Source organism: Miniopterus schreibersii (genome assembly GCF_964146895.1).
Source record: "Miniopterus schreibersii genome assembly, chromosome: 6".
Lineage (NCBI taxonomy): Eukaryota > Metazoa > Chordata > Mammalia > Chiroptera > Miniopteridae > Miniopterus > Miniopterus schreibersii.
Window position 1 is genome coordinate 19,271,847 of NC_138107.1, and position 144,179 is coordinate 19,416,025.

General features: G+C 43.1%; 2 protein-coding genes across 10 annotated transcripts; both read left to right on the forward strand.

The window, feature by feature from the left end:
• Nucleotides 1-22,178: 22,178 nt before the first annotated feature.
• Nucleotides 22,179-76,126, forward strand: TFAP2D (transcription factor AP-2 delta; the record flags this gene model as incomplete). 2 transcript variants are annotated; one of them, XM_081140556.1, is made up of 8 exons in its annotated part: nucleotides 22,179-22,441; nucleotides 23,433-23,930; nucleotides 27,491-27,551; nucleotides 37,881-38,046; nucleotides 38,225-38,343; nucleotides 52,629-52,770; nucleotides 58,340-58,453; nucleotides 75,789-76,126. In XM_081140556.1, 8 exons carry the CDS (start codon nucleotides 22,403-22,405, stop codon nucleotides 76,006-76,008), a joined length of 1,359 nt encoding a protein of 452 aa, XP_080996682.1. In that variant the 3' UTR covers nucleotides 76,009-76,126. The 2 variants fall into 2 exon arrangements, with proteins under 2 accessions (XP_080996682.1, XP_080996681.1); XM_081140555.1 differs by lacking the exon at nucleotides 22,179-22,441 and having other exon boundaries at nucleotides 23,382-23,930.
• Nucleotides 76,127-114,027: 37,901 nt separating this feature from the next.
• TFAP2B (transcription factor AP-2 beta) lies at nucleotides 114,028-143,350 on the forward strand. Of its 8 annotated transcripts, none has more exons than XM_081140550.1 (11): nucleotides 114,028-114,115; nucleotides 114,457-114,593; nucleotides 117,777-117,803; nucleotides 119,034-119,492; nucleotides 124,222-124,282; nucleotides 131,719-131,938; nucleotides 133,478-133,596; nucleotides 135,765-135,906; nucleotides 138,852-139,111; nucleotides 140,151-140,213; nucleotides 141,397-143,350. In XM_081140550.1, exons 2-10 carry the CDS (start codon nucleotides 114,513-114,515, stop codon nucleotides 140,210-140,212), a joined length of 1,431 nt encoding a protein of 476 aa, XP_080996676.1. In that variant the 5' UTR covers nucleotides 114,028-114,115; nucleotides 114,457-114,512; the 3' UTR covers nucleotide 140,213; nucleotides 141,397-143,350. The 8 variants fall into 8 exon arrangements, 6 of the variants coding, with proteins under 6 accessions (XP_080996676.1, XP_080996677.1, XP_080996675.1 ...); XM_081140551.1 differs by lacking the exon at nucleotides 114,028-114,115 and adding an exon at nucleotides 114,128-114,218; XR_013999039.1 differs by lacking the exon at nucleotides 114,028-114,115 and having other exon boundaries at nucleotides 114,255-114,593; nucleotides 140,151-140,974.
• Nucleotides 143,351-144,179: the final 829 nt, after the last annotated feature.

The following is a 144,179-nucleotide window of genomic DNA, read 5'->3' on the forward strand; positions in this document are numbered from 1 at the left end:
ATCAGGGCCAATGTAGATGCATAATACAGACACTACATGTTCCAATGGTTCAGTGGAAGGCAAAACGCTTGGCTGGACTGGATGTTGTTGCTACAGCAGACACTCCTCAGAAGAAAATAAGAATGATTCTGCAATTAAATCCTTTGAAGAGTAGTTTCACTGTTTCCATATAGACAGCTTTTTAATGCAACATGTAGGACAGCAACTGAAGTGCCAAAAGCCTTTTTAAAAAAACCACATTTTTATTACCTTAAGATCAAATAATAAATAACAGCAATAAATGCAGCTTGAGAAGGAAAACCCACACTTCCATTTATTCCTTTTAGTGTATTACCTTAAAAGAAGCTTTGATATTTTTATACATCAGTCAGCATCCCGCTCATTCCCGTGCTGGTATGTTAACCTTCTCCCTCCGGACACGTGGGATATTAATATTATCCTCTGTAACAATCAGCAAAAGAAATAAAGCATTTATGCAAACACTGCAAATTAGATTCAACCGCAGTTCTGATGGAACCCTGTGACATACAGTTTCCTGCGAATTAAAGCCAAACGTACAAGCATTTAATGACTAATCCTTTTAGGTATTTTAATGCCCACATGAAGATTTATTGAGGAGAAAGGGAAAGCATATGTGGTTTTCCGTTAGAGCCTGCCTGCGGGCGGAGGATTGAGCAGATTGGCTTTTTTTTTTTTTTTAATTAATATTTCAGGTCTTTGTGTTTGGGCGGGCAGGTTGCGCTGGCCCTGGTCCTGAACGGACAGCTCCTTCCTCCTGCGCTGGGCGCGGGGGGCTCGCAGGCGACGCGCAGAGCCCGGGGAGAGGGGAAAGGGGGGACCCGCCAGTGAGAGCAAGTGCTGAGCGCCCCCGTATTCTTATGCCCCACACAGTCATAGGCTTGCCTCCTGCGGAGGTCAACCTACTGATCTGTATTAGTCATTTTAGTCATACTAGGAGCTCTCTCAGTTCAGCCACCGAAAGGGGGGAGAAAGCTTGTCAGACCCTCCTCCCTCCCCTGGGCTTACTACAAACAACTTTTCTGATGCTAGGAGACCTTTGAAGATAAAGGGGAGTTCGCTTGCATTTTAGGAATCCCTCCCGCAAGATGGGAAGGTCCTAACTAATGAAATCTCCAAGATCACATTTGCTCTTAATGTTGCAAAAGCTTGTTGAATGAAGTAATGTGTGTGTGTGTGTGTGTGTGTGTGTGTGTACGTAGAGATAGAAATAGGTGCGCCTGGTCAACCAGCTTAAAAATATCAGTGATCTTGAAAAGTTTTTTTTCTTCTATATAATCCAAATATGTTCGGCTTTGAAACAAAGTTTGAGCTTTATCTGAAAGTTCATTTGGGTGTAAGAAATGGATTTTAAAAATGGTGAGCTATTGGTAATCGCACATTGCATTCATTTGAAAATGTCATAGAAATATAAATGGGAAAATGTAAGGATCTTTTTGACTGTATGTTCAACATCAGTGCTGATGTCCTCTGACTCTACGTCTCCTAAATAAACTACATTAGGCATATATCAAATGTCATAAACTAAGACCTACAACAGGCATTTGTATTTACGTTTCCTTCTTATGATAAATATTATTATTAATTTTCAGCTCTCCTCTTCTTCGGGGCATATGGGAAGATTACACTCTCTCCCTGCCCCATAGTTAAACAGAGACTTATAACTAGACCTGGCTAATGTGTTTCTGGAACAAAGGACTTAATTACTTGTCCAAGACCTTCCAGTCCCCGAAATCTTCTGCTAAAGCAGAGATAAAGATCTCACTAAGTCCCTGAGCTTCCAGGAGATAGGGGTTCTGGGGAGGTGCCCAAACCCACATGGATTGTGTGCTTGATGGAAATAAACTTTTGTTGTGTTAAGCTACAGAGATTTTTAAGTTGATTGTTATCACAGAGCAGCATCACCTAATCTGACTAATAAACTCCTTTATAAGAAAAAAATAGAATAGTGAGCTGCTCATCATCAGAATGGTCATGGGACATTATATGCTGTTCAACAGAAATAAAACTAAAGCCACATAAGTAACTTTAAATTTTCTTGTATCAACATTCTACAAAGAAACCGATAATTTTACATTTAATAATATATTGATTAATATATCTAAAATATGACCTGGCTGGTGTGGTTCAGCAGTTAGAGTGTCAGCCCTCCCATGTACTGAAGGGTCAAGGATTTGATTCCCTGTCAAGGGCAAGTACCTGGGTTGCAGGTTCAATCCCCCACCCTGTAGGGGCACCTGGGGGAGGCAACAAATCAATGCGTCTTTCTCACGTCAATGTTTCTCTCTCTCTCTCTTTCCTCTCTCTCTCTGACCCCCTCCCTTCCTTCTTTCCACTCTATCTAAAAATCAATGGAAAAATACAGTGGGGTAAGAATTAACTATATGTTATATATATTATATTATAACTATATATAGTATATATTAACTATATATAAATAACTATATATAATATGTAATGTTATAAATATAATCAATTAAAATTATAAGATATTTTGCATTACTTTTGTTTGTTTTATTGTGTTTTTTTATTGTCCCAAATATGTCCCCTTTTTTCACCATTGGCCCCTTCCACCCTGCACCCCCAGCCCTCCCCAGGCCTTCACCACACTATTGTCTGTGTCCATGGGTTGTGCATATATGCATATAAATTCTTTGGTTAATTTCTCCCTACCTGTACTCACCCCACCTTCCTTCTGAGATTAGTCAGAATGACCCATGCTTCCATGTCACTGAATCTATTTTGTTCATCAGTTTATTACATTTTTTACATTCCACATATAAGTGAGATCATGTGATATTTGTCTTTCTTTGCCTGGCTTATTTCACTTAGCATAATATTCTCCAGCTCCATCCATACTGTCCCAAAGGGTAAGAGATCCCTCTCTCACAGCTGCATAGTATTCCATGGTGTAAATGTCCCCAGCTCTTTTATCCACTCATCTACTGATGGGCACTTGGGCTGTTTCCAGATCTTAGCTATTGTAAATTGCACTGCTATGAACATATTGGTGCATATACTCTTTCTGATTAGTGTGTCAGGATTCTTAGGATACATTCCTAGAAGTGAGATCACTGGGTCAAAAGGCAGTCCCATTTTTAATTTTTTGAGAAACCTCCATACTGTTTTCCAGAGTGGCTGCACCAGTCTGCACTCCCACCAGCAGTGCACTAGGGCTCCCCTTTCTCCCATCCTCTCCAGAATGTGTTTGTTGACTTGTTGATCGTAGCCATTCTGACAGGTGTGAAGTGATACTTCATTGTGGTTTTAATTTGCATCTCTCTGATGATTAGTGACCTTGAGCATTTTTTCATACATCTCTTGGCCATCTGCATGTCCTCTTTGGAGAAGTATCTCTTCAGGTCCTTTTTCCATTTTTAAATTGGATTGTTTGTCTTCCTCTTGCTGAGTAATATGAGTTCTTTGTACACTTTAGAAATTAGCCCCTTATCAGGTTCATCCTTGGTAAATATGTTCTCCCATACCATGGGGTTCCTTAGTATTTTGAGGCTGATTTCTTTTGCTGTGCAGAAGCTCTTTAGTTTGATGTAGTCGCATTTGTTTATTTTTTCTTTTGTTTCTCTTGTCCTAGGAGATGTACAGGTGAAAATTACACTACGTGAGATGTCTGTGACTTTACTGCCTATGTTTTCTTCCAGGATTTTTACGGTTTTGTGACTTACATTTAAGTCTTTTATCCATTTTGAATTTATTCTTGTGTGTGGATTAAGTTAGTGATCTAGTTTCATTTTTTTTGTATGCATGTACCTATCCAGTTTTCCCAATACCACTTATTGAAGAGACGCCTTTACTCCATGGTACGTTCTTGCCTCTTTTGTCAAATGTTAACTGGCCATAATGGCAGGGGCCTATGTTCTGTTCCACTGATCTGTATCATTGGTCTGTTGTACCAACACATGGCTGTTTTGATTACAGTGGCTTTGCAGTGTAGTTTGATATCTGGTAAAGTGATCCCTCCAACTTTATTCTTCTTTCTCAAGATTGCTGCAGCTATTTGGATCTTTTTTGGTTCCATATAAATTTTTGGAATATTTGTTCTAGCTCTGTGAAATATGCTCTTGCTATTTTAATAGGAATTTTATTGAATCTATAGAATGCTTTGCGTAGTATGGACATTTTAATGATATTAATTCTTCCAATCCATAAACATGGTTTATTCTTCCACTTGTTTGTATCTTCCTCTATTTTTTTTTCAGTGTCCTGTAGTTTTCAGAGTACAAGCCTTTTACATCCTCAGTTAAATTTATTCCAAGATATCTTATTTTTTTGTTGCAATGGTAAATGGTATTGTTTTTTTAGTTTCTCTTTCTGAAAGTTCATTGTTGGTGAGTAAAAATGCGATCGATTTTTGGATGTTAATTTGTATCCAGCTACCTTGCCAAATTCGTTTATCAAAGCTAGTAGTGCTTTGATGGAGTCTTTAAGGTTTTCTATGTACAATATCATATCATCTGCAAATAATGACAGTTTTACTTTCTCCTTTCTAAGTTGGATACTTTTTATGTTTTCTTCCTGTCTGATGGCTGTGGAAGGACTTCCACTACGATGTGAATAAGAGTGGTGAAAGCAAACAACCTTGTCATGTCCTGTTTTTAACGGAAATGGTTTTAGTTTTTGCCCATTGAGTATGATGGTGGCTGTAGGTCTGTTGTATGTGGCCTTTATTACGTTGAGGTATGATCCCTCTATTTCCATTTTGCTGAGAGTTTTTATCAGAAATGGGTGCTGGATTTTGTCGAATGCTTTTTCTGCATCTATTGATATGATCATATAATTTTTGTCCTTCATTTTGTTTATGTGATGTGTCACATTTATTGATTTGCCGATGTTGTACCAGGCTTGCATCCCTGGAACAAATCCCACTTGGTCATGGTGTATGATCTTTTTAATGTATTGCTGGATCCAGTTTGCTAGTATTTTAGTGAGGATTTTAGCATCTATGTTCATCAGGGGTATTGGCCGGTAATTCTCTTTCTTTGTAGTGTCTTTATCTGGTTTGGGGATTAGGATGATGCTGGCCTCATAAAAAGAGCTTGGGAGTTTTCTCTCCTCTTGAATTTTCTGGGATAGTTTGAGGAGAAAAGGTGTTAATTCTTCTTTGAATGTTTGGTAAAACTTGCCTGTAAATCCATCTTGTCCAGGACTTTTGTTTGCTGGGAGTTTTTTGATTACTGCTTCACTTTCATTAGTTGTTATCGGCCTATTCAGGTTTTCTGATTTTTCCTGATTCAGCTTTGGAAGATTGTATGTTTCTAGGAATTTGTTCATTTCACCCAGGTTGTCCAGCTTGTTGGCATATAGTTACTCACAGTATTTTATTACAATCCTTTGTATTTCTGTTGGGTCAGTTGTTATATCGTCTCTTTCATTTCTGATTTTGTTTATTTGGGTCCTCTCTCTTTGTTTCTTGGTGAGTCTGGCTAAAGTTCCATCAATCTTATTTATCTTTTCAGTGAATCAGCTCTTGGTTTCATTGATCTTTTGTATTGTTTTTTTAGTCTATATCATTAGTGTCTGCTCTGATCTTTATTATTTCCTTCCTTCTACTTCCTCGGGGCTCTTCTTGCTGTTTTCTTTCTAATTCTTTTAGTTGTTGTGTTAGATGGTTTAGTAGAACTGTTTCTTGAGGTATGCCTGTAATGCTATGAACTTTTCTCTCAGGACTGTTTCACTGTGTCTCATAGATTTTAGGTTGCCGTCTGTTCATTTTCATGTGTTTTTTTTTTCAAGAAGTGTTTGATTTCTTCCTTGATCTCATTGGTAACCCATTCATTGTTTAATAATATGCTATTGAGCCTCCATGTGTTTGAATATTTTTGAGTTTTTTTTTATAGTGGTTGATTTCTAGTTTCATGACATTGTGATTTGAGAAGATGCTTGATATGATTTCAGTCTTCTTGAACTTGTAGAGACTTGCTCTGTGGCCTAACATGTTGTCTATTTTTGAGGATGTTCCATGTGCGCTAGAGAAGAATGTGTATTATGTTGCTTTGGGATGAAATGTTCTGTAAATGTCAATTAAATCCATTAGATCTAGTGTGTCATTTAAGGTCTCTGTTTCCCTGTTGATTTTTTGTCTTGATGATCCACCCAATGATGACAGTGGGGCATTAAAGTCCCCCACTATAATTGTGTTGCTGTCAATCTCCCCCCTAAAGACCGAAAAGAAATGTTTTATATATTTAAGTGCTCCTATATTGGGTGCATGTATATTTATAAGGGTTATTTCCTCCTGTTGGATCGATCCCTTTAGTATTATATACTAAATATATAATACTATTTACAGTATTATAAATACTATAATTATTATATTTATAATACTATAATTATGGTATTTATAATTCATTGTCTCTTGTTATGAAGTCTTGTTATGTCTCTTTATTTTGAAGTCAATTTTGTCAGAAATAAGTACTGCTACTCCAGCTTTTTTTTTCCCTTCATTTCCATTTGCATGGAATTTTTTCTCCCATCCCTTCACTTTCAGCCTATGTGAATCTTTTGCTCTCAGGTGTGTCTCTTGTAGACAGCATATATATGAGTCTTGTTTTCTTATCCATTCAACTACCCTATGTCTTTTAACTGGAACATTTATTCCATTTACATTTAAGGTTATTATTGATATATGCTTATTTAATGCCATTTTTTTCCCTTCATGCTGATGTACCTTTCTCTCAATATTTCTTCTTCTTAAAGCAGACCTTTTAGCATTTCTTGCAATGCTTACTTAGTGGTACTGAACTCTTTTAGCTTTCTTTTGTCTAGGAAGCTCTTTATTTCACCTTCAATTTTGAACGATAGCCTTGCTGGATAAAGCAGTTTTGGTTGCAGTCTCTTGCTTTTCATAACTTTGAGAACTTTATGCCAATCACTTCTGGCCTGAAGTGTTTCTGTTGAGAAATCTGTGGTCAGCCTTATGGGGGTTCCCTTGTAGGTCACTGCTTGTCTCTCTCTTTTGCAGCCCTTAATATTCTCTCTTTGTTCTTGACACTTGTTCATTTTAATTATGATGAGTGGGTCTCTGGGTTTCTCTTATTTGGAACCCTCTGTGCTTCCTGAACTTGTGTGGCTTTCTCCTTCACCATCTTAGAGAAGTTTTCTGCCATTATTTCCTCCACAAGGTTCTCTATCCCTTGCTCACTTTCCTTCCCCTCTGGTTACCCCTATGATGCAAATGTTGTTTTGATTCATGTTGTCTCGAAGTTTCCTTAAACTGTCCTCATGCTTTTTAAGTGTGTTTTTTTTTCTTTTTGCTGCTCTGATTTTTTTTACCTTATCTTCTAACTCATTTATTCTATCCTCTGCTTCATTGAGCCTGCTTTTAATTCCTTCCAGTGTATTTTTGATATCAAATACAGTATTTTTCATTTCTGCCTGGTTCTTATTTATCACATCTAGCTCTTTTTTCCAGCTTTCACTAAGTTATTTCACTAAGACCTTCCCATTAAGTGTCTTGTGGTTCTCATTAATTTCTTTGAGCATCTTTATAACCATTACTCTGAACTCTCTTTCTGATAGCTTGCTTAACTCCATCTCATCAAGATCTTTTCCTTGCAATTTTTTTTTCTTTAGTTTGAGGGTTGTTTCTTTGTCTCCCCATTTTAATGACTCTTAATGTTTGTATCTGTATGTTAGATATATTTGTTGTCTCCCAGTCTTATGGGGTGGGATTTTGTAGTGTATGACCAGTGGGGTGCAGAGGTGTGTTTTCCTTATACTTCTGAGCTATTTGCTCTAAGCATGTCACTTTTGTGGGTGTCCCCTTTGTGGGTTCTTTGGGCTCTCCTGTTGTGATTGCGTCTAGATTGTTGTTGACCCGTTCTTGAGAGTACTCTCCTCTCAGGTTGGCTAGCTGTGAGGCTCATCCACAACCATGTTGTGTGAATTATTGTACAGGGGCTGACAGGGCAAAACAAAACACAACCAAACTGCCAGGAAACAAAGAGTAACTTACAAAATATCCTGAAAATCACAGTGGAAACAACCCAAGATAAAGTAAAATTGGGAGTGTAAAGCAAGAACAGAAGTGCTAAAGCAAAGAGAGAGAGAGAGAGAGAGAGAGAGAGAGAGAGAGGAAGAAGGATATTATTGCTAATAATAATAATAATAATATAAAAAGTAAAACATAGAGAAGCTACTGGAAGATAAAAGGGTCAGAGACAAGATTCTGAGAAGAAAGAAGGGCAAACAAAAATTAAGGATAGAGAGTAGAAATAGGAAAATGGTTGAAAAATAAAAATAAAGAGACACAAACAAACAAAAAGACAAGAAGACAGAGAATAGAGGGGGAGAGGAAAAAAAGAAAAGAAAAGAAAAGAAAAGAAAGGAAAGGAAAGGAAAGGAAAGGAAAGGAAAGGAAAGGAAAGGAAAGGAAAGGAAAGGAAAGGAAAGGAAAGGAAAGAAATGAAAAGAAAAGAAAAGAAAAGAAAAGAAAAGAAAAGAAAAGAAAAGAAAAGAAAAGAAAAGAAAAGAAAAGAAAAGAAAAGAAAGAGAAGAAAAGAAAGAGAAGAGAGGAGAGGAGAGGAGAGGAGAGGAGAGGAGAGGAGAGGAGAGGAGAGGAGAGGAGAGGAGAGGAGAGGAGAGGAGAGGAGAGGAGAGGAGAGGAGAGGAGAGGAGAGGAGAGGAGAGGAGAGGAGAGGAGAGGAGAGGAGAGGAGAGGAGAGGAGAGGAGAAGAGAAGAGAAGAGAAGAGAAGAGAAGAGAAGAGAAGAGAAGAGAAGAGAAGAGAAGAGAAGAGAAGAGAAGAGAAGAGAAGAGAAGAGAAGAGAAGAGAAGAGAGAAAGAAAAGAAAAGAAAAGAAAAGAAAAGAAAAGAAAAGAAAAGAAAAGAAAAGAAAAGAAAAGAAAAAAGAAAAGAAAAGAAAAGAAAAGAAAAGGAAAGAAAAGAAAAGGAAAGGAAAGAAAAGAGAAAGTCATGCCAGTGGAACAAGAAGAGACAGGTAAAGCAAGGGCAGGGAAGGAGGCCAATAAGAGATACAGAGAAAACAATAGAGAAAAGCAATAAACTTACTGGTTATAATGATAATATCCCAGCAATAAAGCAGAGAATATCCAGAAAATCTTGATAATAAAACAAAAAACAAAACAAAACAAAGAAAAAAAAAAGCAAAGCAAGAAAAAACAAAATTTTAAAAAGATTAATTAAAAAATTTAAAACAATTTAAAAATTTTAAAAGAAAATTTTTTACTTTTCCCTAAAAAAAAAAAAAAAAAAGTCAATCAGGTGAGTTTTGCCTGGGCAGCTTATATAGCCTGTGGCTCACTGTTTTGTGTGCTGATTTGTGTCTCCTGGGAGGTACTTGTGTTTCAGCCAATGTGAGGAGCCGTCTAGGTTTGGCTCTGGTGTCCTTAGGTAGTTGGCTGGTTTGAGGCTCTCTGCAGACCACCTCCTCTTGTCAGCTATTTTGCCTCCCCCTTGTGGTTGCCTGGTCTTGCTCCAGAGTCTTCTGTAGAGTCTTTAGGGTGCAGGGTGGCTAGTGTAGCCCAGGGTGTCACTCCCCTTAGAGGTGTCGCTGTCAGGCGCTCACTCTGCGGGAGTTAGTCTCTGCTCGACCGCCAGCTCCTCAGTCCCTACCCTGTCCTCTGATTCTAGTCCCCCAGGCTCTGTCCTGCTGCAGCTTCAGATTGATTTCAGCCTGTTGCCTTTTCTGTCTGGGCCGTTTCAGCAGCCTGGGCTCAGTGGGTTCGATTAAAAACATTCCAGTGAGCCCTTTACCTGCCCTGCCCCCAGCAGGGGTTTTTAGCGTTTCCTCCAGCTCCCAAACAACAGTCCCTGAGGGTCTTATTCTTGTACAGTCCTCCTGTGAGCTGCTCTCCTTTCCCCCTCAGGACTGTGCCCTGGGGGGGTGTCTGGGGCCTCAGTGAGCAGGACCCGCCCCTTTCCTATTGGGGGCAGTGCTCCCAGGCTGCAAGAGAGGCAAGCATGCTCTACCTCCCCTTTCTCAGATCTGGTTGGCTGATCTCACAGGATGCTCAGTTCAAATTCTCCATGATGCAGACAAAAATCCCAGCTTTTGCTCACCTCTCTCCCCAGTGTAAGCCAGGAAGGCGGATGCCCGTTCAGCAATAAAAAATGCACAAAGCAACAAACAGGTAGAGAACCTGCCCTGTGAGGTTCTGGCATACCAGAGCCTCGGAACCACGCAGGAGGGGTCACAAAGTCAGCCCCACACAGGTGATCTCAGTGAAGCTGGGACAGCCCCTTGAGCACTATCTGGCTCCCCTCAGAGCAGGTCAAAAGTCTCCAATCCCTCTTTGGTGGCAGGATGGCTCTCTTCCCTTCCCCAAGCCGCACAGTTCAAATGCTTTCTGGGGTTCTACACACTCCTTTAGAGGAAAGCAGAAGGTCTCTTTAAGTAGCTGCTGAGTGCAGCCTTCTGGCCCCTTTCTATTAGGAAGCCACCCTCTGTGGGGCAGCCTCTCCTCTGATCAGCACCCAGGGTGAAAGTCTCCTGCCTGGCTACCACCATTAGGCACTTTGTTTCATTGGGAAGGGGCAGTCCCCTCCTCATAGGCAGGCACATTGTTCCCCTGGCTCCCTCTGCCCTCCATGCGGGGCCCTCCTTCCCTTCTCCTCTGCTCTGGGTGTGAGATCCCCACTTTTGGATACCAGTCCACAGTCCCAAGGGGAGGGAGCTTTGCAGCCTCTACCCCTCTGGCCCTGCAGCCTAGCACTGGCTTCAGGGGTCTCCCCCTTTCTGTACCTCTTCTCTCTTACCAGACTCTATGATGTTTCTTCAGTGCTCCTCACTCGCAATATGTCCACTCAGGTATATTTCTCTTGTTTTTCCAAGCTGGTTACAGTATTTTAGCTATAAATCCAGTCTGTGGCTGGAAGCGAGGGAGCTCTGCTTTTTTGTCAGAGTGCTCCCATCTTTCCTCCCTTGCATTATTTTTTCACACTAAGTATTTGAAAGTCAAAGGTGTATTTTATAATTACAACACATCTCAATTTGAAGTAGTTTCATTTCAAACTGCCAATGCCTTCTAGCCAAAGACCACCAAGTGCACAGCTATGGCTGAATGGATTGGATTCATAACTTGCAGTGATGAAGGACTCCCATCATGGGAAGCAATGGAACATTTCAGTAAACAGGTGTTGCAAAGTGCTTGTAGGATTTGCACTTCAGTTGGACCATTACAATGGTGGTCCAAGAAACAGAGGCCCATGCTGGATTGAGTACTCTCAAAGAGAGAGGAGAACTTTATGATCAGGTATCTCAACAATATTTCTAGAGAGAGAAGACTAAAGGTAAAGCTGTAATTACTAAAGAAGCAGCAGTCAATCCTATTAGCTGGGAGAGGAGTAAGTTTTGGTATTTTGGGGCTTGGACAATGTTCATGTTTTGTCTATGTTCAGACCTGATTACAATGTAGCCTTATTTTCATCTTGGTCCATCACGGTCACAGAGTGGATCTATTGATGTTTCGTGAGGTGGTTGGTATTCAACAGAACACCAGATCTGACCATGAGTGTCACGTCAGGCCAGCCTGTAACAACACCATGGCTGGGGTCATAATCCAAGTCTAAATCCTGGCTGTCATGGGCCGTTTTGTGGTTTTTTTTGGTGTTTGTTTGTTTTTTCCTCAAAGTGCTTATATTAGTCTACTAGAGCTGCAATAACAAAATATCACAGACTGGATGGCTTAAACAGTAGAAAGTTATTTTCTTACAGTTGTTGAAGTGTCAGCAGGTTTGGTTTCTCCAGAGGCCTCTATTCTTGGCTTGCAGATGGCCACCTTCTTTTTATGTCCTCATGTGTCTTCTCCTCTGTGGATACACATTGCTGGTGCCTCTTCTTCTTATAAAGATTTGCATTGTATTGGATTAGGGCCCCACCCTCATGACCTCATCTAACCTTAATTACCTCCTTAAAAGCCCCATCTCCAAATATAGTTACATTGAGGGTCAGGGCTTCAATATACCAGTTTTGAGGAGACACAATTCAGTTCACAGCAGTGCTCAGTGCCCACATGTTGCTAGGCATTTCTGCATAAGACAGCACAGTTATAGATAATCTGAAATGGATTGTGTCTATTTGCTAGAAACTCACATTGAGTGGAGACATTTCTCGATGGAATCAGTAAGATTTTGTGAGTTTCACTGCTGGTAAAGGAGCTCTGGGTTTCCCTTGATCTCTCTTTTCCTTGTAATTTACTGCACTGATTTCATGGTAAAGGGCTCTTTAATTAGGTGTTAAGATGGCCCAGTTTTCTGCATTGAGGTGGAGTTGCATAAGCAGTTAAATAAAGTAAGTGATACACCTCCCTGCCCTTTACCATTTCTTAATGTCCAGTCAATGAGTCACTTCCTAAGAATACATTTTGTGGTGTCATAAGAACCCTAACTCTGTCATTACAAGCCACTTAACTGGCACTCTTCCCAGCCTGGTGAGAGTCACAACATAGCCTCTGTCTCCTGTTAGATATACTCACTTGGGGAGGAATAAGGTGAAGTTTTCATATTTATTTCCTGACAGGCCCGTGGCCTTACTTAACTGTGGAAGTATGAGTAGGCTTCATGTTCTCTGGAAAACATGGGTTTTAGAGTGATCTTTGGTTTGCTGATTTTGAAAATAGAGGAAAAAATATTAGAGGAAATAATTTGAAATCCCAGACCTCTTTAAAGCTTGGGTTATTTTGGCTACCACAATCTCTATGATGGTAAACAAACACATTGTCAAGGTATGCAATTTCTATGTCTCAAGGATTTTGAATTTTGCTGTTAACTATATCTGAGACACATTTGACTTTGTCAATGAAAAGTACATCTAAGTGATGCCTCTAACATTCTGCATTACTATTCCGCCCCAGCCCCCAGGGGCCAGATAATTAATGGAAGTGCCTCCTCCTCTAAGTCAAAATTGAGTGTACCAGGGCAGAACACTTACATGTGCTCAGTTTTGTCACCATCTAAATTTCAGCATTCAGAATAGAACACACTCCTAAAAGACTAATGTTGTTTCAACGTATTTAAACTAGCAAAAGAAATCTGTTCTCTTTACCTGCCAGCACATAAATCTATGAGAAGTAGATAGTGTTCAGTTGTACAAAGAACCTGACACTGTATTATTTAGCAGAATGTCTGCATTCATTACGTATATTTCTAATACATGGTACATATTTAATACACCACAGTCTATACGTGTTTCCAGTGTCCTGTACTAGAAAGAAGCCTCAATGCTAGAATTTGTCCCCAATTCCTCCAAAAAGGAGGGCTTGAGAAGTGTCATTTTGACATCTGACAGATAGCAAAGCACAAACCCATCCTGCCCCACTTCACCCAACTTCTTAAAATGGATATAGCACAAAATAACTTACACCCTGCCAAATTGACAGGATTCCCTTAAGGGAGGAGACTCCAAGAGTCATTTCCTCAGTAAAGACTCTGTGTGAAGACAGAGAAAGGGAGTGGTTGAGAGGGGGAGAGGAAAGGCATGGACAGAGGATTACCCAAGGGCAGAAGTGGTGAAAGGCTGCTTTGGGGACTGAAACCTTTGCCATTTTTGGAGATCCTCGAGAGACAGAGGGGAGCCAGGGGGTGCTGAAGCTTCCCGCAAGGATTTCATGTCAACAGAATGAAGACAAAGCTAGAGCAAAAGGTGTCCCCTTCTGAATCTAGACTCTTAGAACACAGTCCTCTGACCTGGGAATCAGTAGAAATGTCTACCTCAAAGACAGATAAACCAGAATTCAGTGTTGGAAAGGACAGGTCATGGGAGAGAAGCAATACTCTTTATCACTATTAGAGTTACAGACTCAGTGAGGAGGTTTGGCCTACTGGCAGGAAGGTAATTTAGAAAAATAAATCATATCCTAGCCAATCTAAAACACGTTATCAATGGCAAGTGGTTTCATATATATTTACCCTCATTTAATCCAATCTGGCTGTGAGAGAGAACAGAGTGATTAAGTGACTTGTCTGAAGTCACAAAGCCAATCAGTGGCAGCATATGTGCATTCTTCACCTTCAAAGATAAATCAAAAGAGAGAGATTCATCCTAACAATTGTCTGATGCCTATATGATGCCTATAACCAGAACTGACTTGGGAAGAAAGGCTGCTGAAAATGGCAGGGGGGAAATAATTTTTTTTAATGGAATGTCTTGTTGGGTAAGATGTGTAATAAAGCAGAACTGGTACAAATTTCTGGACAATATCCCTGGGCAGCCCAGACAGCAGAGAGACTGAAGGAAACAAAGGACTGCAGTAAATAGGGGTAGAACAGTAGTTCCCCAGCGCAGCTGTTCAAGGGTAAGTCAAAGACAGATGTGAGGTCTAAACAGCATGCACAGAGCGAGGAGATTCAGCAGGATTGCATAATGAAGTCAAGAAAGTGTAAAGGCAAACACTAGCACAGCCACGTTGAAGAATAAAATGGCCATTGCACCAGAGATTAAGATAAATAAAATTATAAGGCATTGTTCCAGTACATAAGGAAGCAAAAGGTCAATGGAAAAAGAAACAGAACCTCTGAGAGGCTGCTGAGTAGCTGACATGAGAGGCAGACAATGCTCTTTTAGGTTAAAAAAAAAAAAAAAAGGAACTGGAGGACTTGGTTGCCTCAAAGCTCCACAAGGCTCTGGGCGGGAGAAGAGGCAGGGGCTTGAGACTGGCAACAAGACAGATTCACGGGGGTTGGTTAGAAGGTAAGGGTGGAGATATGTACCAGGGTGTCCAGAACTTGAAGTATTGTGGGTAGAGAGGCACCTCTCCCACCCCGGCCACCCCCGTGTCACTGAGAAGATGCCCAGGATATTGAGGCAGAAGTGAGAGGAATCTTTGGAGAGCGAAAGGGAGGGAACTCAAACAGAACAAGAATCTCAGGAAGCGGCGTGTGGAGGGCGGGAGGGGCGAGAAGGGGGTAGAGGGACAGAAGGAGGGGCGGAGGGAGGGGCAGAGAGAGAGAAAATAGGAAATTAAAAATTTTTGAAAACCAAAATGTTCAGTAAGCCAGGAGGAAACTCTGATGAGCCAAGGAGGAAATGGAATTTGAGCGCAGAGAGGAAGACTGAGCTGTCCATTCCCCGGGGTCCTGAATGAGGGGCTTTGGACTGAAAGGGCGCAGCGTCTGCATTCTAGCTCCAGCCCTGGCCTTGTCTCTTGCTCAGTCCTGTGACTTTATAGCTTATCTTTCAGTAAAGGGTAGGCTCTTATGGCCTCTGAAGTCTCTCCCAGCCCTATTTGCTTTGGTGCCATCTGTCCAAAGGCCGGGAAAATGGGCCCTGGGGAAGCAAGGATGCCCTAATAACGCCTCTCTTCAGTCGCCTCCTTAACAGCCCCCTCCTTCCAAATTAAATCACTCAACATGTATTAAGCACCTCCCTCGAGTCCAGGGTGATGTATGTATACACGCATACAGTCTCTTAAGCCTCACAACAGCCGCTGGAGCCCTCAGTGCTATTTTTTCCCATTTTACAAGTGAAGAAATTAAGTAACTGTCTCCAGGAGAATCTGGATTGAAGCGCAGGACCTATGGTTCCAGATCCAGCGCTCCTACTGCAGAAAAATTAACCACCTCGGCTTCTGCGGGCTCCCGGGAAGCCAGCGCTGGATCCACAAAGCGACAGTCGCAGCCGGGCGGGGCTGAGAGACTGGCGGGCACCGCGGACTCCCTGAGGCCTGGCTCCGGTGCGCGCCCAAGTCTCCCAAGGATCCGGGCGCGGCCAGCTGGAGCCACTGACTCCCATAGAGGCCAACCGACCAGCAGGGGAAGGGACACGCTCTGTAGCCCCCCCCAGGACCCCCCCCCCCCACACACACAGTCAGGCACCAACCAGATCAGGGAGGGCTAAGATCAGGGAGGCCTCATTTGCAGCTGCGCGAGTCCTGGACAACTTCCCCTCAAGGCAAGTCCCCTAACTGCAAAAGAAGCCGGCCTGGGCCTCCAAGTGCATATTTTCTGTTAGGCTTCTGGAAAGGAATGGGGGACTTGGGATAAAAGGAAGTCAAGTTATATGTAGCAGCAGAGCCCAGGAGATGTAGTAGGAAAAAGTCTTTTTGAATTTGAAGCCCAAATGACTGGTTTCAAAGCCCCCGCGTGACCTTGGCAATCGTTCCTGCTTCTTTCCTTGCGCCTCACTTTCACAAGTGCCTCGGTGTCCTCGTTTGCCCGAATACCTACCTCACGCTGAGGCTAACGCCTTCTACACCTACCCCTAGTGCATTTCCCGTAGGGCTGTCGCAAGAATAACGTGCTCCAAAGAGCCGGGAACAAGGCCTGACGCCCCTAGGAGTTCCACAAGCGCTGGCTGTTGCTGTCACTTTGTTGTTATTTTGGCCCCATGAAAGGAATGGTAATTACACCTGTCCTCACTACTGGAGTCGTGGGGAGAAGTGTTGCCTGGAGTAAATGAGCCAATACCTGTAAAAGTGCTTAGTGACCCAAGGCCTCACTTTTCAAAAACCTCTCATTGCTCACAAGGTCAAAGGACTGAAGGACCCGAGAGAGCGCAGAGACACGGCCCTTTCGGAGCGCACGCGTTTCTAGTTAAATGACGCAAGTTTTCTGCGGGAGAGCAAGTCCTTAGCCAAAGGGACAGACTGCTTCTTGCCACAGAGAGCGCAGCCGGGGGAGAGGCCGCCGGCGCGCGCCCTCCTGGTCCCGGGAGGGAGCGCCCTTGGCCGCCGAGGGCTGGCGAGGCGCGCTCCCTGCGCCCGGGTCGGCGGGAGAGGGCGGCGAGCGCGCGCCCTGCCTGCGCCCAGCTCCGCAGCTGCTGCAGAGGGCGAGGCGTCTGGCCTCACAGGCGAGGGGCTCACTTCTAAATTTTGCTGTTATCAAAGAGAAGTCTTTAGACAAGAGAGTTCTTCCATTTAATTTTCGACTAATACTTTCTCCAGGCTTCTTAATTGCTTGCAAATGCATTTTCTCTGTACGATTCTGGAACCCGTGTTGCCTGTTGGCAGCAAGGCTGAGGGAGGAATACAGAGCCCTGTTAAGCTCTCCACAACAGCCCAGAGGGCGGGATACGGTGGTGCAGCAAGAGGTTAAAAAGGGGGAGGGGGGAGGAAAGAAAGAAAAGGGAGTTTAAAAAAAAATCAGGGTCAACCCTTAAACTGAAAGGACTGGAGAATCTGTCACGTTAATTTCCCCTGAATATCCCAAAGCTCTTTTTCAAAATGGTCTTCCATTTTTCTTTTGCAACTAGGTAACGTTTTAGGCCAAGGGGCCCTTCTGTTGCTGAAGGTGGAATGGAGGTGGGGGTGGGTTAGGAGAAGAGGGCATATAGAAGAATTACCCAAATCATAACTAGAAAAGAGAGGGGAGGGACCTTTAGAAAGAAAAGTGGTGTCAGCATCAGCTCCGGCTAACAGGAGTAAGAAAGAAAATAAATTCATTTGGGGCAGGGAGGGAATCTGATCCCAAGTGCCTGAGCATTAGTCCCTCGGCGGACTTGCCTTTTCTCTTCAAATATTACTGTCCTTTTAACTGGGTCAGGTTTTAGATTCCTGGCTCCTGCCCAGAATTCTCTTGGTATTTGAAGAGCTCTTCTCCCTCCACCTTGCCTAGTGAGTAACCATGCATGAACCAGGGATTGGGATACTGTGTAGTGGACCCAACATATTTGCCTTTCCACTGCCTGAAGGACGGCACCCACCCACAGAAGCAGTAAGTGGAAGAGGTTAGGAAAAGCACATCAGAGTAGGTCCTCAGATTAGAAGACCTTTCAGGTCAAAATCCTGAGTGAGTGTGAGACTCTGGCCCCTTGGGAGATGACGCTGAGATGATCCTGTGTGGTTGGCTCTTGGAGACTCCAGGCTGAGCTTGTCTTAGAAGCCTACCCAGAGTGGAGGCCTCGGAGGCCAGGAGATTCAAGAAGTGGTGGAAGGGTGTCTGCGGGCAGATAGAACCAGAAGACCACTAAGAGAGGAAACAGCAGCCACTGGATTTCTTTGAATTGCTCTACAGGCACCTCTGCTCTCTCTGTGCATCCGAAAGAAGCAGTGGAAGGACAGAGGCCTGGGAGCTTTAAGATAGGTACTGATATTCAGATCTACACCTCTTGTGCTTTGTGGAAAGAACATCCAAAGACTACAGTGGATCATCAGTGCTCCATTGTTCTCCAACGCCAGAGTCTTTGGCATCATGAAAGCTGTCTCCTATTGTGCAAACTCATGTCTGGGTTAGGGCACTGCATGCCCCACTGGAGCAGAGCACACTACAGCTCACTCTTAGGCAATGTGCACATTCGCTCTCTTAAAGCATAAGCTTAAAGGAGCCAATCTCATTTCTATCTTCCTGTAAAGAGGAAGGAGGAGAGGAAGGAAGGAAGGAAGGAAGGAAGGAAGGAAGGAAGGAAGGAAGGAAGGAAGGGAGGGAGGGAGGGAGGGAGGGAGGGAGGGAGGGAGGGAGGGAGGGAGGGAGGGAGGGAGGAAGGAAGGAAGGAAGGAAGGAAGGAAGGAAGGAAGGAAGGGAGGGAGGGAGGGAGGGAGGGAGGGAGGGAGGGAGGAAGGAAGGAAGGAAGGAAGGAAGACACTCTGGTTGATTAGTGTATATGAATATGTCTTAAGGAAATATTTTTGGTTGAAAATGCCCAAATAAATACAATTCTTAACTACTCCACTTTACTTAGCATTATTTGACAATTTTGTGGAAAACAACTCTTCAGGATACATAAAAACAAATGAGGCCATTTGGAGAAGAAAACGAAGTTACAAGTCGAAATAAGGAGGAGGAGAGGAAATCTATGTTTAATAAAACTAGTGATCGGTACTTGTTTGCTGGTAATTGCCCACCAACCCGAAACCCTCAACGGGTAACAGAACCTTTCAATGGAGACGTTTAATTTAAGATTGGGTAAGAACTGGGGTTTGTATGGTATCAGCCTAGAAGCTCAAGAAGGGACCTGAGCTTCCCACAGCTGTGTCTGAACTGTAGGAAACAATTCAGAAACTGTCTTCTCTAGCTCTGGATTGTAATCAAAACAATAATGATAGCAACAAAGATCCCTCTGCAGATTCCTGAACCAACTGCAGTAGAACAATCCCTCCTGGAGTGTGGAGCATAGAATCAGAAGGCAAAATAGAAGCTCTCAGCGCTAAGGGAGACCTTCTCCAGCTTTTAGGGCGCAGGGCTGGCCGGGTTGCTCCCTTACTTTTATGAGCTATCTCGAGTGGGCGGGAGCCGGCCTTGGCCTGGGGCTTAGGCTGGGATGCTCACTACAGGTTTCCCCAGGGAGGGAGCCCCAGGCGATTGTCACCAGTCTCCAACTCGCCAAGGCCAGTTAATTCAATTACTCCACCCGCTGGAGAATGTCTGGCCAATCGCTCTCCGAAAGGGGCAAAGCAGAGAAAGAGGAATTAGCCTTTGGGTCAATCAGGATGGCACTTATTAATTGCTCTGGACTATTAATTGGACGGGAAGGGGAGACGGTGGGGGGGACTGTCTGTCAGAAATAAATCCCGTGTGCGTGCACAACACACACACACAGACACCAAGCACACCGCACACCTGCCTCGATGAGTTTCTTTAGAGAAGGGGCGCGCTAAGCAACCCTAGAGCAGATGGAAGGGAGCGCTGACCAGTATGTGCATATGGCACGGATGCTTTCCCCAACTTTCCTTTCAGGGACAAACAGCTTTTTTTTTTTTTTTTGCTTGGGATGAGGCGACAGGGAGCAGTTGGCCAAACGGAGTTTCCTTACGGTTCAGCCTCTGGTGTGGGAAGCCGGGACACCAGAGTAGGGGGCAGAAGAGTTTTCCAAAAGGAGATGTGGTACCCTGGCAAAGTAGGTACCTAAATTAAAAAACAAAAAAACCACAAAAAACAATGCACTTTACCCTCCCTGCTTCATCTCCTCTAAACAGGACTTTTCCTCATTCTGCATTTTGTTTCCTCTGATTCCCCAAGGGTTTAAGAAGCACAGGAAATGAACCCCCTTTTATCTTGGTACTTAGAAGTCTCTGCGGGAAATGGGGTGGGGCAAGGGAGTGGAATGGAGAGGTGCGATGGCCAGTTCTTTGGCCATGAGGCAACCAGAGGTCACTCTGTGGCTGTACTCAGCTCTGGGCCAGAACTCATCACGGAGAGTATCAGAAGCTCCGGGACGGCACGTGCATCTTCTCCTGGACACGGACAAACACATGGGCCAAACGCGCTGGGACAGCAGGCAGAGCAGGCGGCCACGACGTCCTGAGCCTCCTGGCTGTTCCCAGGGGAGAGGATTTTGCGTCTGCCTCCTGGCCCTAAGCCAAGGAAAGAAGGTCCCTTTGCCTTCGATGAAGATGTATCTGACAGTAGGGGAGTGGGGGGAGGGGGTTGCTGCTAGTCTGAGAAGGGGCCATCCTTTAACCTTTGAGTTGGACTAACTGGGAAACCAACATCATCCAAAAAGAAAAGCGCGTCTGACAATTCCCAAGATAACCTGCGGGCCCTACGCATCCTTCTGTGGGGAGGCTTGTTTCTTCTCAGGGGCAGGGGTTTCTGGCGTAAAGTCATGGGGGGGATCCCCAGATCCCATGGGGGATTATTTATTTTATCAGTGGATAGAATATAGAGGCCTCACCCAGACCTGGCAAACAAAAGATTTCACTGCAAGCATTTTGGGATTCAGCCCCTCAGTGCCCACCGCACTCATCTTCCCCTCCCACTTAAAGATCAAGTTGGGCATTCTTCCTTTTCATCTTCCCTGGGCTCTCAGTCTCCTGACTATATTAGACCAAAACATGAAATTTCAAGAAGTTGGGGGCGGGGGCACCTGCGCACCTTGAAAAGGGGAGCAAGCGTTGGCTGACCCTTGTGCAGGGCTGAAGCATCACGGATCTCCATTCCAGACAGTGCATTTCAATTCTTGTCGTGTGCCTTTGTCCATTTATATAAAGCAAAGAGTGCTGAGTGACAGCTCCAGTTAGCCTGCACGAGCAGATCCTAATAAACCCTCCCAAACCCCGACCTAAAAAAAAAAAAAAAAAAAAGCCACATGCCTGTTTGCCTGCGGCTTATTATTAAGACACCTTCTCAGCTTAAATACTTAAAAGCTAACCAAATGAAATGGCAATTAAGACTAAATTACCCCTTCTATCTTTGAGATGACTCTGCAGGGCCAGCCAGTTCTTATGAGGCAGACAGGTTTGGAGAGAGGATCTTCCACGGCCTCAGTATTGCAGGCATGTAGCCACCGACACCCCCGCTCCAGGAGCTAGACCCCTTGGAGCTGGAAGCCAAATTCTGAACGCAGTAAAACTCAGATACTCCTTGAAAGTTGAGAAACCCACAGAAGAGCTAGAGGTAGTTGTGCGCTCCCTCCTTCCCGCCCTCTCTTTGTAAAATATAACTTTCAAACATTTAAGGGTTATCTGGGGGTAATGGAGTTCAAATACCTGGTGCCACTGCTAAAAGGTCCACCCCCACTCCCCACCCGGCCCTGTTTCCGAAAGGGAAGGGAAACACAAAAGAGGGGGAAAACGGGTTGAACTGGGGATCGAAAGACACCGTTTCCCCTAACTGTGGAATTTCATCACACACGTCTTTATTCTCTTGTATTTTTCTTAAACATAGTGCCAGTTGCACCGTTTTCTTAGGAAGGAAACCTGGGACTGTCCGTCACGGTTATTTATCTTAAAAGCTGCCGAAAGTGTAAGCCGCCTCCGGGCGTTGCCTTCCGAAAGAGGGGAAAGAACCCAAATTCGATGTAAATGTGGAAAGAGCAGTATTGTTTCTACTTGGGTAAAGGCAGGCACCCCAATCAGGCTGAAATTGATTTGGGTGCTTGTTGCAAAAAGCAGCTTCCAGCATCCAGGGAGTGGGGCCAATAGGAATGACCACTTACTCGTGTAAAAGAAAGGTTTAATTAATATATATTTCTATCTCTAATGTCCCCGCGTGGGGGGCTAGATCTTTATCTTCACAATAAAACGTGTGCGAGTCCTCTCGGCAGAGAGGAGTCCCCACCTCAGCCGGTATAGAAAAGCACCATAAAGGTTAGAAAAAATGGGTAAAAATGTTGAAAGAACCTCCAGTTCCTTATTAGGCGAAGATACAATATTTATTCCCTGTCTCCTGGGATAAATCTCTTCTGCCTATTGTCCTCCCAGTTCTCAGTGCTGATGCTTAATTTTCAAAACTTCTATATTACCAAGGGACCTACGACATCAGCCAAAGAAATACTCAGCAAGTACAAAATCTGTTCCAGGGAGCTGCTTTTGTGCAGAGGGAAAATTTTGTTCCTACAGGTTTTTAAGTGGGTAAGAGGCAAGGAGCTATCTGATCCGGGCAAAGCCATTACAATTTAGATCTCTATCTATAGAACATTTTTTTTTTCCTTAAAAAAAAAAAAAATTGGAAAATACAAGAAGTTTGGATTTTTTTTTTTTTCCCGATTCTTTTTTTGGAGGGGGAAATTGCATCGTAAGCTTTCGGAGAAACCCAACATGTCAACTACCTTTCCGGGACTAGTCCACGACGCCGAGGTATTATTACTTTTTTTTTTTTTTTCCCTGAGCGCGCGTGTGTGTGGCGGCGGCGGCGGTGGCGCGGTGGCAGCTCCCCCGTCTCTAATCTATATTGGACCGCTACGTTTAATTATAATCTGGCTTTCGGGAGAAGTTAAGGAAGGAGAGGGGAGAAAGTTCGCGATGACATCTGTCGCCGGGAAGGGCAACTGTGCCACGTTAAGAAACATTTGCCGTCATGAGGGGGAAAACATAATCCTAATACTAAAGAAAGGGAGGAGGTGCCGAGGAGAAAGAGAGAGGTACGGAGGGAAGGTGCTCGGAAGGCGCAGGAGAGAGGCGGCTGGGGGGAGCCGGTCGGTGGACGGGCGGGGGCGGGGTGGGGGCCGCGCGCCCCTTTCCGACGGGCTTACTCTCGGAAAGGAAGGCGGAAAGGGGGCTCGGGCTACGGCCCCAAACGGTGAAGGGAATGAGCGAGCCGAACGGTCGGCACGGACTGGATGTTTGTGAATAGATGGGCCATGATTTTGCACAGCTCTGGTGAAACGCTCCGGCCGGGACGGCGGCGGGGTCTCGGGGCCGCGGCCGGCGCTCGGTGCGCGCGGACCCGGGGCCGGCGGGCGAAGCTGGGGGCTCCGAGCGCCCGGCTCCCCGCGCCGGCCGGGCAGGGGCTGCGCGCGTGTGTGCGTGTGTGTGTGTGCGTGCGCGCGCGCGCGCGTGTGTGCGGGGTGTGGGGTGCGTGTGTGCTGTCACCGCACCTATATAGGGTGGGGGATTTTTTTCCCCCCCGCTCTCCACTGTGAGGACGGGGCCGGCGCCCCCAGCCCGCCCGCTCCACGGGCTCCCTGGCACAGGCGCCGAACCCGGGCTGCGGCGCGGCCGGAGCCCCGCGCGCTCGCTCTCCTTGGAGAGCCCGGGAGCGCTCCTGGCTCCGCCAGAGCCGCGCCTCGGTTGCAAAATGACAAACCTCAAGTTTTTCTGCTCTCCCTTTTCCCCCTCTTCCTTCCAGATACGTCACGACGGATCAAACAGCTACCGTTTGATGCAGCTGGGCTGTCTGGAGTCCGTAGCCAATTCCACCGTCGCCTATTCTTCCTCCTCTCCTTTAACTTACTCCACCACCGGCACCGAGTTCGCGTCCCCCTACTTCTCCACTAACCACCAGTACACCCCGCTCCACCACCAGTCCTTCCACTACGAGTTTCAGCACAGCCACCCGGCCGTCACCCCCGACGCCTACTCTCTGAACTCGCTGCACCACTCGCAGCAGTACTACCAGCAGATCCACCACGGGGAGCCCACCGACTTTATTAACCTGCACAATGCGCGGGCGCTCAAGTCGTCCTGCCTGGACGAGCAGAGGCGGGAGCTGGGCTGCCTCGATGCCTACCGCCGCCACGACCTGTCCCTCATGAGTCATGGCTCCCAGTACGGAGTGCACCCAGATCAAAGACTCCTGCCAGGGCCCAGCCTGGGGCTGGCCGCCGCGGGAGCCGACGACTTGCAGGTAAATAAGCGCGCGGAGAATTCCTCCGGCCCTCCCCTCCGCGCCCTCCCCCGCCCGCGCGGCGCGGCGCTGCGCTGCCTGCGAGCCGGCGCCCCAGCTCTCTCCCTCTCTCTCCCTCTCCCTCTCTCCCTCTCTCTCTCCCTCTCCCTCTCTCTCCCTCTCTCTCTCTCTCTCTCTCTCTCACACACACACACACACACGCACACACACCCCACTTATGGAAAGTTATCAAAACAATTAGAGGAGGCGCGTGCCATTCGGTCCCTCTCATTGGATCAAGGCATTTCCCCTGGACGCTCGGGAGTCGGGCTAGCTGGGGGCCCCCACTTTCCGTGGATCTGCACGGAAGCCTTTTGTGAATCCACGTTTCTGTCCCCCGAGGAGATGGGGAGGGGGAGCTCTAGGAGGCTGGAGTTGAGGCCACTGGACTTAGAGTTAAGACTGGAGAAGTGGGTGACCAATCGCACCCTCAGACCCGGCGCTCTGCTGGGTCTACCCTCGTGTCTCAGGCGTTTGTCCCAGACTAAGCTGGGGGGGGGGGGGGGCTTACAATTGGGGGGAGCTGCCTTGTTCTGGGGACATTGTTGAGACCCTGAGCTCCAGCAGAAGTTTCATCAAAGATACTAGATGGATGTGGAGAGCAAAGAATCCCAAGTGAAAACCTCAGAAATGTACCCAATGAAAGAATCTGCAGAAGGCACGGGGTGGGAGGACCGCCCAGTCCCGCCACCCAGTTGACTCACAACTTTATTTTTCCTCTAATCCGTTAACTTTTATGTAAGATTCAACTCCTTAAGAAAAAGGAGATGCAGAAAGAAAGAGGGAGAGAGAGAGGAAAAACAAAAAGGAGAGAGAAAGAAAGGGGAGGGAAGGAAGGACAGAAGGAAGGAAGGAAGGAAGGAAGGAAGGAAGGAAGGAAGGAAGGAAGGAAGGAAGGAAGGAAGGAAGGAAGGAAGGAAGGAAGGGGGGGAGGGAGGGAGGGAGGAAGGAAGGAATTTAGATACTGTGGAGGCCACCGCTCAATTAGACATCTCTCTCCTACTTTATTTCTTAATGCATTTTTGCATATTCTTTGCAACAATAGAATTTATAATTATGCAAGCATATTGTCACAGCCTCATTTCAAACAAATAAGCCCACAAATGTTCAAAAAAGAACCCAGAAGACATGAGTTTGCAGGGTATTTTGCCTGAAAGTGCAGCTAGTTCCACCTGTGAGTCCCTGCTTTTCCAGTCAGCGTGGAGCTGGCCACCTTCTCCACAGTCGCCACAATGAAAGGCGAGATACTTGAAGAGCACAAGTTGGAGACGCCAGAGAACCCTTGTTGCGCACAGAAAATCTTTCCCCCTCATTTACCTCCAAGAGAGGGATCATTTTAAAATTAAAGTGAAAGCCCTTACAGTCCCAACAAAGGGCCGTAGCAGCAAGATCGGCACACGAGAAAAAAGGTTTGGCCCCATAAACCTTGACTTTCTACATTTATATTCACGAAATAATTTTATACACTCAGGGCATTTTTACATTTTTCACAAGGACCCCCTTATGTCTCAAGAGGGGAAAAATCTGCCATTCAATGCTTTGCTCAACTAAAACCTATTTACTCTTTTTAATAGCCACGTCTGCTGCTGATTTTTTTGTATCTGTACAAATTTTTTTCCTGTGCTAGGCACAAAGCCGGGCATTTTTCAAAAGAGGGGATTAGAACATTTGCAAGCACCAGACAAAGAGCGAATCCCGGTGCAAAAGAACACCGTAGTTTATCCAATTTTCGACTTAGTGCCATTCAACTGGTCATTTATGCAATGTCATCCGACCAAACAACGTTTTACTTATGAGGGGAAAAAGTTTGTTAAGTGAAGCGTCCAAGATTCGTTTCTTCTAAGAAAATAAACATCTTAACGGTGCGTCAGAGAACAGAGGGAAAGGGTTCACTCTCTCGGGGAGCTTCACTGCCTTTTACCTTCTTCATTTCAGATATTTTGAACCCGTGTTTTTTGCAGCCTATGTGGGTTGTTTTTTTAAATTTTAACCTTATTTTTCCCATTAATTACTGATACTGAGGGAATATTCACACTGAGAAAAACACTCCAAGGTCCTAGAAGAAATTGAAGAGTATGGCATATGATCTATTTATGTGTCTGTGTCTATAGACATACATATATATCATTTTATTTCTGTGTACGTAAGGAACAAGTTGTAAATCTGACAAATTATTTTCTCCCACTCCTCCTGGGCTTAGCAGAATGAAAAAGAAAGAAAAAAGTCATGGCTACTTTTAAAACGAGAAATGGGGAGGGGATGTGTGGGAGAAACCCGTCTCTCTCTTTTTATTTCTTTCTTTTTAAAACATTCATCAGCATATGCCTCATTTTAAATGCAACAAATGTAAATATACTTTTCCCTGCACAGAATTTTAAGTGAAAGTCCAATGGTTTGGAGGGCAGTCTAAGTCTGCCTGACAGATGCAAACAGTCTTGTGGCTTCAGTTCCATCTTTGAGTCCCCTAAAAAGATTTGCTATGGCCAACAAAGGAAACTGTCACACCTTTTCCCATCACCGCTTTAATTTATGCTCAGTTTCCAAGTTGTTTTTTTTTCATATTGATTTGATAATCACTTTAAGGCAGAACGGTTCAAGTAAGAAAGAGCTCGTGAGCGGGTTGAAAAGGGGTCTCTTACAGGCCAGCCTCAATATGGTGAAAATGGGGAAGCGAGAGGGAGCCAGGGCTGTAAAGGTTGTTTTGTAAAATGGGTTTTTATTATGCACCGACTCTCTCCGCATTTACTTAACTCTTCACGGGCTGTTGGGTAGGTTAACACCCTTCAAGGCCTCTTTCATGTCCAATACCTCGTTTGTTTGTAAAGGAAAATGAGCCTTTAACACATTTGGACTCAGAGGGGGAGAAAAGACACAGAGAGAGAAATTTTTATTTTTTCTTAATCAAAAATCAGCAAACCCTTACCTCCTTCCCAGTCCAAATGATCCCTCAATCCATTAGGCTCCTGAGGATCTACAGTGAGTGAACCTGAAGGTGTTTCCTCTATAAGGCCCATTGTGGGTAGCATTATAGGATGCTCCTCCAACTGGGCTAAAGCAGAATCTTCATGAGATAACTTGAATCTTCCACCTGAAATGGCTCCTCTGAGCTCCCAAGAAACCCACAGTGCCAAAGTTGGCACCTTTGGTGTAATTTGCTTTGTGCAGAATTTGCCATGGAGACTGTATATATGCTATGTTCCTTGATGGGGACTCAAAGAGTTTCTCATTCTCTTATGTCAAGATGAAAAGCACTTGGGCTCTTTGAAGTGTGTATTTCATGGTACTGTAAAGTGCACCTTAAGATTTATACAACTTTTAGATTGTGGTTTTCTGGCAATGTTTTCCCCCTTAAAATTGAGCATGCTACCAAACTTGCTCTAGCTCAATGGTTGCGTTAAATGTCTACTATGGGGTTATGTGCATACGAGGTTCAGGGATGGGATAGATTGAAAGACTTAACCCATGTGGTCATGCCTATTCTTATCTATTTGAGTGATTTCCTTTATTTTCCTTTTATTAAGGGCTCCGTGGAAGCCCAGTGTGGGCTTGTGCTCAATGGCCAAGGTGGAGTGATAAGACGAGGTAAGCAATGACATGTTAAAACTAAACATTCTTTTTTCATCTATGACTTTGTTTTGAAGATCTGGTGGTGCTTTTAAACATCAGATCCCTTGTCTGATGATTGAGAAAACAATTACTATTGGTCAATTACTCTTGTCCCACACAGGATTACCCACATTAAAAAGGCTCCTTTCCCCCACCAAGGCCTGAACTTAGCCTGTGCCCGAAAGACCTGTGATTGAAGAGATTGGCTGTTTCTCACAGAACAGTGACAGAATCAAAGTTCAAGACAAAAAAAAAAAAAGAAAGAAATCCTCACACCTCCTTCCCACATCACCACATCCTGGAGCAGAATTTCTGGTCTTTTTTAGTCTTAAATGTGCCAGCCACAGCCTGGGTATTTGAGCTGATGGTGTTAGCTTGAGGCTTTGAAGGATTCTGTGAAAGGCTAGATTTGTGGAGGCTGCAGGGAAGGCTAATGAAGCACCAATATTGTAGCTGCCCTTATTTTTCTAAGTGTCCCGAACATTTCTTTCTTTAAGGGAGGGTGGGAGGAGGAGGTGGTGTTAACTGCACAGGATAAAGCTTTCTTGTTCCCATCTGTTGAAGAAAACATCTGAATCCAGAGTTACCCATGGAATTGGAAGGTGGGGGGTGGGGGCAAGAGTAGAAAGCTGTTGATTTGGGCTCAGACACTGAATGGGGCTGCACCTCAGATGTTCCATTTTGACAAAAAGTTTTGAACTATGACATTTTAAGGGCCTCAAGGCAGTGCAGATTTTGCTGGCTTCCCACTTAACTGTATCCAGAGCCTCTGAAGCTTATTTTCCTAGCAAGCTGAGTAACCCGAGGAGCACACAAGGCAAGGGGGGACCAGCTGTTATCCCAACTTCATATGAATTAATAAGATGTGGCCTATTCACCAGGACTAATTCCAGCTCCAGGGCTGCAGTTGTCTTTAGTAACTGAACCACTAAAGACTGAGTCACTTTTGATGGCACCAAATAAATGTCCTTCAGTCCCTCTCCATCTCTTTTAAAATAAAGCTCATTTAGAGATTCCAAAAAAAAAGAAACGCATTAATAGACAGCAGTGGGTTCTTTCATGTTTAAATGGCAGGTTTTGCAACCCCATGTCCAGTGTAAAATTCCATTTAAATTGAGGGTGAAATAAAACAAAGAGTCTTTCCTTTTGGAACTTGACTATTGTCATAGTGGATACTTGAAACTTCCGTTAAATGCAAAATAGCTATTTAATTATATTGTTTCACCCCATGGGTATTTGAGAACTATTTTTTTTTTTAAATTACTAGTGTTGCTCCACAAATATTTTTATTTTTTAATGAGCAATATTAAGCTTGTCAGCCAGGCCAATACTCAATCATATTGACATGACAGGAAATAGGCTAGGCCTAAGACTAGTGAAAATGGAAATAAAATATACATTCTGTTGGGGGAGGGATTAAAAAAACGGAGTGAAAGAGGGGCCCGATGAGAGGTGTTGGTTGGGCTCTGTAGGGGCGGTCACACTAAAGGTGAGGCCGAGCACTCGGGACGCACCGAGACCTCGGTGGTGCTGAAGGACAGCGCCACTAATTGCGCCGGAGCCGGCTCCGCCCAGAGCACAGCTTGCGCTTCTGCGGGTTTTGAGTTCACCTCCGCACTCGATCACCCTCTCAGTTGCTTGGAAATTGCGTCAGATCGTACAATACCTGACAGAGGGTGAGAGTTATTCGAGGGCGAAGGTGGGAGCTGGATGAGAGATGGCTGTGCAATCAGTTGAATTTTCGGAGAGAGCCTTAGGGGACCCCCCCCCAGACCATCCACCCCAAAAAGGCGAGCGCTCTTGGGTCAGACGGAGCCGCAGTCCTGTCCTATCAGAGCCGCAGAAATAGTCTTCCTTAGGTGATGTTTTATTGTTCTAGGATTCGGTGCCAACTCGCTTTATCTAAAATATCAGCACCGAATCTGCTATTTTAAACCAAATGTTTATGTTTTTAGAACAGCGTGGCTCCAAAGAGAAAGGGAAGGTAACTTGGGGTTTTTGTCTGTATGGTTTGAGTAAATCCCCGACTTCCCCCACCCTGCGAAGGAATTCAGAATTTAACTGCCGAGTTTATTCCTGTTCTTTGTGTCTTAGAGATAGGCCATTCACTTGGTAGAGCCCAGGAGGCCAGGGTGCGCTGTTTACCCTGAACCGATCAATGTTCAAGACAATTTACAAATGGGTAGCAAGGAAATCAAGGAAGTCTTGCATTGAAAAGTGGTGTACATCCTGCCAGAGCATGCCCAGCCCCTCATCTCAGGACTGCAGATTTTTGAAAAAAAGCTAAGGAAGCCTCTTGTCTCTATTGTCATGATAGTGCACAGGATTCCTAATATCAATAGCTCCAGTCATCTTTGTTCTTCAAAAATCGGGAGGACATGAACTCAGGCTCTCTGCCATATTGTGCCATAGCCTAAATGGGAATGTCTGTTTCTCTTCTGACTCATGCTTTACAGGTCACCCTCCACATGAAACATAATTTCTTGAAAAGCACAACTTTTCACTCTTTTCCTTCTCCTGCTAAGCCCTCGGATAAACTTACATTTCTAATAATTTCTAGAATTTATTGTGGGAGCCCCCCCCAAATGGATTTCACTTCCAAAGACCCCTAAAAAAAGAAAGATCCCTAAATGCCCAACATGAGTTCCCCAGGGAGAGGCTGTCCTGGTTTGCAGTGGTGTGTGCGTGTGTATGTGTGTGTGTGTGTGTGCGCGCGCGCGCGCGGGGCATGGAGAGGGCGGGGGGAGTTCCAGTTTTTAAAATTTGGCCACTTCTCTATGTAAAGATCAAAATACCATTTCCCTGACTCGCTTTGGTAAGCGGCAGTTACGTTGTCTTCGCCTATAATGAGGGCCCCATGGCCAAAGGAAGCGGCGAAGAGGGGGCAGCAGCGAAGTAATTACCACCCAGATAAAATATTTGCCACCGCCTCTGAGGTGCAGCTCCCCGCGCTCACTCCCGGTTAATGGTGTGCGCGATTTTGCCCGCAGCTCCGCCACTCGAACCATCAGAACCAATAATCTTTACTCTACCCAGTGCTCGGGTATCGATAGCTTCTCTCGCCTCCGGCGTCGGCTTTGATATGTTAATATTTCTGAGTAGCAAATTCTGCAGAGATCATATTAATGTTGTACGTACAGAGTGGAGCTTTGCCTTCGTTGAATATTCAGATACTGGATTTCAAAAGGCATCTCTTGAAGAGAGGAGGCTTCTATTTACAGGAGTCGTCTGTGTTTTTAATCATTAAAAAAAAAGAAGAAGAAGGAAAACCCACTCTCCTTTTTCCCTAGGACTCTTCTGAGACTCCCGCATGGCCCCCTCCCCTTTGTCAGGCGCTGGCCCCTTTCATTTCTCGCTCTGAGAATTTAATAGCAGGAGAACAGTGAGTGGCGGCGACGATGAGGATGATGGAGCTAGTAATGAGGAGGTCCAGGTTGGAATCGCAGGGGTAGGGGCCCCGTTGGGCAGGGAGCTGCGGCCTCCAGAAGAGGATGGAGGTGAAATGAGAAAACCTAGTTTTTCCATATTTGGGTGGAAAGTGACATTTTGGCCCTGGTCTTTTTTTTTTTTTTTTTGGTGAAATCCGGGTGGCAAACTCAAAAAAGAAAAAAAAGAAAAGGAAGAAAGAAAGAAAAAAAATGAAAAAAGTGCAGAGGGGCAGCGCCCTTGTTTCGCTTTGTGATCACTCCGCCTTGCAGCCCCAGGCTAATTTCAGAAGCTTAAATACCGCCGTAGCCCCTGGGCCGCGCGGAGAGGGAGCGGGAGCGGAGCGCGCCCGGCCTGCGCGGGCTGGAGCGCTTTCCGGATTGCCCGTGGCTACACAAAATACAAACTACTTTGAATCAAAACATTTTTGGGGGAATTAATATGATCTGAACCCTGCACGTTTTAAGAGAGCTGGAGTTTGTCAGATCGCTTAGAGGTGACTGGCACGCCGGGCGGAGCCATCTACGCTGCGGTATGAGCATTGTCAGATCCGATTTAATTTAAAAAAAAAAAAAAAAAAGCTTGGGCAAAACGGAGCTTAGCATCCACCGTCCAGTCTGCCAATACCGGGGTGGATGGATCTGACCGCGATTCCCCTCTGCAGCGCTCACCGCCGCCCACGGGCTTCTTGCGCAGGAGGAGGCGCTTTCCTCCGCGTCTTCGGGTTTCTCCAGGCCCCTGAGCTTTGGAGAGAGTTAGTCAGAGCCTTTGGGTCGTTCAGCAGTTCCTGGAGGGAGTAAGATTGGAAGACAGTAGGGAGACTTGTGCCTCTAGAATCTCTCTTTACTTGAATACCCCAAACTCATCTCTGTGGCTTATTTATTGTGAAAATAAAGCCAGAAATACACCTGGAGCCTCGCCTACCTTGTTAGGCCCCAAATACAGGTTCAGGCTTTAATCACTTTTATCTGAAGTCTAATGTTCATATACCAACTGACCTAGAAGCATGGTTTGTTCGAAATCTATTTTGCGGGGTTGGGGGGGGGGGGGGCTGCCTTCTCTCCAATTTCCTTATTGCTTTGAAAATCACCCGAAGCCAAAAGCACTCTTTGCATTGGGAAACGGGTTAATCCCCCCCTTCCACACACACACACACACACACACACGCTATCACACATGCACCGCCACATGTAACTAGTAGGTGTCCACTCGCAGACCTCCCTTTCTTTTGTTCTGCCCGGAATGTGCACCTGGAGGAGTGCTTTCAGACCTGGAAATCCAGTTACACCTGCCATAACCGCCCCCAACAGCGCTATTCGCTGCTAAATATCATCTGCGGCCTATTTGGTTACAATTGAGCCCCTACCCCTTTGTTACTTGGTGACAATTAGTATCTGCGGCCTTGGCGCAGGGGAGGAGATTACCGGGGGGAATTGGGCCTGAGAAGGGCAAGAGGCTACAGGGCAAGCGGTGCGGAAGGATCCTGCCCCACCCAGTTTAAACGCGTACCTCGAAGAAACGCACCCGCGGAACAAACCGGGGCAGGAAACTCTCGTAATCGCTTACACATTTTTAATGTGTCAGGGGGGAAAAAAAAAAGAGCGATCACTGGAGATGAAGAAGGGGAGGAAAAAAATCCCTGCCGTTTGTATTTCTTTCATTTGAATTGTAAACATCTGTTTGGCTGTAAGGCGAACAGAACATTTATTTTGCTCTCAAGATTTGGTCTAATTATGTCAACACCGAGGCGGCGGCGAGCGGGCGGCGCGGCGGCTTTGGAGAGGCTGCGCGCACCGCCCGCGCCCGGAAGCCCGCCGGGAGCATTGATCGCACCTGGAGAGCGCGCCGGGCCCTCCGGGGATCACCCGCCCCGATCTTCGACCGGGGAGGCACCCAGAGGGGACGCGAGGCTTGCAGGCAGCTTTGGGGGCGCCAGGGGAGCGGCGGTTCCTTGGAGACGGCCGTGGCTGTTTCCTCCGCCCTAATTGCCTGGGAAGAGAAGAGTAAAAGCGCGTCCAGGCGTCAGCGCTTGGCTTTCCACCCTGTAGCAGCGCAAAAAGTGGGTGGGGATCTTGTCACTCTCCACAGCTCGCACCGGTGACGTGGGAGTTGTTCAACACAGTGGTGGGGCTGGGTGGCTTTTCTCGGGGTGCTGAGCGCGCGTGCATCCATTTCCCGTGGCGCCTCCTCACAAGCTGGGAAGATAAGTAGAGCAGCGGTGAGCATCCCCATTTTTCAGATGGCCCGACTGAGTTCCAGAGCTACTCGCCTAAAATCCAACGGATGGACAGCTAGCTGGCCGGCTTTTTCCTTGCAGCCCAGGCCTCTTTCCCCTCCCCCACACCGGGCCTGCAGACACAGGGCCAGACGTTTCCAGCCCGGCCATGTAGGGCGCAGCCTCAGCCCCCTGCTTCTTCTGGAGGCCTGGGATCTAACAGGGTCTGGCACCTGGAGGATCTGCATCTATAGATTTTGTGCATGGTTTTGCCATACTCACACAGTAAGCCCTTGGCTGACATTTTCCTATAACGATGGAGAAGTTAATCCCTTTTATGATAACCATGTCCTAGACAAGCGACCTTGAGCAGATAGTCCCTGATTTCTTAGGCTATTACTATAGCTACACATCTAAGTTCACAGCAGCACTGGAAATAGGAAGCCCTATCTCCAGGTTTCAATTTTAAAAATAACGATCTTCATCACATAGTGCTTCTGGGCACTATGAATGGAAAAGAGATGTACTCTAGAGAAGTTCTGTGTGTGGACCCTGGCTGTGGCACCAGAGACACCCCTAACAGGCGTGCTGGATCTAGAATGAATATTACATAATTTTAGTAAGAGCTGACATGTAACCCAGGCACCGTGAGGAATTTCAACTAGCAACATTGGAGATGGACGCTGTAAATGGCTTGGCATGGCCCACTCTTTCATGACTTTCCTTCTTTGAAGTCTCACCATGGCCGTCAGGTGTCTGGATCCCCTTAAAGAATTCCCACCTCCCTGGAACCTGCATTCCAAATGAAAAACTCTGGTTACGCTGACCTATTACTTTTTAATTCTTCTCTAAAAAAAAACAAAACTAAACTAAAGAAACAAAAAAACACTGGGAAGAAAAATATCCGGTTCCCCATGCTGCTGAAAACTTTACAAGTTGCCAAATCTTTAGCCAGGACAAGAGAGTTCCCCAAGGCTGCAGCAATGCCAAGTATCAAAGCAACAGAAATTCCCTTTAAAGATGCTATGACATAAAAAATAAAAGACTCTAGAGTTGATGGCTAATCTGAATACAAAATAAATCCCCCAGGCACTTTGTGTGCGCATCAAGCATACTTTTAATATGCAGCTGGTGTAACGTACCTAATAAATGCTTATTTGAGCATAAGCCAGAAGCCCAACCTGGATGCAGGAGAGAAAGACCCAGGGCCCAGAGAGTTAGCACTCAGCTAGGTAGCTGACCAGTGACTTCCCTGGGAACAGCTGGTTTTCAGGACACGGGGTTGTTCCTTTCCTAAAGGGCGCTGCTTCCAAAGGGAGAAAGCCTGATTTAACTCCTTTTACAAAAATTATAATATTTGCATCTCTCTAAATTAGGTTTTAACCCACTGTAGATTAGTAAAGATAGGAAAGGTCTCATCTTGTGTCATTTCTTTTAGCAATCAGGTAAACAATGCATGCACAGACCCTCTTCTTTCATGTATAATTGAACTGGAGACCCACTGGGTGAGCGTCCTTGTGTACTGGCTAGTGTGCAAGAGAAGGAGCTTTATGTAAGAATATACTTTTGCTTATGATTCATAGTGACCATGGGTGGAGGCCCATTTTCAGTAGAGGGCTGTGTGAATTTTGATTACAGACAATATTATTTCTTTTGCTAATATTTTTGCTTCCGATGACCTCACAGTGACCTAAATTCTAAAGTTCTCAGGTTCGCGATTCTCACAATATGACATAAAACCCAGCTTCACTGATATCTAGCTTGCTTTCCTGTTCATCTCAACTTTTGAGAAGTCACTTTTGAGTTTATTTTTTTAAATGCATTTTGCATTTGCAGGGACCAAGTGAGAGCATAAACAAAAGTATAGTGTTTTTGAGCTCAGAAATCTGGGAAAACGTCATTTTCATCATCACCATCTTCTTCATGATTATTATAGTCCCTTCTTATCCTTGATTTTACTTTCCATGGTTTCAGTTACCAGAGGTCTACTGCAGTCTGAAAACATTAAATGAAAAATTTCATAAATAAACAGTTCATAAATTTTAATTGCACACCATTCTGAGTAGTGTGATGAAATCCTGGGCCGTCCCACTCAGTCCTGCCCTGGACATGAATCACCCCTTCACCCAGTGTATCTGCACAACATAGGCTATCTGCCCATTAGTCACTTAGTAGCCGTCTAGGTTATCAGATCAACTGTCACAGTACCCAGTGCTTGTGTTCAAGTAAGCCTTCTTGTCCCGAATAATGGCTCCAAAGTGCAAGAGTGGTTAGTGATGCTGGCAATTTGGATATGTCAAAAAGCAGCAGCAAATTGTGTGTATGCATAGGGAAAAACAGTAAATACTGAGTTCAGTGCTATCTGTGGTTTCAGACTTCCACCGAGGGTCTCAGAACATATCCACTGTGCATAAGGGGGTACTATTGTATTATTATTTATTTTTAAATTGTCTCTTAGAATGCCATGTGGGGAAGCACAGGTAATTTGTGTTTCCAGCTCTGGAGGAAGACAGTTGCATGGCTTTCCATGGTGTTGGCCACAAGTTTAATATGAAAAAAAAAAGAAAAGATTTCAGTTTGACAATTGAGATTATGCTCCCTCAGATTTTATCTGAGGGCAGGTTTCAAGGCACTTGCACTGGCAATTTAACCTACCGTACAGGATCCGTCTCCCAGCTTGGAGGGGCTGGTTTGACTGATGTTCTCAATATATTCTTTTGTGTCTCTGGGGGACATACAGAGTGATCACCAGCTGCAGAATGCCCAGGGAGAAAGACATTGGCACCTTTCGGGGGAAACTGTAAGCCGGCCAGGAGGAATTCCAGAAAGTACCGGGATAGAAACACTTTAAGAATAGGGCAAGGTTAGCCTGTTCTCTCCACCCAGATCCAGGACCCTTTGGCCTTTTTAAACATCCTTTCAGGTACCTTTGCCACTGTGCCCAGAATCTGAATACCAGAGACTCTACCTATATAACATTCCATCTGAGCTGCTTAGCAAAGGAGGGCAGGAGCTATGTGGGAGGCCAGTGGTGAGTCCTAGGCCAGTGCTTCTCAAATTTAATGCACACATGAACCACCTGAGGGTCCTTTAAAATGAAAATTCAGGCTCAGAAGGTCAGGGATTGGGCCTGAGATTCTGCATTTCTGACAAGCTCCTGAAGGTGCCAGTTGAGGACCACCTTTTGAGTAAAAAGATTTCAGACAGCACTCTCCTGACCATTTTTCTTCCTCCACCTACTCTTTTTTCCCTTGTAGAACTTTATCTAAGATAGCCCATAACTGAAGAAATCAAGTGTATGCTCAGAAAAGCAAACTTTGAATTTGACCTCGCCACCTAGTCTCCAAAGCTTTCCTCAGTTTACTCAATGGATTGGGGAGGGGAGTGCGTGGGGCAGCTTTGGATCCCTGGCCCACGTAGCCACCATGTAGCAGTGTGCTCATTGGCTCAGGAATTTTGCAGTACGGTTGGGCTGAGCAGCAGGAGACTGTCCCCAACAATGATTATCTTGGTCCTCAGGTCTACTTCAGCTGCCTGAGGTTAGGGCATGTACTCTGTTGTTCCTGGAGGAGAGCAGAGCTCCAAGGGCTTTCTGGACCTTGGAGATGGAAGGTTTTTGCACTAGGAGCAAAATTGCTTTGGTGATTTTGCTATTAGCAGCTATCTTTTTCTTGTTCCCTAATAGTAATAATGATAACAACTGCAACAATAATATTATTGGCCACTGACATTTAATGTGTTACTATATTCTAAGTGATGTGCTGTGTTTACTGTGTGTGCTGATCCTGAGGGCGGACAGAAGGTAGAGGGATTGGACCTATCATCCACCCACATTGGTTGAAAGTTTCTGGAAGTGGGCAAATGATTTGTTTATTTTTTTAATCCTGGCCTGAGGATATTTTTTCCATTGCTTTTCAGAGAGAGTGGAAGGGAGAGAGAGACAGAGAGAAACATTGATGTGACAGAGACACATCGATTGGTTGCTTCCTGCACGCCCCCGGACTAGGGCCAGGGATCGAGCCTGCAACCGAGGTACTTGCTCATGGCTGGAATCTAACCCAGGACCCTTCAGTCCATGGGCTGATGGCCTAACCACTGAGCAAAATCGGCTAAGGCTGGGCAAATGATTTTTGGTGGTGACTGGGGACCGAGTGACTATAGATGTACGCAGGAAATGAGTGGTGGCTCTCAAATGTTTTGGAGAAGAGTTTTCAAAATTTTTGCCTGTACATTAAGTCATGAAATTAAAAAATCCATCTATGTGTGTGAGTGCCTTCACATGCACACACACACACACAGCCATGGATAAATAATGCCTACCCTTTGCATGGTTAACTGGTGGAGTTTGGAGGTTTTAACTAATTGAAGAGTTTCTTGGTGTGGGTGATGTCAAAATTAACACTGATGGCTCAGCCAACATGCCACAGGATGCGAATTTTCACTGAAGTTAAGATAGTCTATCATAAACATTTCCTGTAGATATCTGAGACAAAACCTTGAGTGTCATCTTCAGAGCAGCTTTCTGAGCTGATTCGGCTGCTGTGTGCATGAGGAAGGTGTCCCATGTACCCCCAAATTCTGAGGAGTGCCTCGGTGTGAACTGTCCTGCACGCAGTTATCTTCTCTCACTGCCACTAATACACAATATGCTTTTTCCTCCAAAGGTGGCACCTGTGTGGTCAACCCCACAGACTTGTTTTGCTCTGTCCCTGGCCGTTTGTCCCTTCTCAGCTCTACTTCCAAATACAAGGTGACCATTGCAGAGGTGAAGAGGCGTCTCTCGCCACCCGAATGCCTCAATGCTTCACTCCTGGGAGGCATTTTGAGAAGGTAAGCTGAAGCTGTTTTCCGACACGGTGCTTCTCCTAACTGTACCGACACCAGCCTTCTCAACCCTGAGCCCTTACATCTCCTGTCCGATGTTGAATTCCCCAAGTGGTCAAGACTTCTCATCTTTTTCCTCAGAATGTGAACTGTCAAAACCTAGTTTTCATTTGTTGTTGGACAGAGCAAAATCCAAGAATGGGGGCCGCTGCCTGAGAGAGAAGCTGGACAGGCTTGGCCTGAACTTGCCCGCAGGAAGACGGAAAGCAGCCAATGTCACCCTCCTCACCTCCTTAGTTGAAGGTATGGCTTCTCAGCTCTGCAAGGTAACGATGAAAGCTTAGCAACTCTTTGAAACTCAGGATTGTTAGAGGCTGCTGCTTCATTTTTGTCTATACCAGTGATTCTCAACCTCTTTTCTCTCATGGCACACAGAAACTAATTATTAAAATTCTGTGGAACACCAAAAAAATATATTTTTGCCTATCTGACAAAAAAAAAATAGGTGTAATTTTTATTCATTCACATTGGACCGCAATTGTGTTGGCTGTTGGCATTTTTTTATTTGACAGTCTAAGGGAAAAGAGGTCAGTGCCCTTGACTAAATACTCAGGTATTGCATGTTTTAAAAATTCTTGAGGCACACTGGTTGAAAACTGCTGATCTATACTATTAAGTAAAGTAGTTAACAGTTACAGGTGAAGTTTCCAATTAATCTTAATAATTACTAAAGTATACATAAAGATCAGATAATTCATGACATTATATAATTTACTGATCTCAGCGATAACAGGGAAGAATGCAGCAATGGAAGATTGAGGTACTTTAACAAGCATACCCTAAAAACCAGCATCGAACATCAGATGTACTATTGTCATTTTTATTATTGTTTATTTTAGAGTTCAGATCAATTTGACTTAAATCATTGTGATTCAGTGCAACATGATTTACAGGATAAATAATAATTCTTTATAAAGAGGTCGTGGGCGTCTCAGCATGATTCCGAGCCTGAGAACACATTGCTTTAATCCTGGCAGACATCTCCTAAAGCACCGCGCAGTCCCATGGCTTATGGGCAGAGAAGCCGAGCCACGGAAAGGTTAAGGTTAACCAGTGGAGTAGAGACAGAGGTGGCGCTATTTCTCAGAAGTTATTTTTCCCCCATTTACTTTCTCTCTTTTGTTTCTTCTATGAGGACTAAAGTTGGCACATTCTCATTCGATCTTCTTTTAAGAAGAGGCATTGTTGCAGATTTATTTTTAACTTTGTTGGGGAGCTTTTGAATGTCAAAGGAGAGTTCTTCCATAACCCAGAATGCTGTTGTTCTAAATATGAACAAAGAAGCTTATTGCCAAGACCCACTTAACCACTCCCATGACACCTTTCTTGCATTGGTTGCTCACTTGTCTGTAAGGTGTTGTAGGGGGTGAAAAGGGACACACAGGAACAAACATCTGGCATTTTTCCAGATTATCAATACACACCACTCACCACTTGGTGAAGTAGTGTGTTCTTGACATTTGTCTTGTCAAAATTGCTTTGGTGATTTCGCTGTTAACAATGATCTTTGCTTTGTTCTCTAATTGTAAATAATAACAACCACAACAATAATATTATTGGCCACTAACATTTCATAAGTATTACTGTCACTGTCTTCTGTGGCTGTGCTGTGTTTGCTTGTGTGTGCTGACACTGAAAGCTGACTTAGAGGGAGGTGACCAGTCATCCATCCACATGGGGAGGGTCTAGGGGGGGAAAGGCAAAGTAGAAAAAATGATTAATGGGTTGATTTTAAAAGGAGACAGATTGACGCTCAATTTAAGTAAGAACATCATTAAAATTATAGCTATTTAACAATAGAACACAACAGTATAGAACACAACACTTGTTCAGGATATAACAAGAATTGTATGGGTGATTCAAGAATCACGTGGATGGTGGGACTTGATTGGTTCTTGCACCCAAGTCCACAGTAGAAACAACTGAGAGGTTTATTTAAAATGCCTGACCCCATCCCGTAATCAACTGAAACCATTCTCTGAAGGTATGGCCCAGCCATTTGTATTTTTTTAAAACAACCCCAGTGATTCTGATATATAATGAGGTTTAATGATCACTGATCTAAATGTTCCCTGAGATCCCTTCTACTAAGTAGGATGGATGGATTATGAATTCTCATGAAATTTGTACTGATGTGCAAAGTAAAGGCCCTAAGAAGGACTTTTTTCCTCGGTGTCTGTGAATGCACTGGCCAGTACAAGCTGATGAGCCATGAAAGGGCATATTCACAATTCTTATGGATTGTTATGGTAGTTAAAAGCACTGGACTATCCTGTGTGGGACTCATCGATCGATGCTAACAGAGAGGATGCAGTTTAAATGGGTGAAACCCTAGGACGACCTCGTGATCTTGCCATTTACGCTTTCAGCTGCCTCTCCTATCTCAAGAGTGCCTAACTTCTGTTCTATTTATTTGGCCTCTGCTTACACAGGAGTCACATCAGCCTTCACTTATGAAACTTAAGATTTTATTCTTGCCAGATGAGACTTAATTTAATTAGATGCTGTTGAAGTCCCCCAAATATTCATGATGTAGAGAAGATACATCCTTTATTGTTGAATTCCAGACACTTTGGTTGAACTGAAGAAAGGAGATTTAGGAGCAAAGGGACCTTTTCCATCCCTCAACTGCCCACATATTCCATTATGATCCTCAAACCCATGCTGTCTTAAACACACACACACGTTTTAAGTTTCATCACTATGTGCCACGTTTTCTTATCTTTTTATTCTATTCCATATTTTTGCATTTAAAAAAAATCCTGATTGTAAACCCCAGGATGCCAAGAAGAGCAGTTGCATTGTTTAGGACTCTTCTATTTATTTATATTCCCACATTGCAGTTGGGCTAGTAGTGACAACTGATGGTTCTTTTCCAGCCAGCAAGGTGCCATGTACTCTGTTAGGCTCTGAGTCCTTGGAATCCTGTAGGTGATGACAGGTGTATACAGAACAATGGTGACCCAACTCTGATTTACCAGCCTCCTGGGATATTGAAACAGTTGGTGCTTCTCTTCGGTATTTCTGTGACCCTGATCCTCTCTGTGCTAACATGGGTCTGATTCCATTGTCTCAGGTTTGTTTTGCTTGTGCAGTTTTAGGTGGTGAATTAAAACTTCAGCATGTTGACCAGTTGGTGTGATTATAAGACTTTGAATTAACCATGCCTTTTCCTTTTCAATCAAACATTTTTGCAAAAGCTAGCAACATTTTAGATTAATTTTTGTCAGAAATTCTAAACTAGATTTCTAGTCTTCAAAAATGGTCCACCACCTTTCTTATAAATCTATGGTTTTGTGGAAAAGAACACTTATTTTTTCTACCATTTAAAAAATTGATATTTCTCCCTTTCCCCCCGGATTTTCCTACATTAACTCATCTGTGCATTTTAATCACCAATACCTATATTAGCTTCTCTTAAATGTCTCTTAAAACTGTTGATTGAAACTCATAAAAAGTAGTCTAGCCATAACTAGACTGGTTCTTTCTCAAACATCGTGATGGCCCAGTACCTTGCTGGGATTCAAAAACACTTCCTTCCTCATTTTGGTACACTATTGAGCATAAGAATAGATAATATCTGATTTTCTTTTCCCTCATAGACCAGACTTAGAAATAAATCTCATGAAGGTCAACCTTCTATGACTTTATAGTACTTGTCTCTGCCCCTTTCTGGAGAAGATTTAAATACTTTTTTGTCATTTTTGCAATTTTTATAGGAATCCCATAGAAAGAGTAGTGCATGGGGATTATGCCTGCTCTCCATGCACAGAGAATTTAACCTTTGTAAAGATCCAGTCATTGAACAGTCATATCTTATGATGGTAATAAAGCTAGCAAATGAACATATATTTTTCAAAAACTACCCTTGTCACTAACATAACAATAGTTTCATCATAATATCCCTAGATTTCCATGCCTGCCTCAGGTTTTAATCATTTTTATTTTTATTACTTTATAATCTTTCCCCCTGTGTTTCTTTTAAATTGAGTCACTCGACTAATAGCTCCCCCCTAGCATTGTCCTCAAATCAACATATTAGAGTCATTATTTTAGGGATTTATAAGAGAGGGCAACTTAGTGTCAATTTATAATATATCTAAATAATTTCCAACATTTGTTACAAATACCATTGCACCTAGTAACCAATGGTATGAAGAACTCAAGATTGGCTGCTTTTTTTCAACCTGACAAATTAAGGCCCATATTTAGAGTGGGGAATATTTTTGTTCACATAACATAGGTATATTTGACCTAGAATTAGATATGAATATTTGAACTTAGAGTCTCCTGAATGTAATATCAGATCATATCCCTTTTGTACACACATGTCTTCATTTAATGGGTTTAAATATATGACTAATGATTAGTACTATTTTTTGTACCCCACCTTATCATAAGCTTGCAGTTCTTTTCATTTCCCCTTGTTGTTCACATGGCTATGAGTTTTTCTTTGCCCATCCTTGTATTTATAACATCCGAGAGATGTCCCTCTCTGGAAATTCAGTGGATTAGAGTTGTTCAACCCAAAGCATTGATCTTCCTGAGATCTTGGGATAACCCCGGACTCCTCTAAAGTGGAAAAATATATCTCTTTAGAAAACGTTGAAAGAATTTGACCAATATTATTGTTCTAGTTCTAATACTCTTGCTATATATTTGTTATTTATGAATTGGCAATTTCTATAGCTTCCACCCTGTATTTGACTCCAGAAAAATCTTTGCAAAGTGGAAGGAATCAATTCTGTAGTCATTCCTGCCCACCTCACTTGAAAAGAGTGTTGCTGGAGGGAAGTTTTGTTCATTTGAGAGTGGGGTACTTTCCTGGACAGTTCTGGTGAATTAGCAAAAGTTCATAGAGCATTCTCAGGCAACACCAGGAGTTTTGAAAGCACAGTTTAAGTCTTTAAACACATGGCTTGCAGTTTGTCATGACAAGTGGTCAAATTCTGTTCATATATTTTTTTAAAAAAACAGTGTGGGGCAGTGAGGGGTGAAATATATATCAGCAAAAAAAAAAAAAAAGAGGAGGGGGAGACCAATTACAAATATTATGTATCATCTCCATTCACTCTCTTCAAGTTTAAATGCTTTGTCACTGTTCCTTCCTTCCTTAGTTTCAAAAAGCTCCCAGGTCCTGCCTTGCACTTCTTACCTCTTGTGAGCTAGTTGTACCACTTGCAGAATTTATTATCCCTTGTTTTAGTAACACTCCCCACCCCCAATAATATCACTTTTGAAATTTTGTCTGACTTTGAGCTAGTTACTTATCCCGAGCGAGCTTCAGTTCCTTAATTTCTAAATAAGGACTACAATATCTGTTATGGTTAGGATAATGCAAGCTGTTATAATAGTTGATTCTCATATTTTTAGTCACTTAACACAATAGACCCTTATTTCTCGCTCATCACAGTCTGACTGGATGTCCCTTGTCGGGGGCCTTCCTTCTCCTGGGTCTCTTTCAGGAACCCAGAGTCCTTCCAGCTCACGTGAGGAAAAGCATGGTGGTGAAGGTACACACCTTCTTCTCCACCTGGCCAGGAAGTGACCCATGTTACTCCTGTTCACATTCCTTAAGAACTAGTCACATGGCCCTGCCTAATTCCAGAGGTGGGTGTGGGGCATATTGGAAAATGCGGCTTCTAGCTGGGCAGTCTTCTCAGCAACAACTCTCTGAATAGTATGTAAGGAATGGACAGTTACCTTTGACCTGGCTGGTGTGGCTCAGTTAGTTGGGAATCGTCCCGTGCACGGAAAGGTTGCTGGTTTGATTCCCAGTCAGGGCACATGCCCAGGCTGTGGGCCCGATCCTGGGTAGGGGACGTGCAGGAGGCAGCCAATCGATGTTTCACTCCCACTTTGATGTTTCTCTCTCTCCCTCTCCCTTCCTGTCTCTCTAAAAATCAATAACAAATCTTGAAAATTAAAAGGACAAATCTTGGACAGTCCAGCACCCATCTCTGCCTTTAACATCTGCATTATGTGTCTTTTGTAGGAATAAACACATTCACGTAGATTAAACACTCGGTACCATGAGGCACAGAAGCACTTAATAAAGATTAATACCTGTCTTCTACCTTCTTCCTTTCTGAACAACATTATTTAATAACCAGATTTACACAAAATCATAAAACTTTAGTTCTGGAGGAAAATAGCAGATTGAGTAGCATAAAGTCACCAGGTCGTAGCCACTAAGAATGTGCTTCTTGAGTCAAATAATCTTGTTTCAACTCAATTCCACCATGGTTAGCTACATGCTATAGGGAAACATACATAACGTCTCAGATCAGTACCCGTTTCATAAGGTAGATGTGAGTGTTAAAACAGAACGTTTGTAAAGCACTTAACATGGTGCCCAGCACAAATTTGGTGCTTGGTAAATTTAATTATCATTATTTTCGGATGAGAAGACCAAGGTCCAGTGAGATTAACTGCTCTGCACAGGCTCACAAAATTGGGAGCAGCAAGGATGAGAACCCAGATCTTCTGGTTTTGCAACCCCACCGTATGTGTTCCCCTTGAGTTTGCGTTTGTGGCGTGGATCAGGGACAGTCGCACTGCTGAACTACTCTGAATTTAACTAAAGTATAACTGAGGCTTAGAAAGAAGGTATACATTTGTGACCTTGTTTGTCACTGTGGATTGGCCCTCCAGGCTGCTAGGAGTCCTGGACAGGCTTCTTGAGCTTACTTGCATCCTCTAGTATATGTTTTTATTTACAGTCCTGATTAACCCTCTGCCACTACTTAACTGTTCAAAGTTAGAATGACATTCCATCTTGGCTCGTCCCTCTTTTCTGGAATAATTATCGACTGTGTCTCTTGTAATTTCGATAAGGTGTCCATTTAGTCATTCATTCAGTTATAAGATTATTCTATAAACTCTTTTCTTTCCAGTCCAGACAAACCAACCAAAGGTATGAGAACAAAATGCTATCACTTGGTGCTATTTCCCCTTTTTCAATACTGAGCCTATGCAATTGCATTTCCAGGGAACAGCAGGAAAGAGCAACAGGCTTGGTAATGAATTCTTTCTGACAGAAGACGTAATAGCAGGTGGAGGTATATCGAGTTTGCCTAGTATGTGATTAGTCCATGGCTTGTTACTTTAGGAAGAGCTACTGTTCACTGCTCGAGGCTTGTTAGGATTCAAACGTCAGCGCCCTTTTGAGAAGTCTTCGTGACAATACACGCACAGGACATGCTCATCCTTAGTTGCTCTTCCCATGGGATCGAGGACAAAGCTAATAAATAGTCTCATTGCCTTTACATGGGCCCCGCAATGAGCGTTTGTGGATTGTGGAGTTTAAGGCTAGCTTCCAGGGACTCATGGCGATTGTAGGTCTGGAAGGACTATCATCCCGAAATAATTCCTCCATTAGCCATTCCAGGCATCACATTCCCAAGTTATCCTTCCTTTGGAATAAAGGATTTCAGCTTTCTTCTAAAACTGTATGTGATATCAAAAAATAATAAATTGACTTTTTGTCATAATAACTCTAATTGGTGCTTATTTAGTCTGGCAATCACCGGGAGCAGCCTGATCATTAGGGGACCCTGGTGTCCCTTTTTGCACACAAATGCTCTAGCACTGAGTTGTGCATATAAGAGCTGCCCAGTAAAGTAAATGCTAGTAGAGCCTTTGTTAGCCATTCATTTCAAGGTCTTGGGAAATGGCTTTTTTTTTTTTTTTTTTTCCAGACCAATAAGTATTGTCTCATCTGTAAATTTCTTATTCTAAATCATGGAACAGTTTCTATCTGAGAGACTCTGCTTTAATAATTGGTAATTAGACAACAATTGGATATTTTTATCTAACATGTAAGAACTAGTTAGTATTTATCAGAATTTTCAATAATTGGTCTCAGTGAAACAGAGATTGTATCATACAATATTATGGACAAATAAATACCTTAGAAAATGACATCTTAAATCATTTGCTTACTTTCAAATATTACCTGCAGCTATGATTTCATTCATTTTTAGGGGGAAAGGCTGAGGCAGAGGAAATAGGCTCCTACACATATGACTTTGTGTTTGACTATGTTCTTGGAGTGTCTTTAAATCCCTGCTTCTACTCATGATGACTGTGGCAAAAAAAAGGTGAATGTGTTCAAGCCCATTTGGCTGAGCCCTGCCCTAGCCCCCTTTGGCCCAGCTCATTACACATTGTTGTAAAGCATAGTGTTCGCTTAAAGGCAGGTCTCTGCATTATTTTCCTTGGGATTTCATTTTCTTTTCTCTGTTACTCTCTTTCAGACTTTATGCCCCATTAATATGCTTTTCAAACACTCAGTTCTGCTTTTTCCCCAATATTTACATGTATCAACATTCAAGGATATTCTAATAAATTGTAGACTGTAATTGATCCACTGTCTGAATGGCAGTGAATGTTTTAGAATTGCTCATGTTTTAATGTATAGCAATTATTCAGATATTTGAGTTTAGAATTAAATCTAAGAACAGGGTCAGAGAGTAAGTCTGCGTTTGAGTTCATTTAATTTTAAATTTACAAATGGTAAAAAATTCAAAAGTTACAAAAGAATACATAGTGAAATACTTCTTTTTCTCTTTGTTCCTCAATTATTCGGTTCCCATCCTGGAAGAAAACAAATGTCATTAGTTTCTCTGTTCCCTTCCAATGATATATGTATGTATGCATGGGTGTTTTTACTGTCCACACCTTCAGCTCGTTGAATTTTTTCCTCATATTTTATTAGCGTGTTTTGTTTTTTTTCAGTGATTACAAGTTGTCCATTCTTTAAGACACTCATAGTATTCCAATGTTTGAGTGCATTAAAATTTATTTAACCAGTCCCCTACTGAATATCATATAGGTGTTTTCAATCTTCAGCTATTACAAATAGTGCTGTACAATGGGTAACCTCACACCTTTTACTGATAATACACCTCTTCCCTACTAGTATGAAAAGCAAACTTCAACTTACATGAAATTTCCCTATACAAATATATTTTTTCAAGAGACGGGTAGCTTTGTTTCCCTAATATTGCTGCCTCCACTTCTAGCACCACATTTCCTATTTTGTTTCTAGAGTTTATACTGTATCAGTCAGATAAGGCAGAGCTTCTCCTGCAAGAGCCCAGACACAGGCCTGGACAGTTTCACAGGAACTCTATAATGACTGTCTTCCCTTGGTATAAGCCACAGATTCCTTGTGCGTGGGGAAGATATATAGTTCATCCCTACATAATGCTTTGGCCCACCTTAGGGCAGTGGTTCTCAACACTGCCTTGCAGTGACTGCAGGAGCTTTCAAAAAAAGCGCAGGTGCCCTGACTGCAGAGATGAACTGATACGAGGCTGAAACCAGACATTTGTTCTTTAAAAACAAACTCTCATGTTATGAAAATAGCAAGAGCTGAAAAACACTGCCTTCAACTATAGCCTAGGAAGTGGCTCCAGTGATAACAGTACATTGTATTGTTCTGGGTTTGCTATATATTTTGCTCTAGCTTTTCACCATAGGCTTTGGGAAGGCTGCCTCACACGGCTGTTATAATTAACCAAGAAAATATTGGGCAGCTTTTTCACTGGACAAATGTCCACTGAGTGCCTAGTGGGAATCAAGTGCTGTGCTAAGCTCAGAGAATGGCAGGCGGGACAAACTATCACTGTGACACGTAGCACTGCAGAGTACGTCTCCTTCAGAATACTCTGGGGGACCTATGACAGGTAGATTAACTTTGTCCGGCAGCTCCAGGGTTCACTGTAGCTGGATAGCATAAGATAATTTATTTAATGTAATGTGCAGTTTTGAACATATTTTCAAATTTGCTTTCTAATAGGTACTTTCTTGAATAATCCCAAAGATAAACTTAATTGTGCTCTTGCCCAATACACGTAAATAAAACTGAAATCATAGATATGTGACTGGAATTAACACATACGGATTGCTCCTTTTATTTAATAACATTGAGTAGTGCAGTACTAAGTTAAACCTGAATTATTTTTAAGGCAATATTTATAGTGACTGTTGGTAAGAATTATCTAGTTAATAACAATGCAGAAATGTCCTTTAGTACAAATCGGTTTTAGATATTGATACTTAGTTATCTAAAGTACATGTTCCCCTAAAACACAATGATTTTAAAAGAAGGAAAAAGCCTTAATGACCGCATAAAATGTTGGAAATCGGTGTATTTGTTTTCATTTAAAAATGCATCGAGATCTGCTTCTGGTAAAATAACGTGGGAACCCAGAATCGCAGCAAAATGAGCAGTCAGCGTCCTCAGGAAACAGCTTGCCATTAGCTTTCTATGTCTGGGGTGCATCTATCATTGCTGTTCAAATTTTTCCTAATATTTTCCTTTTGTTTTTCACTTTTTGCTTCTAAGTGTGAAATTTGAAGGCCCTGAAACCGGGGAGCAAGTTCTCTTAAGTTCTTCCATCACTTGTGCTGATTTTTGAGAGTTACTCTATTTCTATCATCAAGTGCTGCAGCTACTGCTGAAACTTTGAATAGCCCTCAGTGGTTTCCACTTTTTTAGAAGTAGAGGGTAGCTCTTCTTGGACACAGAGCCTAAAGCCCTTCCCTTAGAATATTCCCGTCAGACTGACCCAGCCCCCGAACATCCACTTGCCCTCCTTCTAAAATATCCTTGAAATGACATGAACTACAGGGGGTGCACTCTCCTTAGTGCGTGTTCAGTTGTGTAAAAAGAAGAGGGGCTGGGGGACTGGTTTGCCAAGTGGCACAATGCATGGAAATAAAGGAATACTTTAAATCTGTTTTGGGGGAAAAAATAGGAAGAAAAAACCAGGGCAACCCACCTGGTCTTTCACAGAAATGAGGTGCTGGCCGCATGGGGCAGGAGGGAAATGACTTGGGCCCTCCCCGGGCCGCACCGCTCACCCCGGGCTGCTGCACCCGCTTGCTGTCCCCGTGGGCACTTTGGCCCAGCCCAGAGACCGAGGCGCTCCTAATCTCTCTTTCACAGATCAGTGAGACCCCCTGGCATTTTATTCCCAGGCCTTCCTGATCCGACGGTTCTACTTTTTTTAAACCTGTTGACTCTAAGATACCGGCTCACAGGATTCAGCTCTAGATTTGCCCGGTTGCTGAATGCCTGTGCATTTTAATGCACGGATCCATTGCCCTGTTCCTTCTTGGGCCCTCGCACAAAGCTTTGGTGGCACCATGCACACATTTTAACTGCCTAGCAGAGTGTCATTTCCTGTCGCCTCTTTTGATGTAGCATCTCTGTACATGCAGGAACAATGTTTGTGGCGAGCGGGAGGAAGCAGTAAACAGGACTGAGGAGGGAGGCAGGCGCTGGCTGTCAGGGTAAATGCAAGAAGCAGCTGCTCCATCCAGGCTGCTTGTAAAACAACCGTGTGCGGGGAGAGCTTTGCCTTAAACGGGCCACAGCCGCAAGAATCAGGTTTTAGCACCAAATTCGAGAGGCATGCTGCTATCCTCCTGTTCTCACTGATCCACTTTCCCACTATGCACAGAAGTGGAGGAAAAACATATATAATAGTCTGTGTTACAGTGTTATTTAAATTTGCAGGTGTATCAGTGTACAGAACTTGCCTCGCTGCGCTAAGACGACACTGTGAATGGTGTTATTGCGTTAGTCCCAAGGTACTTGTGAGTCCCAAGGTCACCAGAGTTTCTCCTCTGGTCAGGTGCTATGGCCACTATTTCATAGATACATTTTACCTCAAATTTGAAGTTTTTAAAAGTATCTCCCTTTTGTCATTTTTCTAGCAAAAGTGACCATCCTATATGGCATTGCAATGTCCTTTTAAAAAAATATCGTTGTGCCTTTGTGTGTGTGTGTGTGTGTGTGTGTGTGTGTGCCAAATATGCACACATTTCCCCCCCTAATTGGGTAGGGTGATAAAGTGCTGGTATGAAGCACTTTAAAAATATCACTTGTATATTGCAACTTTATTCAAAGCTGTGACCCTTCAATAACTAGCACTACCCAGGCTAATAAACATAGAGACCCTTTCCAAGTAGTTATGTCATCTTTCTACTTAAAATGGAGGAAACACAATGATGTTTTCTAGCGCATGAATCTAAAAATCTTAATTAAAGACCTGCATGCAGCTGCATTGAAACAGAGTACAAGGAGTAGGGAGATCATCATGGAATAGTTCACCAAACATTGTCTGATCTGATATGTTTACCTCATTGTAATATTTATATATTAAACTAGACCCTTCCAAGGCCTAGAACAGGACTTCTCACATTGTAGGAATAATAATAATAATAATAAAGTTGTTAAAGACTCAGTGAATGGGTAAAAAGAAAAACGACATTAGTTTCTACTGGTAACACAAATAAAAATTAAACACACTTGCATAAATACAAGAGTAATTTTAATGCTTGTTTAATATTGGTGCACATTGACACTTCAAATCAGGATATTGATTAATATCTGCATATAAATGTATGTTTCTGTCAAATAAACAAGAGCAAGGACCCCATCAGTTCCTCTTTACTCAGTAGGTATGAACCATACAAATAAACCATCGTCAAAGAGATTTCAGTCTTGTTCCGTCTTAATATACATCAGGGAAAACTTTGGAGATAAAAGCCTTCAGCGGGAAAAACCTATAAACACATATTGAACCTATTTAATTACATAATGAAGTATTTGGGGAGACATATACTGAGGTTTATCATTTACTCAAATGCATAAAATAATATAGATTGATGAATGAGTGGAGGTAAAGAAAGATGAATGGATGTGTGATAAGGCAAATTTAGCGTAACATCAAGGGTGGACATATGGGAATTCACTGTCAAAGTCTTTCACCTTTGTTATATGTTTAAAGTCTTTTATAATTAAAATGTTTGAAAAGAAATCCTCACGAATTTATTTACCTTTTTTTTTTCTCCTTAGGATTTTTAGTTGTAAGAAAAACAAGGTATCCAAGAAAAATTTAAGATAAAATTACTCTTAGGATTATATTTTCTCAGCTCTATATTATCCTAAAATGTTTTCCTGTTTTCTATTATTCGTAATTTTCTTTGTCCTTCATTATAAACATGTTTCCCAACCTGAAAAATTAATATTTCTTGTTTCTAGAGAAAAAGAATATATTTACTGAGGAAAATATATGAAAGTTTCATTAATAGTAACTAGCCTATTTTGTACATTTATTCTGTATAACTATAAACTTTTCCTCCTCTATAGTACTATTAACAATTTTTACTTCTTCCTGGTATTAAATTATCCACTACTTTGTTATTGTATGAATATAAAGCAAGATCAAATCTGTTACATCTTAGACTGTTACTTTGGCTAATCACCAAACAAACATCATATGATTTAGCCATGAGGCCCGACTTTTTTCATGGCAAAATTTGATTGACCTTGTGGCTGTTGGATCGCCTCTCCTTGACTACCTTCTCCCCCTTTGAACTTACGTGAAACATTTTATCTCTAACACTCATTTGAAGCTTGTAATACTATAGCTTGGATTATGTATAATGACAACATATGTCAATTAACATGCACAGATTATAGATCATGCTTCTATAGGTACAATATAAATTATAAAGTGCTACTGCGGTGTTTTTGTGTTTGTTGTTATTGCTGCTACTAGTACTGGTATGATTGTCACCTTCCTAGAAACAGGGATGATCTTTGGTGTCCTTTTATATCTCCCATTACCCCTACTGAGCATTGCACCTTGAACAAAGCAGGTGCTCTATATAAATGTGGTGAAAGCTTGCTTTTTAAATTTGTTAAGGGTCCAGTAAGAGTGGGCTTGATTGAGCTTTAAACATACCGTGGTTTTCCAGACCAAAGTCCATCACCAAATCTTTACCAATAAACCATTTTTAGCTCATTTCTTAAAAATTTCCTTGGATTTAAGAGTTTATGAAAAAACAAACAAAGTTATTTATGATTTTGTTATACTTAAGAAGCAGCATATGTTTCATAATGTACTTAAGAAGCATTGTACACAGTGCTGTCGGTACTGAAGCTTACCATCGAGCCTGGCAATGCTGCTGCTATAATCATGCAATATCCTCTCTTTAGCAACGTAATGATGCGGAATTGATAGAATTCACTGATCTCGCTTTCCGAAGGGTTCCAGCTTCTTTGAAAAATTATTTGGACCCTTTGCCAATATTTTGATAGGTCTCCTGGAAAAAGATAGCTGAATATTTTGGAATATGCTGAGAACAGGCTGTTGGTTGAGCAGCAAAAAAATGCCACTCCCATGGAGCTTGTCCCAAGGGCATTGGTGTGTAGGGTCTCAGGCGCCAGCCTGGAGGGGAGGCAGGGCCCCTAGAGCGTGGCTCTGGGTGTCCCCCCTTGATTTCCCACATACCCCTACCTGGTAAGTAGCTTCTACTTCTCAGTGTCTCCTCAGCCTCCCCCATCCCCCCAAGTCCTTTCCCGCGGACTGTTGAAATGACTAGGAAAGCTGATGCCACCGGCCACGGGCAGGAGCGAGGCCCGGGGACATAGGCGGTGCTGCCCTCGGGCTGCGCTTGGTCACTCGGTCGGGCCTGAGAAACTGACTTTTCCTGTCCGCCAACAGGGGAGGCTTTACACTTGGCTCGGGATTTTGGCTACACTTGTGAGACAGAGTTTCCAGCCAAAGCCGTAGGAGAACACCTTGCCAGACAGCACATGGAGCAGAAAGAACAGACAGCGCGGAAAAAGATGATCCTCGCCACCAAGTAAGCGCAGCGGGGAGCCCCCACGTGCCTTACCTTTCGCGTGCCCGATTCCTTGGAGCGAGGGAAGCAGGGGGCACCGGGCTGCTCCGGCTGGGTGGGGAGGAGCCCTCTCATGCCCTGGGACCAGGCGTGGCACACAAGGGCCCTCTGCACCCTTCTGGTGCCCGCAGCAGGACTTACAACCTGCCCTGGGTTTCGTGATGGGCCTGCTGGTGAAGGTTCTTAGAAAACCTCTCCAGCATATGCAGGCATTTGTAGGAGAAAAACGTTTCGGAGATGTCCATCCCAGGCCAGTGGGCCTTTGGTTGCTATGTAATTTGTTGTAAGCCACTCGTTTTGCCTCAGCAAGTGGGGATAAGGGTCTTAAAACACTGTGAGTGTCTGGGGAATGTGAAAAAGCTGAGGATCTAGGTGCGTGGGAGGTAACGGGGAGGCCTCCTGGACCAACGATGGCCATCAGTGCCCCCATCTTGTGTATAAATTAAGCAAATGGTCTCTGTATCACCCCCCTCCTAGGGTGATATTGTAGGGAAAAAAGGTGTAATGTATGAGAAACGTTCTGAAACTTGGAAAAAAGTCCAATTAAAATGTGCATTTAAACAATGAGGGAGACAGTGTAGGAAAAAGGAAGCTTGCTTAAAATGACTTCAAATTCCCTTAAACTTGAAAGTTCTTTGATAATTAAGAAAAGAACTGCCACTTATGGGGTGAAAACCCGGCAGAACTGTACATACTCCTGCGAGTCATGTTCAAATTATTAGAGAAAAATCTTTCAGGTAGTAGATAATTCTAGCTCTCTTCTCTTTATTAAATTATTGCTACATATAGACCATTAATAATCTTATCTAATTTCCTAACTCTATACTTAGATTTTAGAATGAGTAGTTCAAGGTGGTTAAATTATCATTTATAAGTTAGTTTCTTACTTGGAAAAAAAAAAACTTTTAAAGAGAAAGCATAAGGTAGATAGTGTTAGAAACATTGTTTCTTATAAACTAGTGAAAAAAATTACAAGATGTTGGCTAGAATTTAAATTATCTAAAAATGCCTAAAACCACCAACTTCTAATGTAACATAGGTCTTTCTACAAATGTAAGGGTTTATATGGGACCCCTACCACCTAACAGGCTTGCCCAAGACACTTGAATCCTTTATTTGGGGTCTGTGCTGCTTGTGGCTAGGTCTGAATGAGTTTAGTATATATTTATGCATTGCTCTTCTCAGAGCACCAGAAACGCTCTTATCTTGCCCCAAAGAGAAGGAAAGCAAAGGGTAATGGCCAAAGGAGGAGAGAACAGATAAAACAAGGCAGTAAAGAGGAAAGGAACAGCAGGAAGAAAGAAGACCGAGAGTCAGAGAAAGAAAATTGTAAGGCAGGTATAGCTTTTGGATTTAAAATTTAGGGATAAACTTTGTGTGTGGAAGCTCCTGAACACTTACCAGTGGAAAGACCTAAACCTGGACTCTTTGCCTGGTTTATTTCCTGGCAGATTGTGTGTGGGGGGATGTCTCCACTACTCTTTTCCTACTACTTGTTCCCTCTCCCAAACAGTTTCTTGACCCAGAGCGGTCTTTATCAGTCATATCTGAGTTTCTCCAGAAGGAACTGGAAGTACATGTAGTTACTTAGTTTGGATCCTTAATATAATCTCAGAAGAATATAAAGGCTTGTTATAGATCAAGAGGAATACACAGTGCTAGAAGTTAGGTAGCATCCCCCAGGTGTTCCCAAAGCGTAATATCATTCTAGCTCGCAGGATCCTATGGACTTCCCAACATGTGTACCCATGTGATACAGCCGAAGGACACTGTTATCCCAAAATACAAATCACCCAAGAGAAAACACCTTCATATTTTATACCTCGAAATTTCTTGGCTGTGGTTTCATTGGACATGTTGTAACTCTTTCACCCTCTAAACCAGAGACTTCCTTCTTCGGGCCCTCCTTCCCCCAGGAATGGTTTTCTAACTGTCCACTGTTGCCACCACAGCCGAGCTAGCACTGCAAACACAAGTCCCTTTTCTTGGGAGCTTCCATCACTCTGTTTAAGTGTTGGGGAGTCAGTGTATTCAAACCGATGCTGAGGTTTTGTTTTCAAGGAAATCAATGTTAGAAGAACTTGAGGGAAGTAAGAGAAGTACTTCCATATTTATCAAAGTTATGCTGATACGTCTATTGTAGAGCCGTGGATTCTACTAGGAAGCCGTATTTTCTTTTAACCTGGGATCTAAGTCATGCATATTATTTTAGGTGATATTTTGACCTTTGATGTCATAAAATATTGTGAAATCATGTAATTTTCTTCAATTCTTCTGCCCTTTGCTGAACATTTGCAGACCATTAAATATCAAGCAAAAATTGAGTTCACTGGTCTCAATGACCTTATTTTACATGAAGTATATAGGCCATAAAAATAAACATCTAGAAATTAGGAGAGAGCTTTTATAATTTTTTTGTCTGTTCATTTATTTATATCCATCCCATCTTCTTACTAGATGGCGTGAAATGAGAATTAAGAATCAGAGACTATGCAGTAACAGCAAACATGCACAGTACCAGTAGTCATCAATATAAGGATAAAGGGCTGTGTAGGAATAATGCCCATTTTCTGCATCTTACCAATGGATCCAACATGTGTTCTGCGTGGTTTCTAATTCTTCAATGGTAAAGCATTGGCTGTTTTCAATTAAAATACTCAGAGTTGAAATTAAGTAGCCTACACGGGTATTCATTACATTCTTATGGCTCACCTTGATTCACAAGACTGACAGTTGTGTCAAAAATATGTAAAAAATTCAAAATTCTTTGTATGAGAGATCCAATTGCTGATCTGCATCTGCAGACTCGCTTACATATTTCTTTTTTATCTCTATGAATAACAGATTCAATTGTATTTAATTATTGTCAAGTATATAATTGTATGAAGGCCCATCGATTAAGTACTGTTAGCCCCCTGATTCCTCTTTATTTCTAGTGCTTTGTCGATCAACCAAAATACTTTGGTGTAATTAGTTATCTATGAGGAGAGATAGAAATTGAGTTAGGCAATTTTTGAAACCTAAAATGTACTGGACAAAACATTTATTCGATTTATGGAAACACATTTAAATCTCCTTATTAAACTTAGAACTAAATATGATTAACATTGGATCTCCATGAAGGTAAAGCAGAATAGTTAGCAAGTTTTAATTGAGTGTTACCATACTGTTAATCATCAAAAGGGAAAACACAGAACTTTCAATTCAGACATCAGCTAAAAATGATGTCCTTAAGGACAATGACGTAAGTGACAAAGTTAGAATTTATGATTCATCGAAGATCATCTTGTGTTACATAATTCATAATGTGACACTTTGAAGAAATAAGAATATTCTTATTGTAGCTTCATAAATAAAATTTTAAATAAGAATAAAACTTATAAAAATAATAACTTTGTGTCACGATGAGATGATGATGATAGTTGCCTAAGGGATATCTACAAAATTGTCATCTGTTTTTAAGTCTAGAAGCTGTCCTAAGTCAGTGAGTTAAGCAGCAGAATCGAATATCAAAGACTGAGAATTCTGGAAACTTCTCCTGATACAACTTTATGTGTGGTGTCGTTGGATTGTTTAGCATAAGTTAAATTTGCCCATGCTTTGCTTTTTTCTCATTTCTTCATCAACTTTAAGTTAATTGTAACTTGATGTATTGTTAATACAGTAAGGGAGTTGATTTTCTAACTTATAAGTTAGTTTACTCAATTTTTCAAATAAGTCTCATCATAACACAATGTTTCAACCTTCATTTTAATTTTTTAATATATTTTAATCTGATAGAATATTTTAAAAACACATCTTTAAACAACTCCAGTATTTTATTGTAACAATGGGTCATATTGATGGCCCACCAGATAGTAATTTATTTTGCTAGCCTGAAAAATAATAGCATCAGTCTGCCTTTTAAATTTTAGTTAGAAATTTCCTAAGAACAAAGATAATATAGCCAACTATTAAATAACACAAAACACAACAGATAATGATGCCCACAAAGGTCATCATTTGATGCCATCAAACACTTAACTTGAATTGCTATCTATTCAAAATAGGTTATGTACCTGAAAGTCAGCCAACTGAGTCTAACTCAGAAAAGAAAAAGTGAGAAATTCAGATAGAATATTTTCAATGAAAGTGCATACATACTGTTGCAAAAACATGCATTTAGATGCTGTATCTCAGACTCAACAGACATTAGCAGGGGATATGGAGGATCCTGTTTTCTTCAGAGCAAATAAGGACTTATCTCCGTTCATTTGTTTTTCCTCTCCCCATGACCCTCTTTACTTTCCCCTGTGTTCAAAACCAACAAGGGAAATTCTGTGACATGAAGCAATATTTGAACAGTGGCAATAAACCTGAGGCTCACTGTTCATTTAAAAAAATCACAAATGCTCTTTGGAAGAATTTAATACATTTTAGATACCTCATGATAAACAAGACTCCACTGATTTAAACTCCTTGATAAATTATGTGTGCTTCAAGACATTTTTTCCATATTCTAGTAGTTTTTTGTTAATGACACAAATGCTTTGGAGAGGAATTAGTGGCTGGGTCCATGGAATGACATCGCTTGGAATAAATTGATCCTTCTATACTTGTCTTCGGCTGTGTTGATAATTATGGTCAGGGCTACAGAACTACATTTTGTGTCTGCCAGTTGTAAATCCAGACACACCTAAGCACTGTCCTGTTATCCCTTGAATATGGAGTGGCCTCGCCTTAGAAGCTACATTCTTTTTAATTACTTCTGGGGAGTCCTTTACTTCACTCTTTAGCTACCGTATTAATCTAGTGTTTCGTTGTTGTTGTTTTAACAACTGTTTCTTTATGTTTTGCTTCTTTAGAATATATCATTTGGACTACGTATCACAAAGCCTTTACTGTTATACATCATACATGGTAATGTGGCCATTAAACTGGAACCAATGATCAGAAATCATAATCAGTTAAAGTCAGAAAAGCAGTAAGAAAATGCCCTTACATGGAGCATGACAGTCACTTTTGTGAGGCTAGTGGGTGACATCGTGCATAAGTAATTGAGTCAGTTATTAAAATGCAAATTTAGTCCACAAGAGTCTGAATTATAATGAAATATTGGGAAAAAAGGGATTTCCCAAAGTTTACTTGAATTGTGGCTCAGAAACAAGCCTATAACTTGATTTAAACTTCTTGACAGATATATCACCCCAACATCACATTTTAATTTAAAAGATAATTATTAATCATGATCCTTTTGCATAGGTTTTTCATTATCCTGAGGTTAACCTATGAATGCTCACCTTAAAATTAACCTTGGTTTTAGCAGTGCCCCTGGACCGTTGCTCACTGGAAAGTTTATATCGTACTATGTTGAGAGCAGCTTTGCCCCTGTGAACCTCACCTTGTATGTCGGGGATTGAATTTTACAGGTTGCTTTATGAAATGTTATCCAGCCCCCTTGTAAAAGAGAAAACAAACCGTTAATAAAATACCGTGAGATGACTTTAAACCCGTTTCAAGAATTCAACTTCAACTTTGAATCTTATTTTAGACAAATTTGTAAAGAATTCCAAGACCTCTTGAGTCAAGATAGATCACCCCTGGGATCCTCCAGACCCACTCCAATTCTAGACCTGGACATCCAGAGACACTTAACACATTTCAGGTAAGACTGGGTTTCTCATTTCCTCAGACTCTCTTTTTAAATTGTCCAAACTGTCTTTACTAACCCGGACGTTTTTGTGTTTCTATCACAATTCCATTTAGAGATATGACATATATGTGTATGGTAAGTGACTGAAGTTTTTGAAATTCCAAGCATCTAAGATAAAATTTTAAAAATAACTAATGCATGAAGCATTTTGGATAAGAAGTTTTAGTATATTTGTGTGATTATTCAGAACTTGTGACTTTGAGAGTGGACATTATAATTTCAAGTAATCACACTTTTGGATCAGGAGTCTGAAATCCTTTAAATAGTGTTTTATCTTGACTAGGTAAATTGTTGAATGAACAAATGATGTGCCAGAAATGAATGAGATACTATAGACTGATTTTCCAGGACTGATTTTCTACACAACTAGAAACTGCAAATGGTTCTTAAATTAGTCCACAGAAACATATTTAAAGGGCTTGGAATGTATTATTAAAGGCATCTTTTGAATTACACTTTTGAGAGGCATTGGTAAAGAATAGAATATTTTCCCTGGTTAACTTATGCCCCGGATACAATGTGGAGAAGAACATGTAACTATTCAGGGGTCTTCCGATGTAAAACTTTAGAATTCTATGCCTACATGATATTTCTCAGCAATATAAAAATATTTATTCTCTTTTAATTAGTATCATTAGCTTAAAAACAATGCTAAGAAAGAGCAATACACATTAAATTTTAAAATGTTTTTAATACTTCTCAATGATTATAATGCTCTTGAGGAGAATATTCCACTATAATAAAAAAGTGGGCTCTGAAATAAGTTGGAATTTTATCTGCAGCATCAGAAACTTTTAAATAGAACATTTTCTTTCCCATACTACAAGGCTCCTCAAGATGTAATAGATACATCTCTGAAGACTAAATTTAGGATTTCTCTTCCAAAAATGCATAAAATATAAGCGATAGTTCACAGGACTTTTCTATGACTCAGCTGGGTTAGGGAAGTGAGTGCTCTAAGCCTGGAAGGAAATCTATTGCCAAGACGTGCAGAGCAAAAGGCTCTGGAGTCAGCAGGACCGTTTTCAAGTTTAGACCCTTACACGTTGGAGCTGGGTTGTTTGGGGCAATTTATACACTCTTGCCAAGGCTATCCTTCCTTAGCTGTGAGTGGACTAAGAACCCCCCCCCCCCATATGTGGTAGTGAGCAGAAGTGAAGTAAGCTTTCCTATAAATGATGTATCGTTTACTCCACCGCTGGCCCAGGTTTAAAAGGTATGGATGGCTCCACTACTATTTGTGTACATACTAAGCATATCTATAGTTTTTATAGAAGTTTAAGTCAGAGCTAAATAATTTTAATACAAATTCAGTTCTCGATTTAAGGACGTTTAAGTTACAAATTTACTCTAAGGAGGAACCTGCTGTTCAAATAGAGACCTGGAGCTCTGTCATGTCTACCAGGTTATTTCCAACTATAGACGCTGCAGCCTTCATCAGGCAGTGAGCTCGAAATAAAACACAGCACCGATGTGTACATCTAGCGTCAGCTACCGTGTGAGATAAAGAGCCAAATCCTTTGTTTGCTCAGTATGGGCACAATCTGCTACTGTGTTGACACTTTAGTCATTTGCCAACTTAATGCCACAGAACTCTTGAGAGAAAACTTTCACTTCTACCTTGAGCTAAGTGTTTCCCACACGGGCTTTAAATGCTCTTATTTACGTCCCCATGCAGAATATGGCACCAGAGAAGCTAATCTGGTGTCTCCCAGAGAAGAGCAAAATATATGGTAAATTGCTCCCCCGATTCTCAATTTAATAAAAAAAAGAAAGAATAATTATATTTTGAGTGTAAAACTCTCAAGATTACCTGTGGCTGCAGATTCTCAGTCACAACCATTTGAAACTCATAACCACACCTTAAAACATTTAACACTAATGATGTATCTACTTCTAAAAGTACGATCTATAAAATTTTGGTGTTATCTATATGTTGAGTATTTTGTTAATCGAGAAGTTATTAATTCCATTTATTATGCTCTTTTTAATGTTTGCCAGATTTTAAATTTATTTTTCTTTAACTATACTCTAGATTATTTATGTAGGTGAAAACTTTTGATTTTATATTGAGAGGTAGTGTGATGATAGAAGTAATTTAACCAAATTCATTTTATAGCAAATTTCCTAAATTACATCTTTTCAAAGTTGTGGTAAAAAAAAAACCACAACACCCCACATAACATAAATTTCACCATCTTAGCCATTTCTAAGGGGGCAGTTAAGTAGTGTTAAGTATCCTCACATTGTTCTGCAACCAATCTTCAGAACTTTTTCATTTTGCAAATCAGAAGCTATCACCATTAAATAACAACTCCTCATTTGCCACCTCCCTCAGCCCCCAGCCATGACTAGTTTACTTTCTGTCCTATTGTCTTGGCTAATTTAGATGCCTCGTATAAGTAGAATCATATAGTATTTGTCTTTTTGCCACTGGCTTATTTCACTTAGCGTAATGTCCTCAAGGTTTATCTACGGTGTAGCATGTTTTACATTTTCTTCCAAGACCGAATGATATTCCACTGTGTGTATATGTGACGTTTTGCTTATCGATTCAGCCGTCGATGGACCCTCGGGGTGCTCCTGCCTCTTGGTTGTAAATAGTGCTGCTGTGAACACGGGTGTGCAAATGTTTCTTCAAGATTCTGCTTTCAATTCCTTTGGATGTGTACCCAGAATTAGAATTACTTTGTAACTCTCTTTGGGAAACTGCCGTACTGTTTTCCACTGTGGCTGCACCATTTTGTATTCCCACCAACGGTGCCCAGGATTTCATTTAAGGCCTCCACAACCTGACTATCTCTTGTTACTTACTATATTTTTTGTTTTTTAGTAGTGGCTGTCTTGATGAGTGGGAGGTGATTTCCATTACAGTTTTGATTTGCATTTCCTTAATGATTTGTGATATTAAGCATCTTTTTGTACGCTCGTTGGCCATTCCGCGTCGTCTTTGGAGAAATGTCCATTAGTGTCCTCTGCCCATTTTTTAATCTGCGTCTCTGCTTTTCTGTTGTTGAGCTGTAGGAGTTCTTTATATATTCTGGACATTAGCCCCGTATTAGACGTATGGTTTATAAATATTTTCTCCCATCGTGTAGGTTGCCTTTTTATTCTGTTGATTGTGTCCTTTGATGCACAGATGCTTTTTAGGTAGTTCAATTTGCCTATTTTTACTACTGTTACCTGCTCTTTCTGTGTCATATCCAGGAAATCCTTGCCAAATCCAATGTCCTGGACCTTTTGGCCTAGTATGTTTTCCTGTAAGAGTGTTATAGTTTTAAGTCTTCTGCTTAGGTCTTTGATCCATTTAGAGTTAATTTTTATATATGGCGTAAGTGTCCGACTTCATTCTTTTCCATGTCTTAAATTACATTAAAGTCTCACTTAACTTCATCAATAGGTAGATAATGAACCCAATTTTACTATAGGCTAATTGATACAAACAAGAGTTAAGTTCCTACAGCATCTCATCAGTGTTATAAAGAAACAATGTTATCTGAGGACCCCCGTATATCCTTTTAAACACGGCTTAAACATTTCCAATTAAAACCCAGACTGGATTCTCCTAATGCAGACTGAATCTAAAGGTGTGTATTTTTGTTTTTACTGTGCATTTATTTAAAGTAGCCTCAGTAGATTATCTTAACAGGGCTGTAAAAGTCAGCTCGTTGCCTGACCTTGAAAGAGACTCCACCAGTTCCCTTAAACCTGGCCTCACAGTGTACTCTTTCTTGGAGCTTTTGAAAAATTTTAAGAACTGGGGTATCCTTTAAAGATCTGATTCAACAGGTCTAGAATTGCACTCAGGCACCTGCTATTTGCAGATCTGAAGTTGATTCTGATAGGCAGCTTTAAGAACCACAGTTCTAGGATATTCCTTGACTATGAGCACAATTCTAATTCATTTTTAAAGTGACACTGAGAATTACATAAAGTTCTGTCCTGTACACTAACATATTAAAGAGATTCGACATCTATTATTCTGCTAATAATCTAGGTAACAATGTTAGCATAGAGTATGTCTCTTTCATAATTTCCTACTGACAACAGTAACTTTAATTTTGATGGAAGCTATAAGCTCAAGAGAAAAATGAGCTAGAAAAGAAGCAGAGTACATCTAACTTTGAAAACAATCCACTGGCAGAATCTGATTTTCCACTTTTTGCTGAGTGCTGGCTGGGAAAGAAGGAGAGAACATGACTGGATGAACATAGAGAATACTCTAGTAACATCACCTCGTGCTACTATTTTCTTCAGTCAAAATCTCCTTCCCAATGCAGACCACTTGAATTGCACCTTACATGGTGGCTGACTTGGGACCTTGAAACTGTGGCTTCCTTTCAGCAGATTGAGGTGTCCAGGTAAGGCCGGGGCACGACCTGGCCTTGTAAAGCACCCATAACTACCTCCCGCTTTCCTTGGTAGTTGACATGTCAGGGGGCTCAGGAGCACGGGGTGGGCAGTGGCCCTCCTCGCGATTCACAGCCTGGAGAGCTGCTGTCTCCATCAAAATGACAGGAGGCAGGTTTATTCATTATTTATAATTTATTGAGTAATGTAAAAAATGTGTCTTGCTGCAGAGAACACAGCAGACACCACAACTCCACCTGGAAGGGGGAAGAAAATTGACTGAAATCCGTGGAAGACCCTGCAGACACAATGCCTAGGAGTGGCAACTGCCACCAGATCAAGGGGGCCTGGGGTTCCACGGACGGAACCGATTCCACTAAGCCAGAAACCCAGAGCCCCGATTTTCTGAAATGTTAGGAATTCTCCTCGTTGAGGTCTCAGGAAATCTTAACAACTTTTCCCTTCTTTGCCTCTTACATTCTCATAATTGCGCTGGACCTGAAGTCAAGTGTCTGGCAAAGTGAACAAGGGGCTCCTGTTAGACTATCTGCAATGCTTGGTTTAGAAAGGGACATCTATCAGAAAAATTAGGAAATTTTCTTTCTCAGCACTCACTTGGCAGCCTGAAATGTTATTGTTTCTAGTATTTTACTGTGCTAATGGCAGGTGGTTCAAGATAACTAAAGGGCTGTCCCATTCCTTAGGAATTTCTAATGTGGAAGACAACTACATCCAAAGACTTACATGAGAGAGATTTTATAATAGAGAATTAAACAGAGTGCAGGTAATTACCTGGGGCAACCAGGAAAGGCTTTCTATCCACACTACTTAGCACATAGTATGTGCCCAATAAACACATGCTAATAAATGTAGATTATGATGTTATCCATGTTAGGTCTTAGATGAATCTTCTGCTGATTCCTTCTCCAGGGCCATGGGCTGGGCAAGTGAAATGATCAATGTGCTTAATTCTCCTGTTGAATCAAAAGGTGGGCTGACATCACACCTTAGAAACAGAAGCTCCTACTACTCCCATAATGCTTTGGAAATAAGAAATGCACAGGCATTCCCAGATACCTGTGTGCCTGCTGGTGATTAAATCTGTTCATTGAGTCTCACTGTTGAAACCCCTTACATGTCCCTCTCTTCTTCAATATTTGGATCTTCCATTCAGCATCCCTGTCAAGTTGTCACCTATTCCAGGCTCGAAAACTTGCAATGATAGACTGTTCTTTGCTCGCCTAGGCGTCCCTCCTATCTCTGACAGCTCTGTTAGAAATGCCTTTTTTTCCAATGAAGCAACATCTGTCTCCATAACAGCCCCCTCCTTGGGGTCCTTAAAGAGTCAGTTCCATCCTGTTTCCTTCCCAATCTCTAAAGACAGCTCTCATGTCTCTCTGGGTTTTCTCTTCTTGGGCTTTTCATCCCCATTTTCTTTAGTGTTCCACATATGTCATGCGTCCCAGTCAACTCAACTAGCATCTTCTGAGTGCTGTGCTTGGCAACATGCTGAAGAGAGGATGTTTCTCTTCACTTAAACGTGAGCATGCTTGGTCTTCTGCAAGGAGCCTACTGTGTGTGTAGTTTACCCCTGCCCTGCCCCTTGGGGTGGGAAAGTGCCTGGGAAGGTAACCTGCAGCAGATGAATTTCTTAATCTTGCAAAAGTACTTTTAATGCCAGAATAGAAATGAAGAAATTTCAGTTAAATGTCTAATCCCAAAAGAAAACATCATGAAATAAATTACACTACTAAGCTTAGCATTTAAGAAGTAAAAATATTAAACCTCCTTCAGAAGGTTCTGCCCCATTCAAGGGGACATCTAAGCCCATTTTATTTAAGGATATTGGAAACAGTGAGCCTGAACTGTGAAGGAAAAAAACTCCTATGTTTCCCAAACTTAAGCTCCTTTACCTAAGGTTGAAATTAAACTTTAAAACTTAAACTCCACAAGTGAGTGCCATTCCCAGGTGCGAAGGAAAACACACTCGTCAGGTCTTACCAGTTAAGTGAGGATAGTCTGTATTTACAGAGAAGAAAAGAGCCTCCCTTGAAGTAAAACTTGCACTAGCAACAATATTGACTAAAAATAAAACAGGCAACAGTTTTCACTTCCTCAGCAGACAAATGGAACCATGATGCACTTCTCGTGTGAGCACTTACACTTATTTAACACTAAGTGGGTAATTAAAGAATTAAATCAGTTGCCAATATTTATTGTACTTCACAAGTTGTATGGCACCAAAACAAATGCTACAAGAGATACATATGTAAAAGCAGGTCATTTGATGACATTTTCATGGATTTTTAGGTTCAGCAGGTAGGAGATTAGTAATTCGAATAACAGAAACCAGAGGCAACTATTTCTAATAACAAGTGGCAAACATGGCCTGCAATAATTACATGTGAGTAACTGATTTGGGGAATGCATACTTTGGGGAAGAAATTCAGTAAACTTTTATTTAAATAATTTGTGTTTTTCAGCTATGGACTAGGGAACAGTCCTAGGGAGATAGCTTGGGATCAAGGGAAACACTGGGGCCCTAGCTTAGTGTTGTCTTGATTACCAGCTGGAAGTGTGGATTGAGGGTTGGCACTTTACCTGTTCAGCCTCTCTCTTTCATCTGTAAATTGATGCAGTTAAGCTGGATGACCTCAAAGCTCCTTCCCAAGTTTGGGGAACCTTTTTTTCTGCCAAGGGCCATTTGGATATTTATAACATCATTCTTGGGCCATACAAAATGATCAACTTATAAATTAGCTATGAAAAAAGCTTCTAGATTTATTGAATTTCCAGTCCCTCCTGTGATTACCTGGGCAGGGCCAGACTAAATGATTTCTCAGGCCATGTAAGGCCGAGGGCCTGATGTTCCCTGCCCCAGCTAGACCAATGCTGTTTTACCCCATTGTTGATTTACTGCTCTGTTTTAAATCATTATTTATACTGTATTTCTATATTACCTCATTTCTTCTCTTTTTGTTTTAGCCACTCATTTATTTAAAAAAGTCAACCATAGAATACAATTTAGCTAAAAAAGCACAAGAGTCCTAAGATTAGTGTCTCCATTCCCCTATATTATAGAAAATATGAATGGTCTAATAGAAATATAAAGAAATAATTCCTTTATCCCAAAAAGCTCTATTCCCATATGTAAAAAAAAATAGGATACAAATGTTAAAAAAAAAAAAAAAAGTATTTACCTTCAAAAAGTTGACTTGGATGTGATTGACTTTGGTTTCTTGTAAAATGTGTGCAATGATTGTATCCTTAGCCGCCTTTTCTAATGAGCCAGATTGAAGTACAATGAAATCCCAAGGACCCATTTCCCTTTGGGGCCTCAGAGTAAGTGGCTGAGAAGAGCAGGAGGGAAGTGACCTTCTGGGGGCGAAGAGGCAGCACATCTCCCAACCCGACAGAGATTCAGGGCCGTCATAAACACATTTCTCCAAAGCGAGTTTCATAGAGCACTAGTCCCAGGGGATGCAGCTTGAAAGTGCCTCATGATCAAGTACTTTTGGATCAAGAAACCCTAACTATTAGACTCCTCTTGAAGTTTGCCAAAGCACATTAGCATGTCAAAGACTCCCAGAACCTTTTGAATGGAACCATTTTTAAATGGAAGGAATGCTTAGTCCCCTGTTTTCAAAACTTGATCACAGAAACATTTTCATTTTCCTCAAATGCTTATTGACATGACCTGGAACTCAGGTTCTGCAAAAGTTCTTGGGGGAAATGCTGAAGAATTTCAACCCCTCCTTTCCCCGGAAAGGACAGCAGGCATGGTAATTCTGTGTCATTTCTTGGCCCACAGGGAACACATTGAACACCCTAGCTGCATTTAAACTGTTTTTGAAATACTGATGTTTTGGACTTTCTCTCAAACCAGTGAAATCAGGACCTCTGGGGTGGGACCCACACTTTGGTATTGTTTCAAAATAAGCTCCCTGGGTGATTCTCATATATATTTAGGGCTGAGAACCACACCAGCTGAAGGAACCACAGAACATTTGTGAGTGCTGTGAGGGCCTCTCAAATGAGTAAATTTCAATGATTTCTAGCTAGCAAAGAACTATGTGCCTTAAATATACACCTTAATTAAACTCCATTTGAAATCACTTGGGGCCATGGGCTAATATAATCTATTTAGGAAATAAGTACAATCAGCCAGTTTCCCTTGTTCTGTATTTCCTCGACCAGTTAGGCTACTAAGATAGACTCCATCAAGTTCTAGAAGGATAGGACCCAGATGCTTTCCTCAGGGTGAGGTCTCTCTCCATGGCCTATATTTAAGAGTTGTGCTGCTTCAGAGAGATGAAGAGCCTTACTTACCCATAGCTCTGAACCGAAGGAAGGTTTTGCAGAGAGCACCCACAATCTTTTGCTGGTGTTCTTTAGGGTCTGTTTCCCAGCCTCCTGCCCTCACAGCTGTTCTGGTGAGTGCAAGAAGACACTTTTCTGGACACCACCAAAAACTAGAGTGGGGAGTACATACTGAGCCTAGGGCAATATTTGGACCTAAGCCTGCAGTAGCTGAATAACCCAGGAGGGAAGGAAAAGGAGATTTACCTTCCCTTTAAATCTTGCTGCCTGCATGCCTCCTGGAGGCCAAAAAGTAGAACTGAAGTTGATGACAGTGGCATCTGTATGCAATTCGGAAAATCAAGGGGACACAATAGCAAACACCCATTGGAATAATGTAGCATAACAAAATAATAGGAATAATAGCCCAGAGTCTTCCAACCTTTACACACACCAAAAGAAATGGAGGAAAAGAAGTTTGCTTGTCAAACACTGTCCAGGTAGAAAGTTGAATTTCGAAAAAATAAAATTTGCTTTTACCCTAATTACCTACAGGATGATGGCAGTAGGCTATTTTCTCTTGATTTTCAGTCTTCTAGTTTGTAGCATAATAGTATCTATTACTTCCAGCTTTTTGTGTATCAAAAGAAAGCTGGAATAACCCATCCGTGGTTGGCAGACACAACTGAACAACCCAGTCTTCAGTGGCAAATACTAATGAGGCTTTCATTTTCTTTTCAATACATATTAAATCAGTGTTTGCTTAGTAGGTGGAAAGAATGTGCTGGAATCAGGGCCTACCTCTTGCCAAGATAGGAAGAATCCAGGGGAAGATTCCACAGGAGTTTGCTTTAGGCTATGTTTTAGAAAATTGCTTTAGTGGTTTAATTTAAATTAATTTAGACAAATCAATTAGAATAATGATAAAGCATTTCTGAAGGACAATTAAAGCAATATGGAAACAGCTTTGTAACCTGTCTGTGGCATACAACAAAGCTAGTGAAATGTAAACCGTATTTACTCAGATTAAGGAAAGTAAAATAGCTCTTGTCCCTCTGGTAGATTGTCCTTTCAGAATCCTGTATTAATTTCCATTTCAAATAAACACTGAAGGTTTGGTGATTTTAAAGATAAACACATAAGGCCTTGGCCCCAAGAAAAAAATACCCTTAACCAAGGATCACAAGGTGTGAAAAGAAGTTTCTAAAATTTCTATTGTATGGAAGTTTCTTGATAGCTCTCATCATTAATGTCAAGTACAGTCATGTCCCCTTAATGATGGGATACTTTCTGAGAAACGCATCCTTAGGCAATTTTTTCACTGTGCGAACATCATAGAATACACTTATACCAACCTAGATGGTGTAGCACAGTCATTCAAAGAAAGGTCGTTATGGGGCACATGGCTGTAGCTTATAAGGATAAACACTGTTTGATTTAAAGATGGGGTGTCACTAACATCTGATTAGCAAAACCACAGAGGGAAAAAGAAAAAAAGATTATAATTCATTACCGTTCAATTTGCAGTCTCTTCTCTTTCATCTTTTATTACCATTTTCATTTCTGAGTCTCAATTTCCTCATTTTAACCCCACTGATAGAATATACAGCTTGAACTGTTGCAATATATTTTCCTTTAAAAAGTTAAAGTCTGTATCAGAACTTACTCATGTAAAGTCCATTGGCCAAGAAGAGCTTAGAAAGCCACCTTATAAAAAGGCAAAAACAATGTAAGTCCACAGGTATGTGAGCACGGACACACACACACACACACACACACACACACTCACACACAAGATCTCTCCAGAAAAGGTTGTTCTACCCAGTGGTGTCCCTTCAATTGCTGAAATGTGAACACGCCCTAACACTTAGGGGAGAAGCCAAAATGTAGAGCTTCACCTCTGGATCTGTTATCGATGGGGAGTCCTTCATGTCCCCACCTGTTGCCAGTAGAAGTGGCCTTCTTGGGGTGCCACTGGAACAAGAATTTCTAGAGGCCCCCATGGGAAGATGAGGTATAGTGGAAAGTTGTATTTCTGTGGCATTAAACCCCTGAGTTTCCAAGGTCCCATCTACTTCTGTTACGCCAAGGAAAAAGTCCCATTTCGTCTTCAGCAGAGCTAGGATAAAAGCCACTGCCCTGAGCCTCTGTTCCGTATTTGCACAGGCCAGGCCAGCATCTGGCTAGCCCAGCTTGTGTTCCCAGGTGTAGTCCATTGTAGGTGAGGTCCACATAGCCATGGGCCATGCAGCTTCTTGGGCCACATGGCTATGGGTGGAACACGGGCAAGTGCGAGGAAGCAGGAGAAAAGCAAAAGGAACAAGAGAGGGAGAATGCCCTTGTCTCGGAATTATGTGTTCCCAAATTTTCACAGGCTCTCTGTGGCTCCACCCCTGGCCAATTATTTTTGTTCCCAGGTTAGACAAGCACCTTTCTTACGTCACCCTGACTTTACTGCCCATATGTCCATCTTCCCCTTTGTTGGACCCCTTCCCCCAGTGATCTATGGGGAATGGTGGTTCCCTGGGGAGTGTAAATCTGCAGCAGCTCTCTGGTGAAGCTGCCCAGGTGACCATGCTTATACTATCTGACCTCCCCTTTGCCTTCTTCCTATTATTAATATTCCTGTTATTAATATTAATAACTAGCTAATTACAATGGTAACAGATCCAACAAACAGTCACTATCTTCTTGAACTCAGCCAATTTGAAGCGATGGATTATGTTGCTGAAAGATGCTCTACAGAATGTTAATTGGGAGGTCTAGCAAAATAAGAGTTTTTGAAACCATGAATAAAATTAAGAAGATGACTCTTAAATATAAGTTACATTTTCTCTAACATCAGGCAGCATAAACTATCAGTCTAGATTTTCTCAGCAGGTGATTATATTGCTCACAGTCAGCTGTCAGAACCTTCCTGCTCCTCAGTGTGAAATTAGTAATAGGAAAGTGAAATCAATGAGCTGGAATCTAGTTAGAGACAGAAAGAATGATAGTTCGAGGTAAATATAGCTACTGAGCCTGACGAGCTATGATTCACACCTCAAATTTTGACCCTTGCTTTTTTTAGTTTAGGCTTACTGATTTGGTAAGACGTTTTCCTAAGAATTACTCTTGAGTCAGATCTCTCTCTCAGTGTATTGCAAGTGGATATGTTTTCCTTAATCTCCCCTAAATTTCACATTATTGATTTTGGCCCACCAACTAAGCTTTTTACCACATTAAGGTATTTCTGCACGTTGGTTCTGCTATCCAATGCAGGAATTTTCCTCTCTATTTTAATGCCAGCCATTAAGTTACAAATCCATGATGCCTTCAACCACATTGTCAATTAACATGTTGAGCAGAGTGGAATTAATGAGAGAGCCTTGCAGGGCTCCACTAGAGATGTCCTTCAAGGTTGACAACTGCCCTTAAGTCTACACTTTGGATTTTCCTATTCAACCAACTGTGACTGTGACTCTTCCTTACTCTGCTGTCATCTAGCTCAGTTGCTCTCACCTCTACCCCCAAACTTATCACATGTGCTTTGGAGAGAATTTGTCAGATGCATTGCTAAAATCCTACCGAAAATTACATTGTTACTGCTGTAATAAGACTTTTATGGAAGGAAATACTACAGTTACTTTACTAGATTCCTTACTGAGCTCAGAAAGCACTTCAGTGATCACCTCTACGTTTCTAAATGTTAACACTTCAGATTTGTAATAACCCATTACAAGAACAAATTGTGATAAACCCCTTCACTGTAGCACTTACAGCAATAAAAAGAATTTATTGATAAACACAATGATGTGAGTGAATCCCAGAATTATTATGTGAAGTGAAAAGAGGCAGTCACAAAGTCTATAGAATATATGATTCAGTTTAGATGACATATAGAGGAAACAGCAAAAACTGTAGGGGTAGAAATTAGAGCACCATTCTCAGTAGCTGGGAGTGGGGAGAGTGAGTGCCCTGAAAAGAAGCACAGCAACACTTTTTGGATAATGGTGGTGATTACATGACCCTATGGGTTTGTTGAAATTTAGTGAACTATATACCCCAAAAGACTAAATATTAACATATGTAAACTCAAACCCAATAAACCTGATTTCAAAAATATCTCATTACAAGAAACTTATTAAAGGACTAATTAAATATAATTAAAAAGTGCAGAGTTTCTCAAATCTGTCTCTTTTTCCCCTGCTTTGATTATAAAGGCATGTTTCTCTGCACCATCTCACTCCTTCCTCTCTCATATCCCATGATTTTTCAAAGATTAAAATTTTTTAGAAAGCAAAGCATCTTAATTACCATTTAATCTTTCATATGCAGACATAGCACTATCTCCCCCAGCCTCGGGCCTATCCCTGCATTATTTCTCTTCCCAATTCTTGAAACATAGTGTTAAATCCTACGAGCCTGGGCTTCAGACTCCCAAATGGAACCGAGGAAACTTTAGCCTTTGTTAACTTGATGATTCCATGCACTGAAGCCCCCACCCCTTCTCCCCCAGGCTGCTGCCTCCTGGAGGTGACCGTTACCCAAATGCTGGCCACAGACAAGGTCAGGTAGAGTGTCCGTTGATGACAGTAGTGCCCCACCTCAGCCTCGTTAGTTTTATTGTTTTTGCTTTTGGTTTGTTTTTACTTTGTTTTAACACTCTTTGTATATATATATATATTTAAATATATATCTTTATTGATTTCAGAGAGAGGAAGAGAGAGGGAGAGAGAGAGATAGAAACATCAATGATGAGAGAGTCATTGATTGGCTGCCTCCTGCAAGCCCCCGACTGGGGATCGAACCCACAACCCAAGCATGTGCCCTGACTGGGGATCCAACTGCGGTCTCCTGGATCCTAGGACGATGCTCAGCTGCTGAGCCACACCCGGCCAGGCAGTATTTTTTTTAAGACCAGACTATAATCGTGATTACCAATTAATAGTAAGAGCCCAAACACATTTTTAGAGAGACATAGCATCTTATTTCCCACTTACATGAAAATCTGAGAAACTTTGGTGATCACTTATGCTGAACTATATACCCAAAAAGAACCCCCTCTTCTTCCCCACTTTGATGGCTGACATCTTACCCTCATGGACCTACTTTCTTCCCATTGTCTTCTCTCTGCTCTATTTCACATTTTCGGAGGAGGAAATGTTACCCCTTTCTCCTTAGGATTCTATCAAAGTCCTCTCATCACTTTGACCTCTCATCACTTTTTCAGTATTTTAATCAAGAGATCAGGAAACTAACTCCCTTTATTTCAGTAACGTCAGAGGACCTTTAAAGGGTGAGCGGACTTTGGCTAAGAAGAAGCAAACAAAGGTACCTAACTTCGAATGGCCGTCGTAGGTTTGCGGATGGAGAGGACATATGCCTGAGATAAGCCTTTTTAAAACAAAGTCATAGAGCAGGTGATTACCCAGGATGAAGAAAGGAGACCTGGGAAATGCAAATGTGTTAAGAAATCAGATACAGCATTTGTATTCCCTGGCACTGTTCAGCAAGAAGTTTTTAAGTGTGGCATGAAGATGACACATTGCTAGTTGTCTCTTTCACTTGTCTCATGAGGATAAACTTTTAGATGAATTTTAACTTAGAGATTCTAGATTTTGACTACCTACCTCAAACCATCATGGCTACTATTTAACCCAGGTAATATTTGCTTAGGAATTGCTCCCTGATGTGAATCTTATGAAATTATATGCAAATGCCAAGTATAATTTAAATATTATGTCTGTGGTTAAAAAAAACCCAATATTTTCTAAGGACAAAAGCAATCTCCATTATCAAAGATGTTGGAGATTTGACTATAGTGTATTAATTACCTTACAGATGACCTTAGTTTATTTTCTGCCAAGTATTGAAAGTCAGCGTTATCAGTTCTGTTTTTCTTTTTTTATGTACATTCTACATTACTTTTTTTCCCCTTTTTGTACGTCACTAAGAGTGAGATATACACCTGTTTTTCTGGAGTGGTTGGGGCCAACAGAATGTCATGATATTCCCAGAAGTTTTAATCTTTTTAATCATCCTGTGATTTTACGCTTTTATCTGTGCTATTCTAAAACATTAGATTACTGTAATTATTTGGATTCATAAACCTCACTGAAAACTGCTAGAACAGAGGCCATGCTTTTCACTTAGTTTCACCCATGCAGTGTGCCACTCACGCTTTCTTGTTGTGCAGGTAATGTTAAATTAAGGAAGCTAACAAAATTTGCATAATGTTTTTCATGGGGAAAGATAACCCTTTAAGCAGTTACTTTTCTTATGTTGAATATTCCACAGTCAATTTTTGACTTCTCTGTTGAGCTCAGTGTTCTTTCAGCTTTCATAACCTTCTGCTCAAGTCCTGAGTTTCAAGGAGAGCACCATAAGCATTAATAATGATGAAGCTTCGAGTTGGAAAGAACCATGCGGGTATTCTAGTTAGACCATTGTCATCTTACAAGGCTACATAACTTCCCCCAAGTCACAAATTGCCTAAGGTCAGAGCCAGCGTGAACACTTGGTACACCTGGTTCTCAGTGCAGGGCAAAGATGACAATGCAACCAGCTAATGAGCAGATACAGATTTCAGAAGCAAGAAAGGCCATCAGCCAAGAAGGGGACCAGCTTCAGAATCTTTCTTTATGGTGACAACTCTTCTCGACATGGAGAATGAAAGCATTTATATACACCTATCCACTTTGTACTTGATTTTTTACAACCATGGTCTCAGACAGGAAAGTGAGCACGAAGAATTAACATCTTCTGGGCCCACACGTCTGCCCACAGAACAAAGTTAGAGAAACTAAGTTAAAACTGCCAATATAATGTGATTTTGCAATGAAAAGGAATAAAACACACCCTCGGCCTGAGAAGAACTTAAGCACAATGGCAATATAGAATATCAGATATCTTGGCAAATTATTTCACTTCTCTGGCATTAGTTTCTTCGTCTGTAGAATGGAGATAATAATACCTACCTTAGTGTTGAGGTGATTCAGAATAGAGCACTCAGAACAGGGCCCGCCATATGGTCATAACGCAGATACTGGCTATTGACTTTAATATTTAACCTAGTGGAACTAAATTCTGCATATTCAGCTGTAAATGAAGAAGACAGTCCTAGCCAAGAGGACCTGGCAGGAGAGAGGAAAATAAAATTCATCTAATGATACAAGGATCCCTGAAACAGGAATAAAGCATGAAAAAGGTAGCTTGTTCCCAGAGCCAAGCATCTGGACACTGATGGATGGCCTCCCCCAGTGCTTTGTGTGGGTGCAGCCATGATGAATTCCCCCACCACTCTCATCATTCCATTTGTTGTCCAAACTCCCTGACAGACCCTACCGCACATGGATTCCTCTCTGGTTACCTCACTGTAGAAATGGAGGGGAAGTCAGTATTTCTGCTCAGCAGTACAAGCATTGCAGCAAAGATATGCATGTGCTTGAACAAATTTGGTGCACACAGTTACCCAAGCACTGACCATTCTCGTTTCCTTAATAATTGGAGACTGAAGTCTTTTTCCTTTTTAATGTAGGTTAATTATGACTTAGACATAAGGCAAGTTTTGCAAAATGTCCAGATGAAGGATGCTAGCAACCTGTGTAGTATAATGAGAGACATGCAGAAAATCTTACCCTCACCATGAAAATCCCACAGCCAACAATATCTATCATTTATTGAACATTTACTATAGGTTGGCATTATTCTGAGCCTTTTAAATGGATTAATATAAACAACATTTCCATGTGGTAGATCTTATTATTATCACCACTGAGGCATATCAGTAGGCTGCATTAGGCCCTAAGTCCTTCATTTTCATTGTTTTAAAATCTTATTATTTTTGTTCCTAAAGATTACATAGCCTTAGGGGTAACTAGCCAGTTAACATATTGTGAAGGGTGGTTCTACCTGAGTTAAAAACTTCTAGCCTGGCAGGGCATGGCTCACTAAAGAGACTGGGAGTGAGGGGGTTCCTTCTATGTTGTTCCATCCACATCACCAAGGTGATTATTCTCATCTGTACAGTCACATAACTATTTTGAGAGGACATAAATGGCACTCAGTTTCCTTTTGAGCAGGTGGTAGTCTCATATATCCCTTCATATTTTATTGTGGGAGGGTTAGTTCCATGTTCAAATCTAGCTGCAAGGGAAGCTTGGAAATATAGTATCTAGTTGGATGGTCATGTGCCCAGATAAAACTCTGGTACAATGAAGAAGAAAAGAATGAAGTCAGAGAAATAGCCATCAGGCATACTCAGCCAATTTTGATTTCTTCTTGTATGATCTATGCCCAATCAAGCATGGATATCATTCTTTAAAGCAAAATGGTTCCCACCCATAGAAAGTTGCATTTTCTCACTTTTTTAATGAGATAGAGAATCAGAGTTAAGCCATGTGTTAAATACTCAGACTTACTAATAATTGATGACTGTCAAATCTATCAATGACAAACCTTCCAAATACATCCCACATCTCTTATAGTCAAAAACAATACACTGACTTCCACAATGTTCTGTCTTCCACAGTGCTTGGCACCACTTAGGAACATAATAAATGCCTGTTGAATTGAATGTTCCGGGTTAAATGGGGGAGTTGTCCTCTATCGCACTGTAACTTGTTCATCTCTTTTTCCTACCACTTCTCCTTTCCAGCTTGATCACTCACGGCTTTGGGACTCCAGCAATATGCGCAGCCCTAAGCACTTTCCAAACGGTCCTCAGTGAAATGCTGAACTACTTGGAAAAACACACTACCCACAAAAACGGCGGAGCGGCAGATTCTGGCCAAGGACATGCCAACTCGGAGAAAGCCCCCCTGCGGAAAACGTCAGAGGCTGCCGTGAAAGAAGGCAAAACAGAAAAGACAGACTAGCTACGTCAAACCACCTACTTCCAGAGAGTCTTGCTGCTGATATTTTTTCTAATATATATATCACTGAGGGTGATTAATCTTCAGTGGATCAAATCTTGACCCTTCCTCGAACCTCCATAAAAAACAAAAATGGAAATGAAAAATGAAACAAAAAAGAACAAAACGACAAAAAAAAAAAGAAAGAGAGAGAGAGAGAAAAGGAATACAGCAGTGTAACCATGTAATGAAATTGTCACTTTTTAAATTTTATGTTATGATAAACTCCTTTTGTGCACGTAATTTATTGTTCTGAATGATATACACACAGTGTTAAGCGCTCCTGGACTTTGGAGAGGCAGCTCATGCTTTTTCACATCTGACTGATGCACTTTCTTACCCAGCTCTGTAGGGAGGGATCAGAAAGCATGACCCAAGTGGACTCCACCGCCAGTGCTCACAGCTCCAATCTTTCTTGACTTAACTCCCTGTAACAAGAGTGCCTCTTTCCATTAAGTAGACCAATCTGGCAATTAATCCATCAATAAATACTTTGGGAACTGAAAAGGGCAGTCACGAATCTTTGTCCTGTGAACTGACAGAAATTCTAAAACTTCGGTCACCCCCAGCCCACTTAACTACCAGTGCCTTGGTGGTATTCAAAAATTCCAGAAAACTCTGTCCCCTCTACGTATGACTATTCCCACCTCACCCTAGGTCCTTCTTTATTTTTGCCCAGTAGTTAAGAAGAGAGTCAGCATGATATTGAAGAAATAAGAAAGAAATGAACTCTTCTACCCATTCTCCTCACAGGCCCAACCTAACAGTTCAAGGAAACAGACTGCATTTAATGGGTCAGGGCAGGATGGATACGGGAAAAGGTAGCTTTGCCACTCTTGGGCTCCCGGTGGAAAGCAGTGGGATTGTGTTGCCTGGAAAAGCATGGGAATGGGACCAGTGATCTCTCCAGGAAGCCCTGCCCCTCAGAGACAGGAGAGGAGCCCAGGGGACCCCTGGAGGTCCATTGACGTGCTGGTGACCAGTGGTTGTATGAGTAGAGTGAGAGCCCTCCTTTTTTCTATCTTTATGCTTCTACCTGCTTGATAGCTGTGTTCTAACCCTTCAGAAGCACAGAAGCATTCAGGTCTGTGTTCAATAAAAACAAAAAAAAACCCAGAATGATCAGAGAAGACTTTGCTTTTAAGATGCTTCCTTTTTTTATAGCTTGTCCTTATAGCTTCAGTGTCCTTTAGTTAAGACACTGAAAACAAGAGGTTCCAGGCTGCAAAGGCCAGAAGCTAAATGAATGAAAGTCAGGACCATTTAAACCTGAAAGTGTCAAGAAACCTGATTGGTACTACATTATTCTAATCTTTCTACTGTGAACATTTCTAACCTGACACTAAGTGGAGCATGAAAATATTGTCCTCTTGTTAACATATTTCAATTACTTTCACTAAGTATCTGCCATAATATAGCCCCATGGGGAATATTAGTATTATTTTTAATTGGGAAGAAATTGCTCAAGATTTTTTTATGTAGACATCACAAAAAATATTTTACCTAACAATAATTTTTAAAATTATTTGATCTTTATCTTCAGTCTTGTACAGAAAAGGGGAACCACAACCAATAAAAATCTAAATTTTCTAGACTAAATTCAATTAACACAAGACACCACTAAGGAATTCTATAATAGAGGGGTTCTACAGTTACTCAGTAGAGAAACTTAAAATAAAGAAATGAATTGTGATTTCATGTTTCTCTAGATCCATTTTTTAAATTTTACCATTATTTAAGGCTTTAAACAATTTTAAATAACATAGAATAAAGTTGAGATTCTGCTGCAGTTCCAAATTTCATCACAAAATAAATTATTCCATTTTAAATGAAATTTTCCATATTGTAATATATACACCTGAAAAGTGATGAGTATTTCAGTTTCATTAGTAGTAGGAAAGCTATATACAGGTCATGTGGACTGCTAATATTTCCTTAATAAAATTTCCACATTAAGTTTCTTTTATTCCTTTTACTATTAAAAATACATATTTAATATGGCATTTTGAAATGCATATCTGCTAGGTACTTAATGTAGTTATATACCATGTCAAATGTTCACCAATAATCAGATGGAAACTTAGATCTGGTTTATAGTGCCAGCTTATTTCTCCACCTGTAGTTGTTACTAGTTGGGGTTCTTAACACCTCAATGGGGTGTTATTATTTATTAGCCTTGGAAACAAATGTACAACTATAAATAATTACAGTGCATATTATTTACCAGGATTTGGGGTGTCTTAAGAGCCTTAAATGGACAGCACCCATCATTTAACTTTACCAGCCATTGGGACATAAATGAATTGATGGGCTGGTCATGTTTAGAGTCATTATTTATTATCATAGCCTAATAGACATTGTTAACATACCAACTTTTGCCTTGTATATAATAGGTACTCAACACTTTTTAAATAAATGGATAAACGAATGTGTGTGTGTTCTTTGTCCAAAATGGGCCAAAGGACATTTTACTTATGATTCTTTTTAATACTCAGTGCTTCAATCTGGCCTGCTTCTTCCATGGTAATTTATGGATAATTCTTTTATATGCATAAGGAAATAGTTCCACTATATCACATTAGTGGCAAGTAGATATAGTTAATATAGAACAATAAAGAGAATTAGATATGTGTCAGAATTTCAACAAAAATAAAGATACCATCATTATTAGTATCATAGTTTATGGTAACAGAAGATAGCTCACAAATATCTACCTGATTTTCAGTGTTATAATAAGTAATAAAACAATGAAAAAACTGTTCAGATTAACTATTACTTGCCCAGAAAATCCTGCAAACCTCTCATAATTACACAAAATCAATAATGACAATTAATGTAAATTTTTTATATTTAAACTTGTAAAAAATTAGGTCAAAAGTCTATAAAAAGAAATGTTTGTTTTAAGGCTGTTTCAAGAATCAATTTCAGGGCCACCTCTATGGCTATTTTATTAGCATTACCATTTGACTTAAGTTTTTGGTAGTTCTAGAGAAATAAATGAAAACTGAATTACTCTACTTTTTCTTTTCTGGAAAGATCAGAGCCTTGGAAAGATCCCTCATTTAGTCTCCTGCTCCCCTGTTGTGAGAAACTACAACAATAGGGATAACTCATTCTGGCTTTAACTTCCTTTTTTTCCTTTCCCTTTTTTGAGGGTGTGTTCCCTACAATGTCCAGGACATAACATGACCCTTTAGCACCTAAGAGCATCTTCACCCTAGTGTGACAGTGATAGAATTTGACCTTTTGTTACTTGGTGCTTTTAAGGTAAATGTGTCAATAAATTATTCTTATTAATAATGAGTAAAACAATATACTTTCATTTCCCTGTATTTTTTTTTTCTGTTTTTTTTGAGGCATTTTAGACCAGTGCACTTTTAAAAATTTATCAGAATGCTTTACAAATGACCATGCCATCTCCTTACAAAAGCCAAGTCAACATAAGACAGGTGCCATGGCCTAGTCACTAAGAACATAGACTCTGAAGCCAAATTACCTGGGTTCAAATCATGGCTCCTTCACTTCCTACTATATGGCTTTGGGCAAATTGTTGAGCCTCTCTGTGCTTCCATTTCCTTTTCTGTAAAATGAGAGTAATAATAAATACCTACTCACAAAATTACTGTCAGAATCAAAGAGTAAATGTCTCTAAACTGCTAAGAGCAGAACAGGGACATGGTTAGTGCTATATGTTAATTACTGTCTTTAATACTTGGACAAACTATTCCTTTTATCTAGATATCAGCTTCTCCTCAGTTTATTGAACCCTTTCTATATGGCAGGCTCTTTCCTAGAAACTGAAGATACAGAGTGGAAAAGAACATTTTTCTTGCCAGTTTCCCACAGTCTTCCATGAAGACCCCAGACATTAGCACCTGGTAAGTGCCGTGGTGGAAACCTACACAAGCTGCCCCAACGCAAACCAGACCAGGGGCCAGGGAACTGGGGAGAGGCTGTGAAAGGTAGAGGAGAAGATAGAAAATCAAGGAAGGGGGTTGTGATCAGGGGATGGGAAGGTGAAAAATCAGGATAAAGGGACTTTCTGGTTCTGAGTGAATTAAAAACATTTGGGGCAGGATTCTATTTTGAAAACTAACAGATGCACCTTGTATTTGTGGTGATTCCTCCCTCTCTCCCCCACTTGGGGCAGTTGACATTTCATCTGGCCTGCCTCAGGGCAGAAATGCGACCCAGTAGAATGCAGGCAACAAGAGTTGAACTTTTGTACAAGTTTTCAGTTTCGAAATCTTAGGCCCTAAGGAGGACTTGAGATTTAAAAGTATATCTGCCAGGACCTTTTCTTTCACACACACACACACACACACACACACACACACACACACACACACACACACACAGAAGACCATAGTTCCCAGACTGAGAAAATAAGAAGAAACTAAAAGATTAATTAAAAAGGCTTAGCTATCGTTGCATCTCTCTGAGGAGGGGCCATAGGGTTGGAGAGAGAGGGAACTATGTTCCCATCTCAGAGAGAAGCCCAGGGAGGAAGGGCAGCCAGCAAGCATAGTGAAGAAGCAGAAGGGGTGTCTCTGTGGTGTGTGTCTAGCAGATGGTTCTCACACAGCCTCATGGGGTTTATCTCCACATGGCACAGAGAGGCCAGGTTGATGTGAGTTCTCTCAGAAAACAAAGAAACAGCACTTCTTGCAACCCAGAGGAATGCAGCAGCAAAAGCCTATTTCGGGTGCACCCAGGAGCAGCCCAGGTAGCTGACAAGCATGCACAGTGCTCCCAGGTTGGACACAAGTACTCATGCGAGAAACCTGCAGCATGTCCCAGTCAAAGACCAGATGGGAATTCATGTGCATCAGTTAGAGTCCAGTCAAGAGAACAGAATCCTCTCTAGGGATTTCAAAGAGATGGGACTTAATAAAGAGAATACCTTAAACAGGTGTTAGAGACAAAAATGAGACACTGAATCACCCAAATATCTGTAATTTGAAAAAAATTGTGACTTCCCCTATAGATGGGAAAACAAAAGGAAGGAGGTGAGGTGACTGCATCTGGGAGCTGGGAGGAGAGTGCCGTCCTCCCCATGGTTGTTGCTCAAACCTCTGAGACTGGTGCTGGGGGTACCTCTGAGGGGCTAGAGCATGGCTAACGCTGGAGATGCAAAAGAAGCTAGAAGCTGGGGCCATGACCTCCTCTGCTGCTTGATGGCTGCTTACAGGAACTGGAAATATGTGGAGCATCCTTTCCTTTCCTTCCTTTGAATTCCCACCAGGGTCTTCCATTGTCAGAACCTGATTAGAAGCCGGGAGACAAAGGGTTATGAGAAAGGTAGTTTGCAGACTTCCAGCCCCAGCATCTCAGATTTGGGCCACATGTTCCCCCTAAAAACCTGGTGCTAAATAAACCCTTCTCCACCAACTCTGAGACATAGATGCAACCCAAGAATACCCTAACTGGACTGAGATCAAATTTCTGCCTCATTTAAAATAAAGCTCAAATATAGAAATAATGTCAGGTTATAAAAAATACAATGACATTTCTCATGCACTCAAATTGGAAGATAGACATTCACATTTAAAACTATATTTTAACTACTTCCCATCTGCATCAAGGAAGATTCAGAAAGACCAAGACAGTTAAGAGAATTTGAAATAACTCAACAATTACCCATGAAAGCAGAAAAGAATACAAATAAGTAAACAAGGACATATGAGTTTTTGCAAAAGTCTAATGTAAGTTTTCAAAGCTATTCTTCCTTTAATATTGTTTCCTTAATTATTTCTTTCAAGTGAAAAGATATTTGAAGAACACGCACTAAGATGATATTTATGTTTAGTCTTCCTTCCAAGTCCAATCATAATGTTCTTACTGTCAATAAGGCTCTGGGCATAAATATTAGGATTTTTTTCCCCTCTCCACACACATTCTCCCTGGGCAATATCATCTTCTGTCATAATTTCAACTATCATGTATTTTCTTGTGGCAAAGACCAATAGCCATCTAACAAAGTCCATTTAGGATCTTCATCCTAGGTATATATCTATACTAGGTTTTGGCAAACTTTTTCTTCAAAGGGCCAGGTAGGAAGTATTATAGGCTATACAGGGCATATAGTCTCTGTTGCAACTACTCAGCTCTGCCATTGTAGCATGAAAGTAGCCATAGACAGTGGATAAGCAAATGTACATGACTGTTCCAGCAAATCTTTAGGCATTGGGCTGGGTTGGTTTTAAGGGCTGTAATTTGCTACCCTATACCTAGATTAAATTTCCCAGTATGTCTAGCTCTTTGTAGCTATGTGATTAAGTTCTTTCCAGTGGGGAAGTGGAAGTGATATTTGCCACTTTCAGGTTTTTCCAATAAAAGCCAGTTATGCACTTGCCTCCATTTCATGTTCTCTTCTGTCAGATGCATGAGATGATGATGAGGCCTTAGGGCAAAGATTCTCAGTGTTGGTACAACTGACATTCTGGGCCAGACAATTCCTGATTGTGTGTGTTTGTCAGATGTGTAGCAGATCCTTGGCTTCTATGTACTAGAAGCCAGTAACATCTCTCCTAATTGTGACAAACCAATCTTGTCTCCAGACATTGCTAAATGTCTCCTGGGGGACAAAATCACTGCCAGTTAAGATCCACTGTTAGAGATGTCAGAAACACAAGATTAAAAAGTTCCTGAATCCCTGAATGACCACACAGAAGTGCACATCCATCTGACCTAAACTTCTATTATAATAAACCACTGGAATTGTGGGAGTAGAGGGAGTTGTATTTGTTACTATTGTTAGCCTAGCCCAACCCAATGCTGATGAATTATAAATTCATATCTTCATTCCAGAATATTCTTCTGCACTCCAGATCCATGTAATCAACTTATCAACTTCATAGGGGTATCTCCTTATGAAAAACAACATCTTCAAACTGAACCAACTCTTTCTTTTCTTATGTTAATGTTACCCTCAAGCTGTTGCCCAAGACAGAAACCTATGAGTCATCTTCAGTGTTTCCTTCTCTCTACCCCTTCCTACAGTTAATCACTAGGTTCTGACAAATCAATATCATAATGTTATAATAAATTGCTTTTTAGGGCCCAGTGATTGCTGGTATGAGATAGTCATTCCCCTAGTTCAGGCCTCCATCAAGTCATGATTGCAGTAACCTCCTAGTTGGTTTGCCTGCTTCCAGGCCTGCTCTTCTTTATTCCATTCTCCAGGCTGCAGAGAATCATTCCAAAAAGTAAATCTGATTTGCACATCTCAAAACTCTTCGTGTCTGGTCGTTGCCCTTAAAATAAAGTCAAACTCTTCTAGAGGATTTATAATATCCTTCTAACGGGGCCTTCGCTCTCTCCCCCAGCTTCCAGCTTTATCTTGTATCCCTGTTTCCCCATCACATTCCCTCCTCTGCACCACTTACACACTCCATAGTCCAGTCACACTAAGCTTCTTTGAATTCCCGAAACTCTCCATGATCCAAGACTTTGCCTATATAGTCTTTTTAGCTAGGAACATCATGTTCTCCCTAACCTCCTTCACCAAGCCAGCTCCTACTCATCTTTTCTGTTTTTGTTAACCCTCACCGGAGGATATTTTTTCCCTTGATTTTTGGAAAGAATGGAAGGGAGGGAAAGAGGGAGAGAGAGAAGGAGTGGCATGTCCCCTGCATGCGCCCTGACTGGGACTGGGAATTGAACCTGCAACCCAGGTACATGCCCTTGACCAGGAATCGAACCTGTGACCCTTCATCTAACCACTGAACCACACTGGCCAAGGCTCCTACTCATCTTAAAAGTCACTAATTCAGTGCAACTCTGTGAGTTTTCTACTGCTGCATCACATATTACCACAAACTTAGTGGCTTAAATCAGCATCCATTTATTAATGCACATTTCTAAAGGCCACGAGTCCAGTGAGGCTCAACTGTGTCTCTGCCTAGACTCTCATAAGGCTGAACTCAAGATAAGAACCAGGCTGAGCTCTTATTGGAAGGCCCTGGGGAAGAATCCTTTCCAAGCTCCTTCAGGTGGTTGACAAGGTTAATTTCCTTGTGGTTGTAGAACTGAAGTCCCCATTCCCTTGCTGGCTGTCAACCAGGGGTCACTCAGAGCACTCAGTCTTCATTACATGACCACCTCCAAATTCAAATCCAGCGACAGTGCACTGAAGCGAGCAAGTATCTCTCTGACTTCCTCTGCTACCAGGAGAGAAAACCTTCTGCTTTTAAAGGGTTTGCATGATTAGAATGTGTCCACCCAGATGGTCTCCTTTTTGATTAACTAACTCAAAGTCAACAGATTAGTAGCAGTATTTACATCTGCAAAATTTCTTTGTTACCTATGGTAACATAATTATAAATGTGACTTCACGTTATACTCATAGTCCCAGGGATTAGGTTGGGAAATCTTGGGAGTTCATCTTCAGAATTCTACCTACCACAGAGCCCTTCTCTGATATTCTGAACCAGGGTGCTTTTCTCTCCTTTTGCTCTCTTACCATCATTTATCCCAGTTGTGTCACTTATTAAAGATTTTTTTTACAATCATTTGCTTAATACAGATGATACCCAGTCTCTACAACAGTAAAATAAGGATAATTATGGCATTTAAATCTATAGGATGGTGTAAGGGTTAAATGAACTTCTCCATGTAAAACAATAATAGTATTGCCTGAGACATAGCTAGGGCCCAAATGATGTTAGCTATTAATATTATTGCAAATATTGGAATTGCTAGTATTAAATATCATTAGGTTTTGAAGAGGGAATCTATGTATCTTGCCTATCGTTGCATTCGCAGGAGCTGGCCCAGTGCCGACCTGGCATATTCCTGCCTGGCAGGAATGAGTGATGGGCAAATGCGGAATTCAAGGGCTAACCCAAGTTCTATAGAGTAATATTCTCTGAAAGAAATGGAGACAATCATAAATTACTGGAAGCCCTAGAAGTGTTTTTAGATTCACAGCACCAAGTAAAAATTGATAGGGACAAAAATATCTCCTGCATTAACACAGAAAGTCATTATCACACTGTCTTCAAGGCATAAATCCTCTAAGTGTATTGTTAAAACTAAGATTTTAAATAAAAGAGAAATGGAAAATAAAACTGACAACTTATTGTCTCATCTACAGCACCATGTTCTTTGTACAAATTATTACATCCTCAAACAGCACCGAAATGGGTATAAATGTTATTGTTCTTAATTATCCTAATTATCTATTCGAAGCCTGTTTACTGGCACAGTAAAGATGGTTTTTTTCTGAGGGTGGTCAGTGGGGTTAGAAAAGCTACATTTCCTTTCTGGCTTCACAAATGTTTTCCTTAATTAGTTAACTCTCATTTTATAGTAGATACATTTTGGTTTTCTTAATGAATGACAGAATCCCACTGGAAATTATAGTCTTTTTTATTTTTTTATTTTTTTATTGTTTAAAATATTACAGATGTCCCTTTTTCTCCCCAATGATCCGTTCCACCCCGTTCCTTCCCCCTCCCCAGTCCCTCTCCCCACCATTGTCCATGTCCTTGGGTTGTGCGTATATGCGTATAAATTCTTTGGTTACTCTCTCCCCCTCCACCCACCCGCCCTCCTCCATCCCTCTGACATTCATCAGTCTCATCTATGCTTCCATGTCATTGGAAATTATAGTCTTTTATCCTAGAGGTTATAACGCTGTTGTAATGGTGTTATAATAGTGTGTTGAGAGAGAAGGCTGTTGTAATGGTTCCATTGAAAGGGTTTTGGAGAAGATTGCCTATGACTTCCTTAGAACATGGAACAAAAAGCAGCACTATGTGCGGAGGATACTACGTGTACATTTTCCCCTGTTGTCTGGCTACACTTACCCTGTATGAAAGCACGTGTTTCACCCTGGCCGGCGTGGCTCAGTGGTTAGAGCATTGGTCCTCACACTGAAGGGTCTTGGGTTTGATTCTCAGTCAAGGGCATGTACCTGGGTTGCAGGTTCATTCCCTGGTTGGGGCGCATGCGGGAAGCAACCAATTGATGTGTCTCACATCAATGTTTCTCTCTCTTTCTCCCCCCCCTTCCCCCCTTCTACTCTATCTAAAAGCAGTGGAAAAATATCTTCAGATGAGCATTAACAAACAAAACAGAAAGCATGTGTTTAATTGTTGTATGAACATATAACTCCTAGAACATGTAACAGTAACTTTGAAAATTTCAGATTTTTTTTTGCGCTAAAATTCTAACCATTAGGAGCAAATCATATTTAGTCAAAAGAGACTTTCTTGAACCCAGGAATTTTAAAAATAAAATCCTCTCACAGACCTTATTTGAATGAAGACCAATTAAGTCCATTCATTAATTCCTCTTTCGAAAAATACTTATTCAGAATTGAGTATATGCCAGTCACAAGGCCAAGCATTTAACAGAAGATGCTGAATAAGTTTAGCAATAGAACTTTAAATTTTATTCAATCCTTCGTTTTCACTGGGCTTGTTTCTTTAAAATTCATATTAATTTTAAGTCTTAGATCTGGGAACTCATGCTCATTTCCAGTGACTATAAATAGCAATTCTCATTATGTACTTATATTTTAAGTCCTTCATTCCAGACTAGGAATACTTTATTTTATGCATTTATTTATTTATGCTCCTAGAGTCTTCAAGAATAAAATTTAATGCAGTTTTCTTGTACAAACAGTAAAATATTATAAATTAGAAAAAGCTGAGAAATAAAAAGGCAAATTAATGGTAAAGTTATAAAATAGAGCCAGAAATGAGGCTAATAAAATTAGGGTTGTGAGTATTAGCTACATACAGGTGGGTAACAGATTTAACTGAGCTTTGTAATAGCCATTGCAAAATGATCATTTATTCAATTTTGTGTTTGTGCCTAAGACAAAGACAAAATAATCGTTCAGCAGAAATACAACTCTTTCTGACTTTTGATAGATAGTGGATTGTGGCGATTTCAAGATTGTCCTTCTAGGTAAATTCTGTTTCGAGCTGCGTTTTTTGATTGCACCGATGGCTCCAGTTCTCCTACCCTCCTGCACCCACACCCCTGGTGGTGCCCTCCCACGCCAACTCTGGGCTTAGCCATGCGGCGTTCTTTAGCCACAGGAAAGTAACAAACTTGATACAAGCAGAGGCTTGAAAAAGTACTTGCTTGTGTGCCCCCCCAATTTCTCTTTTCCTGCCTCTGCTGAGAGGACAAATTCAGGCTCGCCTGCCGGAAGAGAAGGGGCTTCATGGAAAAAGATGAGTTACCAGCCAACAAGCCAGGTGATCGCCTGCTCATGCCAACCTGCTCATGCCAGATGCAGGAGCAAGACCAATCAAGCACAGCAGAACTGAACCCAGATCAGAGGAACAGCCCAGGCAACCCTCGCCTTACAAGAAATAACAAATGGTTGCTGTTTACATACACTAAGTTTTGGGGTGGTCTGTTACCTAGCAACAGATGCCAATTAAACACTGCCATCCTGGAAACAGGTTGACGTGCTTTTTGAAAACCTGTGGGGCCAAACGTAGGCCTTCTTACCTGTGCTCTGAGCTGACTGTCTGCAGAAAATGCTCCCAATACTAGCCAAAAGCATTGGGCCAGTGATCGAAGACGGGGAAACTATCTCACAGCTTCGCATGACAAATGCATTAGGAAGTTTTTGGAGAATAATTTCTGATGAGAAAATATTTTTATTTGAGCAAACAAACATTTCAGCCATGATTGAAAAGGCCAACACTGTCTTCTCCTTCACAGGACAAACATACAGCAATTCTTTCCTTTGACCTTAGCATTGTGCTGGGTGTGGAATACTAAACAAAACAGACACCCAAGGAGCCTGAGGGGAGAGCGGCACTGGGGGCCACGTACAAGGCTGGTTCAGAGCAGGGACTGAGATCAAGTTGCCTGGGTGGTCGTCTTGGCTTGGTCACTTTCCAATGAAGTCCCTTAGTATTGCAAATATATACTTTCAAATTGGGTACAACCTTAGGCAAATTGCTCTCCATGCCTTGTTTTTCTTATTTGTAAAACGGGGGATGATTATATTAATAGTACTACCCTCCGGGATTGTTGTGAGGCTTACCTGAATGAGTGCATGCAAATTGCTCCCAGGTCGCCTAGCACAGAGCAAGTCATTTTGGAGGCAGTTTTGGAAAGAGTCAGGAGCAAAGAGGGTGCTGGAGCCACGCTGCTTCAGTTGGAATTTGGGCTCAGCCACTTTCCTACCTGTGTGCCCTGGGAAAGTTCTATCACCTCTCTAAAACTTGTGGAAAGTAGAATAAATAATACAGGGAGAATTAAAGAAGAGAAACCATGTAAAGTACTTAGCGTATGCCTGACACACAGTAAATACCTATTCACTTATCTATATTTTTACTTAAATTAATTAACAAATACACAAATTATAAGTGCCATTAAGAAGGCAAAATGACAGAGACTTAATTTAGGCAAGGAGACATAGGGCAAACCTCTCTAATAAAGGGAGACTGACGGAAAGATGAGTAGTATTTACTAGTCCAAAGGGAAGACCATTCCTGGTGAAAGCACAGCATGCGCTGAGCCCCTGAGGAAGGAGAGAGCTTGGAATTTGTAGAAATTGTCAGAGATCAGTGAGGTTGCCACACAATGAACCAGGAGAAGGTGAGCCAAGGATGAGGGTAGAGGGGAGGCTGCAGATACATTCTGGATCTTGTAGCCCCATTTAATTGTAAATGCAATAGGGAGCCACTGAGGGTTTTTAATTCAGAGGGTAATGAAACAAGTGGGAGTTCTCAGTCCTTAACACCTCTTAACATCTGACTTCTAGACCTCTGATCCTACACCTTTTTTTCTTCTTCAGGCTCCCTTCTAGTTGAGAAACAGGTGGGTGACTTAGAGAACTTGGAAATAAATGTTTTAAAATCTTATTATGAAGATGCTCAAATTCACTAGCTATAAGGGAAATGCAAATTTTAAAATATCTTATTAGGAACCAGGTGTGTGCCAGGGTGACCATGTAGACAAGAAAAGTTGGCAAGATCCCGAGGGGAGGCTCTAGCATTTGCTCTGCCCCCAGCACCCACCCTACCCTCAGCCAGAGGCGAGCAAGAGAATCCTCATCTTCAAAAACAAGGTTGCAGAAGGCCTCAGGGAGGTCACCCACACAAAGATCATCACAGAGCCACTCCTTTCAGTGCCCCAGGCTTCTAATTCCCTGGAAAGAGTATTGTTGATAGTGGATCTCACAACCACTTGATTCCCTTAGGTGTGCCCTGTTTTATCTTCAGTGTGGATTCTTTTGAAAGTGTACTTGACATTTTAGATGTATTCCAAGTATTTGTGAAGACAATAGTCATATTTTCTTTTAATCAAGATATGATTGACATATAGCATTCTATTAGTTTCAGGTATACAACATAATAATTAGATATTTGTATATGTTGAGAAATGATCAGCACAATAAGTCCAATTAACAGCCATCACCACATAGTCAAGTGTTTTGAACATGCCTGTGAACTGAACTTAATTTTCCATACAGACAAGATCCACAGTTTTCTTGCAGAGTGGTGAAAAGAACAGTATGTTAACATACTGCTAACATGTGCTACATAAAAAATAATCTGGGCTTAATTTAGAGGAAATTCCATTCAAAGGGATCATTGCAAGAAAAGAAGGGAGCCTATTCCAATAGGGAGCACAATCCAAATGTAAGACCTGCAGGGTCTCAAAGGTCAAGCATTAAAGGGCTTTTCTTTGACATGGAGGGTAAAAGAAGTAGAAAGGATCTGGTGTGGGAAAGCGGGTGGAGTGACAGGACAGTTAACCCAGGAACGGCTGTCCCTCTCAGTCATCCATTCTGAGAGAGTCTGTTAAGGAGGGGTTGTACACTGGCTCCTGATGAGAGATCAAGTTCAGGGGTGAAGGGGAAGGAGAACAGCTTAAGTACACTTTGGTCAAGTCAGCTATTTGGTTCCGATTAGTCAGTAGGTACAAACAAGTCAACTAAGGATTTAGGAGACAAGGGATGGGATTTTAGAGGGTGTGTATCTGTTACTGTCAAAGGTCAGAAAGGGGGCATCTGGGTCTTATCTAAGGCATATGGGCAAGGGTGTTTCTCTGCAGTAAGCCAATCACAAAAGAGTGGGAGGATTTTTGAACTGTTGCTATTTTCTGAGAACACAGGGCTCAGGTAGAGTTTAATGTTTTAGCATGAATGAGTTCCTCACTAACAACTGACACACAAAATAAACAAGAAAACTCTGAGACTGGCCTAAGAACTCCAGCCCATGATATGTTAGTTTTTAGAACTATGAATATTCCTGCGATATCAAGAAACATAAACATTGATAATATCTGAGTAAAAATGCCAAACCTAGCATCTTTGAGAGGAAAAGGGAAAAAGCTACTTCCATTTGAATCCTTGAGATGAGAGTGATATATTTGCCATGCAGTTTTTTATGTAAAAAAGAAAAGACAAAGGATTTCAAGAAAATTCAGTATGTGAAGTTGAATGTTGTTTTGGATCGATCAAAAGTTTAAACAAAATAAATCTTTCAAGTGTGATTTCTTTTCTAAAAAGCCCTATGCCTACCTAAGTAAGCCATTGGTCTTGTCTCCTGTAGTATTTTTAAAATCCTTTTATCCATGCAAACCCCCAAATTGGATATTTTTGTATGGCTGACAAGAATAGCATTTCTCATTTTAAAAATTCATAGTAATTAATTGCATAAGGAAGTAAATACATGTTCTGTAAAAATATCTCAATATTAAATTTCGAATTAACTAGACTTCTACGGTTCAAAGTAATAAGTAATAATTAAAATATTATTTTAGCCCTGGCCAGTGTGGGGCAGTGGTTAGAGTGTTGACCCACACACTGAAGGGTCAAGAGCACATATCTAGGTTGCAGGTTTGATCCCTGGCCCAGGTCAGGGCTCTTGCAGGAGGCAACCAATTGATGTGTCTCTCTCTCTCTCTTCTCCCTTCCTTTCCTTTCACTCTCTCTAAAAACCAATGGAAAAAATATCCTCAGGTGAGGATTAACAAACAAAAAATAAATTAGTTCATTAAATTAAATATTATTTATACGATTGAAAACGCCTTACAGGCACTGACAAGTGACCATCAAAAAGAATCCTCAATTTTGGCCAAAATATTCTGTGACAATTTCTTAAGAAATACCACCTGGATAGTTTTACAAATTAACTTTTAAAAATCCTCACTGAGGATATGTTTTTATTGATTTTAGAGAGAAAAGAAGGGAAAGAGAGAGAGAGAAACATCAATCCATTGCCTCCTGTATGTGTGCCCCAATGAGGGATCAAACTTGCAACCTAGGTATGTTCCCTGACCAGGAATGGAACCCGAAACCTTTTGGCATATGGGAGGATGCTCCAACTAACTGAGCCACCCAACCAAGGCTATAAATTAATTTTTGAGGAGAAATTCACTTCTGCCTATATTTTGTCATACTTAGTTCTTACCTTTTTATATACGCTTACATAAGTTTTCATATGCTTATGTTTCCATAAGTTCAACATAAACAAAAAAGGCAGCCTTGAAGTGTCCTAAAAGGTGTAACAACTTCAAGCAGTCATAAAAGGGAGTGCATAGTACTCTCAGCCCTCCCAGCTGCTGTGATTTCTTGTCTGTAGACAGGACCAAGCTTACAGATCGAGTGCACTGAGGCCAGCTATTTACAAAAGCTCGCCTGTGCAGACCCACTGAGGATCTATCTCTTGTAGGCAACTCGAACAGCGCAGGTGTTAGACAGGTGGGGTCAGACCAGACCTGGGGTCAGCAACCTCGGTACTTGAGTTTTGGCTAAGAAGGAATTCAGGGCCAAGACTCAAACTATGAGAGAACATTTATTTGGAAAAGCACAGAGGTAGAAGAAATAATTCGTAGGAGAAATGGGCTTAGGAAATAAGTTACAGAGGTAAAGGAAGTGCCCTTGGAGCTTGGGAGTGGGGGTGGTAAAAGTGACTGAATGGGGGGGGATAGAAAGGCGAGGGAAAGGCTCAGGCATGTTCCCGGAGGGAAAGCATGCTGAGTCCTTTGTCCTAAGGGTTTTAAGAGTGGCAATTTTAAGGGAGGTCCCGGGGAAGATCTCAATAGAATATTCAGCAGCTTTCCGTGTGTGTCCTCTCAGGGTTGGGGTCTCCAGTGATTGATTGGTCGGTGCCAGGGCAGGGGGTCATTATTCAATGCAGCCAATCCTGAGGTCAGCCTTGCTGTCACTTGTCTGGTTTAGCTGCTTCTCTGAAATACAGCTCAGGCCTAGATGTTATCTCTAGGGAGGAAAGATCAGGGGTTCCAAAGTTCATGACCATGGATATGCTAGGGGAGGAAAAGTCACCCTGGGGTCGAGGTCACACACTACAAGTGTCCTTTGCTAGGCACCCAGGGCTTTCTGCCCTCGTAACCTTCTGTACCTGACCCATCGCCCTTGCTCTGCTCATGTCTAACTGCCTGTCTAACTGCCTAACCCATATCCAGATATACTGTTTCTAATAAAAGAAGCTAATGAAGTTTCATTATCATTTTGGCCATGTAGTGATTTTGGGCCCATGCTTTTAGTAAAACAAAGACCAACCTGTCAGGAGACAATTCTCCATAGGTCCTTTGTGTTTCTACATGTCTTTTGCACTGACTACTTTGGCCTGAATGATCTCTTCAAGGATGTTTATATTGTAAACCGTCATGGAAGGTGGAGATGATACCTCCCTCTGGAGGTATCAAACATGCTTTTGTTTATGGCCCTTTATAAATGATTTATATTTTCTAAGCTCAAGTTTTCTCTCTTCTAACACAACCTGCTCTATGTGTAGGTATCATCTGGCCCTCTTCACATTGTCCTGTGGGAACTGGGAGCTGTGCAAATGTTTGCACTCTGGTTACTGCTATTACCATGAGTAATAAAGTCCTTTGTCTCTGACCTAGGAATCTTGCGTCTTCCACCAGCTTCGGCAAGCTCACTTGTTAGCTTCCAGGTAAGGTAAAATCTTAGACCCATCACAGTGCTCGACAAAACCACCTCCTAAGGAATTCTCTTCTAATTTATGCCATCAAATGAACCTCCAAGTGGAGAAATTTAATCTGTTTTGTTCACTGATATACCCCCATCACCCAAAACAGTGCCTGACATAAAGTGTTCACTTAAATATTGACAAATAAATGAATGAAATTAAAAGTATTCTTTGGACAACACAGGTTTAATACAGGGTCTTTACCAAAGAGAAAATTAAAAAAAAAATCTACCATCCCAAAAGTAAAAGTTTACAAAATAGAAATGGCACCCTGTACTAAAGCATATTCAGACAATGTCTTAAAACTTTAAGCAATTTCATTTAAATGAATGTTAGCTTCCCAGTACTCCCATGACAAAGTCCAAATACTTTAACAAGATATAGGGACCCTTTAATTTTATTTACTTGTTTGTTTATTTATTTTAGCCCCATTAGCCTCTCTTCAGCTCCCCCCACCCCCACCCCACATTCACTCAGAGCTCCTGAGAAGATTCTGAACTATTTCAGTAACCTGAGAGGGCAAGTCATACCATCTAGATCTGGCCCATACTAGAGCGCTCTCCACCCACCATCTCCCCCTTTACCCCTCACATCTATGCATCCTTTGTGTCTTAGTTTACATGTCCCCTCCTTTGGTGAGCATTCTGTGGTGTCCTTCACAGCTCCCAAAACCACCATCTATATCTGGGTTAGATGCGATCAGAGCACACTCTTGTCACATTCACTCCATGTCGTATTACTCTGCTTACTTTTTCCCTAGCATGTATTACTACAGGAAATTATCTTGTGCACCTGTTTAGTGACTTATTTCCTGTCTCTATGGTAATAGGGTACCTGACACAGAGTAGTTCATCAATAAATACTCATCAAATAAATAAACAAAGGCTAAATGGAGGGAAGTTATAATTCTTTATAACATTTCTCTTTTCATTTCCGAGCTCTACAGGACTAGAAGGTCCACAAGAGAGAAGAGACCTCATCTCCCTTATTCCTACAATGTCTGGGACAGCAGAAAAAGTTGTTGATAAAGATTGTTATATCAAATCACTCAGACAAACACTCAGGCAAAATGAGCTATTTAGAGAATTTGGAGTTGAAATGAACCATAGATTTAATACAATCCAATCTCTTAGCCCTAAGAATAAGAATTAATACAATATTTGAGATTATATAGACTTAAAATCTTATCCAGGAGAGCTATTTAAAGATGCAGTGTAGCCCTGGCCGGTGTGGCTCAGTTGTTTGAAAGTCACCCTGTGTACTGAAGGGTTGCTAATTTGATTCCTGGTCAGGGCACACGCCCCCCGTTGCAGGCTTAACCCGGTAGGGGGCCTGCAGGAGGCAGCCAATAGATGTACTGTTCTCACATCTATGTTTCTCTTTCTCCCTCTCCCTTCCTTGCTCTCTAAAAAAAAAAAAATCAATAAACATCTATTTTTTTTCTTAAATGCCATGTATGTGAATTTGCTCAGCAAACTCTTCCTATGGCTTCTGTTTTGGCCTATTTTTCTCCCCTACCTATTTTTTCCCCAAATTCCAGTTTCCACTTCATCATGGCTACAATGAAGTATGTCCAACTGAGTATTTCCAGCACCAGGATACCTTGAGGAGTTGTGACCTGGAGAAACATTTAGATTTTTGCACTCCCTTTACTCTCTATCTTCTTAATTGGAAATTGGCACAGACAGCGATAACCACAGTGGAAGGAGGGACAGTGTGGATCCTGTGGAGAATAGAGATGAGTACATGTGAGTGACGGGGGATGAAAATATGATCAAACAGGTAGTAAGATCAAAGGCGAGGATTGGGAGAACTTTCTGCATATCCTAACATGTTGATAGGTATGCCACGAACAAACAAGGTTTGCAAGAAAACTGTCTGTGGAGGTGGGGCTCTGGAAAAGGATCTCTGAGTTAAAAACTTTTTAAAGTTATTTTTAAATGTTTCTTGAATGTCTAAGAAATAAACCAATAATTATAGAGAACAGATTTATCTGATTACTAAATATTTTAGTAACTATAAGTCACAGGTTTACCTTTCTAAATAAACAAGTAACCATAAGGGCAGATTTATTGGCCCTGTAACCCATTTCACAAGGAAATACAATATGGATAAAATATTATTTAAATATAAAATATAATTAACAAAAAAACTTAGAAAGTAGAGGATTATGTGGTGATGAATGCGTTTAAATCACACACCAATTGCCAATTTGCTGAAGTAGAAGAAAGCTACAATAAAAAATAATTTTTATTCTGATTTATAACAGGAATAGATGTAACCCCACTTTTCCTCTAAATTTTTTTTCACTTAAAACTCTTGCATTACTCTTTCTTCAAATATATCTGAATACAGTACTTGCTTTCAAAATATCAGTTGTGGCTCCCAAGCCTTGGTAAGCTAGAGAGTGTATTCTACTGCCCTCTGCTGGAAGACGGAGAGAGTTATCACCCGTCAACTAGATTGCTACAGCAAGCGGTGGAAATGGCTGCTCTCTCCAAAATTCAATTCAACTAGTTATATGTCATCTGACAGCCAATGTACCATCTAATATAAATAATAGATAGATATATGAAAAGTATGATAGTGATTGATAGATAGATGATAGATAATAGCATATTATTCAGAGACAAGACTGCAATTATATTAGATTACTTACAGAACTAGGTTAAACTTGAGCAAACCTGCAAAAGAAAACTAATATACTCCTTTAAAAATCATAAGCGTTTGATAAGCAGGGAATGTGGAAGGGGTTGATTTTACCCAGTGTGCAGATAATTGATGAACTGAAGCTGCTCAGTAGAGGGAAAAGGTCTAGGTTAAAACAGAAAAATTGGTGTCAAGTAAATAAAGAATAAATGGATGGGTAAAGAAGACCTTATCACAACCATATAATTCTTTATTACATTTCTCTACTCACTATGAGCCCTATTGGGCCTTGAAGTCCACGAGAGCACTAAATAACAACATTCAGTAAATAATTACATTGCTCTCTACCTTAGTTCGACCACACTTAAAGTAAAAGTGTTTATTCCACCATTACAAGCTTACTGAGGGTGACCAACAGTTGTGTGTATTTGTGGGTGTGAATTTTCTTAAAGTACATACGTTATATTTTATCTCATCGTTTTATTTGAACCTTAGATTTAATTCAGAGTTTGCAGAAAATGTATGTGAAATATAATGACATAAAAGTTAATGGGTCCTATTTTGAGAACATGTTGCAACCTCCCTTTCCAGGTACTGTTGATGTTCTCTTTCATGTCTGAATGAGGCATCTTGACTCACTGGGGCTGTGTTTGGGCTTGAACACTGGCTCAGTAATGTTATTCCGATCACTGGGCGAGGAACTAGCATGGGTTTCAGATTCAGACAAACTTGGGTTTGAATGTCTGCTCTAACAAAAACATGTAATAATTGCTAGATCAATCACTTGCATAATAGATATCATATATAAAAGCCCCACGAGGGAGGTGCCTCTCACAATCCTCACTTACCAATTCGAAAACTAAGGCACAAAGAGTGTTAAGTATCTTTCACGTATGAAAGTCAGAGAGCTAGAAAGTGGTGGAGTCAGGATTCAAGCCCAGGACTCAAGGGTGTAGAATCCTTGCTTTTAAGCCCTAACATATGCCACCTCTCTTCCCTGAAACATATTTTCCTCATTTATAAAATGATAGTAAACTCAGCTTGCTGGATTTGGGGGAAGATTGGGAAAAATACATATAAAGTATGAAGCACCAATCCTGGTATCTAGTAGGTGCTGCATAAAATGGTTGCTAGTATTTCGTCCCTTGACTACTCGGTGCTTATAGACTACCTGACGGTTATTCAGTTTTTGATGGCAACGATTCACTCAGTGAGGCCGTTACAAAGTCTTTCTGCAGAGTGCAGCACTAGAAGAGAAGCACAGGCCCTCTTTCCCAGAGCCTTCATTTTAGAGGTAAGGATAGCAACGCCTGGAGAACATGAAAGGTTTGTCCCAAGAAGCACTGAAACCGGACTCCGGAACTCATCATTGTCAGATTGGTTTGTAATTTCTATGTCTGCTTTCACTTTATGTAGATTGTTGTCTGAATATCCCCACCTCTGAAAGTTTTGTGAGGATGTCTAGAGTGCCTTTTGGGGGGGGGGGGGGCAGATCTTAAATCTAATCAAATGACATATCAGTTGAAAAAGCACAACAGGAAAATAATGAGAGCACATCTCCCCTGTTAGGTTATTAGACCTCATGGCATCTGATAAAGATTTTCCCTTTTCTTCCTCCAGTCAAACATCCTTTCTTTCTCCTTTGTCATAATAACTTAACGTTGCCTGGCCAGATGTGGCTCAGCAGTTGAGCATCGACTTAGGATCCAGGAGATCCAGGTTAGATTCCGGGTCAGGACACACACCTGGGTTGAGGGCTCGATCCCCAGGTGGGGGCCTGCAGGAGGCAGCCGATCAGTGACGACTCTCTCATCATTGATGTTTCTATCTCTCTCTCTCTTTCCCTCCCCCTCCTTTTTCTGAAATCAATAAAGATATATTTAAAATAATAATAATAATAATAACTTAACCCTGAATTTTCAATATGAGCACATTTATTCAAAAGGAAGTTTCATTTTACACATACACAAACACACACACACACTACAAAGTTTCATAGAACCGCCTGAATCTAAATTTTCTGGTCTTTTTTTTTAAAGAAAAATTCCTAAGCCCTACTCCTAATTTACTGAATCAAAATTTTAAGAGTAGAGTCTGAGGATTTATATTAATTGTGCACTCCACACTAAAACACCTAAAAGTTTGAAAACTGTTACCCTAGAGCAGATAACTAAGGTCATATGTAGGGAGTAGCACAATACAATTGTAAGGCCTGCATTTCCAGGACTGAGAAATCTGGTTTCCTTGACTTTCTTCTCTGCTCCTACCTCTCTTCCACCCCCTCCCACCATAGTGTCTCTCTCTCCCTCTCTCTGTCTCTCTTGTTTTTGCTTTCCCCTTCTTGGTAAAAATGGGATCTGTGTAGGTTAAAAGATGCCTTTGATTTTTAGAGCAGTATTTATGGTTGTGCATAAGTGTGTGGTAAAGATTGTCGCTTTTAATCATACTTCTTAATTTATAGCAACATATTTAGATTCAAAATCATAACTCATTTCTAAAACTGGCAACATCTCCATGGAAATCACTAGGCAGTTCCTGGTGAGTTAATCACCCAGAATAAGGCTATCTCAGGGCTCTGGAGGGTCAGCGGGTTTCAAGGACTCCGCTCTGGCCAGTGTGCTGAGAAAATGAATCAGGGGAGAAGAAGCCCAGAGAAGCACACCTGCCTCCCGCAAGGAGCTCAAGCACTGCCAGGGAGCCCTGCCTCAGGAAAACGGGGCCAGGAGACGGAAAGGCTAACTGGGAAGCTGGAGGCCCCTGAGAACGTGGCCCGCTGGGAATGCCCATGGAGCACTGGGAAGGGAGGAGAAACACCTTCTCTCCACTTGGGCTGTGGCTTCCCCTGTTCTTCTTTCCCCTCACCTATCTATCCATGACCAGGTTGGTTAGATGCAGCCCTTCCCCTACCTCACTGAACATCTGTGCCCAACCAGAGTGGCTATGAAGGTGACATTTTTCTACCTCCGGCACTCACACCTTAACCATCCCATGCTTTACTTAAATGGTGGGTGCAATCCCATAATTGCACCTAGATAACCTAGATCTGGACCAGCCCACTCTATTTAAATGAATTAGTTATTATAACAATCTACAAGCCCCAGATGCACAGATCAGGTGAAAATCAGTTTATTCTCATGAGTCGTTATTTAGACCCAGAGACCACAGGAGGGATGCCCTAGAGGTGCCGTTCCAGACTCACACAGCACCATTAGGCAACGCAGGTGCCCTCCCCACAGGCCCACGGCTTCAGGAGAGATGCCTTTTGTTTCCTTGCAGCCTGTCTTCAGCCCCGATTACTCCACTAACCGTTCCGTAATGTCTCCTCCTGTACAGTGTTTACACTCCCTGGTTGCCTCGACCATTTGATGTGGTTTTTCCAAAGGATCGAAATGTTATTCTTCAGATCTTTCCTCATGTGCCTGCTGCTCCAACCTGCATAAGTAAATAACCAATGGGAAGGTGTCATTACTACACCTTACTGTGAGCCGCAAAATTACATGGTTCATTCGTAAACCCTCTGGTAAAATAGGCTTTTATGATTCTAAGTTGGAAAATTTGAGGGGATTTCCATTTAACTCCAGGTTAGATTCCATGGTACTAATTAGGACATGTCAGCTGCATGTGATATCTCTATTTTTTTAAAAATACATAAATTTTTGATCCTGTGAACATTTCCACCTAGGAATCCAGCCACCTATCAATAATGAGGAATGATTAGTACAGGTGTAGTATTTGCAGCAGGTTAATAGGTAAAAAATCTAGCCCTTACTCCCCCATTATCTGTTTGCCATACTTCAAGCAATCCTGTCATGTGAATGTGGAGATTAATCTTATGCATATTTTTTGTCATAAATATACCTTATATTTTTATTTTCTTCCCACAGTCAAATAGATTAAACTTCTCAGCTATATGTTTGTGGTCCTTTTTAATAACCAAATTATTATCTAGGCTCAAAAGCCCCCATTCAGTTAATCAATGCGTGTTTATTGATGATCTACCATGTTCCAGACATTCTTCTAGACACTGGGGATAGATCAGCAAATAAAAAAAAACCCTGATGGCCTGCCCTCATGGTGTTATGTAATGGAAGACAAAGGTCTAGGAAATCAGAGATTTGGGTTCCAATTCTTTTTTTCCAACTTACTCTCTATTAAACGTTTCGCTTTCCTAGCCTCACAGCTGCTCTTCATATTAACGTATTGTTTTAAAAATACCTTTTAAGCACCTCACTGAAGTGTTTTGAAATTTAATAAAACAGCATGGATACAAAAAGCCATGTACACAGTGACCCCACTTCTAGGAATATATCCTAAGAATCCTGAAACACCAGTCAGAATGAATATATGCGCCCTTATGTTCATAGCTGTGTTATATGCAATAGCTAAGGCCTGGAAACAGCCCAAGTGTCCATCAGTAGATGAGTGGCTAAAAAACTGTGGGACATTCACACCATGGAATACTACGCAGCTGTGAGAGAGGGATCTCTTACCCTTTGGAGAGTATTATGCTAAGTGAAATAAGCCAGTTAGAGAAAAACAAGTACCACATGATCTCATTTATATGTGGAATCTAATGAACAAAATAAGCTGAAGAATAAAATATATCCAGAGACACTGAAGCATGGGACAGACTGACGTATTTCAGAGGGAAGGGAGTGGGGGGTGGAAAGAGATTTAACAAAAGAATTTATATGCATCATATATGCACAGCCCATGGACAGACAATAGTGCAGTGAAGGCCTGGGGAGGGGATGGGAGAGGAGTGGAGAGGGTCAATGGGGGAAAAAGGGAGACATCCCTAATAATTTCAACAATAAAGATAAATTAAAAAAAAACTAAAACATATACACACACACAAAAAAGCTATGTACACAAAAGTATATAAGAGGCACCTATGGGATATACTGAGAGATACACTGTGCTGTCTACCTTCAAGGAAATGTTAATCCTGCCCAAGGAGATGGCTATGTCAAGAAAGATGTAATGAAATGGATCATTAGGGAGAAAAAGGGACATCTGTAATATTTTAAACAAAAATAAAATTTAAAAAAAGAGAAAGATGTAATGATGATTAATTACTAACCTATGTGCTGATGACTTTCATTGCAATTGGAGGAATCAGTGAGACTCAACTAACTGGAGGGCGATTTTAGGAGAAGGTGGAACTTGGACTGGGTCGTAGGTAATATTAAAATTAGAAACTTAGAAAAGTCTAGAGATGGAAATTGGAATGGTAAAATTGATGTAGAATGACGAGACTTGCTTGAGAAAAATAATCAGCTGAATAAAGTGAGTGGAAAACACTTTGGAGGTCTAAAAGTCCAGAAGAGGGTTTGATGCAATAGAGAGCCGGTTGAATCCTCAAACATAAAGGAGAGATGTTTAGAGGGTCTGTGCTGGATGCTGATTCTACTGTAAGTTTCTCTTAAGAATGGGCAGGTCCTGACATTTTTAGCCTCTCCCAACGATCAGAAGCCTTCCCTTTCCAGACCTAGTAAAATTCTGGAGTCTTGGAAGAAGTGGAGAAACAAATATACCCCTGTGCCCCAGAAGAAAACTGTCATCAACACACATCTGGTCGTCTACCTGTACCTATTTGGGAAAATCCAAATGGTAAAGCAAAAGTTTTGACTCAACCCTCCTCTTCAAGCTCAAGAAAAATACCTTAGCCTTCAGCCATATACTCATAAGGCATGCCCAACTTGGAAGATGGGTGAAAATCTAATTAATATAGGTTTGATTCCTTAATATAGCAAGTGCCTGGAGAAACTGTTGCTGAGAATCTCAGAGTAATCTGGTGAATCAGTTAGGAAAAGTTTTAAAGTATAAATGGCTCAATTAAGATGAAGGTTTATTTCTCTCTTATATAAAAGCAATCCAGAGATAGGCAGCCTGGCTTTGGTGTAATGACTCCAGCTGTCAATGGCCCAGGCTCTTTCTATCCTTCAAGCTCCACCATGCAAGCCCCGGCTTCCCTCTTTAAGATTCAAATCATGGTCCAAGGTGACTGCCATGGTACCCACAATTCAGGCAAGGGGATGGGGAAGAGACTTTAGAGACGTCTAAAGGTACCCTTCCCAGCTGTACCCTGCGAGCACCCTTCCTGAGTCTCTTGCTACATTGCGCTGAGGGCTCACTGGCCATACGACCGCACGGCCATCAGGGGCTGGGAAAGACAGCCTTCAGCAAGGTCTATAGAGCTGAGCCCACCAAGGCAATAAAGTAACTGTGTTTCCAAGGCTGAATATAAAGTCTTCACAAATGAAAACAGAACAATGTGAAAAACACTGAGAGTTGAGGTAAGTAATCAACAAGATGTCTGAGTATGTTTCTAAGGATTAGACAAGAAATCAAAAGAAGGACCAGCTGCCAAAGCTCAGGTAATCCAATATTAACATTTGAGCTCTTGCTTCATGCACACCCGTTTGAGAATAAATTGAAGACATAGTACTGTGTTATCTGAAATACTTCAGTTTCTGTTTCCCAAATGTCAAGACATCCTCTGAGATAGCAACAACACAATTTTCAAAATCAGGAACTTAGTATCAAGAGAATACTATTCATAATTTATCACCTTATATAGATTTTGCCAATTATACCAATGACATCTTTTATAGCAAAAGAAAATATCAGGTCATTCATAGCATTCAGTTGGCATAGCTCTTTAATCTCCTTTAAAATAGAGCAGTTTCTCAGTGTTTCTTTTATGATTCTAGCAATTATTCTGTAATCTATCACTCAAATTTTGTTTCTCCAGTGTTTCCTACTCATCGCTGGGAAAGAGTGGCTTTATGGAGGAGACACCTGGCAGACACTACTAGAGCCAGGCAATCAGTAAGTTAATGCCACCAGCCAGGACCCAGATTGGCATCATTTGCCTTTTGACATGATACAATGAGAGCGTACAGTTTCTATGCTATTCCCGCTGAAAATGCATAATCCGAGTCTAATTTAATTCTTTTATTTCTTGTAATATGATAAAACCATTCAAAAAATGACTTCCACGCTTCCCTCATCTATCTGACTTAATTGCATGATGAACCATGTGCTTTTATATCACAAGGACTGAGGTCAACCACTTTGTTTGTTCAAGATCTAGATAGTTTGCAAAAGAGGGGTGAGTGCTCTAAAGCAAACACCAAGTACATTTTTTCACTCATGATCACATCTGGATTTTCTGGGCTTCCATAACTTCCTCCACCCTTTGTATCTAACCAATTACTGTATGTTACATACATAATATTTCACTATTCCTTTGTGTATAAATATGTAGACTCAGAATCTGGAAAGTTAAAGGGAAAATTTAGCTCCCATCCAGTGTTACAGAATTTGAAAGAGCGAAAAGTATTGCTCATTGTGTTATTTTTGAACCAATTCCTAAAGTTGGTTTAGGCTCTCACTCAGATCAAATCATAAAAAAAAAAAAAAAAAAAAGAAAAGAAAAAGAAAGAAAGAAAGAAAGAAAGAAAGAAAGAAAGAAAGAAAGAAAGAAAGAAAGAAAGAAAGAAGGAAAAAAGATTTTAAAGTATTTGTTAAAATTAACTTTCTGTCTCTTTTCCCACGAATGTCCAAAGTATAATATTGCAATTATTTGCATAGAGAATGAGCTATATTTTCCTCAGTGCCTGATAGCCACCAATGCCAAAATTTAAATTTTCACAGCCCTAAGAGGTTTCATTCCTCATGAAGCCCAAGCTACATGGTAATGAAAAGAAACATGTTTTCTTTATCAGCATTTGTTATTTATCTTCCTTTACCACATTTCATTCATTTTAGTTTGATTCATTTTGTATCAGGAATTAATCTAGAATGTCTGATTTTAATTACAGATCCCCTTTATACAAAACTTTTTAAATATGATTTTTAATATAATTTATTCCTAAATTCAAATCCTGAGGACAGGGAGTGTCAACAGGTTCTAATAAGTTCCTTTTAAAGATTACATGAGTAATGATCCAGAGAACAAGCCCAATGAGAACCACTGGAAAAAAGTCAAAGAGGCAAAAGCAAACATAAACCAGTAAGTGAAAATAGAGCAGGATTTGCTGTAAAAATCTAATAATCTACTCCCCAGTGACCCAACAGATGCCTCTCACTCACTGCATGGACCCAGGGCTGTCCCCTGACCTTATCTTTCTACCTTATTTCCCTACATACCAAAGATAATAACCAGGCCTCTCTGTATTTGTTCAACTAGAGGTAGCCCCCTCCCCCCGCAAATTATTATTTGAATGTATTTTTAACATATTTGTAATGAAGGACACAATAAAATTTTGAACATGGGCTTTAGTATTTTGTTACAATTTCTCTAAAATATTGTTTTAAAGTAATCAAGTACTGTTAGTAAAACCAAGGTACTGTTATTGCTGATTTTTTTCAGTCAACTCACTCTATATAATATTTAAGTGAATTACACCTCTGAACAAAAATAGTTGATTACATCTGGAAGCCAGTTCACCCACTGTCCTTTGCACATTGAATATTGTGTTGTTTGTTGTTTTTTCTCCCCTGAGTGAGGTTGTTGGCTAGATAAAGAAACAAACTGTGGGATGCACTTAGGTGTGCGGACTGACTCAGCACCATCCTGGAAGGGAAATCTCATTCATTTTTGTGTCAGGAAACATCCCCAGGCCCTCTGCTCAGAGCCCTGCCCTGGCTGCCTTCTCTCTGGCTTGAACTCAAAAACTTCATGTACCAAGTTCAGGAAGCTCACGGTGCACCCAATTCCTCTTGAGTACTTTCATTAGCTTTAGAACTGCACCTTCAGCTCTAGCCATAAACAAATATCTCAGTCAGACGCACCTTCAGCATCATTAACATGCTTTTCCAGTTGCAGTCGGGAGGGGGTGTCCTTATATTATCACAACGCCTGGCGCCCATTCCTCCTGTGTCTCCCTGTGTCTTTTCCCTTCTCCGCTTCCCTTAAGTTTGAGCTGTACCCCCGCCTTCTCCTAGGAACCCTCTCTGATTAAAACCATGCTCCGTGATCATGGTCATCTCCCCTGCCAGAGAGGGATGGAGGAGGGCGGGGGGGTGGAGGGGGAGAGAGTAACCAGAGAATTTATATGCATATACGCACAACCCAAGGACACGGACAATGGTGGGGAGAGGGGCTGGGGAGGGGGAAGGCACGGGGTGGAATGGGTCATTGGGGAGAAAAAGGGACATCTGTAATACTTTAAACAAAAATAAAATTTAAAAAAAAGAATATAATTTTGAAATATAAATACATATAAAATATAATTTACTCAATAAATATGTATTAAGCTCTTACTACAAAAAAAACAAAAAAACAAAAAAAAACAAAACAAAAAAACCATGCTCCGGCTAGTACTGGCTTTCCCTCCTATCCAGTCCCCTTTTAGACTAGGGCAGGTATTTCCATATAAAAGTGGGTTTCAGCCTCACATGCATTGCTTCCCCGATTAAACACATAGTCCCAAAGGACAAAGGAATCTTATTTCAATTCCTTCTCATCTCCAGACGGTGCAGTGGGCTAGGGCAGTACATGAGATAACACCTACAACACACACAGTCAGAACTTTGCCTGGCACAGAGAAGCACCTCTCAAGTGTTAGCATCACCACCATGACCTAAGGTGCTGAAGAGAAGTAATGGGCATCAAACAAATGCTTGTAGGCTGGCCGGTGTGGCTCAGAGGTTGAGCACTGACCTAGGATCCAGCAGATCACAGTTCGATTTCCGGTCATGTGCCTGGGTTGCGAGTTCCATCCCCAGTCGGGGGCGTGCCGGAGGCAGCCGATCAATGACTCTCTCATCATTGATGAATATCTTTTCACTCCTTGTTTAGGTCATGATGGTAGAGTTATTAAAAATACCTTACAATGCAGCAGGGAAAGAATATACTTCATAATTTCTTTATGAATAATAGTGAAAGTTTTATAAAGAATCTTTACATTCCTCTGCAATTAAGAAAAGATTTAGGAATAATTGCTTTTCTGTTGGTTGCGGGTTTATTAAATCACCTAAAGATTTTTTGTTGTTGTTTTAACAATATTTATTGAATATATATTTTTATGAGTTATAGTGACTCAGTATTACTGTAGTATAAAGAGCGAAAAGATTTGTTTATACAGAATAACCCAGATATAAAAGTTACTGTTCATTGTTTAGAGCGACAAAGCTCTAACTAATAGCTTAAAGATTTTTGAAACTTGCTCAAAGGGAGCCTGGCTTGGAGTGTGATCATTGGATATATCTTCTGCAAAGGATTTATTTCTTTTAGAAATCAACAAATGCCCCTCACAAATGACTGCAAATGAAAGCTTAAAAGGCCCTTCATCCATACCCTAAATAAATAAATGCCCCTTTTTTTTCATTCTATAAAGCCACCCACAGAAATCCTATTAAATATGGGAAAAAGTGATAATGACAGAAGCAAAACAATCAGAAACTGACAGACCAAGGCTATTGAGTATAATTACTGTGTGATGTTATTTCTGCTAACAGAAATCAGATAGCATACGCAGTACATGAAGACACAGGCTCGGTAAACGCACACTTCCCCAATCAGATAATACTCACATAGATGCAAAAATAATGGGATCTTCCACACACACATCTCAATGCCAGTCCTTTGCAATGATTAATCTGCTAACCGTGCAATGCTGAGCCTGCGAAGTAGAATCCCAATATGTTGGCGTTGTAAAGGACCTCCTGCCCGGCATTCTGTAGGAAGACCTCCTGCCCAGCAGTACCCCACCTCTGACAGAAGTGGTCCAGGCTCTGCTAGCATCCTGCAGGGACTGGCAGTTCACCCCAATCAAAGCTGTCCTGTCCAGCCCTAGCTGGTTTGGCTCAGTGGTTAGAGCCTCAGCCTGAGGACTGAAGGGTCTCTGGTTCGATTACAGCCAAGGCCACATACACATCAAGTTTCAGGCTCGATCCCTACAGGCAACCAATCTCTCTCTCTCTCTCCCCCTCCCTCCTTTCCACTCTCTCTGAAAAGCAATGGAAAAAATATCTTGGGGAGAGGGTTAAAAAAAAAACAGCTGTCCATTCCTTCAAATGTTTAGAAAATTTCTTTCTCACACTTAGTTAAATCGGCCTCCTAGTAGCAACTCTATATTGATATTTATCCTGTATCTTCAGAGGGAAAGAGATGTTTTCACCTAAAATTCTTTGAGCGATTTGGGCCAGCCACTTTGCTCTATGCAGGCACTATAGCAGCGGATAAGACAAATGCTAATTTTCCCCTCTACTCTGTCTTCCCCAAGATCAACCCCAAACAGTAGAAGACAGAGTTCACATCTCCACATTGTCTCTCTTCTAGGATAACTATCCCAGTTTTCTCAATCCTTTCTCCCTTGACCTGGCTTCCAGGACTTTCTTCACTCCTGTTACTTTCTTTTAGAGACCTTTTGGTTTATCAGGGACAGTCTAAAGCAGGCCGCCCCCATTGAACACAATGGCAGAAATCCAGTTTGCCCCGGGACTGCAGCTCCTCTGGACCTGACCGCGTGCTCCGCTGTGTTAATCAGTCTCAACAGGTTGTTGTCCATGATGCTGATGTGACTATTGCCTTCCAGAAGCAGTAAGAACCCTGAGCTGTGGAAAACTGTGCGTATTTTCATGTCTTTCTCTGTCAGTCTTGGACCCTCCCTTTTACACTTGTGTTTTTGTTGCTTTTATCTTTGTTAAAGTATAGCTTTGGGGATTTGTTCCAGAGTATTAGCCTGTCAAAATATGTATGAATCTTCATTCTGTGATCCAGTGCACTGACTATTTCCTCCAATGTTTGGGGGAAAAAACACATCTTCTAATTCTTCTTCTGAGGCACAGTTTTAAAAAGACATATATTAGAAAGAATAAGACTAAGAACAAAGTTCCACGGTGAGCTATTAAAGCAATTGCCTCAAATTTGTTTTTATTTATCAATCAACTTTCGGGGGGAGAGTATTACTCAAACAGCTGCAAATCTGTGATGGTAACAGTAGATTCCACGTACTTAGTGGTTTGCTTATGCTGGATTATGCTGGAGGCCATGATAAGCATTTATATGAATTATCTCCGCATCATGACCACCCCCATGCAATGGTTATTGCTATGTTCATGCCTCATATAATGAATATGTCTCATGTATGGAAATGTGTCTCAAATGCCTCATATAAGGAAATTGATGCTCTGGGAGGTTCAGTAATTTTCCAAATATCCAGGAGTGTAAGTGGCAGATCTGGAGTTCACACACATCTGTCCCACTCCAAAGCTCATGTCAAAAGGCAGACTGGCTCCAAATACTATCGCTCACCTCAGATGGGGGAGGCAGTGAGAAATGTTTTAAGTGTCTCCATGATCTGCGGGGACACTATGTCCCCTGCCTAGTGAGTCTATAGCAAAAGGAAAGGAGAACAGGAATGACCTGTCCTTCCTGAGTCCAGGCTGGTTCCTAGGGATCCCCTCCTTCCCTTCCAGAGTGCAGGACTAACCACCTTGACAACCTACACTATTGTTTTTTGAGGAAAACTATAGCATGATTCCTCACCTGTTGTTTCCATTACCCATCTTCTCCCCTCTTTCTGAAAATGAAGTGTTTTCCAGCCTCTGCTAGTAGATGTTGCTTCCCTTCCACATACTTGATCAAAGGTTACCGACCATAATTTCAAGATCAAAACTGCAAACTCTTGTGCTACATTAGGATGTCATTCTTCTAGACTTAGATGCTTGACCTCTTTCAAAGTACCTATTAGGCACTAACTCTGAAAATGATACCCCTCCTCTCAAGCTGAATCTTCTCTTTTCTTTGTTTGCTTTCTTCTAAAATGATATTTCCTAAAAACTTTGTGTGTGTGTGTGATTAGCATTTATGGAAAGATTGGGGTCAATTCTCTTAAACGTCCCTCCAGAGGGTCACAGGGAGCTGAGATATTGTGACAATGTGTTCAGAAAGGAACATGTCCACCTTGGCCAGTGCAGCTTGGTTGCAGAGTGGCCCCGTACATCAAAAGGTGGCGGGGTTTGATTCCCGGTCAGGGCACATACCCAGGTTGCGGGTTCTTATGCAGGAGGCAGCTGATAGATGTTTCTCACAGCAATGTTGCTCCCCCCCCCTCTATCTCTCTCTAAAATCAATTTTAAAAATTTAAAAAGTGCAACACTTCCATTTTTAACTTTCCACTAATTTCTGCTTGATGCTCTCATAAATCTCATCAAGTCCATTTCTAAGGAAAAATCTTGTGTATCCACCAGTAAATTAGCCTCATTTTATAGATGAAAATGTAAGGCCTGGAAAGGCCAAAGGAAGTGCCCAACACAACACAGCAGGTAAGTGAAGGAATCATCTTATGTTAAAGAAATGGAAAGGGCCATGAAATGAATATCACTCTCTGTTTCTATCAAAATTCATAAATGTGAGTTTTAGGTAGTGTTTCCAATACGCCACTAATTTCTCCTAAATGTCCCTTGTACTTAAGAGATACCTCAGCTCTGATGCTGCACATTGTGTGTGTGTATCCATGCTTTAAAGGTTATATTTCTGCTCTACATCTTTCCACGTCTTTATTTGCAAATTTTCTCCTCACAGATATGTATTGGTCTATTGGTTGCATTTTGAAACCAGATTGTTTAGTGTTCCCAGCCTTCGAGATCGCTCCTTCTTAAAGCAATAACATGGAAAATGTCCACAATGATGGAAACACCTGTCCTCCTGCATTAGTCACGCCAGGAAAGAAGCGCACCTCTCACATTTTGTATGTCAAACATCCACTCGTAGTGGAAACAACTGTTCTGTGGCCTTTTGCATCATTTACTCCAACCCCCCCAATCTTCTATTCCTCAACCTCTTTATCTACAGGAAACAGAAATTTAAAAAAACGTCTGCTTGGCAACTTTATACCCCACAATTAAATAGAAAAGCCTAAGGACTTCAGAACCCCTAAAATATATGATAAAATTACTCCTGCTCCTCAAAAGCCAGGAGAAAGTAGGTGTTTCCACAGTCACAATGATTCTCGTTTACGAATTCATTGATTAAATACTATGGTTGAAGTAAGAAATGCTATTTCCTTTGTAATGTTTGCCTCCATCTGTATAATCATGAAGAGTCAACCTAGAGATAATGCCACCCTTGTTTAATTTTTTAAACACTCATGTTGCAATCATTAGTCCCTCCTACTTTGTTTCCTCAAACCCAGATCACTAAAACCTCTGTGGTAGCCAAGCCCTATACATCCAAGGGCAGGTGCTTGAGTTGTAGTTTTACACATTCAACTATAATTTCTCCAAATTAATGATCAAAGCACATCATCGAGATTCCCTCCAAACACGATCATGAGAAACCTGGATGCTAGACACATGGGAGAAAAACAGAGTCAGGTCGTCACAATAAAAACTGCAGCTGTCATATCTTAGGAATCAACTCAGTGGACAAGAATGCTTCCGATGGGTAAGACCTGGGGGGAGTATCTGGATATGTCAAAGTCAGTCAGTGCTCCCTTTACTCTCTCCTTTTGCCTGTTTATAAATCCAGAAAAAAAATAACTCTGGAAAGACTTAGTAGTTCCCAAATACTGCCTTTTTAAAAAATATGTCTTTGATAGAGAGAAACATCAATCGGCCGCCTCCTGCATGCCCCCTGCTGGGGATGGAGCCTGCAACCCAGGCACGTGCCCTGACCAGTGACCTTCTGGCACACGGGACCATGTTCAAGCAACTGAGCCATACCATCTGGGCCCAGTGCTGCCTTCTTAATCTCAGGATGAAAGGGGGCAGACCGCATCGTGGTGCTGTGGGAGAGTGGCTGGGTGCAGGGGAAGACCTCAGCTGGGGTTCTCACCTCCACTTTCTAACCAGGAGCTTAGCAAGTCCCTGACTGGTGGAAGCCTTCACTTTGCTGACACCCAGCTCCAGTGTCTTGCGTCAATGTGGAGAAATTAAATTGCTGTGCAAAGTGGCAGCATCCAATGTCCCTTCACAAGCGTCATTTTAATGAATTCTCACAAGCATTCCTATTTCATAGCTCAGTACACTGAAGTTCACTCTATTAAGAAGCTTGCCCCACCCTGAGAATGAGAAGGGTCAGGGTCCTGGCTTGACACAATCATTCTAATTCTAAGTCTTTTTATTTTTTATTTTTTGACATTCTATTATTTTTACATTTTGGGAAGATGGAAAGGGAAACCCTGGCCAAGAGTGTAATGTGTAAAAGGAAAAGCAGCCCATGAGGCAGCTGCAAAGAGATAGTTTATGAAGCCTTAACTCACAGGTGCGAAGGTTAGGGATAGGGGAAGGAAGTCTGAGAAATTTGGATAATTCATAACTAGATTTTTAGAAGAAGAAGAAATAAGACATGACAGTGGTAATAGCTGACCTTGGCTGAATGTGATGATACTTTTCGGTAACTTTTTTTTTTTTAAAGTTATAGAACTAGTCCAAAAACAGCCAGCAGAGGGCTCCATGCTAGGTGCATTCACTTTCCATCAGTGGCTCGGACATTTATCCTAAATTATTCCCTCTCTCCGAGGCTGAGGAAAGGAGGGTATTATTAACTCTCCCATCTGCTGTTATAAACGGACATAAATATAAGTGAAAGGGGGAATGTGAATATAACCAGAATGTCTCCAGCACACTTGGACCTAGGCGAGCCCGTGCGTGTCCTGAAAACACACACACACACACACACACACACACACACACACACACACACACAAAATGGGCACAAGGCAAGAATACATGAAAAACAAAAATGATGACGAAAATGCATATTAGTCACTTCACTTCACTTCGAAACCAGAGTTTGTTTCGCCTGTGCGTTTGCATTTATTGAGTCCTTGAGGGAATCTTTTCTTACATTACGTAATTGGAGGTTAACGCGAAATGCGACAGTAAATTAAGGGCAAGAAAAGTCAGCTCAAGTTAGGAAAATTTTCTCAGTGGAGATTAAGGTTTTATTTGTACATTTTTAAGACGTTTGAAATTTTTAGATGCTGAAGCAATCGTTTCTAGAAGTAGTAGATATTGTAAGAATTCAACTTAAACGCTCTTTGCAATAACAGGTTTTCAAGACCGAAAGAAATCGCTGTAGAAGAAATCGAGCGGCCGTGCAGGGTTTGCTTATACAGAATCCCGACAGAGGGCGCTGTTGCCCGCTCAATGGCTCAGAGAAGACTCCCTAGCAGAGATTTCCCCTGCAATTTCTAAGATTTTTTTTAATAATGCCCACGTTGAAAAATTGACTCGGTTTTAATTATCGTTATGTATTTCTTTGGTTGTCTCTTTATTTCGTTGTATGTATTTTAAAATTTATGTTTCATTCTTAATAAAACTAGATTGGTTATTTTCAATTTTCCTAAAGAATTTATATAAATTTTAATAAAATATTTCAAGACGTTTCTAATTTTAAAAATACTCACGGTTAGCATAAAATAAAATTCATATGAAAAATTTGAAATTATACGTATACAAGGCTATAAAGCAGTTAGATCAATATATGTTTAAATCGTTTTATATATAAACTATCTCAGGGGTTTTTAGTTTAAGGTTTAGAGATTATTTATTTTAGACTAATCATTGATAGACCAAAAAGAGATGGAAAATTTGTTGGAAGCATTTGAAAAAAATTAAGACTTTTCCAAATTATTTTCATTTTGGGTAAGAATGACCTTTAGATTAAAAAAATAAATAAATGGAAATATTGATTTGAAAGGGAGGCGGCCAATTATTCCCATTAACAAAATCGTGTCTAGAGAATCTGAGTTTCCAATTCTATAATCTTTATCTTTGCAAAATATTGATCTGGGGCTGATTTTAGGTCTGGAAAGGGGGGGAAAGGGATGGTAAACCCGTTTCAAGTCCCACCACACAATCAAATTAGGAAGAATGCCTTTTCCCATGTCCAAACCTGCTCTGGGGCAAAGAAAAAAAAATCTTTGCTCATGTTTCTAGTGGAAAATCTGTATAGATTTTGTATAATTTAAGGTGTTAGTATTTAAAGTAGAGGAAAGGAGAGAGGAAAGAAGGAAGGAAGGAAGGAAGGAAGGAAGGAAGGAAGGAAGGAAGGAAGGAAGGAAGGAAGGAAGGAAGGAAGGGAGAGGGAAGGAGGGGAGGGAAGGGAGGGAAGGCAGAAAGGCAAAGTATAAAAATTAAAACTGGAAATGAAGGTCGGGTTTATTTCTAAAGTTCCTTCTGAAGCACCTTCTTTGTGTCCCTTTCATTCTACCTGTCATTTAAAAAACTCAATTAACAATCTGCCGAACTGTTCCTTCTGCACTACGGGAAGCGCCTTGTTGGCTTTTATGGAGTCGCTACCCACCGCGGTGGTCCGGGGCCCTGTCCTCCAAGTGTCCGTCCCTGCTCCAGCCTGGGCGCTCAGCAGTCCTGGGATTTACAGACGACCGCCCTTTGCAGATTCATTCTTATCAGCTTTAATAACGTCCACCCCAAATTGCCCTGGTCCCTCCTCACTCCCTCCTGTCATTTGTTGTCTGCCCCTGGGGCAGAGAGCCTGCACCGGCCTTCCCTTCTGGCTGTGGGGATCCTCCGGCACCCCTGAAAAGGAATAGAAAAAAAATAGAGAGGGTGGGGGAAAAGGGGAAAGAGGTGAATATTCTGATGAAATTCAGAAACCCTGTGCCTTCGAGGGCACCCATTTTCGAGGTTTGGTTAACTTCGTTCTTGATCTTAAGTTTTCTGTGTTTGTGGGGTTTTTTTAAACTATACAAATCACCTTACTGCGGAAAAAATACTCTCAAAACAAACAAACCAACCCTTACAAATCCCCAAATAGCTTCACTATGTCCTTAAAGATTATTCTGCTCAAACCTTCCAAGGGTTTAGGCAACTGCTTCTTGATATTCCATGGTTGAAACCACTTAAAAGTTAGTTCCAGAGAACAGAGGTAGATATAAAATGTGCTGTGTATCTGCAAAAGGGCACCCAGTTCACTCATTGTGTAGAAGGGTGTGTGAGCCTGTGTTGCTCCCAACATCTGAAAAAAGAAAACAGAAAAAAAGAAGAAAAACTTCATAAAATGGAGACTCCAGCCAAGAAAAAAAATGGCACATGCAACCTCTCCAAAACACGTACAAACAACCCCTAAAATGACAAACGGCACAGACCGAGGTTTTCATATGGTCTTTAAGTGATCGAATGTGTTGGTGAAAATGACCCGAAAATATTAGACATGGTCACTGTGGTGAGCTGGCTTTTTGTTCTGCAGTGACACAGAGGTACAGTTTGGGGGGGGAAAAAAAAAAAAAGTTGTGTAGCCATCAACCCAGAGATCACCCTTAAAAAATCCCCAAATCCAGCTTTCAAAACACCCTCCCGCTGACCACACCTGAACAGCAGCTTTTGTGTTTAAAAAAAAAACCAAAACAACACACCTCAGTAAATGGTCTCCCTTTTAAAACCCAGATAGAAAACGGGGGGACTGTTGGGGGCCCCTCGCTTCTCGTTATGAATGTTAAAAGACGCGAGTCGGTGGCTACAATGATTCATCGTTTTCTACATCGAGGTTTTTAAATGTGTGTATTTGTGGGACTCGCAGGCAACCACCCTCTCTCCTCCTCTCAGGGCTTGTGCAGAGTCCGCAGACTGCCTGGCCCAGGGGTGCTTATGTAACTAAACGTGGGTCTCTGGGTGTAAATACGTGTTTGCGATTTTTTATCATATATATGTCTGTGGGTTGCATCTAACTCCCGCGTGCGCGCGTGTGAGTGCGTGTGTGTGTGTGAGTGTGTGTGTGTTCACGCTTTCTCTCTCTGCCCAGCCTTACTTCCCCAGCCTATTGTTTGAGACAACAGATATAAGTTGCGATGGGAGAGGAGCGTCGGATTTGGTGTGTACCCCCCATTTCCAATTATAGATGGATCATTACAGACAGCGGAGCCCTGAGAAGCCAGACATCTGCTCCTCACATGAATGCACTCACCTCCTAGAGACCAGGCTGCCATCATGCTCTGGAAGCTCGTGGAAAATGTCAAGTACGAAGATATCTACGAGGTGAGCGGGCACCCCGGGTGCATCTGAGCGTGTTTTTGCAGATAGAGAATTTGAGCTTCTTGAGACCCCGACCGATCCCTCTTTTTTTTTTTTAAAGCTATTTACTGGCAGGTTTCCGGGCGGTTTTCTCTCCGCTTTTCCCTAACTTTGGGGAGACGCCGCTCTTCTGAAAAGGGACTTGAAGGTGGGGATCTGGCTCACTTAGAAGATTTCTCTTTTTTTCTCTGATTTTTCTTTCTCTCGCCTTCGCCGACCGCCCCCCCACCCCCAGCCCGCGCGCGCCCCGCGCTCCGACCGGGAAGGTGCGCGGAGCCCGCCGCCCGCTGCGGGCAGGGGCGCGGGTCGGGGCGCGGGGGAGAGTCGGGTGTTCAAGCCCCGTCCGCAGCACGCTCGGGCTCCTAGTTTTTATTTTCAATAAAATTCTGAAACCGACGACAAACGGACCCAAAGAGAAGACGGAAACTTAGAAGGAGGGAGGTAGACAGACGGGTGTGGGCAGAGCCCAAGCCCAGGAGTCCTCGCAGTTTTGGGTTTTTTGTTTTGTTTTGTTTTTTTCCTTTCTTTCTCTTTTCCTGGGCTTTCCTTCTCTGAGGGTCAGAGCGTCCAAACCACCCCACGTTTGGGCGTTTTGGGCGGATGTGTGGCTCCCCGTGCAGTGCGCGCGGTTCGCTGGCGCAACTCTCCCGCCGGCTGGAGAAGTTGCCCGCAGCCCGGGGCGCCGGCAGCCGCGGGGCCCGGCCGCGCCCGGACGCGCTCTCCCTCGGGCGCCCTCGCCCTCTCCGTCTCCCCCGGGTGCCCTCTCCGTCTCCCTCGGGTGCCCTCGCCCTCTCCGTCTCCCCCGGGTGCCCTCTCCGTCTCCCTCGGGCGCCCTCGCCCTCTCCGTCTCCCTCGGGTGCCCTCGCCCTCTCGGTCTCCCTCTCCCGCGCCGAGCGACGCGGTGGCCGGGCGGCTCCAGGGCCGGGCGGGGCGCGGGGCGCGGGGCTCGCGGCGGGACGGGGGAGGAACCGCGGGCGGCGACCCTCGGAGACGCGCTACCCGAGCGGGTTGGCCTCGGAGACCCCAAATTAGGTGCAAGGGGAAGGGCGGGGGGGGGGAGCGAAGACTTCGGAGGGGAAGTCGAGGGAGGGAAGAAAGAAAAGCCTGGAGAAAGGCGGAGAGGAGTTGGAGCTGGGGGAGGTGGGAGCCGGAGACCCGGCCGGGAGGCTGCGGCGCGGGCGCGGAGGGCGGGCGGGCGGCGGGGAGGCCGAGGGCGCTGCGGGGCCGCAAGAAGCGGTTGCGGTCGGACGCACAGAGCCCCCCCCCCCGCCCCCCGTAACCAGAGGGGGAAACGCGACCCCGCTGCTCCCGACCACTCGGGGAGCCCGGCCCGAGCCGCGCGCGGACACTGGGAACCCGCCGCGCCCAACAGGGGCCGCGAGCTCCGCCCGACGCCGCGGGCCGCGTCCTGCGCGAGAGAGGGGCCCGCCCGCCGCGCCCCAGCTCTGCCCTGCCCTGAATCCTAATTTTGGGGTGAGAGAGAGGGGGGGGACTCTTTCTGAGGACGATAGGAGACGCTTGGGGCTTTCCTGTCCTCGCTGCGGTTCTGTGTTGACCGTGACCGAGGGCCTCGCCTGCGCCCGCGGAGTCGTGGGCTCGGCCTCCGGTTCTCCCCGGGCGGGAGGCCCGCGAGGCCGGAGACGCCGGGGCGAGAACACGCGCGGCCGAGGGCCTGGCGCGAGCGGGAAGGGGCCGCGGCGGGCGCCGCGCGGGCGCGCAGAGGGGCGCGGGTGGGCCCCAGAAGTAAGCGGGTGTCACCCGTTGTTCGAGTATGAAAGATATAAGCCGGCTGAGTGGGGGGGGGGGGAGAAGAAAGGGGGGAGGGCGGGAGGAAGAGGAAGGGGTGGAGTGGAAGAGGGGTCGAGAATAAAGGGGGGGCGAGCGCAGAGAGGCAGGGAAACGGAGACCCGAGGCCGCGGGTGAAGTCCCAGCTGCCTGCATTTTGTGCTCAAAAAAAAAAAAAAAAACCCAAACAAACAAAAACACAAAAACCACAGGCGACCCCGCAGCCCGCGGTGGAAGGAGCCTATTTAAGTCGGGAGGAAGGTTGAACTTTAACAGAAACGGCAGTCGAGCCAGTCGAACGGGTTCCTGAAACATCCGAAAGGTTTTCTGTTGCCCCTGGCTTTTGCCTGGAAAGGAGAAGTTTAGTGAATCTGAAGATTGATTGCATATAATTTTAAATTGAGGTTAAAAAAAAAAAAATCACAGACTGTGTGAGCCTTAAGGAGGGGGGAGGCTGCTCAGGCGACGAAAGACCCCCCCCCCTCTGTCCTGCAAGACGCGAGCAGAGCCTCCGACGCGCGGCGAGGGCCCGCAAACCGCCGCCGAGCGCGGGGCGCGCCGGCTCACTCCCCGCTCCCCTCGGGGAGACGAGGCCGCGCCTCTCTATTTTATAATGACGGTGATGATGATGATTTTTAATCTGCACACAAAGCACCCAGGGCGATCAGTTCTTCCCACCAGGAAGGTCCCTCCCCAGGAGCAGGGGGCCCCGACGCCCAAGCCCCCCGCTCGCTGCCGCGTCCGAGGCACCGGAGGCCGCTAGACGCGCGTCCCCAGCTCCGCTCCTTGAAGTTCTGCCTCTTTCCTGCTAAACTTTTCCCCCCCCAGCCTGCCTTTGCCAGCCCCCCTCGTCTGATTACATCTAGTAATTCTCCACTGAATGAACGTCATTTACAATAGTCGGGGAGCTCTGCGCGGGCTGCTGCTTCACGCTCCATTTGTCCGCCATTCTCCCTTTAAAGTGCTCGTGTAATATTAATAGTCATGAATATCAATTATTATGAGGCGGTGTAGGCAAGCGGAGGGAGGAAGGGGCGCCCCAGCAGTCTGAGCCCAGCTTCGGGTGGAAGAGGAGCGCTTCTGGAGCCCCGGAGAGCAGAGCAGAAGGAAAAGAGGGACAGCGGGGGACCCATGAGCGGCTGCGCGTGTGACAGGCAGCGCCAGCCTCGTTTGGGGGGGGGGGGATTTTATTTTTTTATTTTTTTATTTTTTGGATGGCTTGTCCTGGAAACACCTCCAGCTCGGCTTCTGTGTCCAGCTTATTTCTCTGCTGGACTCCTTGATTTTTTTTATTTTTTTTTTTGATTTTTTTTTTTGAAATCATTGTTTGATTTTGAGCAGTAACCAGGCTTTTTTTTCCAGATGTTAGTCCACACTTATTCATCCATGGTGAGTTTGGATTCATGTTGTACCAGAATTGCATGCTCCCTCCTCTCACTGTCTCTCTCTCTCTCCCTGTCTCTCCGTCTCCGTGAGTGTGTGTGTGTGTGTCTCACTCTCTCTGTCTCTGTCTTCCTCCGAGCGCCTTTGGCTTGGTAATTTAGCACCATAATTGGACGAGCCTGCAGCTGCTTCTCTCTGCATTGTGTGTTCTCCCTCTGAGCTCCTGGAGTCAGCTGGGGAGGGGGGGAAGCCAAAGAGAAAACTTTTTATTTGCCACTGCAGTTTGGAAATTTAGGTGGCTATGGGGACTTCATCGTGGCATTTCCACAGAGGAGAGGGAGAAACTTAAACACCCCCCTCACACACACACACACACACACACACACCACCTCCTTTCTGTCACTTCGTGTGCCACTCCAGGTAGGACCAGGAGGGAGCTGCCTGGGCTTCCTCTCCCGGGCCCTCCGACCTCAGGTCCTTCAGTCTCCCACCCTGGACTATATGCTAGCATTAGGTATAGAAAAGCAACCTTAGGAATAACTCCTTCGAACCACAACTCAACTGAACGTGTGTGGGCTTCGGGTATGCTTTCCAGTGAGACCCATTTCAGCCAAACAGCGTTTAAACGAATCCCTCTTGGGGCGGGACGGGTGGCTGGGACCGCAGATCCCGCAGGTCCCGCAGGTCCCTGGGACCTCCTGGATGTAGCAGGTCGTGCCAGGAGCTCCTGGGCCGCCCCCTGGGCGCCCGGGGAGGGAAGAAGTTGGGTTTGAACCGGAGGAGCCGCACCGCTGATGGCGTGAAGTTCTGCGTGTTATGCTTGGGAACTCGGGCAGAGTGAGGAGGGACCGTTTAAAACACCCGGGAGAGCAGCGGCTCTGTGTCAGGCTGCTGTGTTTACACTCAGGGAATTTAGAATCGCCCTCCACACACACACACACGCACACGCGCCCTGGTCGCCGGCTCTGCAGTCCCAGGTGGCCGTTCAGAGGTCGGGTATGCGGGTGATCCCGTCCCTGTGCCCCCCAAGCCTTGCGTTTGGAATGGCTGGAAATCATTTGCCCTCTGGGTCCGCCGGGCAGGAGAAGTTTCCGGCTCTTGCTCGCCCTGCCCCGGGAAGAACGCAGCGAGGCCGGGCTTCTCCAGTTGTCGCTTGTATTTTTTTTTCCCCTTTCCCTTCCCCTGCTCTGTCTCCCCGTCTCTCTCCCTCTCTGCCCCCCTTCTCTCCGCTCCCAGGACCGGCACGATGGCGTCCCCAGCCACAGCTCTCGGCTCTCGCAGCTGGGCTCGGTGTCGCAGGGGCCCTACTCGAGCGCCCCGCCGCTGTCCCACACCCCGTCGTCCGACTTCCAGCCGCCCTACTTCCCGCCCCCCTACCAGCCGCTGCCCTACCACCAGAGCCAGGACCCCTACTCCCACGTCAACGACCCCTACTCCCTGAACCCGCTGCACCAGCCCCAGCAGCACCCCTGGGGGCAACGGCAGCGCCAAGAAGTGGGTTCCGAAGCCGGCTCGCTCCTGCCGCAGCCTCGGGCCGCCCTGCCGCAGCTCTCGGGCCTCGACCCCCGACGGGACTACCACTCGGTCCGCCGGCCCGACGTGCTCCTGCATTCGGCGCATCACGGCCTGGACGCGGCCATGGGGGACAGCCTGTCGCTGCACGGCCTGGGCCACCCCGGCATGGAAGACGTCCAGGTAACCGCCACCGACCGACCAACCGCAAACAGGCGCCAGCGGCCTGAGGAGCGAGGCCCCGGGAGGGCGCCGGGTGGGGCCGCGCGGTCTCCGTCGGGGGGCCGCTTCCAGCCTCGGCGCAGGACCCGCTGGGCGCAGCCTGTGGAGCTGTGTCTGTGTGCGGCCCTGTGGTGGCGATTTCTGCAGGTCCTGTCGGTGATGAAGGGAGAGCCTCTAGATAGGAAATCCTGAAGGGGGGGAATCTGTGTGTGTAGTGGGATAATTTAGGACCATCAGGATCAGGGCTAGATGTTCTCGTCTGGCCTTACCTACCCGCGCCTTCCTATTTTCTTGTGTTGTGCCTGAGAAAGCTGGGGACCCTTCCCCACGCATGCCGCCCCCCAGGCCCCTTGCACGTCCCATAGTGGGCCTGGCCGGGTGGCCTGGCAGGTGAAGACCAGGCTGCCTAAGAGCTGGGGCTGGTGCATGATTCCCGCTGGGCTCCAGAGGTTCCTGCTGGATTTGCAAAGGCTCGGTTAAGCGTGACACTGCACATTGGAAGGAAACCATGTGCTGCGTCTGTCCAAGCCAGGTATTACTTTGAATGTCCCATAACTTGCAGGGTCCTTTTCCGGGATCATTGAATTCCAGAATCATCCCCCGCACACACACCAGAAATGGAATATTTGTGCGGAGAGACCCGCCAATTCTGTTTGGGAGTCCACGAGGACAACTGGCGCTTCAGAAATTCTGGCCCACCTTTTGGTCGGCTAAAGGGTTGTGAAGCAGTACTCTTTACATCCCTCGCCAGTCCTTCCCCCCCGTCCATACTCTCTCCTCGTGCCCGACGCCACCATCCCAGCGGAAAGGCATCCCGTGTTTTTATTTCTTAAAACAAAAGGCTCCAAACACTCCCCCTACCCACGCACTATCCCGTCTGCAGCCTACACAATGGGGCCTGATTTGGTCGAGAAGGCTTGATTAAACTAAACAAAGAAACATCAAAGAAACGCTTTCTAAAACCCTGCCTGGGTGACTCTAAGCGGGTCTCCTTTTGCTCCTTAGTGTAAGTAGTCTCCAGAAAATATAAATACTGTATGACTGAAAGGCATTTCATTGACACTTTGGTCTCGCTGGCATAGCTGTAGCCTGTATGCATCATGTTAGACATACCTCCGAGGCCAACCAAACTGAGATGGGAGAGGGAAAGGGGCACAGGTCCTGCTCTACTTGGGTGGAAAAAAAATGTATGTTGAACAAGTTAAAATGGGGTGTCAGCATCCAATGCTGTCTGTGGGTCGTCTGCGGTGGTTTATTGTTTGGAAGGAAATTCAGTTATTTATTATTTCCAAAAATGACAGCATCACCTGATTTGTGGCTGAATTTAGCCACAGTAATAAGAATGATAGTTTTGTTGATTTAACCGAGCTTGACTGTCCCTTGTCTGGAGATAACGCTCATTTCAAAATATCATGTGAGAAAAGGAACATTTGATAGTTGTGGGTTTTTTAAATGCATTGGGGTAATATGTGTCTGTGTGTGGGGTGGGGAGTTTTTAAATTAACCTTTCTGAGTACGGTTCAAAGTGCTGAATAATGAAAGTGGATCAGCTCATCACCATTGCTGTTGGCAAGGCTGACACTGGCTGTCACCTCACCCCCACCCTGCTGGCCGAGTGGCTCAGGTGGGTGACCTAACACAGGAGTTTCCCCCAAAGAGGGAATGGGTTTATTTGGTTTTAGATTTTTTTTGTGTGTGTGTAAAGATAGAATTGTGTGGAGTTTTGAGTGTTTGGCAAAGGGCGAGAGAAAAGCAGGGCCAGGTCTGTGCATTTGAGAGAACACCCCTGTGAAAGCGGGGTGCAGAGGGTCCAGTTGCTGTGGGCAGGAGCAAGGCTGCAGGGGTGAAGAGAGCTCAGAGGGAGAAGGTGCAGGCCGGGGCCTCGCATGCTCCCCGCCTCCCCCCACCTCTGCCAGGTTCCTTCCCCAGAAGCATCCCAGCCATTGGGCCTGCTAAGTGGGGAGGCCCCCCGGGCTTTTTCTTGATGACCCCCCGTGTTAAGGGTCGCAGGGGATACACCTCCGTTCCTTTCCCAGATCTCGCCAAGGTGTGCTTCGGTTGACACAGAACAGGTGACAAAGAAAGACAGGGGAGAGGAGAGATGTGTCTAGGACCAGAGCCCGAATCCAGAGGTTCCACTTCCGACTTGGGGATCTGGAGCTCAGAGGCTAAAGTGACAGGAACCTGTCGGGGTTTTTAATGTTCCCTGCAGCTATGGAATGTGTCGGCTGCACTGGCTGGGTCTTTAAAAGGGACCAGAGAGTGCCTAGGCCTGGACCTTAGTCACTTGTTCGGTCTGAAGGGCCTAGTGTGTGTTCCAATCCCCTCTGTCCCCACTCCAGCCGCCAACCAGACAGATCCCGAGGGTGCTGCCCTGTTCACAACGAGGGGCACTCACCTGGTGGAGGGTTGGGGGACGGTTGTGTCACACACACACACACACACACACGCACACGCATGGCCACCACCCCAACCGTGAGAGAAGAGAGCTAATTAACCAAATGCTTCTAATATTTTTTTTAAATGAAACTATAAAACCCTGTCAATTTCTATTTCAATTTACTCACAGGGGCTATTAAACTAGCAAATCGCTGTTTGGGTTCTGGGTATGCTACATTTCACCCATGGTGTGTGTGTGTGTGTGTGTGTGTGTGTGTGTGTGATGGGGGGAGGGACAGCGTTTAAAAAAAAACAAACAGAAAAACAGCCCCAGGAAGAAAGAGGGGCTGAGATGACACCTAGTTTGGAGTTTGTGCAGTTACCAGGAAAACCTCCCCTCTCCTCGCAGTCTTTGCGCGCTAACCTCGCATCGCCTCTGCCACCCACGAGGGTAAACACGAGGGAGGCTGAGCCGAAGCTCCCGGCGCGCGCACGGGCGCGCACGCTCCCACGCACCCTCGTGTCTTACAGCAACCCCCGGTATCACTTTTAACTAAAGAAGTCTAGTAATTACGAGTCTGAGTTGTTTTTCCGCGCTTCCGCATGCAGTCCTAATTAAATCTTTACGATCCTCCCTGTGACGATTAAGCGCCAGCATGCTGCGTGAATATCCTGTACGAAAACCCAGCAGGCGGCCGTAATTAGATAGAAAATCAGACAAGAGCCTTCTCATTAACTACCACAACCACCCCCGTCGCTGGCGAGGCGCGCACGCGGCTTTACGCACCGACGCGAGGGCCAGGCGAGGGCTGGGGCGCCCGGCCCCGCCGCGAGCGCGCGGGTCTGCCCGCCCACGGGCGCAGGCGACCGCTCTTGTCCCGCGTGGACACGTCGCCCCTGCAGACACGTGAGCGTAGTGGGCCCTGAGTCGCGCGTGCGCGCCTGGTGGGGTCTCCTGGGGAGTTTCGAACAAGTCACAATTCGTCAATTCGTCTTTTTTTTTTTTTTTTTAAAGGCTTTTGACTGTTTCTTGAGCTGTACGTGGCATGTCGCAACATGGAAAACGGTTCTTCCTGAGAATAACAATTTTCCTCATCTTTCTGAGCACAGAGGAGTCACTATTAAGGACCCAAAGAAACAGATTAATAGGCCCCTCCGTAATTAGATCATCTCGTTTCTAACATGCTGCTTGTTTGGGGGAGACAGTCTCCTCCTGTGATGAGCACACCTTGTCTGGGGATGCGGCATGAGTGGGTGGGAGGTGCTTGAAAAAAAAAAGCACACCTGGCTCTCAAGCCCTTTGCTTTTTACTTCTCTGGACAGTGGGTGACAGATTGGTCCAAACTTGGGTTTCTGTGGATCAAGGAAAGCAGCTGTAGATTTGAGAAGGACCCAGCATTTATTTTCCTTGCTGGGGGTAGGGGAAGGGAATCCAGTGCTTTTGGAGGCCCTGGGATGCACAGCCAGACAGTAAGGAACTCATTCCAACAGCTATTTCCCTTCAGAAGTGCTGCCAACACCCAGGGTGGAAACTTTCCTTCTGAGGGATGAGACTGTGGCACAGAAGATGAATGCTCTAGCCAATACCTAGGCGTTGACTGGGAGCATCCGGGCCTCTGTGTGTGTCTGTATGTGTGTAGTTACTGCCTTCCTAACAGGTGTGCTTCTTGCTGGGAAGCGGCCGCAGCAGGGGTGGGAGGGGGGAGCAAATTGTGCAGGTTCCTCGGAGGGACCGTTGTGCACCAAGAAGTTCATAGCGCGCAGGGGTGTGTGTGGACTGCAGCGGGTGTGCGGTCCCGGCGGCTTGCAAACGTGTTCCTATGTGTTGCTGTTTGCATTCCATTCCAAATTGCTCAGACTTTAATTAAAATCCCATAATGTAAACTATTATGTATTTGTAAAATGACTCTGGAGTTAAGATGCACTGGGATAGATTAGAAAACTGAAATTGCTCTTACTAATATTGGTGGAGATCTTTCAGCCGTTGCCAAATTTTCACAATTCATAAGAGCAAATAATATAAAAGTTTATATGTCTATGTAATATCTGTGTTTAATAATCACTAAACCAATTCTGCATCCCAGATGTCTCTCCCAGTTTCCTTTTCCCTCTTCTTTCATTGGAAGAATGTATAATTTGGGTGAATTTCATCTCTATGTCGATTTGGAGATAATAATGATAATAATAAAACCTCCCTTTGTGAATTAATATAAATGGAAATAACAGAAACTCCAGTTTGGAATGACATGATTTATGTGTGCGATTCTTTCATATCCAGTCAATTTGAATAGTGATGTTTTTATATTCACAGTCAGTTGAAGATGCCAATAACAGCGGCATGAATCTATTGGACCAGTCTGTCATAAAAAAAGGTATGGATTACTCCCCCCCAAAAGTAAACAAAGTTTTCCTGTGCATTCATGTCTTTACGATGAGTTTCCACTCTGGGGGAATTCATTATTTTATAAGATGCAAATGTTTGTTCACAATTATCGAACAGCGGCTGTCAGGGTGAAAGGGCATGTCGGGGAAGAGGAAATGGGGAGGGAGGAAGAAAACCGCAGGCCGAACCCGGACCAGAGAGACTGGGGGCAGAGACTAGTGCCTTTTTTTCGCATGGTGCGTTTGGTAGCAATTCTAGATACTATCTTAAATAACTGAGCTACCATCACGTGTGGAACTAGCTGGGAAACCCTGCTTTCAAAATGTACTATGTAATTATTTCATTGATAACTGGAGTTTGCCGAACTAAACCTTATGTCATTGAGACAGTTCCTGCTCTGCTTGTTTTTGTATTTGACTTTTTGGTGGTAATTTTGTTCCCAGGACCCTGTGTTTTATGAGTTGTTTCTTATTTTTTTTAATTGTGCCAAATGTGTTGCTAAATATGCGCATCCCGAGAAGCTGGGGAAGCCTATGCACATTTCTAAATCTTCCTACATACGCCTTCGTGATTTAGTGCTACTGTGGAATCACCCCATACTGTTAAAGGGCATGTGATATTAACAAATGTTTGCAGTCTCTTGTACAGCTGTAAGCAAAATAATTAACTAATTAAACTAATTAAATGTAATTACAATAACTCATTTCGGGCGTATTGCAGCTGCTTAATTTTTCCCCCCTCTTCTCTGACAGTCACTGAGAGAATGCCTGGCGATTAGTGCGGCTGTCAAAAGGCCCGGATGTCACTCACATGCCACAAATTTAGGAGCTTGAATGTGTAAACAGAACAATCTTTAATTATCACAAGAACTGGTGTTTGGAGAAACAATTTTAACTACAGTAACCCTTTCTTCTCTATGCTGGAGAAGGCCCGTCCTTGTTTGGTGTCAACAATCCCTAGCTGCAGTCATTTATGATTCATTGGAGCCACATGACTTGCACAAAAACAATGAAAAGAAAAGATGTTTTGGAAAATAATCCAGAGTCAGACTGGTATAGTAGGAGGGTTGTGAAGTAAGGATTCCAAAAAGGGTGAGATATTCTCTATTTTCTTCTGTTACAAAGGCAGAGAAAGTAGCTCTGAGAGATGGGAGCTGGGAAGTGGAAGCTGTACTGAAAATGATGCCATTTGGTTTTGGAATCTAGTATCTGAAGAGTAGTGCGGTTTGGGGCAAAACTATTTAATTGTCGCTTCACACATCTCTCCCTCTCTTCTTTAGATAGTATCGTTTCTTCAGATTTTAATGCCAGCTGTTGGGTGTGCTCGGTGTCTCTTGGTGTTTAGATTTGCAACTGTGCTGACAGCTCACTTTCACCATTTCCTCTTGGGTCTTCTCTTTTGGTTAATTGCTGGTTAATGGGGGAATGGGGTGGGCGGGGGAGGCAATTCTTCACTGGCTGCTTTTATTTCTTTTTTGTTTTAGTTCCCCCTCCGTTTTCATGGAAAGCTAGAACTCCTTAGCTCAGATTCTATATCCTAGGAACAGCATTTGGGCTGGCGGTGGGACATGCCCAACCGATGACCAATCAGAAATGTCGTTAATAGCCAGGCCAATAAAAATATTTGGAACTCAGCTTGCCTAACCAAAGGGAGCTGAAAGTATTCTTACCTGTGTAATGCTTTCCTTTCAGGGCTTGGATATGTTTGTCAGCAGGATGTGGAGATTTATGTGTAAAGGTGTCTGCGGGAATAGGGAAAGGAGGCTATTGACTGAAGTTACTGGTTTTGTGTTGGAAACATGCAGTACTTGTTATGGGCCCAAAAGCTTTTCTTTTTCTTTTTTTTTTTATTGTGTAGCTTAAAACATCTAAGTGGCACCCTTGTGGCATCACTCATTGATTTAGGGGGTGTGTATTATGAATATGAAATGCTAGGTCAACTCCATTATTTAATATTTTAGGTATTTGCTTCATTACATGGAGAAAAGATCTTAATATCATATTTTTATCTTTAGAGCCACAGGCAAAATAGGAATAAGTGGTTGATTTATTTTTCTAGATTACTGTGAACCTGTTAAAATAAGGTTATGGGTTCATCAGCTCCTTCTCTGCTCTCTGATCTCCCACCTTCGACCCTCCCCCCAGCTTTACGAGGGATGCCTCCAAAAGATTAATTTCATAAAAGAGGAGGTGAGAAAGTTTTCTGAACGACATATTCTAAATTTCAACAACTGGCAGGGGACTCCATTATAATTTATTTTCTAATCGTCTTTTAAAGAGATTTTAAAAATTCTACCTTGTTAATAAAAGTATCCCAATTGGCCCAGGTTTGGGTGTCTCTGCCTCTGTTTATGAAGCTAGAAAATTTAGGCATGAAGGATCTCCCCTCCCTACCTACCTCTCTCTCTCTCTCTCTCATGGAAGCCACCCCACTTCTAAAATTTAACCAGTCCAGTTTTTCAGCCGTGTTGATATCACTCCCTAGATTATAGGCTAGCTCTCTTGTTATGTTTGCTATCTGGGCTTAGCTGACATTTCTGAAGTAATTTAGTTAAGAGGAAATGAGTTGTTCCCAGTAGAGAGAGCAAACGAGTGGAGTGAAGGTAGCCAGCGTGATAAATGGCTCTTTCATTTGAGGATCTCCAGAGCTCGTTTACGGCTAATTTTCTGTATTGGCCCCCTTTGAGCTATTAATGCAATCGGCAGGGACCGTGGCCCCTCTCCTCTTAGCTGCCCCATTAGAGCTCCCATTAAGCTGCCAAGTTTCAGAGTCTCAACTCCATGGCAGGAGTGGGGGTGAATAATGAAGGTGCTTTTTAAACTCTCCTAATCTAAACCGGCAGAGGGTGGTTAATACGATTTGAAGGGGGCTGGTCAATGAGCAATCAATAAAGTAATAATGAGAAGGATTCGGTACATTAACAGTCTAAAAATCCAACGAGACATTAAAAAATCATTCTTAACTCTCAGTTCCATTAAGATTGGGAATCTGGGCTGGTTGGGGGTGGGGAGATGGTGCCCAGCTAATATCATGATCACTGCCAACATCCTCCAGATACCTTAAAAAAAAAAAAAAAATCTCACCTAGGCTTTAAGAAAAAGTTTTTGGTGCAGTTGGAGGCCAATATGCAATTGGTTTCACACCTTAGGCATCAGAAAAAATGCTGGGATTTCTTGGAAAGGATAGCGTGGCTGGAGTCCAAGGTCCAAATGTTGTGACTGTGGGGCATTTTCGTTGGTCTTAGGGATATCCTGTTTGGTTAGTTTCAGTTCAACCTCCATTCTCTCCCTTTTTCCCCGTTAGTTCTGGCCCCTTCCCCACATAAACACTTTGACTGGTGTGGATTTTCTTTTGGGTGGGGGAGAGTAAAGAATTTGCCAGTTGCAATTACCGTGGGTTCTGCTGGGATTCTCCTGACTTAATAGGCATAAACCACCCAGAGTCCGTCAGTGCCTCTGAAAGGGTAGGAGTCTCCTCTTAAACGAAGAGGTTTGCCTTTCCAGAGCTGATCTGGATCCCCCAAAATATGGATTCAAGTGGGAACTCTGAGAGACACTCCAGCCAAACAGGGAGTCATCAGAGTTCATAGAATTTCAAAGCTGGAAAGTTAGATGCTCTTCAGCACACCCACCACCCACAGCGTGGGAACTCAGAGAGGAGGTAAATGACTTTCTCAAGGTCCCACAAGGCGAGTGAGCGATGAGACCCAACTCAGTTTCCAGCCTCAGACTTTGTCCGGAAAGGATGCCAACGCTGGATGTTTGAGGCTTTTTTATGTTCCAACTTTCTTTGTGGGAACCCTTTTATTTTTCTTTCCAGGATTTCAGTACTCTTTTTTCTTTTACACTTGTTATATATACATTTGGAATAAAATTTAGCCCTCGGGTAGATGAAAAGCGACGCAAGTGTAAGGAAAGGAGTGCTCTGCTGGTGAGAAGTAATTATTTCAAGCAATGCTCAACCTCTTGTGAGGCTTCCTGGTACAGTTTACATATTTAAGTCCACGTACCTTTCAGAAGGACTTAACCCTTGAATCTATTTCTCCCCTTCAGATTCACGGAGGGTCTCTTTCCAGGCAAACACATAGATCTCAAAGCCACAACTGCACTTAAGTTTAAGGAATGCAGATTAAGAGCTTGCCCTGTTAACATTCTGGTTCTCTATAGTCCACGAATACATAATATTTTCTCTAATCAGCTTTCCCTCCTCTTTCTTCAATAAAACTCCAGTCCTTGTAATGAAAAATTGCTGAGTTTTTAAACCTTTCCCTTCTCCCTAAAATAATTCGAAGGAAAAGGGAGGAGGGGAGCAGGTTCTGAGGGTGTACCCTCCAGAATTTGGCCAGGCTATCCAACTGAAAACTGAAGAGAGAGAAAGAAAAAAAAAACAACAAAAAAAACCCGAAACAAAACAGTTTTAATGTATGCACAGAAAATTGTAAACATGTAAAGAACCGAAAGCTTCACGCTGAGTTTTGCTATGCTCCATTTCCCCACCATTTCCTGCTGTCGCTTTAAAGCGATCTTAGTTGTCTCTGGGTTCCGTGAGCAGGAACAGTGTACTCATAATTACTAACAAATCAACCGGGCCCTGTTGCTCTCTGGGCTTACGGATAAACTGGAGGAAAGCAGAAGGGAAAAGACCAAGAATAAAATATAGGGTTAATCAGCTGAGCTAAGCAGGTGTGGGAGGGGAGGGGAGGGGAGGGGAGATGGTGCCAGTGCTACGGGCTTGAAGGGACTTGAAGGGACGTTGGGACCAGAAATGTGTCGGCTCTACTCGAGGGGACCAATGCTAAGGTCAGGGTGGACAAGAGGTTTATAACCCGAGGATGAGAAAAATAGAGGATAGAAATAGGATTGATACTTACATTTAGAAATGGAAATATCCGAAGCATGTCTGTTCAAATAGTTGTCTGTGGGTAAAGAAACAAACAAAAACAAAAACAACAAAAAACTCCCCCCCCCCTGCAGTGTGCTGACAGAAGCTGACTGGATTGGTGATATTTAGGTGATAATGTAAATGCAGAGAGGAAGGTACAGCCCTCGGGAGGGAGCAATATACATTCCCCAAAGGAAATAGCTCTTGTCAGGTAAATCAGGCAATTAACAATAGTGAAATTAGAGGGCAGGTTATAAAGTGTCTCTGAAGGCCTGGCTCTTTAAGAGATTTGGCATCTGGGACTGTGAGAAGCAGGTAAAATTCCAGTCCTCAGGAGATAATCGTTTATCTGGGAACTAGGAAATGCACTTACTATTTTTAGCTTCGTGGGGTTTCTTCTGTGAAAATATTCTAAGTAGTATTTAAATATAAAAATGTTGCTGAGCATCAAGTATGAGATCTGTATACAGCTTATTTCTATAGTTCATACCATGTTAAAGTACCAAGGTCCATCTATGTATGGGGGGGGCAGTTTTCCAAGGTTATCTAATGTCGGTTCTCATGATTGTAAATTATTTGTTTATAGTGCTTGAATATGAATCTGACATAGGGGAATTAGAACCGCTGTGAGGAATAGCATAGGTTAAAACAGAGGTGGACGCTGCATAAGAGAATTAAGTGATAGATGTCCCCAGCCCAGTCTCTGTCTATTAAGTGAACTTAACTCCATATTTTACTCAAATTTAATTAAGACTCACACTTCAACTTTTCATTGGTTCACTCTCAAATGGGAGGCAGTTTCCCCCATGGGAACATGGTGATGAGATGAGAAAGCAAACCCCTGTAAGTCACCACCACCGTGACCACGTCAGTGCACAAGATCCACTGTGTTCCCTAACATCACCAGTCTGCCCTGGGGTAAGGTCTAGGACTCCGTGGACAGAGCCAGAGATCCAAAAACATCTGCTAAGAAGCCGCAAAAGGGAGTGCTTTGGTCCCCACCCCCACTCCCTAGGAAAGCCCTTTCCCACTAGGTCTTTGTAGAGGGCTGAATTCAATTCTTGGTAAATGAAAGATTTGGGACCTAACTGGCTCTTAGGGGTCTCTCAACAATCACGGAGGTCTGAATGCTGGAATATGCGGTACAGAGAATAAGCTGTTGAGAAAATATTGCGTTGGGCAGCCTGTTTTATACGAGGGAAATTACACGACTTGTTTGACATATAGGGTTCTAGGCTCCAGATGGCGGAAAGCGTATCTTTCCACTACCAGGACTACCGGGTGAGGCGGAGTCTTTATTAAGAGTGGGAACAGAAGCCTCCTTTTTCATGCCAGATGCATGTTTCAATAAACCCCCAAGACTGGTGATCGACAAATACTGTTTGAGAGTCTGAATATATGGAGGAAGCTAAGGTGCAGGGCAAGTCGAGAGGAGAAGTCTCCTGCCCAGGGGCGTCCAGAGCCTGCAGGAAGAAAATGGGTTTCAGCAGTGTGGGCGTCCAAGGGAGCCAGAGCGCCAGGGAACTGGGAGGGCGACCGCTGGGGGTTCCTCATTCCCAGCCTTCTGGTTCTGCTGAGCCCCGCCTCTTCCTGAGGTACAGATGACACCGAAACAATTAAACAGAAATACAGGCTGGAGAGACTGAGTGCGCCCGGGTAGCGGTGGCAGCCAGCTGTCAGCTCTTATTAACTTCTGCATAAAACATACCTTGAGTGCGGTTTGTTATCAATTACTTGCCGAAATGAAACAACTGGGGCAAGGCAAGACCGCAGCTCACATGAATTAGAGTGATTGGTTGATTGATCAGGGCACCTGTTGTAAATCATAACTGCTCCAAACAATCACCAGCCGGTGTTTTACGTTAATTGGTAAACAAAATTCATGTCACTCCGGAATTGCTTTCCCCGGAGAGGAGCGTTTGGGTTCGTTTCTAAATGAATCTGCTGTTACGACGGAGAAATGAGCAGCTCTTTTGGGCCCAGCTCCCCAGCTGAATGGGTATTACCTGGCTGTTCTCGGGCCCCACCCACCCGATCCTCTCCAGTGCTGACCATGATTCGGGTGCAACGGGAGAGGAAGGAGGGTGGCCCCCGAAAAGACCCTTGGCATTACCATTTGCTATCATTCCCTTCAGCACCGTATGTGATTACCTTCAGGAGACCGATGAGAAAAACCAAGATTCAGAGAGGTTCAGTGAGATGTCCGAGGTCACACAGCGTGTGACGGAATAGGATGTGCTCGGGTGCCTAGCACAGTCCACACTCTGGGTAGCGGCGTGTTTCCTGATGTGTGTAGCCAGCGGGGGCTGTGGCAGGCGACACTCGTCTGTCTCCACACTCGGGGTAAATTTCCAGAGGCGTGACGGCTTTTCCACTTGTTGGCACACAGTGCTCGGCACGCCCCGCAGCCCCGCTGGGACCAGCCCTTCCCGCCGCCGCGGTCCCCTGAGCGCGCGTCCCGGGGCCCCGGCCCCGCGCGCCCCGGCCCCAGGATGGAAACCCGGTCACCTTTATGGCATCTATATATTTTTTCTCTCTCTCTAGTTCCGGTTCCTCCCAAATCCGTGACTTCTCTGATGATGAATAAAGATGGCTTCCTGGGAGGCATGTCCGTCAACACGGGCGAGGTGTTCTGCTCGGTTCCCGGCCGCTTGTCCCTGCTCAGCTCAACCTCAAAGTACAAAGTAACCGTGGGGGAAGTTCAGAGGCGGCTCTCGCCCCCCGAATGCCTCAACGCGTCCCTCCTCGGCGGCGTCCTCAGAAGGTAAACAGCCTCCGCCCCGGTGTTCACGGGCTTGAACCGGAGAGAACCGCGGCCGAAACCGAGACGGGGCGGCCGCCGAGCGCTCCGGGCCCCGCGCGCAATCCCCGCGCTCGGACCCGCGCGCCGCCTGCTCTCCCGCGGGCGCGCGACCCGGGAACCTTGCGCTCCCCCGGCCCCGGCCCCGGCCGGCGCGCGCTCCCTCCTCCCCCCGGGTCACTTCAGGGCCTCGGAGCCTGAGGGAGGCCTGAAGCTGAACTCACTTACCTTAAACAGAGGCTCCACGGAGTAACCCCGCCGGACCTGCAGGGTACCCTGATCAATTTATTTGGATTAAAATTCAGTTGGCGGCTCAGGTGGTCACAACCCACTAAGGCACTGCGCCCTACAGTTTGAAAACGTCTGGTCTACACGTGTGGCATCCTTCCTTCAGTAATACTACCTCCAATAATAACAAGGACCCCACGTTAGAAGCATTAATAATGATTCCTTGGGGACATTAAGATGCTCCCCAATATTGGGGGAAGACAATCCATGGACTTCTCCTGGAACATGGGGGAGGAGATGGCTTTTATCTTAAGATTTAAAGCCTCCCCCAAAGTCCCTGCCAACACCCGAACCTTTTGGTAATATCACTGATTGTGAACTTTTCCAGGTAGCCTGTTTCAGGTGTTGAAAGTCCCTTTCTTTCCTAAAATTCGCTGTGTGAACAGTACAGCAAGAGAGGTTCGAGTAACCGGTTTTTTTCTTGTATTTTTGCCCAGACCTTAGCATTATTACAGGGGAGCCGTGGGAGGAAGTAAGGGTGTGACCCACAGGCTTTTCTCACTGTGACTCCTAGCTGTGCTCCCCTTCGGTTCAGTTTTCCAGTGAGTGCTTTGAGCCCCAGAGTGTGGAAGTTTCTTTCAATCACCCCCAGGCCTTGAGTGTGTGTGTGTATAAAACTTGCTGTGAGATTAAGTGAGATAATATAAAGTGTTTATCACATAACTAAACTCCCTAAAGTGTTAGTTTTACTGTTGTTATGATTACCATCGCCATTAGTTTCAAGTTTCAGTCTTCCTTCCCCTTTTAACCCAACTCCATTTTATAGCGACTCTTGACCCCTTCCTAGCAAAGCCCACCTGTTTCAGCTAGTGCTCCTCCTCTCCGAACCTCCCAGTTCTTTCCTCTTTTTGGCCAGGCTGTGCTCGCCCAGTTTCTGCTCACCTAACTGGCTCGGTGACGAGGAAAGAGCTTGTGTGTGTGCATATGCAAGTTTCACCTCCCCTAGACCGACAACCTACACCCTAATTATTCCCATCTGCTATCATTTTTTTCTCATGAGATAAAAAAGAAAATGCTCAATTTTTTTATGCTCTGCATTGCAGAAATTAAGCAAACCTCAGCAAACTATCAGCAAATAACCAAAAGGAAGGGGGGAAATGTGCTAACCTCAAGTTAAAACCTCTTCAAGCTCCACTGGGCTTTAGATTGCTAAGTCTAAACTTTGTTTCAGGAACACTCCGAGGTTAATCAGAATGTTAATTCTTGCAATTTCAGAGCCAAATCGAAAAATGGGGGGAGATCTTTGCGAGAAAGGCTAGAAAAAATCGGTTTGAATTTACCCGCGGGCAGGCGCAAAGCAGCAAATGTCACGTTACTCACCTCCCTGGTGGAAGGTAAGCAAGACGTGTGGCCATTTCGAGAAGTGGCTGAGCTTAACTGTCGGCTGAAGGCTGACATTTTACACATTTCCTGATTAACTGGAAATCATTGCAATTGTTGTGCCCTTATGAGTGGATGTCAAGTGACTGTTGGAGAGAGAAGTTCAAAGGTCTTTTTACTTAGACGGAGCCAGTAATTGTAGAGAGGCCAGGGGACGCCTAGGAGGGTCCCTGTGCTGTGAGGGGTACTCAGGTTCAGCCTCCAAGCCAGTGCAGGGGTCACCTCTGTCGCCAGGTGCAGGACAGTGTCTCTACTACCCTCTGAACTCTTGCAAGAGTAACTCTGTAGATAGCAATCCATTCTATACCCCTTCTCCTTCCCAGATTTTACTTCTGAATCAGTAGTAGAAAACATAGTGTTAGTTATGAAACTATTATTACATTCATAATTCCTAATGGCTATTTTAAAATTCATGTCACTCCCAAAGCCCTATCTCCTGCTGATTGATTATGTGGGACTTATTGTTATTGAAACACACCTTGGTAAGGCCAGCGGTGCCTAGGAGAAAATTGGCTGGGGGGCTGAGGAAACATGGTGGGGAGTCATGGATGGTCTTCAATGTAGATTCATCAGTTGTGAATTAAAGAGACATAGTTATAAAAGACACATTATAATTTGCTCATGATTTTGGGGTGGGGATGATTTTTATGGTATGTAATAAAGAGGATCTTCTGCAGTCTAGAACAAGAGGATCTGCTGTTGAATTTGTGGAAGGGGGGAAGGATAGGAAGTACAGCCAGATGGTCCTAGTAGTGGAAGTTGTAGAATTTTGTCTAGAGGCTAACATGTATGCTTTTTCTTCTATTTTCATGGGTGTGATATTATGACACTTCAGGAAGGAGCTGGTTTTTGGAGAAGGGGATCTTAGAATATTTAAGCAGCAGCCATAAAGTCATCACATTTATGGGTACTGCACTTTGCCAGCTTTAAGGCAGAGTTGCCTGGCCCAAACTTTCCCTCCAGGGGCAACGGTCACCAAATATCTGGACCACACTTATTAGTAGTTGACTCTCAGCCTGGGGCTTTTCCTTTTGGCCCTTCAGGGAATTGGTAATATCACAATCTTCATTTTGAAAAGCAGTCAAGGTAACCTCAGCCCAAGACAAGGATTTGGATGGAGAAGGGAGGAAACTGAAATTCCAATATTTGGTTGGCAGTTTTCAGTTTTATGAATCGTTGTAAGCACCATGTCTGAAGTCTTTTGTTGTTACTATCATAATGGTGATTAAAAGTCAGACATGGTCATTAAAAATAATGTGGCTATGGGATAATTCAACGTGGTTTTTTTTTTCTTCCTGTTTGGGATCTTCCCTCAAATCCCTAAGGCTGTGCTTGAAAGGGTAATAATGCCTTATTTGAGAGGGGCTTCCACATAAGCTGAGGAATCTCTCTCAGATATTCAAGTTTTCTATAGCCGCCCTGTCACCTTTGTGCAGTAGAAAGTTCATAAGTAGGAGGGTGAACAGGGACCTCTGAAGAGGAGAAACCTGAAACCAACTAGCTGGAAACAGACAGGAGAATAAATATTTCATTGCTGGATAGAAATACTCATTCCATATACGTTTTACACATATTCATTAATATATGTGGACATCTACACACATAGATTTATATTTGTGTATATTGGTTATTAAGAAGAGATTTTTTTCCTAATGCAATTTGTAGGAACAGAAGATGCAAAAGATAACACAAAAGATAGGAAGACTGTTACATTTGTGTAAAGTGGCATAATGCTACTAAGAAGAGGGGCATCTGGCTTGAATATCCAGCCTAGCATCTAGGTGCAGTTGTAAAGGGGCTCCTGAATATATCCCCCACCTCTTCCTCAAGACAAAGCACAGGGTGTGGGAGACCTGAGGCTATTCAGGGAATGAATGCCTCGCTAGGACTCGGCTGGAAGGCTGATCAGGGAGCGTCTGGAAAAAGAGGCAGGAGCAAAGTTTGTTCCATCAACTTCAAATAAAGCCCGAGAATCATTGTTTACTTCGGGCGTCTGTCACACCTTAGCTTTTGCCCAGCAACAGCTGGCTTCTTCTGTAAATAATAAGAATTGACCAGGGAGCCTCTCCTGCCCTGGGACTGATGAGGGTGCTGATTATTTCCTCTGTGGCTGCTTTTTCAGGAGAAGCTGTTCATTTAGCTCGGGATTTTGGGTACATCTGCGAAACAGAGTTTCCCGCCAAAGCTGTATCTGAGTATTTGAACCGGCAGCACACGGACCCCAGTGACCTGCACTCCCGAAAGAATATGCTGCTGGCCACCAAGTGAGTGTCCCAAACCCCCAACTTCTATCCTGCGGACTCACCTGGCTTGGGGGGACTTGGAGGGGAGGGCAGTGCACACCTCCTTTTTTGGGCAGAGAAAGTGCCCAGCCCTGGAAGTAGCACTGATTGCCAGCGGGTTCACTGGGGGCTCGGAAGCCCTCCCTCCTCAGCCCGCTGCCCCCCCTTCACCCTTTCCTGCCCCAGTTGATTATGGGCTGTGGGTTTGTCTCCGTCTCCTCTATTTCCAAGTTTCTGGGGGAGGATGGCTTTATGAATCCGAATCCAGGTTTTTCGGGGTTCTCTTCTCCAACCCTGGGGATATCAGGCAGATCTTTTCCAGGTGGGTCCTCGTTCGGGTTCTTCCCTGGATACCTGTGTGCATATTCCTGCCTGGGCTTCACTCCTCCCTGTCATATCCACCCAGCCACCGTGCGCTGGCTCAGGGTGTCTGTATGTCACCCACGTGTGCCCATCCCTACCCGCAGCTCTAATGACTCCCTTCCCAACGTTGCTGTTTGGCATCTTCCACAGACGTGAAATTTACTACAACTCCAGAGGGGAAAATAGTAAATCTCTGGCTAAATTTAGGTCTAGAGCTCATTTGAACTTTTACAGTGGGTTTTCTATTTATTTGATTTACTCCTGTCTTTGGCTTCCGTGTCATATTGTTGGTGTTTTATGGCCAGCCCGGGCCTGCAGTGGGCGGCGCCGCGTGCGCCCGGGCGTTCCTCTCGCAGGCGCGCCCGAGCAGCGGCGCTCATTTATTTAGTGCTCCAGGACGCGGTTTGTTCCGTTGACAGCGTAATTTAAAGAAATATATGGAAGGCTGAAAAATCATTTGCTCAAATTTGTCCAGATGTTTTTGAGACGTGATTGGAATTTGATTGCCCCTTTCCGCAGGGTCAAAAAATATTAATGTCCCAGAACTTTAATTGCTTACAGACCCTGGTTTGGGCTTTGAAGATTTAAAACGTTTGACTTTAAGCATTTGTTCTCCCCAGTTCAGAATTTCCTTCTTGGCACGTCGGTAATGAGTACAAACTTAAGAAAAGACTTTAACCATCTCTCCCAACGATCAAATCCTGGCACCCACCCTGTTTTTAGAAGGTTTTCCTCTGATGTAACACTAGCAACATAATAGGTCTTTGTCAGTAAATTGCCCTCCTACCCCTTGCCCGTGTGTCTGGTGGCAGGGGACCAGTTGGTGCTTTATAAAAGAGTAAAGGTACTTTGGGGGGGGGGTGTAAAACCAAACTGTGTAAATTAGGTGAGAGGATTCCACAAACGACTCTGACACTTCCCTAAGGAATGCTTGTAAGGTCTCCCCTTGAAACCTGGTGGCTTCTCTCAGGCCAGCACTTCTTAACCCGGGGTGAGTGTCAGAATCATCTGGGAGCTTTACCAAGAAGTGTTTTTGTGGACCCAGCCCCAAGCCCCCTGAGCTGGAGTCAGTGGGGATGGAGGCCTGAATGTCTGCATTTGAAGCACACAGGTGATTCTGAGATACCTCTGACTTAAGAACTGCCCTGTTTAGGTCAGACCTGTTACCTGTTTCTTCTTTGGTGTGAGGATGGACGTGTGCATTTCGAATGGAGAAAGCAATAGAAAGGGGGTAGAGAGAGAATGCCTGTTAGTGCTCTCCCACCCCCAGCCTTTAAAACAGAAAAACCTTTCAGCTGCTGCGTGTGGGGGTGGGGGAGGAGGTCTTCCTCATCTAGGTTAGCCATTACTCCTCCTGGGGGTACTCTCCTGGGAAAGGATGCCCAAGGGTCACTCACATTGGCCTCTAGGTACCTGCCTACATTACCTGTTGGCCAGGCCAGGTGTAGCCAGATGTCAGGTCATCCCAAGAGGGCCTGGGGCTAGAATTCGGTAGTTTTTCATTTCTCCCCACCCCCCATAGACATGCTGGACACAGGCTGATGGAATGAGCCTGCCAGTCGGTAAAAGGCTGTGGCGTTTGGGATGCCAAGCCTCTGACTGCCAGCAGAGCCAAGCCATTGGACCTTCTGGGTTAAAACTCTCCTCTTCCTCCTGTATTAAATTTTTCTCGAATAAGCTCAATCCACAGTTAGGCCCACAGGATTTCTAAGGCTGGGAGATTCCTCTAAGTTGTAGATGCCTTGAGGAAATAAACAAAAAACAACAACCTTCAACAAATAAAAATCTACCCTCCCCAGTGTCTTAACCATCTACCTTTAGGTTTTATTTAAACAACGTAGGACTCCTTTTATATTGACAACAATTCTGTTGTACAAAGATTTTCAGTCACCTACACGTGAAAGAAAAAAGAGGGACAGAAAAATACCTCCCTTCCCAAATACTGCAGGTAAACAGATTTTTTGCTTTGAATGGAATCAGCATTCTCTTCTGCAATAAACAGTTGCTTGCCCTGGGCCATGCAAGGCTCCAGCAATCTGCTTCTGTGCCAGGGACAGGCTTGTGGCCGAGGGGCCTAAATCTTTCAGGGCTTTTTGAGCCTGATAACCAAGAGGTTGGAGAGACAGGGGAAAGAAGGGGAAAGGGGTTTTTTTGTTTGTTTGTTTGTTTGTTTAAGAATTACCAGGTTAGAGCTAAAAATTACTGAATATTCAAAACCAATCACTAAAGGCTAGAGGATTTCCCAAAGCAGAATTATGGGGCGCGGGAACGCAGGATAAAAGACTGGAGGGGGGGGAGGCTAGGCTTTGGGATGCAAGGGGCGCATAATCTCCCCACCCCCGCTTTCCTTTCAGTCCCAGCTGCTCTAGAAGGGCGAGCGCTGGGAAAGGAAACAGAGCGGAATCGCTCACATTAGCCTCGCTCTTTGGCTCTACGGTGACCAGGCGCCTCTGGGCTTGTGTGAGCCTCTCCTTTCTAATGTCAATGACAACGACACTAAGGGTGAGTTTTTTGTTTTGTTTTTTGTTTTTTGTTTTTCCCGTTTCCCTCCCACCCCTTTGCAGGCAACTTTGTAAAGAATTTACGGATCTGCTGGCGCAGGACCGGACGCCGATCGGGAACAGCCGGCCCAGCCCCATCCTGGAGCCCGGGATCCAGAGCTGCCTCACGCACTTCAGTCTCATCACGCACGGCTTCGGCGCCCCGGCCATTTGCGCCGCGCTCACGGCCCTGCAGAACTATCTCACCGAGGCGCTCAAAGGCATGGACAAGATGTTCTTGAACAACACCACCACTAACAGGCACACGTCTGGGGAAGGCCCAGGTAGTAAAACTGGCGACAAGGAGGAGAAGCACAGGAAATGAAAAATTAAAAAAAAAAAAAAAAAAAGGAAAAAAATGTTTTAAATACAAAAGGAAAACAGAAAAAAAAATTTAATTTTAGCTTTAAAATATTGGATTGGCTTTGGAAGAATTCTATTAGGTAGAATACACATACAATCAGAATTAAAACAAAAAACTAAGTAACTTAAAAACTGAGGCGTACAACGGAGCAACAGTATCGGTTCTCAGTGTCTCTTTCAAGATACATTTGGAGACAACCGTCTGGATTTTCCACCTCGGTTCTTTCGAGCTTAGTAATACTGATAATAAAAGAAAACCCATGGTTTTTTTTTTTCTTTCCCCCCCCTTTGGAAAATAAACATAAGACTAAACATGAGAAAACGCTAACTTATTGGAAGAAAATCGGAGAAACTGTTGGTGTCAGTGCTTTGACAGCTGGTTGACTGAAACGCACGAACTTTTTAATTTTTAATATTTTTTTAAGGAAACTGTCTCGAAGACCCCGCCCTCCCCCTCCCCTCGCCCCTCTCCCAACCCCCCTTTTCTACTTTTCCTCCAGCTGTCACGGGAACCTTCCGGGAAGAACACTCGTGTGGGTAGCCCCCCCTCGGTGCCCCCGCCCCGCCCTGCCTCGAAAACTCACGGCTGCCCAGCTCCGGGGGGCCCTCCGCTCGCCTACTTAGGGGGGGCTGGGGCGGGCGGGGCGGGGTGGGGGGGCGCGCGCAAAGCGCGCAGAGGTGCGAGCTTGGCTGCAGCTTGCCGCCGAGGAAAATCCGGACTAATAATTTGATTCAGATTCATCATCAGTTCCTTTCAGAAATGTTACTAGTTCCTGCCCTTGCCAGACTCGGCATACAGAGAATCTTGCATTTGTTACAATATTTGTGTCAACTACCAATTTTAAGAATAATAGTAAAACACACACACACACACACCTGCACCACAGTATGAGTACGTTGATTAGTATGTAATTCCTTCGGAGGGGTATGTACCATTTCATTCTCTTCTGTTTTCCAAAGCTTTGCCCGCATGGTTTATGAGCTTCTTCAAAGAGGACTGGGGCTTCCTACACAATCTATAAGGTACAGAGAAAAAAAAAATCGGATCCCTTTTTAATCAAAGCCTGTGTGTCAGAATTCTGCAGGTGCACTTCTTTAAAGAAGCTCAAAGGGAATAATTTAGAAAGTGGCCAATAAGAGGTTGAAGCAGCCTTGAGTCTAGTTGCTAACAGATACCTCAACATGGAAATCTGGGGGATGGCTGAGCTGCAAAATGGATTTTAGGGGAGAAGAGTACCCAATCTGTTAACGATATTGCCCTGCCTTTAGAATGGATTCTACCTCCTTGGGCTCTTTGTTGATGGCTGTTCTGGCAGGCAAAGAAACAGCTTTGGAAGTGGTCGTGGGGAGGAGGGTGGTGCAAGCTCCCATGTTTCAGCAACAATTGCTTTCTTACAAGATACTTTATGAATGAGGCATTTTTCCTCTCCCAGACGTGCACTTGTTTTGGCATAGGATGGTAAAATAATGCAAAGTGAAAGGAGATGTATTTCAGCTTTGAATTTCACCGTCTGGATACACTGGGAGTATTCCCAGTGGATAAAGTTTCATGCATTTAATATCTCTCACTTCTGGCAGCCCCTCTCCTTTCTCGGGCTTCATCTGGGCCTTGTCATGAAATAAGATCTGGAATCCATTGTCCCCACCCTCCCAAAAGCAGTGCGAAATCCCCTGGGGATATGGGTAGGTGAGGTAGGTTTCTAAATTTAGTATCCATACAGGCACCTCTTTCTACAAAGTAGACGTTAGGACCTTTGCAATATCCCTTGAAGATAAAGATCCAGGTATCTGTTCCACAGGATTTACAGTTAGGACCTTCTAGGACTCTCATTCTGCCACTCCTGTGGGTCTTGGCCTTGGGAGGTTGAAGGGCTGGGTTTAGGAACCTATAGAGAGCTTTGCGCTGACATTTTTATGGGGGAGGGAGTTAGGGAGCTGGTTTCAGGTCACCAGGAGGGCCCAAGCAAAGTTAAAGTCACACCTCAGCCCACCCACCGCTAGCTCCTGTGGGGGGCTCAGCCCTGAAAGAGTTGAAGGAGTACCAAGGCCGGGAGCTAGACCTCATGGGGAGTGTAGACACTCCCTGCCTCCCCTGCTCAGGAGCCTGCGCCTTGGCCCGAGGGCCTGGCCGCTTGCATTAGTTGTGTTCTGATTGCGAAAGGCCGGGAGAAACCACACTGAAAACCATCGTCTCCTTTCCTTGCAGGGCAACGCGCCCCACGCGTGTGACGTGCGAGAGACGCGATGGAAGCGCCTTGCTCTTACTGTGCAGGTCCTGAGAGCGTGTGGGCCACTCGTGCCCAGTCGTGTTGAGGACATAGAATCAGCCGCTGGAGGGGCCGCGGGCCGCGTGGGCCCTTCCCGCTCTCGGTCTCATCTTAAGGGCTAAGGCGACCGAGATAGCCCCATTCTCCAGTAGGTAATGGGAAGGCGCCCCGAGGGCTGCAGGCTGGGAGGGGTCTCAGCCCTGCCTAGTCCCTTGGCTACCAGCGGCCACCCAAGGCACCTGCTCCCCGAGGGCGAGTAGCCTAGAAATGTCCGGGTGTCCCCCACCTTTGCTAGGACGAAAGCTCTCCATCCCCAGGCTCCTAAACGCGGGAGATGGGATAGGAATGGTCTTACTTGGCTACGGAGGCTTCCATGCCCTTCATCCTCTTTCCTACCTTCCTCCCACGTCCCACAAAGAAGAGCTGGGTGCGCGTCTCCTCTGCCCCCCTGCTCCCCCTGGAGACAGCCCTGGCCCCCTCACCCTCCCGCACTTCTCCCTTCCTGTAGGACCCCGCCCCCTAGCTTTCCTTAGCCAGGCCTGCTATGTTTATCTGATAATTGAGTTATTAAAATATTTGGTTTCCTTGGGCCCATAAATCAATAAACAGTAGGATTAACACAAGAGTTTGCCTCTTAAATCAAGGGAAACGTTTAAAGCAAGCCTTTTTGAGCTTTGTTTTCAAACCAAACAGGTGAGTGCGGCTCTCCCCTGACCCTATCCTCTTTAGACATATTTTTGAGCCCCAGGCCCCCCTCCCAAATGCAAGGCCCCAAACCGAAATGGTGAGAAAGATAGAAAGGAGCAGTCAGGATGACCCGAAGCAGAGCTGCCGGCACACTTTCCACTGCAAGTTCCTCTGGAGGTTCTGAAGGTCTCCTGACCGTTCTCTGTCCGCTGGGAATTGTGAGTCTCAGGGGAGGCCCCCCCCCAAAAGTATTGGTCCTAGGTGAGGATTCCATCTCAAAGTGATGGTGAACTTCTCCCCCAAACTGGGAAGGTACCCCACCGCTCCCCACCCCAATTATCTTGCACTTTCTTGCCTTCTCTCTGTCTGGCTCCACATCCTTAGCTTTCTCCACCCCCACATAAAGATCCTGAGAGGCTTTTCAAAGACCGGGCTGTTTTATTTTCTTTGGCCAAGGAAACTACTTTCTCTCAAGCAATTATTTCATATCCTAAGAAAACTTTGGTCGAATGGAAAACCTGAAATCCCAAACTGATCTACACACTTTCCTCTGATACAAAGCCTTACTTCAAAGGACAATTCGTTCCTACTTAGAGTGTTTATAGAGAATTTGTCACCACATCTGATATCCTGGGTGCGTAATATGTTATATGGAAAGGAAATAACCTTAAACCATCTGATGTTGCCTCAAGAGCCCAAACAGTGTTTCCCCTCATGTGCTGAAGTATGTTGAATTATCAGAGGGGGAAAAGACAGAAGAAAAAACATCAAAATTCATTTTGTTTTCTTTTAAAAGTGGAATGAAAATTATTCTTTAAATGCCAAAATCAACTCCTCTGTTGAGTTGGTCTCTAATTCACTAACATAGTTTTTGCCACACAATCAAGAAATATCAATCTATTGACTCTTCAGGAGAAGAGCTCTGGAGGGTATCCATGTTAAGTTTGTATATATTTATTTATGCTTAATTTAATGGGAATGTGTAAATATGGCGAGCAAGTAGTTTGGGATTATTTATCTGTGAATCTATACCTCTGTGAATGGGTGGTTTAAAAAAAAGAAAAAACAAACCCCGCTTGACCCTAGATAGAATCCTATCTGAATTTTTCTGTTCTTTATAGACAAGCTGTTATGGTAATGGGTAGAAATTGGTTTATTGTCCAGTGTTGATCTGATTTACATAAATAAAAAGATCGTTGTGTTTTTGTTGTGTTTTCATCTTCAGTTTCTTGAATATGGAAATTGTTTAATTCTACAAACAGAAAAAACACACACACAACTATAGCCAAGAAGAAAAAACATCAAGATTTTTCTTTTTGTCCCCTCTCATCAAAACATAGGCAATGTTTTGTTACGTCACAAATACAATAAATTTTGCTTCTCAGAAAAAATGGACACTTCTTTTCCCTAGGAGGTGTTTTTAAATTTTTAAAAATTCCACATTGACACTCTTCTCTCCTGTTCCTAACCAGATTTGCAATAAAAGCTCATGTTAATGGTATTTCTTGCATTTTTTTTTGCCCTTTTAAAGAATGAAGTGTTAAATGTACATCCTAGTAAGTAAATTTAGTTACATGTTCCCAGCAACTAAACAGCTCTGGGTGCAAGTCAAAGATGATGTTCCTCTCCTCCCTGCTAGGAGTACAGTGTTCTAGCACAGTGTTCCTTAGAGGGGATGGCTCCTGAGAGATGCACATGGGACCCCAAACCTTGGGATCTGGAGGAGCTAACTGGCTCACTTCAGGACTGAACCCAACCCTGACCTCAGCAGCAGTACAAGGCCCTCCGTAAACAAATGAGGAAAAGCACCCTTGACCCAGAGGAGGAAAGGCCTAGCTGTCTTAGGAGGTTGGCTCTTACCTTAGGCTCAGAGGCTGCTTAGAGAAGCCAGAGCTTTTCTCTTTTGGGTTAATAGGCTGCAGCCGAGTCCTAATGGGCTGCAGTGATCAAACATCTCAATCTGTATTTCATCCCAAGGCTGGGGCGTCTTCCCTGAGGCTAGGAAAATAAAGTCGTCCAAGATGCTACACAGTTT

What these genes read in the sequence shown, in the direction of transcription:
- TFAP2B (XM_081140550.1), top strand. Translation starts at nt 114,513, where the DNA reads ATGCACTCACCTCCTAGAGACCAGGCTGCCATCATGCTCTGGAAGCTC. An exon ending in AGTACGAAGATATCTACGAG is followed by an intron (nt 114,594 to 117,776) that starts GTGAGCGGGCAC and finishes TTTTTTTTCCAG; the next exon opens with ATGTTAGTCCACACTTATTC. An exon ending in CCGGCATGGAAGACGTCCAG is followed by an intron (nt 119,493 to 124,221) that starts GTAACCGCCACC and finishes TTATATTCACAG; the next exon opens with TCAGTTGAAGATGCCAATAA.